At 42.6% G+C, this 130,923-nt stretch overlaps 4 protein-coding genes across 6 annotated transcripts in view; 2 read left to right on the top strand and 2 right to left on the bottom strand.

Annotated features, from left to right (window-relative positions):
- Positions 1 to 1,397: 1,397 nt before the first annotated feature.
- Positions 1,398 to 13,136, bottom strand: LOC135558962 (zinc finger protein 136-like). Its single transcript, XM_064993213.1, has 3 exons — positions 12,940 to 13,136; positions 12,115 to 12,185; positions 1,398 to 6,376 (listed from the first exon to the last, which is right to left on the bottom strand). The coding sequence occupies exons 1-3, from the start codon at positions 13,134 to 13,136 to the stop codon at positions 4,338 to 4,340; spliced, it is 2,307 nt and encodes a 768-aa protein (XP_064849285.1). The 3' UTR covers positions 1,398 to 4,337.
- On the bottom strand, positions 13,136 to 32,293 carry LOC135558961 (uncharacterized). The gene is made up of 9 exons (XM_064993212.1): positions 32,173 to 32,293; positions 31,179 to 31,381; positions 30,863 to 30,967; positions 30,533 to 30,628; positions 19,332 to 19,442; positions 18,763 to 18,886; positions 17,659 to 18,619; positions 16,826 to 16,896; positions 13,136 to 16,426 (listed from the first exon to the last, which is right to left on the bottom strand). The coding sequence occupies exons 1-9, from the start codon at positions 32,195 to 32,197 to the stop codon at positions 13,965 to 13,967; spliced, it is 4,158 nt and encodes a 1,385-aa protein (XP_064849284.1). The 5' UTR covers positions 32,198 to 32,293; the 3' UTR covers positions 13,136 to 13,964.
- A 23,321-nt stretch (positions 32,294 to 55,614) lies between these two features.
- LOC135558963 (endothelin receptor type B-like) lies at positions 55,615 to 117,151 on the top strand. The gene is made up of 8 exons (XM_064993215.1): positions 55,615 to 56,043; positions 56,179 to 56,622; positions 113,992 to 114,104; positions 114,208 to 114,412; positions 114,992 to 115,141; positions 115,267 to 115,400; positions 115,515 to 115,623; positions 115,739 to 117,151. The coding sequence occupies exons 2-8, from the start codon at positions 56,182 to 56,184 to the stop codon at positions 115,868 to 115,870; spliced, it is 1,284 nt and encodes a 427-aa protein (XP_064849287.1). The 5' UTR covers positions 55,615 to 56,043; positions 56,179 to 56,181; the 3' UTR covers positions 115,871 to 117,151.
- An 11,153-nt stretch (positions 117,152 to 128,304) lies between these two features.
- Positions 128,305 to 130,923, top strand: part of LOC135558964 (ETS-related transcription factor Elf-1-like) — an 11,010-nt gene continuing 8,391 nt past the window's right edge. The window contains exons 1-3 of one of the 3 annotated variants that reach the window (XM_064993216.1): positions 128,305 to 128,411; positions 129,554 to 130,164; positions 130,784 to 130,904. In XM_064993216.1, coding sequence (XP_064849288.1) covers positions 130,093 to 130,164; positions 130,784 to 130,904 — 193 coding nt within the window. In that variant the 5' untranslated portion in view covers positions 128,305 to 128,411; positions 129,554 to 130,092. Of the gene's footprint in view, positions 128,412 to 129,136; positions 129,405 to 129,553; positions 130,165 to 130,783; positions 130,905 to 130,923 lie in introns of those variants that run through there. The other 2 variants (XM_064993217.1, XM_064993218.1) reach the window with 2 other exon arrangements.

Genomic DNA, 130,923 nt, shown 5'->3' on the forward strand with positions numbered 1-130,923 from the left:
CCTACTGATTTTGCTACACTCATGATGTCCAGAGGTCCTTGGCCTATTTACTTAACTACCAAACATATTCCAGAACACCTGCCCCAACATGAAAAGAAAACCTCAGTTACCACTATCTATTTTCCTGAATTTTTTCAAACTTTTAATCTTTATTTTAATAAAACTTCCTTAACTAAGATACCAATATGTACACTAGTGCTGAGGGATTAGCCAAAATGTTGTTTTATTTTCAGTTTTAAAAAACTGATTCAATTATTTAAATTGCATTTTTTGTGAGCTCAAAGCCGAGTTTTTAGAGAGAAATCAAATCAAGCAGCACAAACTGTGGGACTTAGTAGGAAGTTGTGGTTTTCAACAGGCAAATATTCAACAGTTTACCACAGAAAAACTTGGGAATTAACTAGTAATTAACTCAACAGAAAATGTTCCGGCAAAACACTCACCAGCCCTACAGTAGATAACGAATACCAGCTGGAAACAATTGGACTAACCTCTTGGCTGACAGCCTAAAATGTTTTGTTGACCAATAATATCATCTATCTTGCTAACTAACAAACTGAAAACCACACTAGTGCTGCTGGAAACCTCTCCTAGCATGCGAGCTCGACACAAACACTTGCTACAAACTTTCTCAACAAATGCACCACCACAATACCAAACCGGTTCAAATCCCCCCAGACTTAACACCTGCCCCACATAAGCACCCAAATGCCAACATTTATGCCTGGACAAGCTCCAATTATGTTATGAAACCGATTAACCCTACTGACTTTGCTACACTCATTATGTCTTGGGCTCCTAGGCCTAGCTAAATAATCTTTAACCTGATGCAATGTGTGCATTTATGTAATAAGTAAGTGTATGCAAACTGTGTTGTTTGCATGTGCCCCCTAGAGACAGCAACCTTACCTTGGTCCAGCTCAGTAATGATTTCTTGGGTCGGCAGCCCAAGCTGATTCTTGACTTGTCCAGTTCATGGTGACAAAATAAATATATACAAAAACGATAGTACAATAAGGCATGCCCAAAACGAAAAAGGTAACTCAAACAAAAAATGTCAGGCTACTAGCCTCCTGATTACCTGCACCTGTGGGCTTATCAAAGCCTTGCTCAGCACCTGGACCCAGTTGCTGCTGCCCCCTGGGGATGGAGTGTGGAAATGCCAGTGTAGTGTCCAAGTGTGTTCATGCTTACTTCAATAACAAACACCTTCTCCATAACACATCCTCCAAAACGAAAAGTTTTTTTAACTCACATAGTCACGACTATGTATTTCCAGAATTTTTCCAAACTTTACTGTACTCACCCCCCCCCCTTTTTATTTTGTGTTACTACAACTAAACTACCTAACCTATACTATAACAACATCTACAAAAGAACAAAGACATATATATGTAAAAAATAATATATGCCAACCTCAAATGATTGTGCCTTTAGTTACTAACTACTACTACTGTAGTTACTGGTATCAGCAGCCTGGTCTCATAGACTAGACATAACATAATAAATGTACATCTGTAACCCTGAAATTAAGGTTTTGGCATGGTTTCGTAAGACAGAAGATTACTTGAAGAAGGATGGTTGGATGGGCGTATAACGCAAACGTCTAGCAACCCAAAGATTGCATGTTTGAATATCATCATGGATAAGTTTAGCATTTTGGCAACTTTTCATCTACTTACTACTTTTTAGCTACTTTGCATGTTAGCTAACCCTAAACTTAACCCTTTAACCTAACTCCTAAACCCTAGCCTAGCCTAGCTAACGTTTTCCAGCTAGCAAACATTAGCATTAGTCACCGAGCTAATGTCAGCCACAACAAATTGGAATTCGTAACATATCATCTGTTTTGCAAATTCATAACATATTGTACATTTTGCAAATTTGTTAAATATATTTTAAGTTTTGCAAATCCATAACATATACAAATTGTTATTTGTAACATATCATATGAAATGGATGACGGACATTCACAAATACAGTTGAAGTCGGAAGTTTACATACACCTCAGCCAAATACATTTAAACTCAGTTTTTCACAATTCCTGACATATAATCCTAGTCCTAGTCACTGTTTTAGGTCAGTTAGGATCACCTCTTCATTTTAAGAATGTGAAGTGTCAGAATAATAGTAGAGAGAATTATTTTTTTCAGATTTGATTTCTTTCATCACATTCCCAGTGGGTCAGAAGTTTACATACACTCAATTAGTATTTGGTAGCATTGCCTTTTAAAATTAACTAGGGTCAAACGTTTTGGGTAGCCTTCCACAAGCTTCCCACAATAAGTTGGCTGAATTTTGGCCCATTCCTCCTGACAGAGCTGGTGAAACTGAGTTAGGTTTGTAGGCTTCCTTGCTTGCACACGCTTTTTCAGTTCTGCCCACAAATTTTCTATAGGATTGAGGTCAGGGCTTTGTGATGGCCACTCCAATACCTTGACTTTGTTGTCCTTAAGCCATTTTGCCACACCTTTGGAAGTATGCTTGGGGTCATTGTCCATTTGGAAGACCCATTTGCGACCAAGCTTTAACTTCCTGACTGATATCTTGAGATGTTGCTTCAATATATCCACGTAATTTTCCTTTCTCATGATGCTATTTTTTGTGTGAAGTGCACCAGTCCCTCCTGCAGCAAAACACCCCCACAACATGATGCTGCCACCCCCGTGCTTCACGGTTGGAATGTTATGCTTCATAGTTGGGATAGTGTTCTTCGGCTTGCAAGCCTCCCCCTTTTTCCTCCAAACATAACAATGGTCATTATGGCCAAACAGTTCTATTTTTGTTTCATCGGACCAGAGGATATCGTACTCCAAAAAGTACGATCTTTGTCCCCATGTGCAGTTGCAAACAGTAGTCTGGCTTTTTTATGGCGGTTTTGGAGCAGTGGCTTCTTCCTTGCTGAGCGGCCATTCAGGTTATGTTGATATAGGACTCGTTTTACTGTGGATACAGATACTTTTGTACCGGTTTCCTCCAGCATCTACACAATGTCCTTTGCTGTTGTTCTGTGATTGATTTGCAATTTTCGCTCCAAAGTGCATTCATCTCTAGGAGACAGAACGCGTCTCCTTCCTGAGCGGTATGGCGGCTGTATGGTCCCATGGTGTTTATACTTGCGTACTATTGTTTGTACAGATGAACGTGGTACCTTCAGGCATTTGGAAATTGCTCCCAAAGATGAACCCGACTTGTGGAGGTCTACAATTTTATCTTGGCTGATTTCTTTTGATTTTCCCATGATGTCAAGCAAAGAGGCACTGAGTTTGAAGGTAGGCCTTGAAATACATTCACAGGTACACCTTCAATTGACACAAATGATGTCAATTAGTCTATCAGAAGCTTCTAAAGCCATGACATCATTTTCTGGAATTTTCCAAGCTGTTTAAAGGCACAGTCAACTTAGTGTGTGTAAACTTCTGACCCACTGGAATTGTGATACTGTGAATTATAAGTTAAATAATCTGTCTGTAAACAATTGTTGGAAAAATTACTTGTGTCATGCACAAAGTAGATGTCCTAACCGACTTGCCAAAACTATAGTTTGTTAACAAGAAATTATGGAGTGGTTGAAAAACTAGTTTTAATGACTCCAACCTAAGTGTAACTTCCGACTTCAACTGTAAATACCATTCGAAATGTAACATATCATACTAAATGGGGTGTATCGAAATTTACATAAAGAATAATACGAAATACTGAGACCAGGTTGGTATCACCTGTATCTCATTCTTCTCTCAGATTGAATCCTGGAGAGGGCTTGGGTCAGTGTTTCCCTGTTAAGCCTTTGGTCGAGTTTGGTTCTTTGTCATTGTGTCACAGGTGTGACGAATGCCCTATACTATGCATGCTTTGGCCGAGGTGCTCCTAATTTAGTATTTGTTAACTCCGTGATTAAATGAAAGATGCGATTGTCTCCCTGTGTTTCCCCGCCCCATTATAACCCTTTCTGTTTGGGGTGTGGCCGCCTTGGGGGAGGTGCAGGTGCGAGGGAAGCTGTGTTTGTGTTGAAGCTTTGGCAGAGCTCCTTCGGGAAGCTCTGGTTTTACTAAGAGAAGTATTACCTTGTTGCAATGCTTTACTTCCACCTGAACTGAACCCTGTTTTTGTTACGTGATGGCGTTACTCGTTTTATGGTGTATCCTCCATCTTGTGCCGAACAAAAGCTTATGCTAATGTGGTTCACAGAAACTGAGATTGACCACTCTTCCATGTTCTTCTACTTAAACCCAAACTAAAAGAACCGGTGTTGTCTAACGGTAGAACTGTGCTTCAGAGCACCCTATTCTTACTGTAAACATAGGGTGGTGTCGTCTGATCTATGATACTGACTGAGTTTAGTCACAGCCCCTCTCGTCCAGGGTGTGACAATTGGGCATCTCATTCGCCCCTGAATCTTCCAAAGACTTATCGTCCTCATCTGCGTCAATGTCCTTAATGTGTTGGCATTGACTGATCTCATCACAGTAGTCTTCGCGGAGGCTATTCAGGTCAACATCCTTCATGGGTTGGTATTGACTGATCTCATCACTGTAGTCTTCGTGGAGGCTATAGAGGTTCACACCACTACTCATGCTCTTATCTGAGTCACGAGGGAGCTCTTCATAGCTCTTCAAACTGTTTGATTGTTGGCACCTTGTCATGACTCCTGTTTCACTGACGTTTTTCCTACATCTACCATCGACTGTAGACAGTAGTTCCTTTACCATCACATCAGAACATTTCTCCCTACAAAGTCTTTTCGTTTTCAGGTGCTTCTTCAAATCAGTATGGAACATAAAACTCTTCGGACACGCCGGGCACTTGATGGGGCCATCGTAGTGTTTTAACATGTGCCTTCGCATGTCACATGTCTTCGAAGTTGTTTTCCCACAAACATGGCACTTTCTGGAACAGTCTTTTGTGTGTCCTTTCAGATCATGTGGGAACTGGAAAGTGTCCCCACAGTGAGGACACTTGTATTCACCCGGGTTGGATTGATCAATCTCCTTTATGGGTTGGTATTGACTGACCTGCTGACTGTAGTCTTCGTGGAGGCTATTCAGATTAACATCGCTGCTCATGCTGATGTCGGAGTCATGAGAGAGCTCTTCAACGAACTCTTCAAAGCTCTTCAAGCCCAACACAGGCCCGATCGTTGAAGGCCCACCTGTGTTGCTCAAGCTTGGTTGTTGGCACCTTCTCATGACACCTGTTTCATGAAAGAAACGACTAGATCTACCATCTACGGAAGACAGTAACTCCTTCGCCATCACATCAGAACATTTCTGCCGACAAAGTATTTTTATTTTCAGGTGCGTCTTCAAATCAGTATGGAATAGAAACGTCCTTGGACACACCGGGCACTTGTAGGGGCCATTGTTGTTGTGCTTTAACATGTGCCTTCGCATATCCAGCATTCGAGCAGTAGTTTTCCCACACACATGGCACTTTCTGGAACAGTCTTTTGTGTGTCCTCTCAGATCATCTGGGAGCTGGAAAGTGTCCCCACAGTAAGGACACTTGTACTCACCAGGGACAGATTTGAGGTGGAGCCCGGGAGTAATTACTTCATCAGAACATTTCTCCCTGCAAGATCTTTTTGATCTCAGGTGCGATCTCAAATCAGCATTTGATATAAAAGTCTTTGGACATGCAGAGCACTTGTATGCTCCATTGTTGAAGTGAATGAGAAGGTGCCTTCGCAAACCCAGCATACGAGTAGTTATTTTCCCGCACACATGGCACTTTATGGGGCAGTCTTGCATGTCTCCTTTCACATGTTGTTTTAGGTCTCCTTGCAGATCACTATTTTTTTTCAATTCAGTTTTTTGCTGGACACTTTCTCCACAGTAGTCATCCCCATCGTCCTCGCCATTCTCGTTATTGTTCCCTCCATCCTCAGTCTTCTTCTCCTCACAGCTACTCTTCTGGTGTTCCTCTAAGTCCTCACTGAATTCAAAATCTATCCCACACTGGGTGCATTGGTGTGACATCTGCTCAATGTGAGATCGCATGTGTCTTGTCAAGCCCAGTGTGTCAGTGAAAGTCTTGCCACAGAAAGAGCATGCTTTGACGCGTTGGCTTCTTTTGTGAGAGCTGTTGGATGGCTCAGGAGTTTGAGAGTCCTGAGGTTCACTCTCTGAGCGTTCTTTTCTGTTCTGCCCTTCTGCCATATGTCCTCTGTGCTCCTCTGAGCGAAAGCTTCTTTTGTGAGAGCTGTTGGATGGCTCAGGAGTTAGAGAGTCCTGAGGTACACTCTCTGACCGTTCCTCTCTGTTCTGCACTTTGGCCATATGACCACTGTGCTCCTCTGAGTGAAAGTTCTGTATGGGATGTTGCAATTCCTCCTCATTTTTATGAGATGATGGACAATGAGGAGAACGACGGACTCCACCTAGTGTTGAAAAGAGAGAAGTGAGCAAGACATCTCCATATTGGCATGAACTCAAACGAAGTCAAAGAGAACAGCTTAGTGCTTGAAGCTTAATACAGTAAAGGGATACTGAACTTTCCTCAAATAAACATCAAGAAGTAAGAAAAACGACAGAAAAACGACAGATCCAGTGCTTCATAACTATAGAGTAGAACACATCTCAATGCAGGTACGAATAGTATAAAGTGAAGCGATGCAGAAAATTCCTAAAAAAAAACATCAGTGAGCTCCAAAAGTATTGGGACAGTGACAATTTTGTTGTTGTTTTGGTTCTGTACTCCAGCACTTTGGATATGAAATGATACAATGACGATGAGGTTAAAGTGCAGACTGCCCGCTTTAATTTGAGGGTATTTTCATCCATATCGGTTGAACCGTTTAGAAATTACAGCACTTTTTGTACATGGTCCTATTTTAAGGGATCAAAAGTATTCGGACAAATTCACTTATATGTATTAAAGTATTAAAAAGTTAAGCATTTGGTCCCATGTTCATAACACGCATTGAGTTTATACATGCATTTGCTGTTTGTTTTGGGAAGTGTTTCAGATTATTTCGTGCCCAATTGAAATGAATGGTAAATAATGTGTCATTTTGGAGTCTATTTTATTGTAAATAACAATGGAATATGTTTCTGAACACGTCTACATTAATGTGGATGCTACTAGGGTTGGAGCAGTATCTAGATGACCACATCGTCATACCCAGTGGTGGTTCTAGCTTGTATGGCTCCCTGGGCGAGCCCCCCCGTCAGCCCCCCCCCAGCAACAACATAAAGCTCCATTCTGCACGAACTGTCATTTTTATTACAACACAAATAAATCATAAATCATTTAAAACGATATAAATATAAAAATATATTTAAAAAATAAGACTCAGAAATATCAAAAAGACAAATAGAAACAAATTGTAGTATATAAATACAAATAAAAAAAGAATGTAATTATTACACTATTACCCTAACAAAAAACACACAAATAAAACTAAATTGCACAAATCCTATACCACACAAATACACAAATAAATAACACACTTATAAAGAAGAAAACCTGATTATTACACTATTGCACTTCAAACAAGAAACACACAAACTAAATTGCACAACTAATTGCATTAGTACTGTACAAAGTTAGAGGTGCACTATTTGATAGATTCCCCCCCGCTCCCCCTACCTCAGGCTCTCAATGGGGAGACCTGAGGTCAACCTACCCCCACCAACCCCCCCATCTCGTACTTCTGAGTGGGAGACCTTCCCAGGCAGTAGCCTGCCTAGCTCACAAACTAGAATCAAGGCGCCCACTCCTACAAGGTTCATTGACCCACAGTTCCACACGGTGACATGACATCATTGACGTGCAAATGAGCGATAGAAAACCGACTGTGCAAATGTCACCATTCCAAATGTATTTATATATATAGATATATATATCTAAATATTTTTTTTGTATTATTGTTTTATGGTGCGGGCGCCCCGTACGGCCACCGGCAAGATGCTGCCCTGAGCTGCTGCCCATGTCGCCTATGCCTAAATCCGCCACTGGTCATACCATCCTTCTCTCATCCTGGGATTTATATTATTACCGGTTTAGTACACAAGGGGGCACCAAAGCATGCTAAAAAGACCATTGGGCGTCTGTTACCAGAATGCTAACAAAATTAGCACAAGTAATAGCGAATGTCCATGGAGGCTGCTAGCTAAATATGATGAGAGCAAACGAGAGACATTGCGCAAATGAACATGCTTGTCTGAAGGAAGAACTGTCTCTGAAGCAGCATGTGTACACACTGTGTCTGTATGGAGTCTGGAGTCTCTAGGGCAATAGGCCTGCCTGCTCTGCTTGGTGAAGATGGGGGAGGAGCAGACTGGCCAAGAATGGAGAGGAGAAAAAATGCAAGGAAATCAAAAGGTCGCAGTGGCAACTGTACAAAGAGTTTTGACTTCTCAAACACGGCAGAAATCTTACACAATATGATTCCCCCTTAATTCAGTAACTTACTTCGATAACTAGCAAGTTAAACTTAGGGGTCACGTTAATGCAGAATTCTACATATTTCACGCAGGAAAAAAAGAACACATAAGAAATCTCTTGCTGTGTTTTGTAAATCAGATCTAAAATGCTTCTTATTGTAATTTCAGTCAATTTGAGATGAGAATTCACAAACGGGCATTCTATCAGCAGACAGCACTCTGACTGATGTGTAGCTATTTTTCTCTGGTACTTTTCTCTGGTAAAATGTGAGATTAACTTTAGGAAATGTAGCTGGCTACATTCTTTCTGTGATAAACATTAGAAATATGATGGCCATGCATTGTTTTTGCAAAAAATGCTTTTTCATTGTAAGCTCATTTACTCATATGGCTGCAAACCAAATAGCATTGCATTTCTGTTGTCATCCAATGAAAATGAAGCTATTTTCTGCCAAATGTGATGCACTAATATATTTTCTGTGAAGGAAAACTATAGTTGAATGTGCCTGTCAATACACAGCTAGACTCACCAGCTCCCGCTTTCTCCCGTTGTGCTGTTTACAAACAAACACATAACTGGCTCAACTGTTCATGGGGAACTATGATAAACTTCATAATGTAAAATAATGTGACCTGGGAAATTAAGAACGCAATCTGCTAATGTATTGCACGAGTCGACCTGCAGGTATGGACTTAAAAAGTGTCTGCAAATATGAAAATGTGTTTTTTTAAAGTTTCAACGGTATTAAACGGTAAACGCTACATATGGTATACCGCCCAAGCCTAGCTGCCATGATTATGGATAATCTTGAATGAATCTTGAATAATGATGAGTGAGAAAGTTAGACGCACAAATTTCATACCCCCCCAAAAAATGCTAACCTCCCCTGTTATTGTAATGGTGAGAGGCTAGCATGTCTTTGGGGTATGATATAAAATGCTAACCTCCACTGTTATTGTAATGGTGAGAGGCTAGCATGTCTTGGGGTATGATATAAAATGCTAACCTCCCCTGTTATTGTAATGGTGAGAGGCTAGCATGTCTTTGGGGTATGATATAAAATGCTAACCTCCACTGTTATTGTAATGGTGAGAGGCTAGCATGTCTTTGGGGTATGATATAAAATGCTAACCTCCCCTGTTATTGTAATGGTGAGAGGCTAGCATGTCTTGGAGATATGATATAAGATGCTAACCTCCCCTGTTATTGTAATGGTGAGAGGTTAGCATGTCTTGGGGGTATGATATAAAATGCTAACCTCCCCTGTTATTGTAATGGTGAGAGGTTAGCATGTCTTGGGGGTATGATATAAAATGCTAACCTCCCCTGTTATTGTAATGGTAAGAGGTTAGCATGTCTTGGGGTATGATATAAAATGCTAACCTCCCCTGTTATTGTACTGGTGAGAGGTTAGCATGTCTTGGGGGTATGATATAAAATGCTAACCTCCCCTGTTATTGTAATGGTGAGAGGTTAGCATGTCTTGGGGTATGATATAAAATGCTAACCTCCCTGTTATTGTAATGGTGAGAGGTTAGCATGTCTTGGGGTATGATATAAAATGCTAACCTCCCCTGTTATTGTAATGGTAAGAGGTTAGCATGTCTTGGGGTATGATATAAAATGCTAACCTCCCCTGTTATTGTAATGGTGAGAGTCTAGCATGTCTTGGGGGTATGATATAAAATGCTAACCTCCCCTGTTATTGTAATGGTAAGAGGTTAGCATGTCTTGGGGTATGATATAAAATGCTAACCTCCCCTGTTATTGTAATGGTGAGAGGTTAGCATGTCTTGGGGGTATGATATAAAATGCTAACCTCCCCTGTTATTGTAATGGTGAGAGGCTAGCATGTCTTGGAGATATGATATAAGATGCTAACCTCCCCTGTTATTGTAATGGTGAGAGGTTAGCATGTCTTGGAGATATGATATAAGATGCTAACCTCCCCTGTTATTGTAATGGTGAGAGGTTAGCATGTCTTTGGGGTATGATATAAAATGCTAACCTCCACCGTTATTGTAATGGTGAGAGGCTAGCATGTCTTGGAGGTATGATATAAAATGCTAACCTCCCCTGTTATTGTAATGGTGAGAGGCTAGCATGTCTTTGGGGTATGATATAAAATGCTAACCTCCCCTGTTATTGTAATGGTGAGAGGTTAGCATGTCTTGGGGGTATGATATAAAATGCTAACCTCCCCTGTTATTGTAATGGTGAGAGGTTAGCATGTCTTGGGGGTATGATATAAAATGCTAACCTCCCCTGTTATTGTAATGGTAAGAGGTTAGCATGTCTTGGGGGTATGATATAAAATGCTAACCTCCCCTGTTATTGTACTGGTGAGAGGTTAGCATGTCTTGGGGGTATGATATAAAATGCTAACCTCCCCTGTTATTGTAATGGTGAGAGGTTAGCATGTCTTGGGGTATGATATAAAATGCTAACCTCCCCTGTTATTGTAATGGTGAGAGGTTAGCATGTCTTGGGGTATGATATAAAATGCTAACCTCCCCTGTTATTGTAATGGTAAGAGGTTAGCATGTCTTGGGGTATGATATAAAATGCTAACCTCCCCTGTTATTGTAATGGTGAGAGTCTAGCATGTCTTGGGGGTATGATATAAAATGCTAACCTCCCCTGTTATTGTAATGGTGAGAGGTTAGCATGTCTTGGGGGTATGATATAAAATGCTAACCTCCCCTGTTATTGTAATGGTAAGAGGTTAGCATGTCTTGGGGTATGATATAAAATGCTAACCTCCCCTGTTATTGTAATGGTGAGAGGTTAGCATGTCTTGGGGGTATGATATAAAATGCTAACCTCCCCTGTTATTGTAATGGTGAGAGGCTAGCATGTCTTGGAGGTATGATATAAAATGCTAACCTCCCCTGTTATTGTAATGGTGAGAGGTTAGCATGTCTCTGGGGTATGATATAAAATGCTAACCTCCCCTGTTATTGTAATGGTGAGAGGCTAGCATGTCTTGGGGGTATTATATTTGTGCCTCTGTCACTTTCTCACTTCATTCAGGATTATCCGTATTCATTGGAACATCCACATTAATGCAGACGTTTTTAGAAACATATATTCTTATTTACAATAAAAGTGACTCCAAAATGACACAATACACTATTTACCATTCATTTCTATTGGGCTCAAAATAATCTGAAACACAACTTAAACAGCAAATGTATCCAACAGATTTGTAGTCACAAGCTTGATGTAGTCATTGCGTGCTACGAATATGGGACCAAATACTTCACTTTTTACTACTTTAATACACATAAGTGAATCTGTCCCGATACTTTTGGTCCCCTAAAATGGGGCACTATGTACAAAAAAAAGGTTGTAATTTCTATATTGTTCAATCGATATAGATTGATTTTTTGTTTTTTTTTCAAATTAAAGCGGACACTCTACACTTTAACCTCATAGTGGTACCACTGTACCATTTCAAATCCAAAGTGCTGGAGTACAGAGACAAAAAAATACAAAAACTGTGTCACTGTCCCAATACTTTTGGAGCTCCCTGTAGATGCAGGGAACGTGCTTACTGAACTCACATGGGTATGATAAGCACTAGGCATGAATAGCATGGACGTTTAGGTATAGGAACCATTTTCTCCGCATCTTTAATGCTGTCATTTACAGTTTGTTCTTTATTTCAGAAGTTCTGCATGAGGAGCTCGACGTTCAGTGTTCTAAACACTAAGGAACACTCCTTACCAGAATCATTGACAGTGGTCCTTTCATTGACAGAGGTCCAAAGTTCTTTATCTGATGGTTCAGCATCTTCCCTGAGGACAGACCAAAATGAAAGTCAGGTATGATTTTCAATGGGTAAGTTCACTGCCAAGATCCTACAGTGCAAAAAGTGAAATCTAAGCAAGCCATAATATCTTATATTGAGTGATAAGCTAAATTATATAATGTCATTGGCAAATAATTTGGCTTATGTTAACCAAAAAAAAAGGCATAATAGAAGTAATTTATCTCATTTCAATATTTTTTACCTTTAATAACATTTACATTTTTAGCAGACGCTCTTATCCAGCGAGACTTACAGTTGTGAATGCATACTTATTCAGATTTGTTCTCTTTTTCGTACGGATCCCCCGTGGGTATTGAACCCACAAGCACCATGCTCTACCCAACTGAGCCACACAGAACCCTATCTTGTATTAAGCCTTTTTTAAAGTTAAAATAAGCAAAATGATCTGCCAATGACGTAAAATAATTTAGCTTGGTAGAGAAAAACGAATTTAAAAAAATTAAGTGAATTATCCCTCAATATATTATAGCTTGCTTTTGATTTCACTTCCTGCAGCGTAGCCACCACTGTAGCGACATTCAAATCTGTTTTTCATCCTTCCCCTAAGACCCCTCGAATCAGTGACCGATTCAGTCCTCTCTGTACACTAGGTGACTGTATTCTCTGGTCAATCAATTATATTCATAAATCAATTTACTACCTGGGAGAAAAGAAAACCAGCTGCACTGCAGACCTTGAGGCCTGATTTTGAATACGTCTGTTCCACAGCTGACACTCACTCAGTCTCAGGTGAGTGCTCTCTTTTCACACCCTTTGCCTCGGTCTTCTCATTTCTGACACCACGTCCTCTTCTCTGTTTCCTCTTTCTGCCTCTTCTTTTCTGTCCTTGGGAACCCGTTGCCTCAGCCTGCAGTTTCCCTCTCTGTATACAATATATATGATAGTCATAAAAATGCACAGTCTGACTCAAAGCCATGCCTTTTCATATGTTTTCTTTAATGAATTTAAATGTATCACACCTATGTAAAACGTCAAAACAAGGCGGATAAACATGTCGATAATACTAGATAGATAATACTAGACGGCGTAGACACTTATCCAAAGTAACTTACAGTATACAGTGACATCACATGATATTAACGTGTTATATAAAAGTGTTATAAAAGTGGACACTTAATGATAGCGAGGGAGAGAAAGGGGAAAGATATAGTTGTCACATTTTTACATGAAGTAAAAACAAAAAACAAACAACAAAAGTAATGTCATTTCAGCCCAGTCCAAAGGCAACGCAGAGTTTGCCCCCCAGGTGGGGACAAAACCCACTCTGTTACAATGGTACCGTGACTCAAGATTACAAATTGGCTGTAGCAGACTAATAGGGAGTGAGTGTAGTGGGTGTGGAACTAGCAGGCTGGAATTGGTAGCTGTCGTGGGGTGATGTCACCCGCACCGAGATCTCACGGCAACTATTTCTCATTGAGTAACAAGCTCCGTCTGTCAGCACGGTTGACTTCGGTGCCAAGGGTTGTGTACAGAGAGAGGATGAGATGGAACTCACTCGGTTACAGCAACATGTCGGTGCTCCATTTGCCTTCCAATCTGGGCCCATATTCCTAATGCTTCTCAGAGTCGGAATGCTGATCTAGGATCAGCTCCTCTTAGTTATTCTGATCTGAAAGGAAAAACGTATTCCAGATCCCTTCTACTCTGAGACACTTTGTGAATACAGCCCCAGGTTTAGGAGAGCTATGGCCATACAATACAATGAAATATAGGGAAAGTGGTGGGAAGTTGTTGCCGTCCATCATTTCCTTAAAACCTCAAATTGCAGTGCCTTTAGTATTGTCGTATCTATTGTTGATACCGGTATCACCTGTATCTCGTTGTTCACTTCTCCGCTCGTCTCTGATTGAGAATCCTGGAGAGGGCATGCCTCAGTGTGAGACACCTGCTCCTCTGTTAAGCATTCGGTTGAGTTTGGTTCTTTGTCATTGGCCATCTCATTTCCCCCTGAATCATCCACAGACCTTCTGTCCTCCACTGGGTCAACGTCCTTAACGGGTTGGTATTGACTGATCTCAGCCTGACTGTAGTCTTCATGGAGGGTATTCAAGTCAACGTCCTTAACGGGTGGGTATTGACTGATCTCGTCACTGTAGTCTTCAGTGGTCATGATGGAGTCTTCGTGGAGGCAATTCAGGTTAACATCCTTCATGGGTTGGTATTGACTGATCTCGTCACTGTAGTCTTCGTCGAGGCTATTGAGGCTATTCAGGTTCACTTCACTACTTATGCTGTTATCGGACTGCTGCAAGTCATGAGAGAATTCTTCAAAGAACTCTTCAATGCTCTTCAAAGGCCTGGCTGTGTTGTTAGAGCTTGGTTGTTGGCACCTTGTCATGACTCCTGCTTCATTGACATTTTCCCTACATTTACCATCTGCTGAAGAGAGTAATTCATTCATCATTACATCAGAACATTTCTCCCGACAAAGTTTTTTTGTTTTTAGGTGCATCTTCAAATCAGTATGGGATATAAACGTCCTTGGACACACCGGGCACTTGTAGGGGCCATTGTTGTTGTGCTTTAACATGTGCCTTCGCATATCCAGCATTCGAGCAGTAGTTTTCCCACACACATGGCACTTTCTGGAACAGTCTTTTGTGTGTCCTCTCAGATCATCTGGGAGCTGGAAAGTGTCCCCACAGTAAGGACACTTGTACTCACCAGGGACAGATTTGAGGTGGAGCCCGGGAGTAATTACTTCATCAGAACATTTCTCCCTGCAAGATCTTTTTGATCTCAGGTGCGATCTCAAATCAGCATTTGATATAAAAGTCTTTGGACATGCAGAGCACTTGTATGCTCCATTGTTGAAGTGAATGAGAAGGTGCCTTCGCAAACCCAGCATACGAGTAGTTATTTTCCCGCACACATGGCACTTTATGGAGCAGTCTTGCGTGTCTCCTTTCAGATCAGGTTTTTTGTCCCCTTCCAGATCAGGTTTTTTGTCCCCTTCCAGATCAGGTTTTTTGTCCCCTTTCAGATCAGGTTTTTTGTCTCCTTCCAGATCAGGTTTTTTGTCTCCCTTCAGTTCAGGTTTTTTGTCTCCTTCCAGATCAGATTTTTTGTCCCCTTTCAGATCAGGCTTTTTGTCTCCTTCCAGATCAGGTTTTTTGTCTCCTTCCAGATCAGGTTTTTTGTCTCCTTTCAGATCAGGTTTTTTGTCTCCATTCAGATCAGGTTTTTTGTCTCCTTCCAGATCAGGTTTTTTGTCTCCTTCCAAATCAGGTTTTTTGTCCCCTTCCAGATCAGGTTTTTTGTCTCCTTCCAGATCAGGTTTTTTGTCTCCTTTCAGATCAGGTTTTTTGTCTCCTTTCAGATCAGGTTTTTTGTCTCCCTTCAGATCAGGTTTTTTACCTCCTTTCAGATCAGGTTTTTTGTCTCCTTTCAGATCAGGCTTTTTGTCTCCTTTCAGATCAGGTTTTTTGTCTCCTTCCAGATCAGGCTTTTTGTCTCCTTTCAGATCAGGTTTTTTGTCTCCTTTCAGATCAGTCTTTTTGTCTCCTTTCAGATCAGGTTTTTTGTCTCCTTTCAGATCAGGTTTTTTGTCTCCTTTCAGATCAGGTTTTTTGTCTCCCTTCAGATCAGGTTTTTTGCCTCCTTTCAGATCAGGTTTTTTGTCTCTTTTTAGATCAGTTTTTTTTTTCAGATCAGGTTTTTGCTGTACAGTTCTCCCACAATAGTCATCACCATTTGCCTCACTATTATCCTTTTTGTTCATCTCACAGCCATGCTTCTGGTGTTCCTCTAAGTCCTCACTGAATTCAAAGTCTTGCCCACACTGGGTGCATTGATGTGGCATCTGCTCAATGTGAGATCGCATGTGTCTTGTCAAGCCCAGTGTGTCAGTGAAAGTCTTGCCACAGAAAGAGCATGCTTTGACTCGTTGGCTTCTCTTGTGAGAGCTGTTGGATGGCTCAGGAGTTAGAGAGTCCTGAGGTTCACTCTCTGAGCGTTCTTTTCTGTTCTGCACTTCTGCCATATGTCCTCTGTGCTCCTCTGAGCGAAAGCTTCTTTTGTGAGAGCAGTTGGATGGCTCAGGAGTTAGAGAGTCCTGAGGTACACTCTCTGACCGTTCCTCTCTGTTCTGCCCTTTGGCCATATGACCACTGTGCTCCTCTGAGTGAAAGTTCTGTATGGGCTGTTGCAATTCCTCCTCCCTCTTATGAGATGGTGGACAATGAGGAGAAGGACGGACTCCACCTAGTGTTGAAAAGAGAGAAGTGAGCAAGACATCTCCATATTGACATGAACTCAATCAAAGTAAAAAGAGCACAAGACAGATCTGGTGCTTGATAAAAATAGAATAGACCACAGTTGAACAAAGCTCAATAAAGTGAAGGGATACAGAACTTTCCTAAAAATAAAGAACAAGGTACTGCAGCCTTATAGACGCAGAGAAAGTGTTTACTGAACTCGCAATGGAATGATAAGCACTTAGCTACTCTCACAGCAGAATATCATGGACATTTAGGTCAAGTAACCACTTTCTTTGCATCTTTAAGCCTGTCATTTCTAGTTTCTTCTTCTTTATTCAGGAGTTTTGTATCTCTAAAGAGCTTGATGTTCATTGCTCTATACTCACTAAGGAACTTCTCTTACCAGACTCATCGACAGTGGCCCCTTTATTGACAGTGGTCCAAAGTTCATTATCTGATGGTTCGGCATCTTCCCTGAGAAGAGTCCAAATATTAAAGTCAGTTATGATTTTCAATCGTCGAGTTCATTGCCAAGGTCCTACCCAGAAACCTGAGAACATTCCCAGAAAATAAAGCTAGGGTTTATAAATAACATTAGGTTAACATTCCAAAAACATTGAAATGAATGTTTTTCATACGTTTTTTGTTGTTGTTCAGAAAACGTATTAAATGAAATACCCATGGAATGTTTTAACATTCACTAAAATATTGTGCGCAACATCTGTAACAAACCACCACAGAACATTCCCCAAACGTTCTCCAGATTATGTAATAACAACATGTACCAGTAATGTTTTTCAGTACATAGTGAGGCAGCAAAATATAAGAGCAACGTTCTGGGAACGTTCTTGCAACAGCAGGCGAATATTTTATACAAACATTGTATAATCATCAGTACAACTGGACAATTTTTGTGTTATGAGAACATTTGTGGCAACCTAACACATATTCTGGGAACTTTTATAGAACCAATTTTGGTTTGCTGGGTAGCCAATACTGTAGGGGCCTTCAAATCTGGGTTTTTGAGGTCTGCACCACTGTTGGCTTTCATCCTTCCCCTAAGACCCCTCGAATCAGGGGCCGGTTCAGTCCTCTCTGTACACTAGGTGACTGTATTCTCTGATCAATCAATTATATTAATAAGTCAATTTACTACCTGGGAGAAAAGAAAACCAGCAGCACTGCAGACCTCGAGGCCTGGATTTGAATACGTCTGTTACACAGCTGGACACTCACTCCGTTTCAGGTGAGCGCTCTCTTTTCACACCCTTTGCTTCAGTCTTCTCATCTCTGACACCACGTCCTCTCCTCCATTTTTTCTTTCTGCCTCTTCTTTTCTGTCCATCTTTTCTGTCCGTTGCCTCGGCCTGCAGCTTCCCTCTCCTTATGATCAGCTTTAGCGAGGTCTTGGGCAATGACATATCGCTAATGTCAAGCGTATGTACTCCAACCTTTTCGATCTTTAACCTTGTGCTACCAGGTACCATTTTCTGTCCTTTCTTTCGGCCTCTCTTTTTCGGTACCTGGGAACTCGTCGCCTCAGCCTGCACTATCCCTCTCTTTAGGGTCAGTGTTAGTGATGACTTGGGTAGCGGCGTGTCGCTTACGTCCAGTGTGTCTGTTTCAATCTGCTCGTTTGCAACACCACGTCCTCGTCTCCGTTTTTTCTTTCTGCCTCTTCTTTTCGGTCCTGGGCGTCTCGTCGCCTCAGCCTGCAGTCTCCCCCTCCTTAGAATCAGTGTTAGCAAGGACTTGGGGAACGGCATATTGTTCATGTCAAGCCTGTTCAAACGCAGTACAGGCTGACGGCGCAGACATGCAGCTGTCAAGCGGCTGGTTTTCAGCCCGCTGCGTGTCTGAGGGCAGAGAACAGCTTCTTCTCTCCAAGTCTCTTTGATCGACTCTTTGACGATTGTCTTGCGTTTAACCATTATATCAGTGGCGTTGTCTATAGTCTCGACCTCGACCTCCACAGAAGCAGAACCAGCTGGTGGCTTTACAGTCCAGACCCTACAATCTGCCATTCGGCAGTCCCAGCTCATCTCTGGTTCATCACATGGGAAAGGGCTTTGATATCCCTGCATGGTGGGATAGGACTGTCTCTCTGGGCCAGCTTGGTAAGAGGCACTTTCTTCCTTCACAGAGGTAGGGGAAGACAGTGAAGAGAGGATGTAGTCATCACCAGTGGACCTTAGAGCTAGAAACAAGGAGAGCATCACGAGTAAACATCAGGAATAACTATTGAGATTCATTTCCTGCATTTCCTCAGTTCTACCCATAAATATAGAAATTCAGGCAAACAGACAAGTCAATTATTTCCAAATCCTGTACCCCACCTACCATTGGTGTCTAACTGTTTTCCATTTTTATGGTGATGCAGGAGTGCCTGTAATGGCTCAGGGTGAGCCACAGACTGCACACACTCCTCTAAGAGAGCAGGGGCCAGGTTGAGCCACGATGCAGTCTAAGAGGTGGAGAAAGTAAACATGGCGTTTCAAGGTCTTGACGGGAATCAAAGGCACTTTGGGCCAAATAATTACTTGAGATCCGCATGCATACTGGGTATGGTGCGCAAGCACTTGATTCAAGGTTTGTATTTGATTGCTAACAATCCATGTACAAATTCTATTAAGTAGCAGTCTACATTAAAACCACTGACAACATTTCAAACTCCAAGACGTGTTCATTATTTGTGGGATATATGTCAAGTGTAGTGAAAATGCTACATTTCGTTTTCAGTTGTATCAGAACAACCAGAAATTGTAGCAACCGATAGCATACCATAAACTTTTTGCATTCATCCCACTTTCACACTGACATGTAAGTAAGTACTTGAGTACTCAACACAAAAATGCTTTCAAATGCCCATCCGTAATGCATACCTCAAATGATGTACAGTACAATAATACCTGTTTAATGTTTGGAGGAGGAAGCAGTTTCTCCAGTCTGGACAGGAACTCCCACACAAGAATCTGCAGTGTTGAATCATACTTGGGGCCAAACTCCTCTGGAAAAACATTCTAAAATACAGGACAAGCAGATGACAGTCAAAAGTACATACGTACATCAATGTATGTCTCTATTAGCACAAGCCTAGAAATATGGTTATTTGGTTGCTATTCATGAGGGGGGGGGTGAGTTCCATTGAAATGAATGGCTCACTGGCACCAGATTGGAATCGGAAGCAATGAAATGCAATCATTTCACTTTCCCCCAGCATATTTTGACACTGGCCATGTCCAAAATCTGTCTCGCCTACTACTTACTAAAACAATATACTGTGTAATAATCATACTACATGCTAATTAGAACCTACTGTTACGTAAAAACGAATGCAGTAAGCAACAAATATCAACGTACCAGGCGTATTCATACTGAGAAAACCTCACCTAATGTTCAATTGAGTCGATTCCTGCCGTCGGTTAATTTTGATACAGCGCATCACCTTATCTTGATTATCTTCGTCAATCGTGTGCAGCGAATTCTACTAGACGAAAAGCCGCAATGAGTATGACATCCTGGTGTTTTAAAATATACTACATTTTTTGAACACCTGACCTAGGTTCTGGTTTCAATGGCGGACACGCCACGGCCGACGTCACTACCTTATCCGCTTCAATAAAATAGAAAACATTAACTAGCAAGATGGCGATCACAGAGGTTATTTTTAACGTGTGCATTTCGCAAGTGTAAATGTAATGTACCAAAAACACTTAGCAATGAGGCCTCCCGAGTACACTCGCGATGGCCGATGCTTCATTTTGCACGCTTTGGATTTCAAAGACATATCAGATATCTTGACGGTAAAATTGTGTAATTTGAGCTCAATAATGGTCGTTGGGAAATACAAAGTTATACCTGCAGAAAGCTGACCATCCTCTCTTTTAATATGGACAAGTAATTGCATTTTGTGTTATACACTCACGGGGGGGTGAGAACATTACAGAACTCACTCATTACAGCAGCCGGCTCCAGAGAAACAGGAAGGTACAGCGGCAGGGCAGACAGTTTTATTACAGGAATCATGTGGATTATGCAATTTACTGTTGATCAAATTCATGGTTTTATCCGCCCCAAACATAGGACGTTTTGATTGAGGAGACCAGGTACAATGTGATGCTCGCAGCAATTTCATTCCAAGTGCCAATGCCGTTTAGCAAACTCCAGGGGACTCATTTATCAATATTACGTCGTAACTATTCTAAAACAATACATACGGAAGGAATTTAGAATATTCGTATGCATGGTGATTTATCAAACAATCCTACGAGCGTCATACACACACACACAGGTGGTAGATTACCATTGTTTTCAGCCCCAGTGCTTGTGCACAGCCTTTGCCATTTGCATTTTTGAAACTCCCATACTTAACCATTATATGATGAAAATCATCCCTTTAAAGCCCGTTGTGAATATACAATTCCGTACCATGAAATACAATGGCTCAACCACAAAAATAAAATATTTCTGTTGCTGTTGATCCAAGACTGTAATAAAAGCTGCTAGTGTTAGAGGTTGAGTGCAACCAAAACATTTCGCTCAGTTGAGGCTTGACCAGGAAAAGTACAAACATAGTGTGGGAGAAAGTAGGAATTGCAGTGAATGATGCCTCTTCAGAATGCCGGTCAGCAGTGGAGAAAAAGTAAAGTGGTTTGATCTTAAGTTAAATGCCAAAAAGGCACGAGTAGTGCCTTAGGCCCAGTACATCACTGGGGCCAAGCTTCTTGCCATCCAGGACCTCTATACCAGGCGGTGTCAGAGGAAGGCCCGGAAATGTTCAAAGACTTCAGACACCCTAGTCAGACTGTTCTCTCTGCTACCGCACGGCAAGCTGTAACGGAGCGCCATGTCACGGTCCAAGAGGCTTCTAAACAGCTTCTACCCCCAAGCCATAAGACTCCTGAACATCTAATCAAATGGCTACCCAGACTATTTGCATTGCTGCTACTCTCTGTTATTATCATCTATGCATAGTCACTTTAATAACTCTACCGACATGCACATATTACCTCAATTACCTAGACTAACCTGTACCCCCGCACATTGACTCTGTACCGGTACCCCCTGTATATAGCCTCACTTGTGTTATTTTACTGCTGCTCTTTAATTATTTGTTACTTTTATTTCAAAACTTTTGTAGGTATTTTTCTTAAAACTGCATTGTTGGATAAGGGCTTGAAAGTAAGCATTTCACTGTAAGGTCTACTACGCCTGTTGTATTCGGCGCATGTGAAAAATAACATTTTATTTGAGTGAGATTAGCCTCTCTCCTCTAGAACTGCCGGCATCATACGAGATATGGCAGTGGTTGCTAACACTTTTCCGGTTACTGTACCACCAACTGAATTTTGCTCTGCCCGGTGTACCCCTCAAGTACCCCCTAATGTGCATTTTACCAGTAAGTCTATGGTCACATGAATCTTCTCTAGTACCCCCCAAGGGCTCCTAGTACCCCTGGTTAGAACCACTACTGTAAGGGATACTACTGGGGCCATCGCAAGTTCAGGTTGAAGGTAAGGATACAGCATATCAATTTCATTCAATTCATATTTATTGATCACGATATTGAAAACAAACTGTGTTTTCGTTGTCCTGTGTTTAAAACAAATAATTGTAGGCTATTGATTCGGAACAAAATGAATCAAACAATAACACGACAATGTCATTAATACACATAAAAGCATGTCTATTGCAGAGAGTGACTCGCAGAGATCCAGTCCCCGTGCCACCCAGGGGGAGTTAACTGGTGACAGTGCCAACCAGGGGAAGTCAACTCTTGCCAGTGCCACATCAAGTCGGGAACCAACGGTGCCGACTGACACGGTCCTGAAGAAACAAGACGACATCAATAACTCCATCCTCTAAATAAACAATCAATTGAGTGAGGCATTAAATAACATAAATGATTCACTAAAGCAACTGGTCACATGTGCAAATCCAATGTTCAATGGATTTTTAAAAAATCATCTAAAATACAAAATGTAATTTATGCATAGGGTCGTCAGTTCAGTACACCTGCTGTAGAGGGAGGCCAGGCTACAAGCCATTACAATATGGCAAAGCCTTTTCTGGTCAATATTGGGGTGGCAGGTAGCCTAGTGGTATGAGCGTTGGACTAGTAACCGAAAGGTTGCAAGATCGAATCCCCGAGCTGACAAGGTAAAAAAAAAAATGTCGTTCTGCCACTGAACAAGGCAGTTTAACCCGCTGTTCATAGGCCGTCATCAACAATAAGAATTTGTTCTTAACTGACTTGCCTAGGTAAAAGTAAAAATATTGCAATGCGCCCCCCCACAGAAGACAAGCACAGGCCCTTGAGCATGCGAATTATGTGCTCCGACATGGACCTTGTAAGTGCATGGGCCGCCATCATCAGTGGGGTAGGAAATTAACACCGCCAAATGAGGGTAGATTTTGTCTTTGGCGGTTAGAAAGTATATGTCACACAGAGTTTCATTATTTTCATCCAAAGCCCACATGTAGAAGGCTACTAAAGTGTGCTTTGGCTCTTGTTTCTTGGCCAGTTACATTGTTTTGTTCACATGCCAGGTTGTTTTTCAATGTTCATTTGCTGCAACAGTCTGCTGCTGGGAAGACATCTCACAGTCTGAGATTTGTTTTTACATCAAGTTACCACAGTAAGCAGCCTGTTCCTTGGAAGGCCAGAGGAAACATTTTTGTCTCATCTAATGATTGTGCTTGACTGAGAATGGATCACTACCAAAAACCTCTTATTCATTCACTTTTAGTCTACATTTCTACTTGGGAGCACATCATGTACTTGTGAAAAATGTCAGCGTAGAGCCCTGAGCTATGAAATTAAATAAGTCGTATCACTCAGCATTTTGCGGCAGGGCAGGCACTTTGTTGATTCTTGATGTTCAGTTGTAGACGTTCTTGATGTTCTTGTTTTTATCATTGGATCCAAATTATTTATTTTAAGCATACATTCACTATTGTAAAGTGGCTGTTCCACTGGATGTCAGAAGGTGAATTCACCAATTTGTAAGTCGCTCTGGATAAGAGCGTCTGCTAAATGACTTAAATGTAAAATGTAAATGTACATTGGTTAAAAGACGCAAGTCATAAAAATGAAATGAAGCAATACCCCATTACGTCTTACTACTAGTTCATGTATTGTCTTTGAAACATTAGAAAGCGTGCTCATCCATGTTTTTGTGATTTTCTTTGGTGTAATTATGGAAAAACATATTTTGGCTGATAAAAAAAATCTGAGTGGCTGGTAGATTTGTTTTCATATACCTGCCACAGTGGCTGGTAGATTTGTTTTCATATACCTGCCACAGTGGCTGGTGGATTTGTTTTAATATACCTGCCACAGTGGCTGGTGGATTTGTTTTCATATACCTGCCACAGTGGCTGGTGGACCAAAATGTTAATTTCCCACCCTTGTCATCAGCCAGGGTTTTAACAGATAACCTCTGTCTCCTACAAAGAGAGAGAACCATTAGGACAAATCAAGTTGCTTTAGCAATGTCACATATACTTCAAATGAGTAGGCAACACTCACCAATAAGCCATCCATCCTCAACAGCTCCCTCCTGTAAGCGAAGGCCATCATTGCTGTTCTGCAGAATGAGCGAGTCGTGTGTTCCACCTGGCCACCACATTCAGTAGCGTCTTTTGGGCATCACATATGACATTCATTGGGCGGAAAACCTTTCTGTTCATAGTTGAACCCGTTTTGGGATGGTGCTTTAATCGAGATGTTGGTATCATCTATTGCTCTGATCGTATTTGAGAAACCGTTGATGGAAAACAAACCCCTCGACTTCAACCTTTTGTGGGACGGTGTATGGAAATTGGATGCAACTGTAACCCTTGCTGATGATTTACATCCAAAACAGCTGGCATGAATCAGCTCATCTAGGGTTGTGAGATGCCAAACCAATGGCAAGCTCCAGCTGAAAAATGCTGTTGCCAAAAACCAGAGAGTGGATAGCACTTGGATGTGCACCGGAATGGCATGCGTTTTATTTGTTTGCCTTTCTAAAGTAGGTATTAAATCTGGGCATAAATCCAATAATATTGGCTTTGGGAAATTAAATCTGTAATTCCTGCAACATAAAAAGTCCCACCCGCCTAAAAACACGCTCTCTGTGAAATGCAGCATGTGACACATTTTCCAACAGAGCGAGATCAGCCATCTCCCATTCGATTCCCCATTATCTCAGTCTTTTATAGTATTTCAACAATGGTTTCACATGTCCCTCTAATTTGACAATTTATTGTACTTTATATGGATTACTATCGTAACAAATGTGGTCAAATTATATTAAACAAAAATATATATAGACAGTTTGGGCAGAAATTCTTTGGATGTGCAAACCCACAGTCTAATAATCTTTCTGGGTGGCTGGTCTCAGACGATCCCACAGGTGAAGAAGTCGGATGTGGAGTTCCTGGGATGGCGTGGTTATATGTGGTCTGCGGTTGTAAGGCCGGTTGAACGTACTGCCAAATTCTCTAAAACGACATTGGAAGTGGCTTATGGTAGAGAAATTAACATAAAATGATCTGGCAACAGCTCTGGTTGACATTCATGCAGTCAGTATGTCAATTGCATGCTCCCTCAAAACTTGAAACATCTGTAGCATTGTGTTGTGACAAAACTGCACATTTTGGAGTTGCCTTGTGTCGTCAGCACAAGGTGCACCTGTGTAATGATCATGCTATTTACCCTGTAAGTAGACTATGGACAAGGTAAACCAATGTCACTATCCCTTTAATTGTTGCCCTAATAGTGGTAAGGGAACCCGATGCCTGATTTATGAAGGTCAACACCCTCTTTGTTTGTGAGTTCTTTGCCTTTTCCCATGGTGATGGATGACAAAGGGACTTTACCTGTTACCTCATTTATATACCACAGTAAAAAAAGGGAGCCATGGAAGGCCACAACACAGTTCCTTAAGGTGAGATTAACTTTAAAAAGTAGAATGTTAATGCAGATTTTATGCACAAGCTTCTGAAGCGAAGATATGATACAGCAATATCCATTACATCCACATGTTACGGATATCATAAATGATACTGACAAGGAAAAGAGAAAAAAACAATGTCTTGTAGTCGAGTCACTAAACCTCGACTCCGAGTCCAAGTGCTCAGGTCAGTAGGTCTGAGTTTACAAGCTTCTCTTCTAGTTTTCTGTTACATATTTGACATTGCGCCACCCACTTTGCAACAGCTGCTGGACAAACATTTCAAAGCAAAACAAATGATTCAGGGTTCTTTAGATTTGGCTCGGATTTGGTAGAATAAATCTGCCCAGCAACAACTACTGGCGGGAAGATTTTCATGTGAGCATTGGAGTAACGCAAAGATTTTCCTCCCTGCCCAATGGTCATAATTGCCTGCAATATGCAATAGCCTATGAAACTAATTAAGTCATTCAGGTTCACAAACATTTTATTTTAACAATGTTGAATAGTTGTGTCAAATCAATAAGGATATTTTGAAGGGATAAATGGTCTCCATACGGAATTGGCTATTGCGCCTGTCAGATTGATGAGATTATTATTTGCAATAATTGTAACAGCTTCTCAGCTACATTTTTGTAATCGCCCACTGATATTTGTGGATGTTTTTTTGTTTATTGCAGAGTGAAAACTAAAGGGAGACTTGTCAGAAGAAACCTGGCTATGGGATGCAGGGGGGAAATTGAGAGAGCAGAGCGACATGACAAATTGAAATACTTTTTTTTCTCTAGGAGAGAGAGAAACAAATAGCTAGACTGTTGTTTTACAATTAAACTCAATACTATTGTTTTCAATTTCATAAAGCAGTTTGTGTTTCTTAACCAGGTGTGGCTACCCAATAAGCACTGGGTTCATTCCATCAGCCCCATTGTGATGAATGACGTTGTTTTGATAGCTACACAATATATACATAACTATTAGTGGATTTGCCCAGCCACACCTATTGCTGACAGACGTATAAAATCGAGCACATGACCGTGCAATCTCCATAGACAAACATTGACTGTAGAATGGCTTTACTGAAGCACTCAGTGACTTTCAATGTGGCACCGTTATAGGATGCCACCTTTCCAACAAATCAGTTGGTCAACTGTAAGTGCTGTTATTGTGAAGTGGAAACGTCTAGGAGCAACAACGGCTCAGCTGCAAAGTAGTAAGCCACACAAGCTCAAAGAACAGGACCGCCGATTGCTGAAGCGTGTTGCGTGTAAAAATCGTCTGTCCTCAGTTGACACACTCACTACTGAGTTCCAAACTGCCTCTGGATGCAACATCAGCACTTACCTATTCATCAAGAGCATCATAAAAATGGGTTTCCATGGCCGAGAAGCCGCACACAAGCCAAAGATCACCATGTCCAATGCCAAGCGTCGGCTGGAGAGATGCAAAGCTTTCTGCCATTGTACCCCGGAGCAGTAGAAACGCATACTGTGGAGTGATGAATCATGCTTCACCATCTGGCAGTCAGATGGATGAATCTGGGTTTGGTGAATGCCAGGAGAACGCTACCTGCCCCAATGCATAGTGCCAACTGTAAAGTTTGGCGGAAATTGAATAATGGTCTGGGGCTGTTTTCATGGTTCAGGCAAGGCTTCTTAATTCCAGTGAAGGGAAATCTTAATATAACAGCATACAATGACATTCTAGACGATTCTGTGCTTCCAACTTTGTGGCAACAGTTTAGGAAAGGCCCTTTCCTGTTTCAGCATGACAATGCCCCCATGCACAAAACGAGGTCCAAACAGATATGGTTTGTTGAGATCGGTGTGGAAGAACTGGACTCGCCTGCAGAGCCCTGACCTCAACCCCAAGAAACACCTTTGGGATAAATTGGAATACCGACTGCGAGCAAGGCCTAAACACCCAACATCAGTGTTGGACCTTTTGTTGCTGAGTGGAAGCAAATCCCTGCAGCAATGTTCCAACATCAAGTGAAAAGCTTCCCGGAAGAGTGGAAGCTGTTATAGTAGCAAAAGGGGGGACCTACTTCATATTAATGCCCATGATTTTGCAATGAGATATTCGACGAGCAGTTGTCCACATACCTTCTGGCATGTCAGGCTCTACGTGGCTACGTTAGTGTCAACTATGAGTAACTACCACAAGAGATTGGACTTCTGTTAACGTTATGTCCTTGTTAACAATGGACCCTGTGTGAATTGGGTATCCCATGATCATACTACCAAATTCACACAAGTTCCATGGTGACAAACGACTAAAGGTAGCTATTTAGCTGTTATGAAAAACTGTTTGTCAACAACTGGAAAATAACTTGCTTCTTCCGGGGCGGGGACAAAGTACACTGTGTACCGGTTTCATAGCTAGCTAGTTACTTCCCTCATTGTAACGTTAAAGGGTAGGTAGCATGAGCTTTTACTAGGGGTGTGCCGAACTTCTCATACTCGTATTCATAATCTTATCCGTTTTTACAGTGCCTTCGTAAAGAATTCAGACCCCTCGACTTCCCCCCACAAAATAATTACATTATTCTAAAATTGATTACATTTTAAAAATTACCTCAATCCACACAAAATACCCAATAATAACAAACCAAAAACAGGTTTTTAGAAAATAAAATAAAAATACCTTATTGAAATAATTATCCAGACCCTTTGCTAAGAGACTCGATATTGAGCTCAGGTGCATCCTGTTTCCATTGATCATGCTTGAGGGAGATGACCAAGAACCTGATGGTCACTCTGACAGAGCTCCAGAGTTCCTCTGTGGAGATGGGAGAACCTTCCAGAAGGACAACCATCTCTGCAGAATTCCACCAATCAGACCTTTATGGTAAAGTGGTCAGACGGAAGCCACTCCTCAGTAAAAGGCACATGACAGCCCAATTGGAGGTGGCGAAAAGACACCTAAAAGACTCTCAGACCATAAGAAACAAAAAGATGAAGGAAGCAAAGTACAGAGAGATACTTGATGAAAACCTGCTTCAGAGTGCTCAGAACCCGATCTAACAACTCTGGAGAGACCTGAAAATAGCTGTCAGCGACCCTCCCCATTTAACCTGATAGAGCTTGAGAGGATCTGCAGAGAATGGGAGAAACTCCCCAAATACAGATGTGCCACGCTTGTAGCGTCATACCCAAGAAGTGGAAAAATACAAGGGGTCTGAATACACTGTATGTTTTAGCGTTTTTGCATCTTTATTAACTTATTTCCAGATATCTTCTGAACTACCCACAATGCACTATTTCTCAACATCATATGGAGAACCAGTGCTACTTAGCTAGTTCCAGCTGGCTAACGTCAGTTACTAGCCATGCTAGCATGTAATTACATTCCAAACCAAGTGTTGGCGCTGGTGAGCTATGTACATCAACGAAAAATGTTTTTTTTTCCCCCTATGCGTTTGGTAGTGGTAGTCGAGCGAGAGTTCTAATAGCTTTCAGTCATTTGTAGCTAGTAGCTAGTACTGTAATACTAGTACTAGCACTGTAATACCAACAAAGACTGGGTTACTCATTTGTGGCCTAAAATGAAAAGCTAGCTTTGAAGTGGGACCGGTTTGTCTGGTTCTGTCGTAAATTGATAAGTCTCCTCTCTCTACTTTTTATCTGCTGGCTTTTTTGTTGTTGTGTTCTGTGGGTCCCTGCCTGTGCTAGACTAGTTGTTCTCTGGCTTACTACTTAGCTATGTCGACCGTGGTGGTTGGCTAGCTAGGCTAGTTAGCTGGTTAGGCTAGCTATCAGGCTAAAATAAAACTTCAGCTGGCTGGCTTGCTGGATAAGATAACTGCATATACCGGTAACATTATTTGATAACTGGTTAGATTTAACTAGGCAAGTCAGTTAAGAACAAATCCTTATTTTACAATGACACCTGCCCTCCCCTAACCCGGACGACGCTGGCCAATTGTGCGCCGCTCTATGGGACCCCCGATCTCGGTCGGTTGTGATACAGTCCGGGATCGAACCAGGGTCTGTAGTGACACCTCTAGCACTGAGGTGCAGTGCCTTAGACCGCTGCATTTCGCAAACGTTGGTTTACTTTAATGAAGGTGTAAGCTAGGTGTTGATTGCAACTGGCTGACTCACGCAGTGCTAACATTAGCAGGTTGGTAGGGCGAATGTTAGCAGGCTACTTGGCTAGCAACCTTAAGCTGATTTGTATCGAATTGCATTGGGACTTTTGATGAGCATACTAATGCAAATCCATATGTTACATGTTGTTACGTTTATGCTACCTACCCTTTAACAGAAATCAAAACTCTCACGGTAAGCTACCCTTAGTTGATTCTAATGTAGCCATGTAGAGCAACGTAGCTATCAAAACAAGTCCTTCGTCACTATGGGGCAACAATAGACCCCATGCATACTGGGTAGCCACACAGGCAAAATCAAATAATTGACTGGTGATTATGGGGAAGCAAGAGTCGCTTGTGTGATGTGAAGCATATGATCGGAGGCAGAGTGGAGCCTGCCTGTCTGCCCCACAGTCATTGCTTGCTTCAGTGCAGCTCACCAGCTGATGTGTTCCGCACCCTTCCCACTGCTAGAGAACAGAACCCTCGCTGCTCTGCACACCCAGTGCTGCTAATATTCTGCTTATCATAGTAGCCTATTCAGTTCAGGTGCAAATATAAGTCACTAATGGTCGAGTCACAAGTCCTGAAAATCGGGACTCAAGTACTACAACACTGTCAATTATAGACCATATAAAACCTTGATGAACGTCAGCTATACTGAGAAAGTTTCAAGATCCGACGAAAGGTGCAACCTAAAAAAAACGTCATGAATGTAACATTTCCTGTCCCATTCACCCCCTATCTTTACAAGACTGTAGAACATGCAAACAAACTCAACTTGGTTTGGATTGTTTCATTAACATCTCATATTCTGTAACTAATACTGGGAGACAGCTGTGAGTGGAAAAACAAGCTCAGTGAGCCCTGTCTAAAAGCCAGGAAATATGATTGTCTGAAAAGCCTTTTTTGAGACTACTGTGTAATGGTCAGAATTCATGGAATTTCCTACTGAAAAACATCAAATAAAGCCTGAACTCCAACATATTGACTTCAAAGATAATTATGACATGGTTTCATTTGGAAATTAACTTTATTTGTGCATGCTCAGATTAACTTCTACACGGACACAGCCACTGACCTGGAAGAAGAGTTCCCTCTCCTTTGGCTCCTCCATTAGGGTTTCAATCAGCTTCGTGAAGCTCGCCTCTGATGCTTCCACATTTGGATCTGAAACCTGCAGCAAGAATGCACAGTGGATAAATATAGCAACATAGGTTAATCCTTTACAATGTTTATCCATAATGCCATTTAGCAAATATACTTACAGCCTTACATACTGTATACTTAGTATTTTGAGGCGAATGTGGGAATAAAACCCACATTATAAGCACGGTGATCCATATTACAAGGACCACACTCCAACCAACTGAGCATTTGAATCACGATTCCTTCTCTGAGTAGTTCTCACCTCTCCCTTATGATTGGAGACACAGCTCCTCATCCTGTTCAGGTGTGGCTGAACGGTGTCAGGGTGACACAACTCATCATCACAGCGACATAACTCTAGGACCAGCTGTCAATAAAATGAGAATTGAGTATTCATGGCAACAGGTGTGTGTGATCGTTGAGTTTAATGTTGAAGTAGGATGAGGTTTCCCCTAGATACTTATCTAAGGTAAATCTTGCGTTTCCTTCAATAAAGCTTCAGATTTGACGGTACACTGATCCTAGATCTGTGCCTAGTGGTAAATTCTACATCTTTCCCTCTTGTCACACCCACTCACCCGTGCTCTTAGTCCCAGGAGGAGCTGGACCCTCTCTCTGTAACTCATTAGCTCCGGGACTATTTCCAACACGCTGGTGGCAAACTCCTCCAGCAGCCCATAGTCCATGATGTCTCTCCGCTCGATCACCTGCCACAGAGCTGCACACACCAGCCGCAGTGGCGGAACAAAAAGACGCAGAGACGACAGAGGAAGAGGGGGACCTAGAAGAGAAGATGATGTGCATTCAAACATAACTTGAATGAAAGAGCAAGCTAGCTACTATAACTTGGGCAGTACTGTATATAATGCCCCAACCCTTTCTGCACTTGTTCACGCCCCTTTCCAGCTCTTCTAGATACAGGCAGGTGTAAACAACAGTACCCTCCCTCCATGTCAGATATATAATGAGTAACAGTGGGAGGGAACACCTTTTTGGAATAAATTTGAACCTTGATCAACGAGGAAGCCATAGAGAACCTATTCAATTATTAGAATTCCTAATTCTATGGAGGAAATTACAGTATATAACTACACACATTACACTAAAAAAACATTACTGTCTGAGCTGCACAACATTTCTAATGACGCATATTCTTGAGTTCTTATACTAATGCATGCTTTTATATCTGGTTATGGGTATTTTACTAAATTGGTTATGGTTTAATTAAACACGTTCCAAGGCTCAAGCCAGGGCCCAGCTTCAGCTTCAGGCTGAAGAAGTGGGGAAGGGCTATAGTTCTGACGTGCAAAACGACTGGCCAAAATCTATAACTGACCCTTACCTTAACAAACCCTTAACCTTGACCCTAACCAAATGTTTTACCAATTCTCTGATTAAATATTTAATTAAGGTTCGTATATGCCACTAAATAAACCATCTTTGTTATAACACATTTCCGCGAGAATACTGGCAAAGATGGTGGTTGGCTAGCTAGCGAGCTTGAAATTGAAGCAGCAATGTAGACTGGAACATTTCACCCATACAGTTAATTGCAATATATTAATAATTTACCCTGTTCCTCCCGGAGCGTTTGCATTTTGTGCTTTCGTAAACATTAGCTGCACCAAAAACAGTGGATCTCTTCACAGATCTGTCCGTGAAAATCTTGTTTACAGCATCACACGGTGCATAGTACGACATTAATAACGCCTGTTTTTCTGTACCATGTTATCATCTTCAACGTTACAAATGTTTAAGCTACACAATTGTTATTTGTAATATGTCCTATATAATGATACGTGAAATTCTGCAACGGTGTTTATGTAGATAATCGTTTAAACAAATGGTTCAAACTGCAGGCAAAATTGTAGAAAGACAAATGGGGGCCTTACAAACACGTGATTTTTAAGTGCGGAAAATGTGATTTAAAAAGACGAGGGAAAACGTGAGTGAAGATTTTTTTTTTTTACGGGTGTAAAATAACAAATTGTGGATGACGAGGAAAATCCGTAAAACGATCTTGCAGGTAAATTGTAAAATTGAGAATACTTCATTCCAGGCAGTCAGTTTACCACATAGCTGGGGTGGTCTCATGATGCATATTCTGTTGCAAAAACTTTCGTCTCTTGCAAAACGTTTTGCAACAGAAACCGTTTTGTTCTTAAACGGAAGTTGTAGTTCAGTCTTGTAGTCCAGTCTTGTCTGCCCTCCGCTTTCAAGGTTCAATTCAGTGGTGGAAAAAGTACCCAATTGGAATACTGGAGTAAAAGTAAAGATCCCTTAATAGAAAATGACTCAAGTCAAAGTCACCCAGTAAAATACTACTTGAGTAAAAGTCTAAAGGTATTTGGTTTTAAACATATTGAAGTATCAAAAGTAATTACTAACACTTTACTTTTGATACCAAGTATAAATCATTTCAAATTCCTTATTAAGAAAACCAGATGGCACTACTCTTTAAAAAAAATATATATTTACTGATAGCCAGGGGCACACTTACAAAGGAAGCATATGTAAGAATGCTGTTCATTGAATACAGCTCAGCATTTAACACCATAGTGCCCTCCAAACTTGTCATTAAGCTCGAAACCCTGGGTCTCAACCCCGCCCTGTGCAACTGGGTCCTGGACTTTCTGACAGGCAGCCCCCAGGTGGTGAGGGTAGGAAACATCTCCACCCCACTGATCCTCAACACTGGGGCCCTGGTACGACAACTGCTCCGCCCACAACGCGCAAAGCTCTCCAGAGGGTAGTGCGGTCTGCACAACGCATCCCCAAGGGCAAACTACCTGCCCTCAAGGACACCTACACCACCCCATGTCACAGGAAGGCCAAAAAGGTCATCAAGGACAACAACCACCTGAGCCACTGCCTGTTCACCCCGCTATCATCCAGAAGGCGAGGTCAGTACAGGTGCATCAAAGCTGGGCCCGAGAGACTGAAGCTGTTTTTCACTCTCAAGGCTATCAGACTGTTAAACAGCCATCACTAACATAGAGTGGCTGCTGTCAACATACTGACTTAGATCTCTTGCCACTTTATTACATCCTCTTATTTAATGTAATAAATGTATCACTAGTCACTTTAAATAACGCCACTTAATGTCTACATATCCTACATTACTCATCTCATATCTATATACTGTATTCTATACCATCTACTGCGTCTTGCCTATGTCCCACGGCATTCGCTCATCTATATATTTATATGTACATATTCTTATTCATCCCTTACATTTTTGTGCGTATATAACAGTGATATTCGTGTCTTGCAGGAAATCAAGCACAGAACGAGCAGTATGGCTGGTGGCATTTTCATGCTGAAGGGTCATGCCAGGATGAGCCTGCAGGAAGGATACCACGAGGGAGGAGGATGTCTTCCCTGTAATGCACAGCGTTGAGATTGCCTGCATTGACGACAAGCTCAGTCCGATGATGTTGTGACATACCGCCCCAGACCATGACCCTGCCCCTCCAAATAATAATCAATCCCACTCCAGAGTACAGGCCTCGGTGTAACGCTCATTTCTTCGATGATAAATGCGAATCTGACCATCACCCCTGGTGAGACAAATCCGCGACTTGTCAGTGAAGAGCACTTTTTGCCGGTCCTGTTTGGTCCAGCGGCGGTGGGTTTGTGCCCATAGGTGACGTTGTTGCCAATGACAATTGTACCTGTCCCGCAGGTGTGCTGTTCTGATGTATCGATCCTGTGCATGTGTTGGTCTGCCACTACGAGGACGATCAGTTGTCCATCCTGTCTCCCTGTAGCACTGTCTTAGGCGTCTCACAGTACAGACATTGCAATGTATTGCCCTGGCCACATCTGCAGTCCTCATGCCTCCTTGCAGCAGGCCTAAGGCACGTTTACGCAGATGAGCAGGGCCCTGGGCATATTTCTTTTTGTGTTTTTCAGAGTCAGTAGAAAGGCCTCTTTAGTGTCGTAAGTTTTCAAAACTGACCTTAATTGCCTACCGTCTGTAAGCCGTTAGTGTCTTAACGACCGTTCCACAGGTGCATGTTCATTGATTTGTTTATGGTTCATTAAACGAGCATGGGAAATAGTGTTTAAATCCTTTACAGTGAAGATCTGTTAAGTTATTTGGATTTTACAAATTATCTTTGAAAGACAGGGTCCTGAAAAAGGGACATTTCTTTTTTTGCTGAGTTTAGAAGCACAAGCATTTTTCTACACTCTCATTATCATATGCTAACCATGTGTATGTGACCAATAACATTTGATTTGTGTTTAGTAAATCTGCCAGATCAGAGGCAGTAGGGATGACCTTCAATCAATCAAATGTATTTATAAAGCCCTTCTTACATCAGCTGATGTACTGAAACCTAGCCTAAAACCCCAAACAGCAAGCAATGTAGGTGTAGAAGCACAGTGGCTAGGAAAAACTCCCTAGAAAAGGCCAGAACTTTGGAAGAAACCTAGAAAAGACCCAGGCTATGAGGGGTGGCCAGTCCTCTTCTGGCTGTGCCGAGTGGAGATTATAACAGAACATGGCCAAGATGTTCATAGATGACCAGCAGGGTCAAATAATAATAATCACAGGAAAAAATGTCAGTTGGCCTTTCATAGCCGATCATTCAGAGTATCTCTACCCGCTCCTGCTGTCTCTAGAGAGCCTATGACAGGTAGCACGTCCGGTGAACAGGTACCCACGTGCCATCTCCTCATTGGCTATACCCACGTGGGTGATTGAAAGACTAACTGTGTTGTCGGTCGGGGTAGTAATACTATGAAAGTTTAGATGCCAATCACCATATAAGTTCAAAGAGGAAAACACCTGGGAGGAGATATGACTAGAAACAATTCGGTTGACCATTTTATGTGTGGATTAATTGTCGGAGTAGAGGACCTTTTGCATTTCAGGTAAAATAACAACTCAATGTTTATATCCCAGGACAAATTAGCTAGCAGCAGTAGTTTGTGTCGGGGGGCAGGGTCAGTCTGTTATATCTGGAGTATTTCTCCTGTCTTATCTGGTGTCCTGTGTGAATTTAAGTATGCTCTCTCTATTTCTCTCTTGGAGGACCGGAGCCCAAGGACCATGCCTCAGGATTACCTGGCCTGATGACGCATTGCTGTCCCCAGTCCACCTGGCCATGCTGCTGCTCCAGTTTCAACTCCTCTGCCTGCGGCTATGGAACCTTGACCTGTTCACCGGACGTGCTACCTGTCATAGGCTCTCTAAGGAGGAGATGGGAGAGGCAGGACTTGCAGTGTGATCTGCATCTGAAATATAAAGGCGTTCTATTTTAGCCCTTGGCAACGCAGACGCACGTGAGCAGTGTGGGTGCAATCATTTAATAACAGATTTCTAAATATATTTTGCAAGAGTGTGGTCAGCCTATGAGACAGGAGGGTTCGGGAGACACTGGCCCCATCCGATGATACAGGGCCAAACAGGCAGGATATAACCCCACCCACTTTGCCAAAGCACGACCCCCCCACCACTAGAGGGATATCTTCAACCACCAACTAACCATCCTGAGACAAGGCCATGTATAGCCCACAAAGATCTCCACCACGGCATAACCCAAGGGGGGAGGGGAGGGGGGGTTCCAACCCGGACAGGAATGTCATGTCAGTGACTCAACCCACTCAAGTGATGCACCCCTCCTAGGGACGGCATGGAAGAGCACCAGTAAGCCAGTGACTCAGCCCCTGTAATAGGGTTCGAGGCAGAGAATCCCAGTGGAGAGAGGGGAATCAGCCAGGCAGAGACAGCAAGGGTGGTTCGTTGCTCCTGGGCCTTTCCGTTCACCTTCACACCCCTGGGCCAGACTACACTCAATCATATGACCTACTGAAGACCTACTAAAGACTTAAAGGTTGAGACTGAGTCTGCGTCTCTCACATGGGTAGGCAGACCATTCCATAAAAATTTAGTTCTATAGGAGAAAGCCCTGCCTCCAGCTGTTTGCTTAGACATTCTAGGAGGCCTGTGTCTTGTGACCCATTGTGTACATGTAGGTATGTACTGCAGGACCAAATCGGAAAGATATGCAGGAGCAAGCCCACATAATGCTTTGTAGGTTTGCAGTAAAATTTTGAAATCAGCCCGTGCCTTAACAGGAAGCCAGTATAAAGAGGCGAGCACTGGAGTAATATGATCACATTTTTTGGTTGTACCGGGTAGCCGGAGAGTAGAGCATTGCAGTAGTCTAACCTAGAAGTGACAAAACCGTGGATTCATTTTTCTGCATCATTTTTGAACCGAAAGTTTCTGATTTTTGCAATGTTACGTAGATGATGTTGTCTTGATAAATGCGTTAATTGGACCATTTTCTTGCACTGCTAAGCATTCAAAATGTAATGCATAATTTTGGGTGGCAGGGAAAATGTATAGAGTAATTTTCTTATTTTCTTTAGGAATTAAGTGAAGTAAAAGTTGTCAAAAAGGTAAATGGTAAAGTACAGATACCCCAAAAAAATGACAGACCGTGGCCCAGATTAACAAAACACTTCTTAGGAAGTTCAAAAGATGCAATTCCTCAACAATATCTTAACATTTAATGCTTTTCTTACGAACTTCTAAAATATCTTTTCACAAATTTCTTAACTATTTTAAGATTCGCTAGGCAATCGACAGTTGAAGTCAGAAGTTTACATACACTTAGGTTGGAGTCATTCAAACTTGTTTTCAACCACTCCACACATTTCTTGTTAACAAACTATAGTTTTGGCAAGTCGGTTAGGACATCTACTTTGTGAATGACAAGTAAATTTTCCAACAATGGTTTACAGACCGATTATTTCACTTATAATTCACTGTATTACAATTCCAGTGGGTCAGAAGTTTACATACAGTAAGTTGACTGTGCCTTTAAACAGCTTGGAAAATTCCAAAAAGTGATGTTATGGCTTTAGAAACTTCTGATAGGCTAATTGACGTGTACCTGTGTACCTGTGAGGAGGTGTACCTGTGGATGTATTTCAATGCCTACCTTCAAACTCAGTGCCTCTTTGCATGACATCGGGGAAGCCAAACCTGAAAAAAAGCCATAGGTCTATTACAACCTATACTACCGGTCAAAGGTTTTAGAACATCATGGGTAGCAGCATCATGTTGTGGGGGTGCTTTGCTGCAGGAGGGACTGGTGCACTTCTCAAAATAGATGGCATCACGAGGAAGGACAATTATGTGTATATATTGAAGCAACATCTCAAGACATCGATCAGGAAGTTAAAGCTTGGTAGTTAATGGGTCTTCCAAATGGACAATAACACCAAGAATACTTCAAAAGTTGTGGCAAAATGGCTTAAGGACAACAAAGTAAAGGTATTGGAGTGGTCATCACAAAGTCCTGACCTCAATCCCATAGAAAATTTGTGGGCAGAACTGAAAAAAACGTGTGAGCAAGGAGGCCTACAAACCTGTCTCAGTTTCACCAGCTCTGTCAAGAGGAATGGGCCAACATTCACCCAACTTATTGTGGGAAGCTTGTGGAAGGCTACCTGAAACGTTTGACCCAAGTTAAACAATTTAAAGGCAATGCTACCAAATACTAATTCAGTGTATGTAAACTTCTGACCCACTGGGAATGTGATGAAAGAAATAAAAAGCTGAAATAAATCATTCTCTACTATTATTCTGACATTTCACATTCTTAAAATAAAGTGGTGATCCTAACTGACCTAAAAGGGAATTTTTACTGGGATTAAATGTCAGGAATTGTGAAAAACTGAGTTGAAATTTATTTGGCTAAGGTGAATGTAAACTTCTGAAGTTCAACTCTATCTAGCTAGCAATGGCAATCATGTTAGCATATTTCATACTGAGACACCTTGTTGGCTTTCAAATAATCAATACATAACCTTTCAGAGGAAGTTTGAGTACATTAAACATGTTCAATTGTTTTCATTAGCTTATTATCCCACTGCCCTGGGTTTTAAGACAGGGGTTTAGCTATCTTGGAATTAAGAACAAATCCAATAATTGTATCGTCAAGAATATAATTTTTTCACAACTTTTTAAGGAGAAACATAAATACCGCAAGAACATTTCCAATGACCTTTTTGAGGAATAGCACATTTGCTTTACTTTGTTCATAAGTCTATACTTCAGAAGGCATTTCCTCTTAAGGTTTTGTTGATCTGGGCCCAGAGACTTGGATATGCAGTTTTGCTAACTATTATTCGTCCTTTAAGCATTAAATGGCAAGGCGGGAATTTTTATAGCGCACGGGGCTGTAGGCCAGAAGGCCACCGTGGACAAGAGTACGGGTGGAAAGATATTCGATAGTAAAAGCATTGCATGAATCTAGCATCGTATTTGTTGGTCTGAAAAAAAAAATCATGCAATTGGTCTGAAAAAAAATCATGCAATTCTATGTCATTTTACATGTTAGCAGAATCCTTTTTTTATATCACACAATTAACCGAAATTACAGGCTAAGAATTGACAGAAATAGGCCTGTGTTTATCTTATCATATTTCTCCAATGCCAAATCCATGTGTCTTGTTTGCAACGAAACTGCCCGTTTGCAATTAATTACATCTGAGACGTCATTAGGAATCTTGATACTTCCAAAAGTTAGGCTTACCTTTCCACCCCGGACAGAGTAGGCCTAGCGAGGCAGAACATGTAAGCTTTAACTACTTTAACTCACACGTGTTTCCCTAAAAGCTACCTGGGTTTAAACATGTTCTATTGAACAGAAAGTGAATAGCTAAATCAAGTGATAGTAACATAATTGGATTACTTCCCAAACAAAGGCAGTCCCTGAATGTGAAATAACCCGAAACAATGACATCCCCATATGCATCAGTCACGTTTTAACAGGGTATTTTACCACTTGTTTCTAGCATCAAGCATCGCGGACCAAAGCTCTGTTATAGATCATTTGATATAATCGGATCAGTTGTATTTTCTTCAAAATATCTAATACAATTGTATTGGCAGCATAGGCATTTAGCAGATGTTATTGCGGGTGGAGCGAAATGCTTGTGTGCCTAGCTCCAACAGTGTCGTACTATCTAACAATACACACGTATACAAGTAAAATAATGTAATTAAGAAATGTAGAAATATTAGGACGAGCAATGTCGGTGTCCGGAATATATACAGTACCAGTCAAAAGTTTGGACATACCTACTCATTCAAGTGTTTTTCTTCATTTTTTACTATTTTCTACATTGCAGAATAATAGTGAAGACATCAAAACTATGAAATAACACATGGAATCATGTAGTAGCCACCCTTTGCCTTGATGACAGCTTTGCACACTCTTGGCATTCACTCAACCAGCTTCATGAGGCATGCCAATTGCACTCTCCCTCAATCTGTGACATTGACAAAACTGCAAATAGAGTGGCCATTTATTGTCTCCAAGCACAAGGTGCCACTGTGTAATGATCATGCTGTTTAATCAGCTTCTTGATAATCCATCCACAGATGTGGCCTATCTTGACAAATGAGAAAATGCTTACTAATTGGGATGTGAAACCAATTTGTGCACAAAATTGTAAGGAATTAGCTTTTTGTGCGATTGGAAAAGTTCTGGGATCTTTTATTTCAGCTCATGAAACCCGCACTTAATATGTTGCGTTTTATATTTTTGTTCAGTGTATTTATTCATAGTAGTACACAGGGACTGGTCTCTAAATGACCTTCTCTGCTGCTTCAAATGACTCAAACCAATCCCTTACAATGCAGTGGCAGTGTGTGGGTAAAATCATTGGGAAGCCAAACCAGAAAAAGCCATAGGTCTATTACAACCTATACTACCAGTCAAAAGTTTTAGAACACCTCCCTCAAGGATTTTCCTTTATTTTCTACTATTTTCTACATTGTAGAATAATAGTGAAGACATCAACACTATTAAATAACAGATATGGAATCATGTGGTAACCAAAAAAGTGTTAAACAAATCTAAATATTTTCTATTTGAGTTTCTTTAAATAGCAACCCTTTGCCTTGATGACAGCTTTGCACACTCTTGGCATTCTCTCAACCAGCGTCATGAGGTAGTCACCTGGAATGCATTGCAAATAACAGATGTGCCTTGTTAAAAGTTAATTTGTGGAATTTCTTTCCTTAATGTGTTTGAGCCAATCAGTGGTGTTGTGACAAGGTAGGGGTGGTATACAGAAGAGCCCTATTTGGTTAAAGACCAAGTCCATTTTATGGCAAGAACAGCTTAAAAAAGCAAAGAGGAACAACGGTCCATTACTTTAAGACATGAAAGTCACTCAATCTGGAACATTTCAAGAACTTTGAAAGTTTCTACAAGAGCAGTCACAAATACCATGAAACACTATGATGAAACTGTCTCCCATGAGGACCGCCACAGGAAAGGAAGACCCAGAGTTACCTCTGCTGCAGAGGATACATTCATTAGAGTTACCAGCCTCAGATTACAGACCAAATAAATGCTTCACAGAGTTCAAGTAACAGACACATCTCAACATCAACTGTTCAGAGGAGACTGTGTGAATCAGGCCTTCATGGTCAAATTGCTGCAGAGAAACTACTACTAAAAGACACCAATAAGAAGAGTCTTGCTTTGGTCAAGAAACACAAGCAATGGACATTAGACCTTTGGAAATCTGTCCAAATGTAAGATTTTTGGTTCCAACCGCTGTGTCTTTGTGAAACGCAGTGTAGGTGAACAGATGATTGCAGAATGAAGGAAAAGCAGCCAACTCCTTTACGACTGTTGGAAAAGCATTCCAGGGGAAACTGGTTGAGTGTGCAAAGCTGTCATCAAGTCAAAGGGTGGCTACTTTGAAGAATCTAAAATCTTTTTGGATTTGTAAAAAAAAAAAAAAATTGGGTTACTACGTGATTCCATGTGGGTTATTTCATAGTTTTGATGTCTTCACTATTGTTCTACAATGTAAAAATGTGTATAAAATAAATCAAAAACATTGAATGGGTAGGTGTGTCCAAACTTTTGACTGGTACGCGTGTGCATAAGTACGATCATTTTATTTGGATACAGCAAATAGTGTCTTATAAGCGCAATCGTATAATCAATATGGTAAAATTCCACTTAGACTATCAAGGCAGTATGAAGTTACTGCTATGGATTTTGTCCCAGAGCAGACAGTTCCACATTCCTCCACAGGGTGGCACTGCGCACCATGTGTATGCATGCACTATTTTACTCTCCGCCAGGACCCTAAATCTAGCACACTTTCTTTTTTTTTAAACGACACAATCTCTCAAAAAGCACACACACAGCATCTCTCAGACAATGACTCATGAATAATTCAAAGGCTCTTAGATGTAACTGTTATTTTATTTCGGTGGATAAATTCCCAGTTTTCCTCTTCAGAGTGTTTGTGAGAAGATGATGGGAACTCAGGGGACCGCTGGGGAAAGATTGCCATGAACCTCGACTTTGTGTGTGTGTGTGTGTGTGTGTGTGTGTGTGTGTGTGTGTGTGTGTGTGTGTGTGTGTGTGTGTGTGTGTGTGTGTAAATGCCTGTGCCTAGTTCTTTTATTTACAAAAAGACACCATGGGACTTATTAGACATGTATGGATGCCTGTTATTCTAACGCTGCTGAATCTGAGCCATTATGGTTGTATTTTTACTCTAATCATTGGTATGCAAAGCTTCACTACTCAAACAAGTTTGAGAATGCTGGTAGTGTTCAGTCATTTCACAGAGGAGAAGGCTCAGTCAGAAACCCAAATAAAGACAATATTGACCAATAACAGTCCACAGAATGTGTTAATCCAAGTTTACCAACGAAACACACACACGCAGAGAGCCAATGGCCATAGAGTGGGGGTATTCTCCCCCATTCTGCACCTGGGGTAAAGGGGTTGGCTCATTGTGTTGGAAGGGATCAGGGTCTGGGCTCCATTCAAAAGTGTCCTTGATGATTTGCTTCCTCTAATTTGATAGGACTGAAAGACAGATGGACAGAATGGTAGAAGCTCTATTCAGTATTTTCGGACCATCACTTGCTCTTACCTACTGTAGTGTCTCTTTCAGAATTCAGATCTACCTGGGGTTTCACCAAGGGCAGAGGGAAGGCAAAAATACTGTTTGGTTTGGAATGTAGCCATGTGGGATGAGAACAGGAGCAGATGTGAGGAGCTCTTGCCAGAAATGGAACCAGGCCCTAGGGACCTCCTGAGCTGAGCGCAGGTCTCAGTCCAAATTGCTGCTTCTGTTTTGTGATTCTCTCTCGAGACACGTATGTCCTCCCCTGTATCTCTCAATATACTGTACCTTTCTATGCCATGTGCTCACTGACTGATAGGGACATAGTTGCATTTTGTGAATCATCATTCAATGAACGCATTAGCTCAAAGGAGACACATTAACAACAGTATATTATTTAAACCGAAATGCTATTTTCTAAAAGACAACATTTTGCCTATAACTTTATTCAGGAATTCTTTATCAGATAACATTTACATTTGAGTGGTTTAGCAGACACTTATCCAGAGTGACATACAGGATCAATGAGGGGTAAAGTGCCAACCAGTTACCTACTTGTCCAATGCTTTAGGTGCCAGGCTACCTGTCGCCGTATGTAGCTTAGCATCAGTGGTGGGAAAAGAACCCAATGCTTTAGGTGCCAGGCTACCTGTCGCCGTATGTAGCTTAGCATCAGTGGTGGGAAAAGAACCCAATGCTTTAGGTGCCAGGCTACCTGTCACCGTATGTAGCTTAGCATCAGTGGTGGGAAAAGAACCCAATGCTTTAGGTGCCAGGCTACCTGTCGCCGTATGTAGCTTAGCATCAGTGGTGGGAAAAGAACCCAATGCTTTAGGTGCCAGGCTACCTGTTGCCGTATGTAGCTTAGCATCAGTGGTGAGAAAAGAACCCAATGCTTTAGGTGCCAGGCTACCTGTCGCCGTATGTAGCTTAGCATCAGTGGTGGGAAAAGAACCCAATGTTTTAGGTGCCAGGCTACCTGTCGCCGTATGTAGCTTAGCATCAGTGGTGGGAAAAGAACCCAATGCTTTAGGTGCCAGGCTACCTGTCGCCGTATGTAGCTTAGCATCAGTGGTGGGAAAAGAACCCAATTGTCGTACTTGAGTAAAAGTAAAGATACCTTAATAGAAAATGACTCAAGTGAAAGTCACCCAGTAAAATACTTCTTGAGTAAGTCTCTAAAAGTATTTGGTTCTAAATACGCTTAAGTATCAAAAGTAAATGTAAATGTATGGAGTAAACAATACATTATTTTCTTTACGAATGTAGTTAATTAAAAGTAGAAGTTGTCAAAGAATATAAATAGTAAAGTACAGATAACCCCCCAAAACTACTTAAGTAGTACTTTAAAGTATTTTTATTTAAGTACTTTACACCACTGCATAGAATCAAACCAGACCATTAGCATATTTACAGATCCCTGGATTTTGGGATTCATTCCTCCACGTTATTTGCGTTGTGGTTGATCGGATCAATTCAATCAATCATAGTAACCCCTGAGAGAAAGAGCTGATATACAGTACACAGAAAAACACACATAATGCTTTTATGAAGATAAGAAGATCATTTAGAGGGAGATTCTCATATGTTTGCCAGTTACCTCCGTAAGCGGGCCAACAGCCTGCTGGATAATTTATCTGACGGTTTACGCCTGAGAGGATCTAAAACGTACACTCCGAACACGTGCCAACCCCCCCCCCTCCAAATGAACAGCGCTCATGACCTACATTTGATCATTTGAGTAGAGCATGAGGCACAGGGGATGGAGGATCCTGTGGATAAGCTTGTGAGAAGCTAACACATACATCATTGGTTCCAAGTCACTTGTTTCACATTCTGTGGGCTAACATGGTCTGAAAGAGCATGGTCGACCCAGGTTCAATACCGGGTGGGTCGCATTGGTGCCGTGACTCAGATCTCGCAATTGGTTGTCTATGGTCTGCTAGATCAGTGGTTCGCGAACTGTGGGGCGTGCCCTCTGGCGGGGGCGTGAGGGGTCAGCAAGGGGGGACACGCCACAAAAAATCATATACTTTGGCCAAAAATATAAATGCAACATGTAAAGTGTTGGTCCCATGTTTAATGATCTGAAATGAAATATCCTAAAAATGTTCCATACGCACAAAAAGCTTATTTCTCAATGTTGTGCACATATTTCTTTACATCCTTGTTAGTGAGCATTTCTCTTTTGCCTAGATAATCCATCCGCATGGCAGGTGTGGCATATCAAGAAGCTGATTAAATAGCATGATCATTACACAGTTGCACTTTGTGCTATGGACAATAAAAGGCCACTCTAAAATGTGCAGTTGTCACACAATGCCACCAATGTCTCAAGTGTTGGAGCGTGTAATTTGACATGCTTACTGCAGGAATGTTCACCAGAGCTGTTGCAAGAGAATTTTAATATTAATTTATCTACCATAAGCCGCCTCCAATGTCGTTTTAGCGTATTTGGCAATAGGTCCATCCGGCCTCAACCGCAGACCACGTGTATAGCGGTTTGCTGACGTCAACGTTCTGAACAGAGTGCTTCCTGGTGGCGGTGGGGTTATGATATGAGCAGGCATAGGCTACGGACAACAAACACAATTGCATTTTATCGATGGCAATTTGAATGCATAGAGATAACGTGACGAGATCCTGAGGCCAACTGTGAAGTCCGTCTAAACAACACGAGCAATGGACATTAGACCGGTGGAAATCTGTCCTTTGGTCTGATAAGGCCAAATGTAAGATTTTTGGTTCCCAACACTGTATCTTAGAGACGCAGAGTAGGTGAACGGATGATCTCCGCATGTGTAGTCCCCACGTGAAGCATGGAAGAGGAGGTGTGATGGTGTGGGGCTGCTTTGCTGGGGACACTGTCAGTGATTTATTTAGATTTCAAGGCACACTTAACCAGCTTGGCTACCACAGCATTCTGCAGCGATACGCCATCCCATCTGGTTTGTACTTAGTGGGACTATCATTTGTTTTTCAACAGGACAATGACCCAACACACCTCCAGGCTGTATAAGGGCTATTTGACCAAGAAGGAGAGTGATGGAGTGCTGCATCAGATGAACTGGCCTCCACAATCACCCAACCTCAACCCAAATGAGATGGTTTGGGATGAGTGTGACTGCAGAGTGAAGGAAAAGCAGCCAACAAGTGCTCAGCATATGTGGGAACTCCTTCAAGACGGTTGGAAAAGCATTCCAGCGTTCTCAAGCTGATTGAGAGAATGCCAAGAGTGTGCAAATCTGTCATCAAGGTAAAAGGGTGGCTACTTTGAAGAATCTCAAATATCAAATATATTTGGATTCAACAGGTTTTTTGGTTACTACATGATTCCATATGTGTTATTTCATCATGTTGATGTCTTCACTATTAGTCTACAATGTAGAAAATAATAAAAAATAAAAAAACTTGAATGATTAGGTCAAATCAAATTGTATTAGTCACATGCGCCAAATACAACCTTACTTACGAGTCCCCCGAACCAACAACGCAGTTAAAAATAAATAACATACGGATAAGAAGAAGAGATAAAAGTGACAAGTAATTAAAGAAATGAAGTGGGTTCAAACTGTTGACTGGTCCTGTATTTATGTTTTCCCCGACAACCAGAGGGGGTGTGAACGGTTCCTGTCATGAACAGGGCTTGTGCACATAGAAATAGACGTGGTGGGGGGCACGGGATGTTCCCCAAATGCTGGAAGGGGGGCCCGAGTGGGAAAAGTTTGGGAACCTCTTTTTGATTGAGGAGGTCAATGTAGTTTACCGAGAATGAACAGTATCTAGAGCTCTGGCCTTGGTACTGTATGACGTATTAGTGTGGTTGGTCCTCACTGAATAAGTTCCTGAAACCTCTCTCCCTCTCTCTCCTCATCTCTCTCTCTCTCTCTGTCTCTCTCTCTCCTCTCCCCATCTCCCTTCTCTCTCTCTCTCCCTCTCTCTTCTCATCTCCCTCTCTCTCTCTGTCTCTCTCTCCCATCTCCCTTCTCTCTCTCCCTCTCTCTCCTCTCCCCATCTCCCTCTCTCTCTCTCCTCTCCTCATCTCCCTCTCTCCTCTCCTCATCTCCCTTCTCTCTCTCTCTCCCTCTCTCTCTCCTCTCCTCATCTCCCTCTCTCTCCTCTCCTCATCTCCCTTCTCTCTCTCCCTCTCTCTCTCTCCCTCTCTCTCCTCATCTCCCCCTCTCTCCTCTCCTCATCTCCCTCTCTCTCTCTCCCTCTCCCTCCTCTCCTCATCTCCCTCTCTCTCCTCTCCTCATCTCCCTTCTCTCTCTCTCTCTCTCCCTCTCTCTCTCTCGCTCTCTCTCCTCATCTCCCTCTCTCTCCTCTCCTCATCTCCCTCTCTCTCCCTCTCTCTCCTCTCCTCATCTCCCTCTCTCTCCTCTCCTCATCTCCCTTCTCTCTCTCTCCCTCTCTCTCTCTCTCCCTCTCTCCCTCTCCTCATCTCCCTCTCTCTCCTCTCCTCATCTCCCTTCTCTCTCTCTCTCCCTCTCTCTCTCTCCCTCTCTCTCCTCTCCTCATCTCCCTCTCTCTCCTCATCTCCCTCTCTCTCTCTCTCCACATCTCCCTCTCTCTCCTCTCCCCATCTCCCTTCTCTCTCTCTCCTCTCCCCATCTCCCTTCTCTCTCTCTCCCTCTCTCTCTCCTCTCCCCATCTCCCTCTCTCTCTCTCCTCTCCCCATCTCCCTTCTCTCTCTCTCTCCATCTCTCTCCTCATCTCCCTCTCTCTCCTCTCCTCATCTCCCTCTCTCTCTCTCCCTCTCTCTCCTCTCCCCATCTCCCTCTCTCTCTCTCCTCTCCCCATCTCCCTTCTCTCTCTCTCTCCATCTCTCTCCTCATCTCCGTCTCTCTCTCTCTCTGTCTCTCTCTCTCCTCTCCCCATCTCCCTCCTCTCTCTCTCTCTCCTCTCCCCCATCTCCCTCACTCTCTCTCTCCCCCATCTCCCTCCCTCTCTCTCTCCATCTCCCTCTCTCTCTCCCCTTCTCTCTCTCTCTCTCTCACTCTCTCTCTCTCCCTCTCTCTCCTCTCCTCATCTCCCTCTCTCTCTCTGTCTCTCTCTCTCCTCTCCCCATCTCCCTCTCTCTCTCCTCTCCCTCTCCCCATCTCCCTCTCTCTCTCTCTCTCCCCATCTCCCTCCCTCTCTCTCTCTCCCCATCTCCCTCTCTCTCTCTCTCCCCCTCCCCATCTTCCTTCTCTCTCTCTCTCCCTCCATCTCTCTCCCTCTCTCTCTTCCCATCTCCCTCCCTCTCCCTCTCTCTCTCCCCATCTCCCTTCTCTCTCACCCTTCTCTCCCTCCCTCTCTCTCTCTCACTCTCTCACTCACTCACTCACTCAACCTCTGTCACAGCTTCCACTCTGTATTGCTGCTCCAGATAAGGAATAAATATTTTTTTAAATATAGCGATATCAGTTTCCCCCTCGGACGCCTGATTTAAAATGTCCTGCCCTGGGATAGAACACACACACACGCAGATGGGGGGGGGGGAGAAAATAAGGTCATTTCAGCAGTGCTCTCCGACGTGGTTGTGACTGTGTTGTCAGAGGGGATGAGTGGACTGGTGATGGGGACGGACAGAGACAGTGGTCTGAAAGCCTCTGTTTAGACTGTGGATCGCAAGGACGACTGGGCTGACCTTGAGCAGGGCTGAGCGTGCAGACATGCACAGGCAGACATGCACAGACAGACATGCACAGACAGACATGCACAGACAGACATGCGTGCCACACGAAAGAGCTAATGTAGTCTGGATACACTGTCCTACTCACTTACCTACTGTGAATTTGATGGAAGTGATGTCTTCTTGCTAGAGATGTTTGTGTTTTGTGGTTACTGGAAAGTTTGGGTGCCTCGGAGCTACGGTTTCACCACGGGGGCAGATTTATGTTCTATTTTGTGTTATACAGTATATTCCATTATAAACCGGGTAGTTTGGGTCCTGGATTCTGATTGGCTGAAAGCTGAGGTATTTCAGACACGGTTAAAGAAGGATTTTTAAGCCTTGAGACAATTAGAGACATGGATTGTGTATGCGTGCCATTCAGAGGGTGAACGGGCACGACGAAAGATTGAAGTGCCTTTGAACAGGTTTGGTAGTAGGTGCGAGGCGCACCGGTTTGTGTCAAGAACTGCAACGCTGCTGTGTTTTTCACGCTCAACAGTTTTGCGTGTGTATCAAGAATGGTCCACCACCCAAAGGACATCGAGCCAACTTGACACAACTGTGGGAAGCATTGGAGTCATCATTGGCCAGCATCCCTGTGGAACACTTTCACCACCCGATGGGATGCTTGACACCTTGTAGAGACCATCCCCTGACGAATTGAGGGTTGTTCTGAGGGCAAAGGGGGGTGCAACAATATTAGAAAGGTGTTCCTACTGTTTTGTACACTCAGTATGTACTGTATTACATTTACTCAATTCAAAACATCCCTCAAACTCCACTTTCCCCCCCCAGTGCTGGTTTAGACCTGGGACACCAGGTGTGTTAATTAATTATCAGGTAGAACAGAAAACCAGCAGACTCCGGACCTCACAGGGTTGAAAACCTCTGCAGTACATTTTCACTTTCCTTATTTTCTCGTAATTGGACAATTGGTCTCCATGCGGTGAAAATCAAGACACACACGGACACACACAGAGGACCTGGGTGAGCTGACTCACTGTCTCCCGCAAACGCATGAACTGAGCCATCGCATTCGGGGAAGTGGGATCAGGACGAGGGTAAGTAATCCAGCAGATGAGTGTCACATGGCATGAGACTCCGTACCACGCCGTCGTCTTCTCTCCAGCTGCACAATGCTGCTACTGTTAGTTAAACAACCCCTGTTCCCGGAGAGCTACCCTCCTGTAGGTTTTCACCCACGACCCCCGTTTATCTCTTCAGCTCATTATTAGGATGAGGTGTGCTAGACTATGGTTGGAGTGAGAACTTGGAGTGAGGTTGGAGTGAGAACTTAACAGGACAGTAACTCTCCAGGAACAGGTTTGAAGAGCCCTGGCCTAGAGGATCTCTCTCTCTCTCTCTTTTGACCCAGTTACACAGGTTTGGTTCCCCCTCTCTCACACACACGCATGTACACGTACGCTCATACTCTCACCGCGTGGGGTTTGTGTGCATGAGTGTGCGTTTGTATGCATGTGTGTTTCCCTTTGTACAAGTGGCCCACGTCAGGGAACAAAACTATTGGCCTGCAGTTAATTGAATTTACAGTTAAATACGTGACCCTCTCATTGTGGTGTCACTGGGCCTCTCAATGCAGCTGCTGGTTACAGTGCGTTAGTTCATTCAACGCACACACACACACGCAAACACACGCACACACGCACGCAAACACACGCACGCACACGCGCAAACACACACGCAAACACACGCACACACGCACACACGCAAACGCACACATACACACACACACAAACACACACGCACGCACACACACAAACACACACAGCTCAGTATATTCCCACCCAACCATGAGATAACTACTAACACTGTTCTTTACGGTAATAGGCTGACTGTTATGGGGGACCCTCATTTCGTTCAACGTGGCCCTCAGAGAGTTTAATAAGGTGACCTGCGAAATGCACTGTGTGTGTGCGTGTGTGTTCTTTCATAGTGCCAAACGCTGGCATTCGGCAGACAACACACTAAACACGGCATGCATGTGTTGTGTGTGCGTAAGACGCCCATATTTGGAAGGCCGCCATACAACTTTGATTAAGACCTTAATTACCCCAGAAACCCCTGCCTCAGGCAACTGTTGTACAGGAACTACTGTGTGTGTGTGTGTATGTGTGTGTGTGTGTGTGTGTGTGTGTGTGTGTGTGTGTGTGTGTGTGTGTGTGTGTGTGTGTGTGTGTGTGTGTGTGTGTGTGTGTGTGTGTGTGTGTGTTTGGGCTCATAAGTCCAGGCGTCTGTATGACCTTTGACAATTTGGATCCTTCATATTGTATTGCTCAACACTGAACCCTAATGAAGAATTCAACATGTGTGTCTCTATTCAGCTTTCCAGTAACAGTATGGGTCAGTGGGACACTACACATGACCCCAGGGGCACGGGGGTCAATTCTGTAAAATGACTGCAGTGAAAAGGAAAATCTTGGAGAAAGGAGATGCATGGTTTTATTGAGTTAGAATAGACAGACAGCCCGAGGGTCCTATTCATTATAAGTGGACAGACCGCTAACAATTTGCCCTGTGTCATAGAAAGTGTATTAAATTCAATAACCAAATGTGTCCATCTCTCTCACTTCCCCTCTCTCCTTTCTATCATCTCCCTCCCCTGTCCCCCTGTCTCTATCATCTCCCTCCCCTCTCCCTCTGTCTCTATCATCTCCCACCCCTGTCCCTCCGTCTCTATCATCTCTGTCCCTCTGTCTCTATCATCTCCCTCCCCTGTCCCTCTGTCTCTATCATCTCCCTCCCCTGTCCCTCTGTCTCTATCATCTCCCTCCCCTGTCCCTATGTCTCTATCATCTCCCTCCCCTGTCCCTCTGTCTCTATCATCTCCCTCCCCTGTCCCTCTGTCTCTATCATCTCTCTTCCCTGTCCCTCTCTCTATCATCTCACTCCGCTGTCCCTCTGTTTCTATCATCTCCCTCCCCTGTCCCTCTGTCTCTATCATCTCCCTCCCCTGTCCCTCTGTCTCTATCATCTCCCTCCCCTGTCCCTCTGTCTCTATCATCTCCCTCCCTCTGTCCCTCTCTGTTACCCTGTGTATCAGTGAGTCATGAAGAGAGTAAGACCGGGCCACACTGAGACAAAGGTCAAGAGTGGGCCTTTTCACTGTCCTCCATATTAGGTTCCATAACTTCTCCAGCATCCCATGACCTTTCCAACCAGGCCGCCTGCCGCCCAGACACAGACTGCATGCAGCACAGGAGGTTGGTGGCACCTTAATTGGGGAGGGCGGGATACATTCCAGGCATTTATTATGAGCCGTCTTCCCCTGAGCAGCCTCCACTGGTCTGCAGTACTGTCAAAACAACACATTCATCTCTGCCTCTGATGCCAACATTAAAGAGCAAAGAGGAGGGAAGAGACAGAACTCTATAGTTGAGTGTAAGTAGGTTAGGGCAGGAATGAAGACTTAATGCACAGAGATTGATGATACATGTGGACCATCAAGGGCCTCTGTGGGGCCCGGAGGGGACAAGACAAGAGGGGCCTTTGTCGCTCACTTGTGTGTGTGTGTGGAGATATGGGGGCCAAGAGAAGATGGGGGAAGAGAGAGAGAGAGAGAGAGTAAATTAATGCGTGCAAAACTTAATAAGTCAGACCACTGCTTCCTAATGTCATTACTGACCATAATACATCTGGACCCATCTGAAACACACACTGTGTGTGTGTGTGTACATGCGTGTATGTGTGTGTGTACATGCGTGTATGTGTGTGTGTGTGTGTGTGTGTGTGTGTGTGTGTATGTACATGCGTGTGTGTGTGTGTACATGCGTGTGTGGTAGTTGTTTTTCTGTGGTGTTGCAGCTGGTAAGTTTGTCTTTATGCTATGCGCATGAGTCGCGTGTGACGATCACTTCAAATCTACATAAATGATCACTCTTCTAATTGATAAAGAACAGACTGAAAGTCATTTTTGCACATTTCAGTGGTGTTCGCCAAAAAATGTAGCCCATTTGTGTTACAGTAGTAGAGTGTTAATGTTGTCTATGATAACTTCCTCTGGCTCCATCTGCTCTGATGTGAAAGAGCAGGACAGGTGAAACAGCAGAGCTCCCTGATAGGCGTCCATTAGATTCCCATAGAGGGGTGATGGTTCGTTTGAGGATTCAGGGCTGTGTTACTCTTATCTGATTGGAGATCGATTGGTTTGATTTTTTTTCTAATGAGGTTGAAAGTTCAGCAATCGATTGACACGCAACAGCGCGCCAGTTCCTTCTCAGATGTCATGGGAAAAGTTGAGTTAAACTTCTCACCGTGGAAGTGCACTGGCCTGTCATACGACAGTGTTCACATACGAGTGTGTGTAATGCAAGGCTGGTTCAGTAATGGTCAATTCCATGGGAACAGAATTGAGCGAGGACTCAGATTGTTCACCTTAATGCACACTAAACCAAAAGCATTGATTTCAAAGTTGAACAATCCGTACAACTCTACTGTATGCACGAGGACTACTTTTACCAATTCACAACGACACATTGTAAACAGAACACATTCACTGGAAGATCTGTGCAGATGCAAAGTTTGGCAACAGAATTTATGATAAACCTCCCTCAGTTTTTTGTTGTTTTTTTTGTGACCAATTTTAAGATTCAAAGATGCCATCAGAAAGAATGGTGTGCCAGCTATGACATAGCCTCTGCCGAGTCCCCGACAACCGGACGTTCCGGTTTTTCAAGAGAAATAGGAAGAAAGACCAGTATGTACGGGGTCGACAGTGAGTGTAAAGAACACCATTTGGAACACTGCTCTTTCCCAATGACACATCTGGGCATTCCACACACGGGCTGTTTTAAATGAGCTCTGCCAATTTGGGAAATGCTCAGTACAGGGAAATGTATCGTCCCCATATCTTCTGGTTAAGGTGTGTATCCTCACACACACACACACACACACACACACCTGTATGGACACAACAAGGCGTGGGCCGGCCTGTCCAAATTACATTTGATTCCACAACTTGAAAACACCAGTGCCTGGGGAAAAAGTTCCCTCCAGACTCTCTCTTCTCTCCGCTCGCTCGCTTCTGTTTTGTCGTTGTTGCTCAGGGGGTGAATGTTTTTCTCAGAGACAAAGGGAGGTTGTTCACTCCTAGCATCCACCGTATCCACATGAAACTCTTGTATAATGATCCACCCTACAACCCTCTGGCCACATCTCTAAACCCTGCTATGTGTTCTGTGTCCACACATCCTTAGTCCAACTCTTAATCGAATGTATCCATCTATCCATTGCTTTTATCTCTCTCATATATATATATATCTACACTTTCTCCATTGTCCCAATTCACCCTTCTCTCACTCTGCATGTGCATCAGCCCATCTCTCTCCATCTCACTCTTCAAGTTTGACTTGAGACTGGTGAAATAAGTCACCTTATCAGAAGTTGTTCAAAAGAGTAGAAAGCACATTCCTACTTTTGTGGTGACCAATATCGAAGAAGGATTTTCACCCAGTCTTGAGCCTCATGCTCCTCATCTCCCAACATAACCGACAGTAACTCATGTTTACCCGACTAATGTTATTTGTTCCAAGCGCCAAACAACATACAGAAACATTCTATGAAACAAGTGATGCTTCTGTTGCTCTGTTTCAACAAGGAACATCCAGCTTTCCCTGTAGCGAGTCCTGACTCTGTGTGTGCTTGTGTCTTGTGTGAAGACAGAGCCCCAGGACTTCCCATTGCCACTGTAGGGGTGGTGTGTCATTCTGTGTTGTCTGTCAGGAGTTTCAACCTCTTAATTTGATTCTGAAAGTCTATTTTGCTGTTCAAAGGCCAGGGGTCAGAGGTTAGAGTTCCTTGGGCAGCCTTTGTGGCTGAAGTTAGGACCCAGGGCTAGGTGGCAGGGGCACACTAGATTGCTAAACTGCATGTGTGTGTGTGCACGTGTGTGTGTGTGTGTGTGTGTGTGTGTGTGTGTGTGTGTGTGTGTGTGTGTGTGTGTGTGTGTGTGTGTGTGTGTGTGTGTGTGTGTGTGTGTGTGTGTGTGTGTGTGTGTGTGTGTGTGTGTGTGTGTGTGTGTGTGTGTGGCCTAGGTCACACAAGACATGACTCAGCAGGACGAGGAACATGGCTTAGGGCTATTGGGGTGAAAGATCAGACTCTGTTGGATGTCCAAGAAGGGGTCCTAGTTGAGACTGTATTCACTTGTTTCAGACTGCGCTCACAAAACTCTCCATTGTCCTAAAGCAGGGCTATCAAAGTCATTTGGCCAATGGGGACAATTCTTCACAGGCAAATATCAGGAGGGCTGCAGTTTGGCAGGAACAAAATCTTAGTCAACTTTTTAAATGTATTTTCTTTCAAATAAGCCAACGATATACGTATATGTCCGCAGTATATCGCAGACGCGGAAGTAGAAGGGTGCGGCCTGGGGAGGGAAGGGAGAAGAGGAGTTATGGAGCTGGGGAGGAGGAGGACGGAGGAATTAGATTTGGGGTGTGAGAGAGGGAGCGGGGAAGCGTCGGTCCTGCATAGGACGTCAGTGCTAGGTTTATTTTGGGTTGATAACAGCCTGAATGCCTCTGCCCAGACAAACAGACACCAGAGCGTTCTCTCCTCATACAGTGTGGTTAAGAAAGACCACGTTGTTTACAGCGCAGACATTACTGAACGCGCACAAAACCACAATGCTGCACTCGCTCACTCATCTTGGTGAAAGAGGCTGGATGAGGGGAGCATAACTGTGTAAACATGGTCGAGGGTTCATGGACCCCAGTCTGAAGACAGGAATGTGTGCTCTCTTCCTCTCTAGAAAAGGAAACACACAAACACACACACACGTGCCAAGTCCCAGTTACTGAAAGGTTTGTGCGTCTCATGCAGAGTGGTGAGAGAGCAGATATGAGCAGAGTGAAAGAGGACCGGGTAAGTTACTCTCCCTCTACCTCTGGGACGGTGATCAACCCCAAGAATAAACCCATCTGGTAGTGACGACATTATGGCAGCTAACAGTACAGCTCTTGGAATACAGCCGCAGGTGTGGATAGAATATAGATCCTACAGAATCGAATATATTACTATCACCCAAACCGTGGCTAAGATAAATACAGGATTTTGAGCTCCCATAACTCTTAAGTCAGGAGAAATCCAGGTAAGCCTAACCTTTTCAGCTGTGTTTTTTTTTAAGTTGGATGGAGAAATTCCTGGAAAATGGCACAAGGCTACCATCCGAGAGGTCCTGCCCTGACTCCTGTCCCACGGTGACAAGATGCACCTCTCATCACAGTCGTAACAGGGCACAATGTTCCGCGGTCATGCAAATATGTTCTTCCCCTCACTTTATTGAACAATAAATTTGTCTCAAGCTCAAGCAGCCAGACACTAAGTTCTATCCACTGGATTGGTCTCTCTGACGAAAGGGGAGGGGTCAAGTGGAGGCAGTAACCGGTGCTCAAGGATTTAAAGTTGTCCTACTGCGGTCTGCACACGGAGCCAGTAGGGTAACGGGACCAGGAAAGGATAGAAGTCTGTACCATGAAATTGGAGCAATAACCAAGGACATTTTGATTCATTTTCTATAGCTTTTTGGGCTATTTTACCTGTTTGTTTTTTTGTCTCACTGAGATGTAACATCTATTTAAACTTTAGACCTAGCAGAGCACACATGCCATCAACTACCAGACAAGGATCAACATCAAAACATCATGTGGACGTGGGAAGAGAATTGATGCGTTTGGACAAGATGACCATGACATAAAATTGGAATATTTCCATTTTTCACCCCGTAACCATTACCGCCCTTCTGTATAAGTCGGGAAAGTCGTTTTCCAGCGTTTTATTCTCAACTGGGAGAGTCGGCCTGCCAAAGAAAACTGTTACTCAAGGCATCTTAAGAGAGGCATTTCTCCATCTTGCAGGTAAGAAAAGTGTTTTTTGTCTGACATTCACCTGGTCATGTCTCGTTACATTGAGCTCTTAGCTGCTGGGGGGGGGATTTTAGGCTGTGTTCCTGTTTTGATATGATAGCCTAAAGATTTCATGTTTCCGAGCAGCCAATGAGAGATCCAGGATTGATTATGACGAAGACCTTGTTCATCTGTTTCCCGCTGGTTCTCCTGGCGGGACGTCTCCTCATGGTCACCGGACAAGCCAACGAGCCCAACCAACCAGAAGCCCTGCCGTCCGCCACACAGACACCAGTCGTCTCTGGTAGAGTGGGCCTGGCGAGGCTCAACGCCAATGGCTCCGCTCCTCGGCACATGCGGCCTTTACCGCCAATGTGCTTGGGGCCTACCGAGATCAGAGACACATTTAAGTACATCAACACTGTGGTGTCGTGTCTCGTGTTCATCGTCGGTATTATCGGGAACTTCACGCTCCTAAGAATCATCTACAAGAACAAGGGCATGCGCAATGGCCCCAATATTCTCATCGCCAGCCTGGCGCTGGGAGACCTGCTGCACATTGTGATCGATATTCCCATCAATGTGTACAAGGTGAGAACAATCAAGCACACGCCAACATAGGATAAACACGCGCACACACACACGTCCACACAGTGGTCAAGTGGTACAGGGTGAGAAACAGGCTGTACTGTAATATTTTCTCTGTCCACGTCTGTCTTACCCGGTCATACAATAGCATACGAATTGGATGATGTAACTGTATCATACATCTCTGAAGGATGTGTAGTATTACACGTCTTTATTTGAGACCAAGTTGCTTGTTCCTCTATAACAACAAAGGAGAATTATTGATGTTGATGGTTAGGGGAAATAATGAGAAAATGTAGCAGGTTAGGTGAATTGGGTTTAGTTTAGAGTAAGGGTTAAGGGAAGAGTTAGCTAAAATGCTACCGGTGTCCCCGATGCAACTCGAACATGTAACCTTTGGATTGCTAGACTGTCGTGGATTTACGCCCACCCATCCTCCCCGACCAACGCCCACCCATCCTCCCCGACCAACGCCCACCCATCCTCCCCGACCAACGCCCACCCATCCTCCCCAACCAACCTCCCTACTTTTGTTTCTGTCTCAAGTAACTACATCATTAGTAGGTGTCATACACTGAGTGCACAAACCATTAAGGATACCTGCTCTTTCCGTGACATAGCTTTCACCTGGTCAGTCTATGATCCCTTATTGGTGTCACTTCTTAAATTCACTTCAATCAGTGTAGATGAAGAGGAGGAGACGGGTTGAAGAAGGATTTTTAAGCCTGGAGACAATTGAGACATGGATTGTGTATGTGTGCCATTCAGAGGGTGAACGGGCAAGACAAAAGATTGAAGTTCCTTTGAACAGGGTTTGGTATTAGGTGCCCCTTTTTCCTCCAAACATAACGATGGTCATTATGGCCAAACAGTTCTACTTTTGCATCATCAGACCTGAGGACATTTCTCCAAAAAGTACGATCTTTGTCCCCATGTGCAGTTGCAAACCGTAGTCTGGCTTTTTCATCGCGGTTTTGGAGCAGTGTCTTCTTCTTTGCTGAGCGGCCTTTCAGGTTATGTCGATAAAGGACTCGTTTTACTGTGGATATAGATACTTTGTACCTGTTTCCTCCTGCATCTTCACAAGGTCCTTTGCTGTTGTTCTGGGATTGATTTGCACTTTTCACACCAAAGTACGTTCACCTCTAGGAGACAGAACGTGTCTCCTTCCTGAGCGGTTTGACGGCTGCGTGGTCCCATGGTGTTTATACTTGCGTACTATTGTTTGTACACATAAACATGGTTCCTTCAGGCATTTGGAAATTGCTCCCAAGGATGAACCAGACTTGTGGAGGTCTACAATTTTTTTCTCAGGTCTTGGCTGAGTTCTTTTGATTTTCCCATGATGTCAAGAAAAGAGGCACTGAGTTTGAAGGTAGGCATTGAAATACATCCACAGGTACACCTCCAATTGACCCAAATTATGTCAATTAGCCTATCAGAAGCTTCTAAAGCCATGACATAATTTTCTGGAATTTTCCAAGCTGTTTAAAGTTACAGTCAACTTAGTGTATGTAAACTTCTGACCCACTGGAATTTTGCTCACTCTGACTGGTTTGTGTCAAGAACTGCAACGGTGCTGGGTTTTCACGCTCAACAGTGTCCTGTGTGTATCAAGAATGGTCCACCACCCAAAGGACATAAAACCAACATGACTCAACTATGGGAGGCATTGGAGTCAACATGGGCCAGCATCCCTGTGGAATGCTTTCGACACCTTGTAGATTGACCCACTGGAATTGTGATACAATGAATTATAAGTGAAATAATCTGTCTGTATACAATTGTTGGAAAAAATACTTGTGTCATGCACAAAGTAGATGTCCTTACCGACTTGCCAAAACTATAGTTTGTTAACAAGAAATTCTCATTAATTTATATGCAAATGATAGTCTTATACTCAGCTGGCCCCTCCCCGGATGTTGTGTTAAACGCTCTTCAACAAAGCTTTCTTAGTGTCCAACAAGCTTTCTCTATCCTTTACCTTGTTCTGAACACCTCCAAAAAAACAAAGGTCATGTGGTTTGGTAAGAAGAATGCTCCTCTTCCCACAGGTGTTATTACCTCTGAGGGTTTAGAGCTTGAGGTAGTCACCTCATACAAGTACTTGGGAGTATGGTTAGACGGCACACTGTCCTTCTCTCAGCACATATCAAAGCTGCAGGCTAAAGTTAAATCTAGACTTGGTTTCCTCTATCGTAATCGCTCCTCTTTCACCCCAGCTGCCAAACTAACCCTGATTCAGATGACCATCCTACCCATGCTAGATAACGGAGACATAATTTATAGATCAGCAGGTAAGGGTGCTCTTGTGTGAGTAGATGTTCTCTACCATTCGGCCATCAGATTTGCATTCAATGCTCCTTATAGGACACATCACTGCTCTCTATACTCCTCTGTAAACTGGTCAACTCTGTAAACTCGTTACAAGACCCATTGGTTGATGTTTATTTATAAAACCCTCTCCGGCCTCACTCCCCCTATCTGAGATACCTACTGCAGCCCTCATCCTCCACACACAACACCCGTTCTGCCAGTCACATTCCGTTAAAGGTCCCCAAAGAAAACACATCCCTGGGACCGCTCCTCTTTTCAGTTCGCTGCAGCTAGCGACTGGAACGAGCTGCAACAAAACACTCAAACTGGACAGTTTTATCTCAATCCCTTCATTCAAAGACTCAATCATGGACACTCTTACTGACAGTTGTGGTTGTTTTGTGTGATGTATTGTTGTCTCTACCTTCTTGACCTTTGTGCTGCTACCATGTTGTGTTGTTGTCATGTTGTGTTGCTACCATGCTGTTTTGTCATGTGTTGCAGCCTTGCTATGTTGTTGTCTTAGGTCTCTCTATGTAGTGTTGTGTGTTTTTAATTTTTTAATTTATATTTTTTTTTTAATCCCAGCCTCTGTCCCCGTAGGAGGCCTTTTGCCATCAGGGAGGAAAACATTGTAAATAAGAATTTGTTCTTAACGGACTTGCATAGCGACATAAAATAATTACAAATGTTGGAAGCGCAGAATTGTCAAGACAGAAATTGAATGCTGAAGCATTAATGATGTCCACATTCTTTTGGCCATGCAGTGTAGGTCTGTATCACAGTAGCTAGGTCACTGTATCACAGTAGCTATAGGTCTCTGTATCACAGTAGCTATAGGTCTCTGTATCACAGTAGCTATAGGTCTCTGTATCACAGTAGCTATAGGTCTCTGTATCACAGTAGCTATAGGTATCTGTATCACAGTAGCTATAGGTCACTGTATCACAGTAGCTATAGGTCTCTGTATCACAGTAGCTATAGGTCTCTGTATCACAGTAGCTATAGGTCTCTTTATCACAGTAGCTATAGGTCACTATATCACAGTAGCTAGAGGTCTCTGTATCACAGTAGCTATAGAAATCTGTATCACAGTAGCTATAGGTCTCTGTACACAATAACTATAGGTCTCTGTATCACAGTAGCTATAGGTCTCTGTAGCACAGTAACTATAGGTCTCTGTATCACAGTAGCAAGGTCTCTGTATCACAGTGGCTAGGTATCTGTATCACAGTAGCTATACGTCTCTGTATCACAGTAGCAAGGTCACTGTATCACAGTAGCTATAGGTCTCTGTAACACAGTAGCTAGGTCACTGTATCACAGTAGCAATAGGTCTCTATCACAGTAGCTATAGGTCTCTGTATCACAGTAGCTATAGGTCACTATATCACAGTAGCTAGAGGTATCTGTCTCACAGTAGCTATAGGTCTCTGTATCACAGTAGCTATAGGTCTCTGTATCACAGTAGCTATAGGTCTCTATAACACAGTAGCTATAAGTCTCTGTATCACAGTAGCTATAGGTCTCTGTATCACAGTATCTATAGGTCTCTGTATCACAGTAACTATAGGTCTCTGTATCACATTGGCTAGGTCACTGTATCACAGGAGTGAGGTCTCTGTATCACAGTAGCTATAGGTCTCTGTATCACAGTAAATAGGTCTCTGTATCACAGTAGCTATAGGTCACTATATCACAGGAGCTAGAGGTCTATGTATCACAGTAGCTATAGAAATCTGTATCACAGTAGCTTGAGGTCTCTGTATCACATTAGCTAGGTCTCTGTATCACAGTAACTATAGGTCTCTGTATCACATTAACTATAGGTCTCTGTATCACAGTAGCTATAGGTCTCTGTATCACAGTAGTTATAGGTCTCTGTATCACAGTAGCTAGGTCTCTGTATCACAGTAACTATAGGTCTCTGTATCACATTAACTATAGGTCTCTGTATCACAGTAGCTATAGGTCTCTGTATCACAGTAGTTATAGGTCTCTGTATCACAGTAGCAAGGTCTCTGTATCACAGTAACTAGGTCTCTGTATCACAGTAGCTATAGGTCTCTGTATCACAGTGGCTAGGTCACTGTATCACAGGAGCTAGGTCTCTGTATCACAGTAGCTATAGGTATCTGTATCACAGTAGTTATAGGTCTCTGTATCACAGTAGCTATAGCTCTCTGTATCACAGTAGCTATAGGTCTCTGTATCACAGTAGCTAGGTATCTGTATCACAGTAGCTATAGGTCTCTGTATCACAGTAACTATAGGTATCTGTATCACAGTAGCTATAGGTCTCTGTATCACAGTAGCTAAGTCTCTGTATCACAGTAGCTATAGTTCTCTGCATCACAGTAGCTATAGGTCTCTGTATCACAGCAGCAATAGGTCTCTGTATCACAGCAGCAATAGGTCTCTGTATCACAGCAGCAATAGGTCTCTGTATCACAGTAGCTATAGGTCTCTGTATCACAGCAGCAATAGGTCACTGTATCACAGTAGCAAGGTCTCTGTATCACAGTAGCTATAGGTCTCTGTATCACAGTAGCTATAGGTCTCTGTATCACAGTAGCTATAGGTCACTGTATCACAGTAACTATAGGTCTCTGTATCACAGTAGCTATAGGTCACTGTATCACAGTAGCTATAGGTCTCTGTATCACAGCAGCAATAGGTCTCTGTATCACAGTAGCTATAGGTCTCTGTATCACAGCAGCAATAGGTCACTGTATCACAGTAGCAAGGTCTCTGTATCACAGTAGCTATAGGTCTCTGTATCACAGTAGCTATAGGTCTCTGTATCACAGCAGCAATAGGTCTCTGTATCACAGTAGCTATAGGTCTCTGTATCACAGTAACTATAGGTCTCTGTATCACAGTAGCTATAGGTCTCTGTATCACAGTAACAATAGGTCTCTGTATCACAGTAACTATAGGTCTCTGTATCACAGTAGCTATAGGTCTCTGTATCACAGTAGCTATAGGTCTCTGTATCACAGTAACTATAGGTCTCTGTATCACAGTAGCTATAGGTCTCTGTATCACAGTAACAATAGGTCTCTGTATCACAGTAACTATAGGTCTCTGTATCACAGTAGCTATAGGTCTCTGTATCACAGTAACAATAGGTCTCTGTATCACAGTAACTATAGGTCTCTGTATCACAGTAGCTATAGGTCTCTGTATCACAGTAGCTATAGGTCACTGTATCACAGTAACTATAGGTCTCTGTATCACAGTAGCTATAGGTCTCTGTATCACAGCAGCAATAGGTCTCTGTATCACAGTAGCTATAGGTCTCTGTATCACAGTAACTATAGGTCTCTGTATCACAGTAGCTATAGGTCTCTGTATCACAGTAACAATAGGTCTCTGTATCACAGTAACTATAGGTCTCTGTAACACAGTAGCAAGGTCACTGTATCACAGTAGCAATAAGTCTCTGTATCACAGTAGCTATAGGTCTCTGGATCACAGTAGCTATAGGTCTCTGTATCACAGTAGCTATAGGTCTCTGGATCACAGTAGCTATAGGTCTCTGTATCACAATAGCTATAGGTCTCTGTATCACAGTAGCTATAGGTCTCTGTATCACAGTAGCTAGGTCACTGTATCACAGTAGCTAGAGGTCTCTGTATCACAGTAGCTATAGAAATCTGTATCACAGTAGCTATAGGTCTCTGTACACAATAACTATAGGTCTCTGTATCACAGTAGCAAGGTCTCTGTATCACAGTAACTAGGTCTCTGTATCACAGTAGCTATACGTCTCTGTATCACATTAGCAAGGTCACTGTATCACAGTAGCTATAGGTCTCTGTAACACAGTAGCTAGGTCACTGTATCACTGTAGCAATAGGTCTCTATCACAGTAGCTATAGGTCTCTGTATCACAGTAGCTATAGGTCACTATATCACAGTAGCTAGAGGTCTCTGTATCACAGTAGCTATAGGTCTCTGTATCACAGTAGCTATAGGTATCTGTATCACAGTAGCTATAGGTCTCTATAACACAGTAGCTATAAGTCTCTGTATCACAGTAGCTATAGGTCTCTGTATCACAGTATCTATAGGTCTCTGTATCACAGTAACTATAGGTCTCTGTATCACAGTGGCTAGGTCACTGTATCACAGGAGTGAGGCCTCTGTATCACAGTAGCTATAGGTCTCTGTATCACAGTAAATAGGTCTCTGTATCACAGTAGCTATAGGTCACTATATCACAGGAGCTAGAGGTCTCTGTATCACAGTAGCTATAGGTCTCTGTATCACAGTAGTTATAGGTCTCTGTATCACAGTAGCTATAGGTGTCTGTATCACAGTAACTATAGGTCTCTGTATCACAGTATCTATAGGTCTCTGTATCACAGTAACTATAGGTCTCTGTATCACAGTGGCTAGGTCACTGTATCACAGGAGTGAGGTCTCTGTATCACAGTAGCTATAGGTCTCTGTATCACAGTAAATAGGTCTCTGTATCACAGTAGCTATAGGTCACCATATCACAGGAGCTAGAGGTCTATGTATCACAGTAGCTATAGAAATCTGTATCACAGTAGCTTGAGGTCTCTGTATCACAGTAGCTAGGTCTCTGTATCACAGTAACTATAGGTCTCTGTATCACATTAATTATAGGTCTCTGTATCACAGTAGCAAGGTCTCTGTATCACAGTAACTAGGTCTCTGTATCACAGTAGCTATAGGTCTCTGTATCACAGTGGCTAGGTCACTGTATCACAGGAGCTAGGTCTCTGTATCACAGTAGCTATAGGTATCTGTATCACAGTAGTTATAGGTCTCTGTATCACAGTAGCAAAGTCTCTGTATCACAGTAGCTATAGCTCTCTGTATCACAGTAGCTATAGGTCTCTGTATCACAGTAGCTATAGGTCTCTGTATCACAGTAACTATTGGTCTCTGTATCACAGTAACTATAGGTATCTGTATCACAGTAGCTAAGTCTCTGTATCACAGTAGCTATAGTTCTCTGCATCACAGTAGCTAGGTCACTGTATCACAGTAGCTATAGGTCTCTGTATCACAGCAGCAATAGGTCTCTGTATCACAGTAGCTATAGGTCTCTGTATCACAGTAGCTATAGGTCTCTGTATCACAGTAGCTATAGGGCTCTGTATCACAGTAACTATAGGTCACTGTATCACAGTAATTATTGTTCTCTGTATCACAGTAGCTATAGGTCTCTGTATCACAGTAGCTATAGGTCTCTGGATCACAGTAGCTATAGGTCTCTGTATCACAGTAGCTATAGGTATCTGTATCACAGTAGCTAAGTCTCTGTATCACAGTAGCTATAGTTCTCTGCATCACAGTAGCTAGGTCACTGTATCACAGTAACTATAGGTCTCTGTATCACAGTAGCTATAGGTCTCTGTATCACAGTAGCTATAGGTCTCTGTATCACAGTAGCTATAGGTCTCTGTATCACAGTAGCTATAGGGCTCTGTATCACAGTAACTATAGGTCACTGTATCACAGTAATTATTGTTCTCTGTATCACAGTAGCTATAGGTCTCTGTATCACAGTAGCTATAGGTCTCTGGATCACAGTAGCTATAGGTCTCTGTATCACAGTAGCTATAGGTCTCTGGATCACAGTAGCTATAGGTCTCTGTATCACAATAGCTATAGGTCTCTGTATCACAGTAGCTATAGGTCACTATATCACAGGAGCTAGAGGTCTCTGTATCACAGTAGCTATAGGTCTCTGTATCACAGTAGTTATAGGTCTCTATAACACAGTAGCTATAAGTCTCTGTATCACAGTAGCTATAGGTGTCTGTATCACAGTAACTATAGGTCTCTGTATCACAGTATCTATAGGTCTCTGTATCACAGTAACTATAGGTCTCTGTATCACAGTGGCTAGGTCACTGTATCACAGGAGTGAGGTCTCTGTATCACAGTAGCTATAGGTCTCTGTATCACAGTAAATAGGTCTCTGTATCACAGTAGCTATAGGTCACTATATCACAGGAGCTAGAGGTCTATGTATCACAGTAGCTATAGAAATCTGTATCACAGTAGCTTGAGGTCTCTGTATCACAGTAGCTAGGTCTCTGTATCACAGTAACTATAGGTCTCTGTATCACATTAATTATAGGTCTCTGTATCACAGTAGCAAGGTCTCTGTATCACAGTAACTAGGTCTCTGTATCACAGTAGCTATAGGTCTCTGTATCACAGTGGCTAGGTCACTGTATCACAGGAGCTAGGTCTCTGTATCACAGTAGCTATAGGTATCTGTATCACAGTAGTTATAGGTCTCTGTATCACAGTAGCAAAGTCTCTGTATCACAGTAGCTATAGCTCTCTGTATCACAGTAGCTATAGGTCTCTGTATCACAGTAGCTATAGGTCTCTGTATCACAGTAACTATAGGTCTCTGTATCACAGTAACTATAGGTATCTGTATCACAGTAGCTATTGTTCTCTGCATCACAGTAGCTAGGTCACTGTATCACAGTAGCTATAGGTCTCTGTATCACAGCAGCAATAGGTCTCTGTATCACAGTAGCTATAGGTCTCTGTATCACAGTAACTATAGGTCTCTGTATCACAGTAGCTATAGGTCTCTGTATCACAGTAGCTATAGGTCTCTGTATCACAGTAGCTATAGGTCTCTGTATCACAGTAGCTATAGGGCTCTGTATCACAGTAACTATAGGTCACTGTATCACAGTAATTATTGTTCTCTGTATCACAGTAGCTATAGGTCTCTGTATCACAGTAGCTATAGGTCTCTGGATCACAGTAGCTATAGGTCTCTGTATCACAGTAGCTATAGGTCTCTGGATCACAGTAGCTATAGGTCTCTGTATCACAATAGCTATAGGTCTCTGTATCACAGTAGCTATAGGTCTCTGTATCACAGTAGCTAGGTCACTGTATCACAGTAGCTATAGGTCTCTGTATCATAGTAACTATAGGTCACTGTATCACAGTAACTACAGGTCTCTGTATCACAGTAGCTATAGGTCAATGTATCACAGTAGCTATAGGTCTCTGTATCACAGTAGCTATAGGTCTCTGGATCACAGTAGCTATAGGTCTCTGTATCACAGTAGCTATAGGTCTCTGGATCACAGTAGCTATAGGTCTCTGTATCACAATAGCTATAGGTCTCTGTATCACAGTAGCTATAGGTCTCTGTATCACAGTAGCTAGGTCACTGTATCACAGTAGCTATAGGTCTCTGTATCACAGTAACTATAGGTCACTGTATCACAGTAACTACAGGTCTCTGTATCACAGTAGCTATAGGTCAATGTATCACAGTAGCTATACGTCTCTGTATCACAGTAACTATAGGTCTCTGTATCACAGTAGCTATAGGTCTCTGTATCACAGTAGCTATAGGTCTCTGTATCACAGTAGCTATAGGTCTCTGTATCACAGTAGCTATAGGTCTCTGTATCACAGTAGCTATAGGGCTCTGTATCACAGTAACTATAGGTCACTGTATCACAGTAATTATTGTTCTCTGTATCACAGTAGCTATAGGTCTCTGTATCACAGTAGCTATAGGTCTCTGGATCACAGTAGCTATAGGTCTCTGTATCACAGTAGCTATAGGTCTCTGGATCACAGTAGCTATAGGTCTCTGTATCACAATAGCTATAGGTCTCTGTATCACAGTAGCTATAGGTCTCTGTATCACAGTAGCTAGGTCACTGTATCACAGTAGCTATAGGTCTCTGTATCACAGTAACTATAGGTCACTGTATCACAGTAACTACAGGTCTCTGTATCACAGTAGCTATCGGTCAATGTATCACAGTAGCTATAGGTCTCTGTATCACAGTAGCTATAGGTCTCTGGATCACAGTAGCTATAGGTCTCTGTATCACAGTAGCTATAGGTCTCTGGATCACAGTAGCTATAGGTCTCTGTATCACAATAGCTATAGGTCTCTGTATCACAGTAGCTATAGGTCTCTGTATCACAGTAGCTAGGTCACTGTATCACAGTAGCTATAGGTCTCTGTATCACAGTAACTATAGGTCACTGTATCACAGTAACTACAGGTCTCTGTATCACAGTAGCTATAGGTCAATGTATCACAGTATCTATAGGTCTCTGTATCACAGTAACTATAGGTCTCTGTATCACAGTAGCTATAGGTCTCTGTATCACAGTAGCTATAGGTCTCTGTATCACAGTAGCTATAGGTCTCTGTATCACAGTAGCTATAGGTCACTGTATCACAGTAGCTATAGGTCACTATATCACAGTAGCTAGAGGTCTCTGTATCACAGTAGCTATAGAAATCTGTATCACAGTAGCTATAGGTCTCTGTACACAATAACTATAGGTCTCTGTATCACAGTAGCAAGGTCTCTGTATCACAGTAACTAGGTCTCTGTATCACAGTAGCTATACGTCTCTGTATCACATTAGCAAGGTCACTGTATCACAGTAGCTATAGGTCTCTGTAACACAGTAGCTAGGTCACTGTATCACTGTAGCAATAGGTCTCTATCACAGTAGCTATAGGTCTCTGTATCACAGTAGCTATAGGTCACTATATCACAGTAGCTAGAGGTCTCTGTATCACAGTAGCTATAGGTCTCTGTATCACAGTAGCTATAGGTATCTGTATCACAGTAGCTATAGGTCTCTATAACACAGTAGCTATAAGTCTCTGTATCACAGTAGCTATAGGTCTCTGTATCACAGTATCTATAGGTCTCTGTATCACAGTAACTATAGGTCTCTGTATCACAGTGGCTAGGTCACTGTATCACAGGAGTGAGGCCTCTGTATCACAGTAGCTATAGGTCTCTGTATCACAGTAAATAGGTCTCTGTATCACAGTAGCTATAGGTCACTATATCACAGGAGCTAGAGGTCTCTGTATCACAGTAGCTATAGGTCTCTGTATCACAGTAGTTATAGGTCTCTATAACACAGTAGCTATAAGTCTCTGTATCACAGTAGCTATAGGTGTCTGTATCACAGTAACTATAGGTCTCTGTATCACAGTATCTATAGGTCTCTGTATCACAGTAACTATAGGTCTCTGTATCACAGTGGCTAGGTCACTGTATCACAGGAGTGAGGTCTCTGTATCACAGTAGCTATAGGTCTCTGTATCACAGTAAATAGGTCTCTGTATCACAGTAGCTATAGGTCACTATATCACAGGAGCTAGAGGTCTATGTATCACAGTAGCTATAGAAATCTGTATCACAGTATCTTGAGGTCTCTGTATCACAGTAGCTAGGTCTCTGTATCACAGTAACTATAGGTCTCTGTATCACATTAATTATAGGTCTCTGTATCACAGTAGCAAGGTCTCTGTATCACAGTAACTAGGTCTCTGTATCACAGTAGCTATAGGTCTCTGTATCACAGTGGCTAGGTCACTGTATCACAGGAGCTAGGTCTCTGTATCACAGTAGCTATAGGTATCTGTATCACAGTAGTTATAGGTCTCTGTATCACAGTAGCAAAGTCTCTGTATCACAGTAGCTATAGCTCTCTGTATCACAGTAGCTATAGGTCTCTGTATCACAGTAGCTATAGGTCTCTGTATCACAGTAACTATAGGTCTCTGTATCACAGTAACTATAGGTATCTGTATCACAGTAGCTAAGTCTCTGTATCACAGTAGCTATAGTTCTCTGCATCACAGTAGCTAGGTCACTGTATCACAGTAGCTATAGGTCTCTGTATCACAGCAGCAATAGGTCTCTGTATCACAGTAGCTATAGGTCTCTGTATCACAGTAGCTATAGGTCTCTGTATCACAGTAGCTATAGGGCTCTGTATCACAGTAACTATAGGTCACTGTATCACAGTAATTATTGTTCTCTGTATCACAGTAGCTATAGGTCTCTGTATCACAGTAGCTATAGGTCTCTGGATCACAGTAGCTATAGGTCTCTGTATCACAGTAGCTATAGGTATCTGTATCACAGTAGCTAAGTCTCTGTATCACAGTAGCTATAGTTCTCTGCATCACAGTAGCTAGGTCACTGTATCACAGTAACTATAGGTCTCTGTATCACAGTAGCTATAGGTCTCTGTATCACAGTAGCTATAGGTCTCTGTATCACAGTAGCTATAGGTCTCTGTATCACAGTAGCTATAGGGCTCTGTATCACAGTAACTATAGGTCACTGTATCACAGTAATTATTGTTCTCTGTATCACAGTAGCTATAGGTCTCTGTATCACAGTAGCTATAGGTCTCTGGATCACAGTAGCTATAGGTCTCTGTATCACAGTAGCTATAGGTCTCTGGATCACAGTAGCTATAGGTCTCTGTATCACAATAGCTATAGGTCTCTGTATCACAGTAGCTATAGGTCACTATATCACAGGAGCTAGAGGTCTCTGTATCACAGTAGCTATAGGTCTCTGTATCACAGTAGTTATAGGTCTCTATAACACAGTAGCTATAAGTCTCTGTATCACAGTAGCTATAGGTGTCTGTATCACAGTAACTATAGGTCTCTGTATCACAGTATCTATAGGTCTCTGTATCACAGTAGCTATAGGTCACTATATCACAGTAGCTAGAGGTCTCTGTATCACAGTAGCTATAGGTCTCTGTATCACAGTAGCTATAGGTATCTGTATCACAGTAGCTATAGGTCTCTATAACACAGTAGCTATAAGTCTCTGTATCACAGTAGCTATAGGTCTCTGTATCACAGTATCTATAGGTCTCTGTATCACAGTAACTATAGGTCTCTGTATCACAGTGGCTAGGTCACTGTATCACAGGAGTGAGGCCTCTGTATCACAGTAGCTATAGGTCTCTGTATCACAGTAAATAGGTCTCTGTATCACAGTAGCTATAGGTCACTATATCACAGGAGCTAGAGGTCTCTGTATCACAGTAGCTATAGGTCTCTGTATCACAGTAGTTATAGGTCTCTATAACACAGTAGCTATAAGTCTCTGTATCACAGTAGCTATAGGTGTCTGTATCACAGTAACTATAGGTCTCTGTATCACAGTATCTATAGGTCTCTGTATCACAGTAACTATAGGTCTCTGTATCACAGTGGCTAGGTCACTGTATCACAGGAGTGAGGTCTCTGTATCACAGTAGCTATAGGTCTCTGTATCACAGTAAATAGGTCTCTGTATCACAGTAGCTATAGGTCACTATATCACAGGAGCTAGAGGTCTATGTATCACAGTAGCTATAGAAATCTGTATCACAGTAGCTTGAGGTCTCTGTATCACAGTAGCTAGGTCTCTGTATCACAGTAACTATAGGTCTCTGTATCACATTAATTATAGGTCTCTGTATCACAGTAGCAAGGTCTCTGTATCACAGTAACTAGGTCTCTGTATCACAGTAGCTATAGGTCTCTGTATCACAGTGGCTAGGTCACTGTATCACAGGAGCTAGGTCTCTGTATCACAGTAGCTATAGGTATCTGTATCACAGTAGTTATAGGTCTCTGTATCACAGTAGCAAAGTCTCTGTATCACAGTAGCTATAGCTCTCTGTATCACAGTAGCTATAGGTCTCTGTATCACAGTAGCTATAGGTCTCTGTATCACAGTAACTATAGGTCTCTGTATCACAGTAACTATAGGTATCTGTATCACAGTAGCTAAGTCTCTGTATCACAGTAGCTATAGTTCTCTGCATCACAGTAGCTAGGTCACTGTATCACAGTAGCTATAGGTCTCTGTATCACAGCAGCAATAGGTCTCTGTATCACAGTAGCTATAGGTCTCTGTATCACAGTAACTATAGGTCTCTGTATCACAGTAGCTATAGGTCTCTGTATCACAGTAGCTATAGGTCTCTGTATCACAGTAGCTATAGGTCTCTGTATCACAGTAGCTATAGGGCTCTGTATCACAGTAACTATAGGTCACTGTATCACAGTAATTATTGTTCTCTGTATCACAGTAGCTATAGGTCTCTGTATCACAGTAGCTATAGGTCTCTGGATCACAGTAGCTATAGGTCTCTGTATCACAGTAGCTATAGGTCTCTGGATCACAGTAGCTATAGGTCTCTGTATCACAATAGCTATAGGTCTCTGTATCACAGTAGCTATAGGTCTCTGTATCACAGTAGCTAGGTCACTGTATCACAGTAGCTATAGGTCTCTGTATCACAGTAACTATAGGTCACTGTATCACAGTAACTACAGGTCTCTGTATCACAGTAGCTATAGGTCTCTGTATCACAGTAGTTATAGGTCTCTATAACACAGTAGCTATAAGTCTCTGTATCACAGTAGCTATAGGTGTCTGTATCACAGTAACTATAGGTCTCTGTATCACAGTATCTATAGGTCTCTGTATCACAGTAGCTATAGGTCACTATATCACAGTAGCTAGAGGTCTCTGTATCACAGTAGCTATAGGTCTCTGTATCACAGTAGCTATAGGTATCTGTATCACAGTAGCTATAGGTCTCTATAACACAGTAGCTATAAGTCTCTGTATCACAGTAGCTATAGGTCTCTGTATCACAGTATCTATAGGTCTCTGTATCACAGTAACTATAGGTCTCTGTATCACAGTGGCTAGGTCACTGTATCACAGGAGTGAGGCCTCTGTATCACAGTAGCTATAGGTCTCTGTATCACAGTAAATAGGTCTCTGTATCACAGTAGCTATAGGTCACTATATCACAGGAGCTAGAGGTCTCTGTATCACAGTAGCTATAGGTCTCTGTATCACAGTAGTTATAGGTCTCTATAACACAGTAGCTATAAGTCTCTGTATCACAGTAGCTATAGGTGTCTGTATCACAGTAACTATAGGTCTCTGTATCACAGTATCTATAGGTCTCTGTATCACAGTAACTATAGGTCTCTGTATCACAGTGGCTAGGTCTCTGTATCACAGGAGTGAGGTCTCTGTATCACAGTAGCTATAGGTCTCTGTATCACAGTAAATAGGTCTCTGTATCACAGTAGCTATAGGTCACTATATCACAGGAGCTAGAGGTCTATGTATCACAGTAGCTATAGAAATCTGTATCACAGTAGCTTGAGGTCTCTGTATCACAGTAGCTAGGTCTCTGTATCACAGTAACTATAGGTCTCTGTATCACATTAATTATAGGTCTCTGTATCACAGTAGCAAGGTCTCTGTATCACAGTAACTAGGTCTCTGTATCACAGTAGCTATAGGTCTCTGTATCACAGTGGCTAGGTCACTGTATCACAGGAGCTAGGTCTCTGTATCACAGTAGCTATAGGTATCTGTATCACAGTAGTTATAGGTCTCTGTATCACAGTAGCAAAGTCTCTGTATCACAGTAGCTATAGCTCTCTGTATCACAGTAGCTATAGGTCTCTGTATCACAGTAGCTATAGGTCTCTGTATCACAGTAACTATAGGTCTCTGTATCACAGTAACTATAGGTATCTGTATCACAGTAGCTAAGTCTCTGTATCACAGTAGCTATAGTTCTCTGCATCACAGTAGCTAGGTCACTGTATCACAGTAGCTATAGGTCTCTGTATCACAGCAGCAATAGGTCTCTGTATCACAGTAGCTATAGGTCTCTGTATCACAGTAACTATAGGTCTCTGTATCACAGTAGCTATAGGTCTCTGTATCACAGTAGCTATAGGTCTCTGTATCACAGTAGCTATAGGTCTCTGTATCACAGTAGCTATAGGGCTCTGTATCACAGTAACTATAGGTCACTGTATCACAGTAATTATTGTTCTCTGTATCACAGTAGCTATAGGTCTCTGTATCACAGTAGCTATAGGTCTCTGGATCACAGTAGCTATAGGTCTCTGTATCACAGTAGCTATAGGTCTCTGGATCACAGTAGCTATAGGTCTCTGTATCACAATAGCTATAGGTCTCTGTATCACAGTAGCTATAGGTCTCTGTATCACAGTAGCTAGGTCACTGTATCACAGTAGCTATAGGTCTCTGTATCACAGTAACTATAGGTCACTGTATCACAGTAACTACAGGTCTCTGTATCACAGTAGCTATAGGTCAATGTATCACAGTAGCTATAGGTCTCTGTATCACAGTAGCTATAGGTCTCTGTATCACAGTAACTATAGGTCACTGTATTACAGTAGCTATAGGTCTCTGTATCACAGTAGCTATAGGTCTCTGTACACAATAACTATAGGTCTCTGTATCACAGTAGCTATAGGTCTCTGTAGCACAGTAACTATAGGTCTCTGTATCACAGTAGCAAGGTCTCTGTATCACAGTAACTAGGTCTCTGTATCACAGTAGCTATAGGTCTCTGTATCACAGTATCTATAGGTCTCTGTATCACAGTAACTATAGGTCTCTGTATCACAGTAGCTATAGGTCACTATATCACAGGAGCTAGAGGTCTATGTATCACAGTAGCTATAGAAATCTGTATCACAGTAGCTTGATGTCTCTGTATCACAGTAGCTAGGTCTCTGTATCACAGTAACTATAGGTCTCTGTATCACATTAACTATAGGTCTCTGTATCACAGTAGCAAGGTCTCTGTATCACAGTAACTAGGTCTCTGTATCACAGTAGCTATAGGTCTCTGTATCACAGTGGCTAGGTCACTGTATCACAGGAGCTAGGTCTCTGTATCACAGTAGCTATAGGTATCTGTATCACAGTAGTTATAGGTCTCTGTATCACAGTAGCAAAGTCTCTGTATCACAGTAGCTATAGCTCTCTGTATCACAGTAGCTATAGGTCTCTGTATCACAGTAGCTATAGGTCTCTGTATCACAGTAACTATAGGTCTCTGTATCACAGTAACTATAGGTCTCTGTATCACAGTAACTATAGGTCACTGTATCGCAGTAACTACAGGTCTCTGTATCACAGTAGCTATAGGTCAATGTATCACAGTAGCTATAGGTCTCTGTATCACAGTAGCTATAGGTCTCTGTATCACAGTAACTATAGGTCACTGTATTACAGTAACTATAGGTCTCTGTATCACAGTAGCTATAGGTCTCTGTACACAATAACTATAGGTCTCTGTATCACAGTAGCTATAGGTCTCTGTAGCACAGTAACTATAGGTCTCTGTATCACAGTAGCAAGGTCTCTGTATCACAGTAACTAGGTCTCTGTATCACAGTAGCTATAGGTCTCTGTATCACAGTAGCTATAGGGCTCTGTATAACAGTAACTATAGGTCACTGTATCACAGTAACTATAGGTCTCTGTATCACAGTAGCTATAGGTCTCTGTATCACAGTAGCTATAGGTCTCTGTATCACAGTAACTATAGGTCTCTGTAACACAGTAGCAAGGTCACTGTATCACAGTAGCAATAAGTCTCTGTATCACAGTAGCTATAGGTCTCTGTATCACAGTAGCTATAGGTCTCTGTATCACAGTAGCTATAGGTCTCTGGATCACAGTAGCTATAGGTCTCTGTATCACAGTAACTACAGGTCACTGTATTACAGTAGCTATAGGTCTCTGTATCACAGTAGCTATAGGTCACTGTATCACAGTAACTATAGGTCACTGTATCACAGTAGCTATAGGTCACTGTATCACAGTAACTATAGGTCACTGTATCACAGTAGCTATAGGTCTCTGTATCACAGTAGCTATAGGTCACTGTATCACAGTAACTATAGGTCACTGTATCACAGTAGCTATAGGTCTCTGTATCACAGTAGCTATAGGTCTCTGTATCACAGTAGCTATAGGTCTCTGTATCACAGTAGCTATAGGTCTCTGTATCACAGTAGCTATAGGTCTCTGTATCACAGTAACTATAGGTCACTGTATTACAGTAGCTATAGGTCTCTGTATCACAGTAGCTATAGGTCACTGTATCACAGTAACTATAGGTCACTGTATCGCAGTAGCTATAGGTCTCTGTATCACAGTAGCTATAGGTCACTATATCACAGTAGCTAGAGGTCTCTATAACACAGTAGCTATAAGTCTCTGTATCACAGTAGCTATAGGTCTCTGTATCACAGTATCTATAGGTCTCTGTATCACAGTAACTATAGGTCTCTGTATCACAGTGGCTAGGTCACTGTATCACAGGAGTGAGGTCTCTGTATCACAGTAGCTATAGGTCTCTGTATCACAGTAAATAGGTCTCTGTATCACAGTAGCTATAGGTCACTATATCACAAGAGCTAGAGGTCTCTGTATCACAGTAGCTATAGGTCTCTGTATCACAGTAGCTATAGGTCTCTATAACACATTAGCTATTTGTCTCTGTATCACAGTAGCTATAGGTCTCTGTATCACAGTATCTATAGGTCTCTGTATCACAGTAGCTATAGGTCTCTGTATCACAGTAAATAGGTCTCTGTATCACAGTAGCTATAGGTCACTATATCACAGGAGCTAGAGGTCTATGTATCACAGTAGCTATAGAAATCTGTATCACAGTAGCTTGAGGTCTCTGTATCACAGTAGCTAGGTCTCTGTATCACAGTAACTATAGGTCTCTGTATCACATTAACTATAGGTCTCTGTATCACAGTAGCAAGGTCTCTGTATCACAGTAACTAGGTCTCTGTATCACAGTAGCTATAGGTCTCTGTATCACAGTGGCTAGGTCACTGTATCACAGGAGCTAGGTCTCTGTATCACAGTAGCTATAGGTATCTGTATCACAGTAGTTATAGGTCTCTGTAACACAGTAGCTAGGTCACTGTATCACAGTAGCAATAGGTCTCTATCACAGTAGCTATAGGTCTCTGTATCACAGTAGCTATAGGTCTCTGTATCACAGTAGCTATAGGTATCTGTATCACAGTAGCTATAGGTCTCTATAACACAGTAGCTATAAGTCTCTGTATCACAGTAGCTATAGGTCTCTGTATCACAGTATCTATAGGTCTCTGTATCACAGTAACTATAGGTCTCTGTATCACAGTGGCTAGATCACTGTATCACAGGAGTGAGGTCTCTGTATCACAGTAGCTATAGGTCTCTGTATCACAGTAAATAGGTCTCTGTATCACAGTAGCTATAGGTCACTATATCACAGGAGCTAGAGGTCTCTGTATCACAGTAGCTTCAGGTCTCTGTATCACAGTAGCTATAGGTCTCTATAACACAGTAGCTATAAGTCTCTGTATCACAGTAGCTATAGGTCTCTGTATCACAGTATCTATAGGTCTCTGTATCACAGTAACTATAGGTCTCTGTATCACACTGGCTAGGTCACTGTATCACAGGAGTGAGGTCTCTGTATCACAGTAGCTATAGGTCTCTGTATCACAGTAAATAGGTCTCTGTATCACAGTAGCTATAGGTCACTATATCACAGGAGCTAGAGGTCTATGTATCACAGTAGCTATAGAAATCTGTATCACAGTAGCTTGAGGTCTCTGTATCACAGTAGCTAGGTCTCTGTATCACAGTAACTATAGGTCTCTGTATCACATTAATTATAGGTCTCTGTATCACAGTAGCAAGGTCTCTGTATCACAGTAACTATAGGTCTCTGTATCACATTAATTATAGGTCTCTGCATCACAGTAGCAAGGTCTCTGTATCACAGTAACTAGGTCTCTGTATCACAGTAGCTATAGGTCTCTGTATCACAGTAACTAGGGCTCTGTATAACAGTAACTATAGGTCACTGTATCACAGTAACTATAGGTCTCTGTATCACAGTAGCTATAGGTCTCTGTACACAATAACTATAGGTCTCTGTATCACAGTAGCTATAGGTCTCTGTAGCACAGTAACTATAGGTCTCTGTATCACAGTAGCAAGGTCTCTGTATCACAGTAACTAGGTCTCTGTATCACAGTAGCTATAGGTCTCTGTATCACAGTATCTATAGGTCTCTGTATCACAGTAACTATAGGTCTCTGTATCACAGTAGCTATAGGTCACTATATCACAGGAGCTAGAGGTCTATGTATCACAGTAGCTATAGAAATCTGTATCACAGTAGCTTGAGGTCTCTGTATCACAGTAGCTAGGTCTCTGTATCACAGTAACTATAGGTCTCTGTATCACATTAACTATAGGTCTCTGTATCACAGTAGCAAGGTCTCTGTATCACAGTAACTAGGTCTCTGTATCACAGTAGCTATAGGTCTCTGTATCACAGTGGCTAGGTCACTGTATCACAGGAGCTAGGTCTCTGTATCACAGTAGCTATAGGTATCTGTATCACAGTAGTTATAGGTCTCTGTATCACAGTAGCAAAGTCTCTGTATCACAGTAGCTATAGCTCTCTGTATCACAGTAGCTATAGGTCTCTGTATCACAGTAGCTATAGGTCTCTGTATCACAGTAACTATAGGTCTCTGTATCACAGTAACTATAGGTCTCTGTATCACAGTAACTATAGGTCACTGTATCGCAGTAACTACAGGTCTCTGTATCACAGTAGCTATAGGTCAATGTATCACAGTAGCTATAGGTCTCTGTATCACAATAGCTATAGGTCTCTGTATCACAGTAACTATAGGTCACTGTATTACAGTAACTATAGGTCTCTGTATCACAGTAGCTATAGGTCTCTGTACACAATAACTATAGGTCTCTGTATCACAGTAGCTATAGGTCTCTGTAGCACAGTAACTATAGGTCTCTGTATCACAGTAGCAAGGTCTCTGTATCACAGTAACTAGGTCTCTGTATCACAGTAGCTATAGGTCTCTGTATCACAGTAGCTATAGGGCTCTGTATAACAGTAACTATAGGTCACTGTATCACAGTAACTATAGGTCTCTGTATCACAGTAGCTATAGGTCTCTGTATCACAGTAGCTATAGGTCTCTGTATCACAGTAACTATAGGTCTCTGTAACACAGTAGCAAGGTCACTGTATCACAGTAGCAATAAGTCTCTGTATCACAGTAGCTATAGGTCTCTGTATCACAGTAGCTATAGGTCTCTGTATCACAGTAGCTATAGGTCTCTGGATCACAGTAGCTATAGGTCTCTGTATCACAGTAACTACAGGTCACTGTATTACAGCAGCTATAGGTCTCTGTATCACAGTAGCTATAGGTCACTGTATCACAGTAACTATAGGTCACTGTATCACAGTAGCTATAGGTCACTGTATCACAGTAACTATAGGTCACTGTATCACAGTAGCTATAGGTCTCTGTATCACAGTAGCTATAGGTCACTGTATCACAGTAACTATAGGTCACTGTATCACAGTAGCTATAGGTCTCTGTATCACAGTAGCTATAGGTCTCTGTATCACAGTAGCTATAGGTCTCTGTATCACAGTAGCTATAGGTCTCTGTATCACAGTAGCTATAGGTCTCTGTATCACAGTAACTATAGGTCACTGTATTACAGTAGCTATAGGTCTCTGTATCACAGTAGCTATAGGTCACTGTATCACAGTAACTATAGGTCACTGTATCGCAGTAGCTATAGGTCTCTGTATCACAGTAGCTATAGGTCACTATATCACAGTAGCTAGAGGTCTCTATAACACAGTAGCTATAAGTCTCTGTATCACAGTAGCTATAGGTCTCTGTATCACAGTATCTATAGGTCTCTGTATCACAGTAACTATAGGTCTCTGTATCACAGTGGCTAGGTCACTGTATCACAGGAGTGAGGTCTCTGTATCACAGTAGCTATAGGTCTCTGTATCACAGTAAATAGGTCTCTGTATCACAGTAGCTATAGGTCACTATATCACAGGAGCTAGAGGTCTCTGTATCACAGTAGCTATAGGTCTCTGTATCACAGTAGCTATAGGTCTCTATAACACATTAGCTATTTGTCTCTGTATCACAGTAGCTATAGGTCTCTGTATCACAGTATCTATAGGTCTCTGTATCACAGTAGCTATAGGTCTCTGTATCACAGTAAATAGGTCTCTGTATCACAGTAGCTATAGGTCACTATATCACAGGAGCTAGAGGTCTATGTATCACAGTAGCTATAGAAATCTGTATCACAGTAGCTTGAGGTCTCTGTATCACAGTAGCTAGGTCTCTGTATCACAGTAACTATAGGTCTCTGTATCACATTAACTATAGGTCTCTGTATCACAGTAGCAAGGTCTCTGTATCACAGTAACTAGGTCTCTGTATCACAGTAGCTATAGGTCTCTGTATCACAGTGGCTAGGTCACTGTATCACAGGAGCTAGGTCTCTGTATCACAGTAGCTATAGGTATCTGTATCACAGTAGTTATAGGTCTCTGTAACACAGTAGCTAGGTCACTGTATCACAATAGCAATAGGTCTCTATCACAGTAGCTATAGGTCTCTGTATCACAGTAGCTATAGGTCTCTGTATCACAGTAGCTATAGGTATCTGTATCACAGTAGCTATAGGTCTCTATAACACAGTAGCTATAAGTCTCTGTATCACAGTAGCTATAGGTCTCTGTATCACAGTATCTATAGGTCTCTGTATCACAGTAACTATAGGTCTCTGTATCACAGTGGCTAGATCACTGTATCACAGGAGTGAGGTCTCTGTATCACAGTAGCTATAGGTCTCTGTATCACAGTAAATAGGTCTCTGTATCACAGTAGCTATAGGTCACTATATCACAGGAGCTAGAGGTCTCTGTATCACAGTAGCTATAGGTCTCTGTATCACAGTAGCTATAGGTCTCTATAACACAGTAGCTATAAGTCTCTGTATCACAGTAGCTATAGGTCTCTGTATCACAGTATCTATAGGTCTCTGTATCACAGTAACTATAGGTCTCTGTATCACACTGGCTAGGTCACTGTATCACAGGAGTGAGGTCTCTGTATCACAGTAGCTATAGGTCTCTGTATCACAGTAAATAGGTCTCTGTATCACAGTAGCTATAGGTCACTATATCACAGGAGCTAGAGGTCTATGTATCACAGTAGCTATAGAAATCTGTATCACAGTAGCTTGAGGTCTCTGTATCACAGTAGCTAGGTCTCTGTATCACAGTAGCTATAGGTCTCTGTATCACAGTAGCTATAGGTCTCTGTATCACAGTAACTATAGGTCTCTGTAACACAGTAGCAAGGTCACTGTATCACAGTAGCAATAAGTCTCTGTATCACAGTAGCTATAGGTCTCTGTATCACAGTAGCTATAGGTCTCTGTATCACAGTAGCTATAGGTCTCTGGATCACAGTAGCTATAGGTCTCTGTATCACAGTAACTATAGGTCACTGTATTACAGTAGCTATAGGTCTCTGTATCACAGTAGCTATAGGTCACTGTATCACAGTAACTATAGGTCACTGTATCACAGTAGCTATAGGTCTCTGTATCACAGTAGCTATAGGTCTCTGTATCACAGTAGCTATAGGTCTCTGTATCACAGTAGCTATAGGTCTCTGTATCACAGTAGCTATAGGTCTCTGTATCACAGTAACTATAGGTCACTGTATTACAGTAGCTATAGGTCTCTGTATCACAGTAGCTATAGGTCACTGTATCACAGTAACTATAGGTCACTGTATCGCAGTAGCTATAGGTCTCTGTATCACAGTAGCTATAGGTCACTATATCACAGTAGCTAGAGGTCTCTATAACACAGTAGCTATAAGTCTCTGTATCACAGTAGCTATAGGTCTCTGTATCACAGTATCTATAGGTCTCTGTATCACAGTAACTATAGGTCTCTGTATCACAGTGGCTAGGTCACTGTATCACAGGAGTGAGGTCTCTGTATCACAGTAGCTATAGGTCTCTGTATCACAGTAAATAGGTCTCTGTATCACAGTAGCTATAGGTCACTATATCACAGGAGCTAGAGGTCTCTGTATCACAGTAGCTATAGGTCTCTGTATCACAGTAGCTATAGGTCTCTATAACACAGTAGCTATAAGTCTCTGTATCACAGTAGCTATAGGTCTCTGTATCACAGTATCTATAGAAATCTGTATCACAGTAGCTTGAGGTCTCTGTATCACAGTAGCTAGGTCTCTGTATCACAGTAACTATAGGTCTCTGTATCACATTAACTATAGGTCTCTGTATCACAGTAGCAAGGTCTCTGTATCACAGTAACTAGGTCTCTGTATCACAGTAGCTATAGGTCTCTGTATCACAGTGGCTAGGTCACTGTATCACAGGAGCTAGGTCTCTGTATCACAGTAGCTATAGGTATCTGTATCACAGTAGTTATAGGTCTCTGTAACACAGTAGCTAGGTCACTGTATCACAGTAGCAATAGGTCTCTATCACAGTAGCTATAGGTCTCTGTATCACAGTAGCTATAGGTCTCTGTATCACAGTAGCTATAGGTATCTGTATCACAGTAGCTATAGGTCTCTATAACACAGTAGCTATAAGTCTCTGTATCACAGTAGCTATAGGTCTCTGTATCACAGTATCTATAGGTCTCTGTATCACAGTAACTATAGGTCTCTGTATCACAGTGGCTAGATCACTGTATCACAGGAGTGAGGTCTCTGTATCACAGTAGCTATAGGTCTCTGTATCACAGTAAATAGGTCTCTGTATCACAGTAGCTATAGGTCACTATATCACAGGAGCTAGAGGTCTCTGTATCACAGTAGCTATAGGTCTCTGTATCACAGTAGCTATAGGTCTCTATAACACAGTAGCTATAAGTCTCTGTATCACAGTAGCTATAGGTCTCTGTATCACACTATCTATAGGTCTCTGTATCACAGTAACTATAGGTCTCTGTATCACACTGGCTAGGTCACTGTATCACAGGAGTGAGGTCTCTGTATCACAGTAGCTATAGGTCTCTGTATCACAGTAAATAGGTCTCTGTATCACAGTAGCTATAGGTCACTATATCACAGGAGCTAGAGGTCTATGTATCACAGTAGCTATAGAAATCTGTATCACAGTAGCTTGAGGTCTCTGTATCACAGTAGCTAGGTCTCTGTATCACAGTAACTATAGGTCTCTGTATCACATTAATTATAGGTCTCTGTATCACAGTAGCAAGGTCTCTGTATCACAGTAACTATAGGTCTCTGTATCACAGTAACTATAGGTCTCTGTATCACAGTAACTATAGGTCTCTGTATCACATTAATTATAGGTCTCTGCATCACAGTAGCAAGGTCTCTGTATCACAGTAACTAGGTCTCTGTATCACAGTAGCTATAGGTCTCTGTATCACAGTAACTAGGTCTCTGTATCACAGTAGCTATAGGTCTCTGTATCACAGTAACTAGGTCTCTGTATCACAGTAGCTATAGGTCTCTGTATCACAGTAGCTAGAGGTCTCTGTATCACAGTAACTAGGTCTCTGTATCACAGTAGCTATAGGTCTCTGTATCACAGTGGCTAGGTCACTGTATCACAGGAGCTAGGTCTCTGTATCACAGTAGCTATAGGTATCTGTATCATAGTAGTTATAGGTCTCTGTATCACAGTAGCAAAGTCTCTGTATCACAGTAGCTATAGCTCTCTGTATCACAGTAGCTATAGGTCTCTGTATCACAGTAGCTAGGTATCTGTATCACAGTAGCTATAGGTCTCTGTATCACAGTAGCTAGAGGTCTCTGTATCACATTAGCTAGGTCTCTGTATCACAGTAACTATAGGTCTTTGTATCACAGTAACTATAGGTATCTGTATCACAGTAGCTATAGGTCTCTGTATCACAGTAGCTAAGTCTCTGTATCACAGTAGCTATAGTTCTCTGCATCACAGTAGCTAGGTCACTGTATCACAGTAGCTATAGGTCTCTGTATCACAGTAGCTATAGGTCTCTGTATCACAGTAACTATAGGTCACTGTATCACAGTAGCTATTGTTCTCTGTATCACAGTAGCTATATGTCTCTGTATCACAGTAGCTATAGGTCTCTGTATCACAGTAGCTATAGATCTCTGTATCACAGTAACTATAGGTCTCTGTAACACAGTAGCAAGGTCACTGTATCACAGTAGCAATAAGTCTCTGTTTCACAGTAGCTATAGGTCTCTGTTTCACAGTAGCTATAGGTCTCTGTATCACAGTAGCTATAGGTCTCTGTATCACAGTAGCTATAGGTCTCTGTATCACAGTAGCTATAGGTCTCTGTATCACAGTAGCTATAGGTCTCTGTATCACAGTAGCTATAGGTCTCTGTATCACAGTAGCTATAGGTCACTGTATCACAGTAACTATAGGTCACTGTATCGCAGTAGCTATAGGTCTCTGTATCACAGTAGCTATAGGTCACTATATCACAGTAGCTAGAGGTCTCTATAACACAGTAGCTATAAGTCTCTGTATCACAGTAGCTATAGGTCTCTGTATCACAGTATCTATAGGTCTCTGTATCACAGTAACTATAGGTCTCTGTATCACAGTGGCTAGGTCACTGTATCACAGGAGTGAGGTCTCTGTATCACAGTAGCTATAGGTCTCTGTATCACAGTAAATAGGTCTCTGTATCACAGTAGCTATAGGTCACTATATCACAGGAGCTAGAGGTCTCTGTATCACAGTAGCTATAGGTCTCTGTATCACAGTAGCTATAGGTCTCTATAACACAGTAGCTATAAGTCTCTGTATCACAGTAGCTATAGGTCTCTGTATCACAGTATCTATAGGTCTCTGTATCACAGTAGCTATAGGTCTCTGTATCACAGTAAATAGGTCTCTGTATCACAGTAGCTATAGGTCACTATATCACAGGAGCTAGAGGTCTATGTATCACAGTAGCTATAGAAATCTGTATCACAGTAGCTTGAGGTCTCTGTATCACAGTAGCTAGGTCTCTGTATCACAGTAACTATAGGTCTCTGTATCACAGTAACTATAGTTATCTGTATCACAGTAGCTATAGGTCTCTGTATCACAGTAGCTAAGTCTCTGTATCACAGTAGCTATAGTTCTCTGCATCACAGTAGCTAGGTCACTGTATCACAGTAGCTATAGGTCTCTGTATCACAGCAGCAATAGGTCTCTGTATCACAGTAGCTATAGGTCTCTGTATCACAGTAACTATAGGTCACTGTATCACAGTAGCTATTGTTCTCTGTATCACAGTAGCTATATGTCTCTGTATCACAGTAGCTATAGGTCTCTGTATCACAGTAGCTATAGATCTCTGTATCACAGTAACTATAGGTCTCTGTAACACAGTAGCAAGGTCACTGTATCACAGTAGCAATAAGTCTCTGTTTCACAGTAGCTATAGGTCTCTGTTTCACAGTAGCTATAGGTCTCTGTATCACAGTAGCTATAGGTCTCTGTATCACAGTAGCTATAGGTCTCTGTATCACAGTAGCTATAGGTCTCTGTATCACAGTAGCTATAGGTCTCTGTATCACAGTAACTATAGGTCACTGTATTACAGTAGCTATAGGTCTCTGTATCACAGTAGCTATAGGTCACTGTATCACAGTAACTATAGGTCACTGTATCGCAGTAGCTATAGGTCTCTGTATCACAGTAGCTATAGGTCACTATATCACAGTAGCTAGAGGTCTCTATAACACAGTAGCTATAAGTCTCTGTATCACAGTAGCTATAGGTCTCTGTATCACAGTATCTATAGGTCTCTGTATCACAGTAACTATAGGTCTCTGTATCACAGTGGCTAGGTCACTGTATCACAGGAGTGAGGTCTCTGTATCACAGTAGCTATAGGTCTCTGTATCACAGTAAATAGGTCTCTGTATCACAGTAGCTATAGGTCACTATATCACAGGAGCTAGAGGTCTCTGTATCACAGTAGCTATAGGTCTCTGTATCACAGTAGCTATAGGTCTCTATAACACAGTAGCTATAAGTCTCTGTATCACAGTAGCTATAGGTCTCTGTATCACAGTATCTATAGGTCTCTGTATCACAGTAGCTATAGGTCTCTGTATCACAGTAAATAGGTCTCTGTATCACAGTAGCTATAGGTCACTATATCACAGGAGCTAGAGGTCTATGTATCACAGTAGCTATAGAAATCTGTATCACAGTAGCTTGAGGTCTCTGTCTCACAGTAGCTAGGTCTCTGTATCACAGTAACTATAGGTCTCTGTATCACATTAACTATAGGTCTCTGTATCACAGTAGCAAGGTCTCTGTATCACAGTAACTAGGTCTCTGTATCACAGTAGCTATAGGTCTCTGTATCACAGTGGCTAGGTCACTGTATCACAGGAGCTAGGTCTCTGTATCACAGTAGCTATAGGTATCTGTATCACAGTAGTTATAGGTCTCTGTAACACAGTAGCTAGGTCACTGTATCACAGTAGCAATAGGTCTCTATCACAGTAGCTATAGGTCTCTGTATCACAGTAGCTATAGGTCTCTGTATCACAGTAGCTATAGGTATCTGTATCACAGTAGCTATAGGTCTCTATAACACAGTAGCTATAAGTCTCTGTATCACAGTAGCTATAGGTCTCTGTATCACAGTATCTATAGGTCTCTGTATCACAGTAACTATAGGTCTCTGTATCACAGTGGCTAGATCACTGTATCACAGGAGTGAGGTCTCTGTATCACAGTAGCTATAGGTCTCTGTATCACAGTAAATAGGTCTCTGTATCACAGTAGCTATAGGTCACTATATCACAGGAGCTAGAGGTCTCTGTATCACAGTAGCTATAGGTCTCTGTATCACAGTAGCTATAGGTCTCTATAACACAGTAGCTATAAGTCTCTGTATCACAGTAGCTATAGGTCTCTGTATCACAGTATCTATAGGTCTCTGTATCACAGTAACTATAGGTCTCTGTATCACGTTAACTATAGGTCTCTGTATCACAGTAGCAAGGTCTCTGTATCACAGTAACTAGGTCTCTGTATCACAGTAGCTATAGATCTCTGTATCACAGTGGCTAGGTCACTGTATCACAGGAGCTAGGTCTCTGTATCACAGTAGCTATAGGTATCTGTATCATAGTAGTTATAGGTCTCTGTATAACAGTAGCAAAGTCTCTGTATCACAGTAGCTATAGCTCTCTGTATCACAGTAGCTAGGTATCTGTATCACAGTAGCTATAGGTCTCTGTATCACAGTAACTATAGGTCTCTGTATCACAGTAACTATAGGTATCTGTATCACAGTAGCTATAGGTCTCTGTATCACAGTAGCTATAGTTCTCTGCATCACAGTAGCTAGGTCACTGTATCACAGTAGCTATAGGTCTCTGTATCACAGCAGCAATAGGTCTCTGTATCACAGTAGCTATAGGTCTCTGTATCACAGTAACTATAGGTCTCTGTATCACAGTAGCTATTGTTCTCTGTATCACAGTAGCTATATGTCTCTGTATCACAGTAGCTATAGGTCTCTGTATCACAGTAGATATAGATCTCTGTATCACAGTAACTATAGGTCTCTGTAACACAGTAGCAAGGTCACTGTATCACAGTAGCAATAAGTCTCTGTTTCACAGTAGCTATAGGTCTCTGTATCACAGTAGCTATAGGTCTCTGGATCACAGTAGCTATAGGTCTCTGTATCACAGTAGCTATAGGTCTCTGGATCACAGTAGCTATAGGTCTCTGTATCACAATAGCTATAGGTCTCTGTATCACAGTAGCTATAGGTCTCTGTATCGCAGTAGCTAGGTCACTGTATCACAGTAGCTATAGGTCTCTGTATCACAGTAACTATAGGTCACTGTATCACAGTAACTACAGGTCTCTGTATCACAGTAGCTATAGGTCAATGTATCACAGTAGCTATAGGTCTCTGTATCACAGTAGCTATAGGTCTCTGTATCACAGTAACTATAGGTCACTGTATTACAGTAGCTATAGGTCTCTGTATCACAGTAGCTATAGGTCTCTGTACACAATAACTATAGGTCTCTGTATCACAGTAGCTATAGGTCTCTGTAGCACAGTAACTATAGGTCTCTGTATCACAGTAGCAAGGTCTCTGTATCACAGTAACTAGGTCTCTGTATCACAGTAGCTATAGGTCTCTGTATCACAGTAGCTATAGGGCTCTGTATAACAGTAACTATAGGTCACTGTATCACAGTAACTATAGGTCTCTGTATCACAGTAGCTATAGGTCTCTGTATCACAGTAGCTATAGGTCTCTGTATCACAGTAACTATAGGTCTCTGTAACACAGTAGCAAGGTCACTGTATCACAGTAGCAATAAGTCTCTGTATCACAGTAGCTATAGGTCTCTGTATCACAGTAGCTATAGGTCACTATATCACAGTAGCTAGAGGTCTCTGTATCACAGTAGCTATAGGTCTCTGTATCACAGTAGCTATAGGTCTCTGTATCACAGTAACTATAGGTCTCTGTATCACAGTAACTATAGGTCTCTGTATCACAGTAACTATAGGTCTCTGTATCACAGTAGCTATAGGTCTCTGTATCACAGTAGCTATAGGTCTCTGTATCACAGTAGCTAGGTCTCTGTATCACAGTAGCTAGGTCACTGTATCACAGTTGCTATACGTCTCTGTATCACAGTAGCTAGGTCACTGTATCACAGTTGCTATACGTCTCTGTATCACAGTTGCTATACGTCTCTGTATCACAGTAGCTAGGTCTCTGTATCACAGTAGCTAGGTCTCTGTATCACAGTAGCTAGGTCTCTGTATCACAGTAGCTATAGGTCTCTGTATCACAGTAGCTATAGGTCTCTGTATCACAGTAGCTATAGGTCTCTGTATCACAGTAGCTAGGTCTCTGTATCACAGTAGCTAGGTCTCTGTATCACAGTAGCTATAGGTCTCTGTATCACAGTAGCTAGGTCACTGTATCACAGTAGCTAGGTCACTGTATCACAGTAGCTAGGTCACTGTATCACAGTAGCTACAGGTCTCTGTATCACAGTAGCTAGGTCACTGTATCACAGTAACTATAGGTCTCTGTAACACAGTAGCAAGGTCACTGTATTACAGTAGCAATAAGTCTCTGTATCACAGTAGCTATAGGTCTCTGTATCACAGTAGCTATAGGTCACTATATCACAGTAGCTATAGGTCTCTGTATCACAGTAACTATAGGTCTCTGTAACACAGTAGCAAGGTCACTGTATCACAGTAGCAATAAGTCTCTGTATCACAGTAGCTATAGGTCTCTGTATCACAGTAGCTATAGGTCACTATATCACAGTAGCTAGAGGTCTCTGTATCACAGTAGCTATAGGTCTCTGTATCACAGTAGCTATAGGTCTCTGTATCACAGTAACTATAGGTCTCTGTATCACAGTAACTATAGGTCTCTGTATCACAGTAACTATAGGTCTCTGTATCACAGTAGCTATAGGTCTCTGTATCACAGTAGCTATAGGTCTCTGTATCACAGTAGCTAGGTCTCTGTATCACAGTAGCTAGGTCACTGTATCACAGTTGCTATACGTCTCTGTATCACAGTAGCTAGGTCACTGTATCACAGTTGCTATACGTCTCTGTATCACAGTTGCTATACGTCTCTGTATCACAGTAGCTAGGTCTCTGTATCACAGTAGCTATAGGTCTCTGTATCACAGTAGCTAGGTCACTGTATCACAGTAGCTAGGTCACTGTATCACAGTAGCTAGGTCACTGTATCACAGTAGCTATAGGTCTCTGTATCACAGTAGCTATAGGTCTCTGTATCACAGTAGCTAGGTCTCTGTATCACAGTAGCTAGGTCACTGTATCACAGTTGCTATACGTCTCTGTATCACAGTAACTATAGGTCTCTGTATCACAGTAACTATAGGTCTCTGTATCACAGTAACTATAGGTCTCTGTATCACAGTAACTATAGGTCTCTGTATCACAGTAACTATAGGTCTCTGTATCACAGTAACTATAGGTCTCTGTATCACAGTAGCTATAGGTCTCTGTATCACAGTAGCTATAGGTCTCTGTATCACATTAACTATAGGTCTCTGTATCACAGTAGCAAGGTCTCTGTATCACAGTAACTAGGTCTCTGTATCACAGTAGCTATAGATCTCTGTATCACAGTGGCTAGGTCACTGTATCACAGGAGCTAGGTCTCTGTATCACAGTAGCTATAGGTATCTGTATCATAGTAGTTATAGGTCTCTGTATCACAGTAGCAAAGTCTCTGTATCACAGTAGCTATAGCTCTCTGTATCACAGTAGCTAGGTATCTGTATCACAGTAGCTATAGGTCTCTGTATCACAGTAACTATAGGTCTCTGTATCACAGTAACTATAGGTATCTGTATCACAGTAGCTATAGGTCTCTGTATCACAGTAGCTAAGTCTCTGTATCACAGTAGCTATAGTTCTCTGCATCACAGTAGCTAGGTCACTGTATCACAGTAGCTATAGGTCTCTGTATCACAGCAGCAATAGGTCTCTGTATCACAGTAGCTATAGGTCTCTGTATCACAGTAACTATAGGTCTCTGTATCACAGTAGCTATTGTTCTCTGTATCACAGTAGCTATATGTCTCTGTATCACAGTAGCTATAGGTCTCTGTATCACAGTAGCTATAGATCTCTGTATCACAGTAACTATAGGTCTCTGTAACACAGTAGCAAGGTCACTGTATCACAGTAGCAATAAGTCTCTGTTTCACAGTAGCTATAGGTCTCTGTATCACAGTAGCTATAGGTCTCTGGATCACAGTAGCTATAGGTCTCTGTATCACAGTAGCTATAGGTCTCTGGATCACAGTAGCTATAGGTCTCTGTATCTCAATAGCTATAGGTCTCTGTATCACAGTAGCTATAGGTCTCTGTATCGCAGTAGCTAGGTCACTGTATCACAGTAGCTATAGGTCTCTGTATCACAGTAACTATAGGTCACTGTATCACAGTAACTACAGGTCTCTGTATCTCAGTAGCTATAGGTCAATGTATCACAGTAGCTATAGGTCTCTGTATCACAGTAGCTATAGGTCTCTGTATCACAGTAACTATAGGTCACTGTATTACAGTAGCTATAGGTCTCTGTATCACAGTAGCTATAGGTCTCTGTACACAATAACTATAGGTCTCTGTATCACAGTAGCTATAGGTCTCTGTAGCACAGTAACTATAGGTCTCTGTATCACAGTAGCAAGGTCTCTGTATCACAGTAACTAGGTCTCTGTATCACAGTAGCTATAGGTCTCTGTATCACAGTAGCTATAGGGCTCTGTATAACAGTAACTATAGGTCACTGTATCACAGTAACTATAGGTCTCTGTATCACAGTAGCTATAGGTCTCTGTATCACAGTAGCTATAGGTCTCTGTATCACAGTAACTATAGGTCTCTGTAACACAGTAGCAAGGTCACTGTATCACAGTAGCAATAAGTCTCTGTATCACAGTAGCTATAGGTCTCTGTATCATAGTAGCTATAGGTCACTATATCACAGTAGCTAGAGGTCTCTGTATCACAGTAGCTATAGGTCTCTGTATCACAGTAGCTATAGGTCTCTGTATCACAGTAACTATAGGTCTCTGTATCACAGTAACTATAGGTCTCTGTATCACAGTAACTATAGGTCTCTGTATCACAGTAGCTATAGGTCTCTGTATCACAGTAGCTATAGGTCTCTGTATCACAGTAGCTAGGTCTCTGTATCACAGTAGCTAGGTCACTGTATCACAGTTGCTATACGTCTCTGTATCACAGTAGCTAGGTCACTGTATCACAGTTGCTATACGTCTCTGTATCACAGTTGCTATTCGTCTCTGTATCACAGTAGCTAGGTCTCTGTATCACAGTAGCTAGGTCTCTGTATCACAGTAGCTAGGTCTCTGTATCACAGTAGCTATAGGTCTCTGTATCACAGTAGCTATAGGTCTCTGTATCACAGTAGCTATAGGTCTCTGTATCACAGTAACTATAGGTCTCTGTATCACAGTAGCTATAGGTCTCTGGATCACAGTAGCTATAGGTCTCTGTATCACAATAGCTATATGTCTCTGTATCACAGTAGCTATAGGTCTCTGTATCGCAGTAGCTAGGTCACTGTATCACAGTAGCTATAGGTCTCTGTATCACAGTAACTATAGGTCACTGTATCACAGTAACTACAGGTCTCTGTATCACAGTAGCTATAGGTCAATGTATCACAGTAGCTATAGGTCTCTGTATCACAGTAGCTATAGGTCTCTGTATCACAGTAACTATAGGTCACTGTATTACAGTAGCTATAGGTCTCTGTATCACAGTAGCTATAGGTCTCTGTACACAATAACTATAGGTCTCTGTATCACAGTAGCTATAGGTCTCTGTAGCACAGTAACTATAGGTCTCTGTATCACAGTAGCAAGGTCTCTGTATCACAGTAACTAGGTCTCTGTATCACAGTAGCTATAGGTCTCTGTATCACAGTAGCTATAGGGCTCTGTATAACAGTAACTATAGGTCACTGTATCACAGTAACTATAGGTCTCTGTATCACAGTAGCTATAGGTCTCTGTATCACAGTAGCTATAGGTCTCTGTATCACAGTAACTATAGGTCTCTGTAACACAGTAGCAAGGTCACTGTATCACAGTAGCAATAAGTCTCTGTATCACAGTAGCTATAGGTCTCTGTATCACAGTAGCTATAGGTCACTATATCACAGTAGCTAGAGGTCTCTGTATCACAGTAGCTATAGGTCTCTGTATCACAGTAGCTATAGGTCTCTGTATCACAGTAACTATAGGTCTCTGTATCACAGTAACTATAGGTCTCTGTATCACAGTAACTATAGGTCTCTGTATCACAGTAGCTATAGGTCTCTGTATCACAGTAGCTATAGGTCTCTGTATCACAGTAGCTATGTCTCTGTATCACAGTAGCTAGGTCACTGTATCACAGTTGCTATACGTCTCTGTATCACAGTAGCTAGGTCACTGTATCACAGTTGCTATACGTCTCTGTATCACAGTTGCTATACGTCTCTGTATCACAGTAGCTAGGTCTCTGTATCACAGTAGCTAGGTCTCTGTATCACAGTAGCTAGGTCTCTGTATCACAGTAGCTATAGGTCTCTGTATCACAGTAGCTATAGGTCTCTGTATCACAGTAGCTATAGGTCTCTGTATCACAGTAGCTAGGTCTCTGTATCACAGTAGCTAGGTCTCTGTATCACAGTAGCTATAGGTCTCTGTATCACAGTAGCTAGGTCACTGTATCACAGTAGCTAGGTCACTGTATCACAGTAGCTAGGTCACTGTATCACAGTAGCTACAGGTCTCTGTATCACAGTAGCTAGGTCACTGTATCACAGTAACTATAGGTCTCTGTAACACAGTAGCAAGGTCACTGTATCACAGTAGCAATAAGTCTCTGTATCACAGTAGCTATAGGTCTCTGTATCACAGTAGCTATAGGTCACTATATCACAGTAGCTATAGGTCTCTGTATCACAGTAACTATAGGTCTCTGTAACACAGTAGCAATGTCACTGTATCACAGTAGCAATAAGTCTCTGTATCACAGTAGCTATAGGTCTCTGTATCACAGTAGCTATAGGTCACTATATCACAGTAGCTAGAGGTCTCTGTATCACAGTAGCTATAGGTCTCTGTATCACAGTAGCTATAGGTCACTGTATCACAGTAACTACAGGTCTCTGTATCACAGTAGCTATAGGTCAATGTATCACAGTAGCTATAGGTCTCTGTATCACAGTAGCTATAGGTCTCTGTATCACAGTAACTAGGTCTCTGTATCACAGTAGCTATAGGTCTCTGTAGCACAGTAACTATAGGTCTCTGTATCACAGTAGCAAGGTCTCTGTATCACAGTAACTAGGTCTCTGTATCACAGTAGCTATAGGTCTCTGTATCACAGTAGCTATAGGGCTCTGTATAACAGTAACTATAGGTCACTGTATCACAGTAACTATAGGTCTCTGTATCACAGTAGCTATAGGTCTCTGTATCACAGTAGCTATAGGTCTCTGTATCACAGTAACTATAGGTCTCTGTAACACAGTAGCAAGGTCACTGTATCACAGTAGCAATAAGTCTCTGTATCACAGTAGCTATAGGTCTCTGTATCACAGTAGCTATAGGTCACTATATCACAGTAGCTAGAGGTCTCTGTATCACAGTAGCTATAGGTCTCTGTATCACAGTAGCTATAGGTCTCTGTATCACAGTAACTATAGGTCTCTGTATCACAGTAACTATAGGTCTCTGTATCACAGTAACTATAGGTCTCTGTATCACAGTAGCTATAGGTCTCTGTATCACAGTAGCTATAGGTCTCTGTATCACAGTAGCTAGGTCTCTGTATCACAGTAGCTAGGTCACTGTATCACAGTTGCTATACGTCTCTGTATCACAGTAGCTAGGTCACTGTATCACAGTTGCTATACTCTCTGTATCACAGTTGCTATTCGTCTCTGTATCACAGTAGCTAGGTCTCTGTATCACAGTAGCTAGGTCTCTGTATCACAGTAGCTAGGTCTCTGTATCACAGTAGCTATAGGTCTCTGTATCACAGTAGCTATAGGTCTCTGTATCACAGTAGCTATAGGTCTCTGTATCACAGTAACTATAGGTCTCTGTATCACAGTAGCTATAGGTCTCTGGATCACAGTAGCTATAGGTCTCTGTATCACAATAGCTATAGGTCTCTGTATCACAGTAGCTATAGGTCTCTGTATCGCAGTAGCTAGGTCACTGTATCACAGTAGCTATAGGTCTCTGTATCACAGTAACTATAGGTCACTGTATCACAGTAACTACAGGTCTCTGTATCACAGTAGCTATAGGTCAATGTATCACAGTAGCTATAGGTCTCTGTATCACAGTAGCTATAGGTCTCTGTATCACAGTAACTATAGGTCACTGTATTACAGTAGCTATAGGTCTCTGTATCACAGTAGCTATAGGTCTCTGTACACAATAACTATAGGTCTCTGTATCACAGTAGCTATAGGTCTCTGTAGCACAGTAACTATAGGTCTCTGTATCACAGTAGCAAGGTCTCTGTATCACAGTAACTAGGTCTCTGTATCACAGTAGCTATAGGTCTCTGTATCACAGTAGCTATAGGTCTCTGTATCACAGTAGCTAGGTCTCTGTATCACAGTAGCTAGGTCTCTGTATCACAGTAGCTATAGGTCTCTGTATCACAGTAGCTATAGGTCTCTGTATCACAGTAGCTATAGGTCTCTGTATCACAGTAGCTAGGTCTCTGTATCACAGTAGCTAGGTCTCTGTATCACAGTAGCTATAGGTCTCTGTATCACAGTAGCTAGGTCACTGTATCACAGTAGCTAGGTCACTGTATCACAGTAGCTAGGTCACTGTATCACAGTAGCTCTCTCTGTATCACAGTAGCTAGGTCACTGTATCACAGTAACTATAGGTCTCTGTAACACAGTCAAGGTCACTGTATCACAGTAGCAATAAGTCTCTGTATCACAGTAGCTATAGGTCTCTGTATCACAGTAGCTATAGGTCACTATATCACAGTAGCTCTCTGTATCACAGTAACTATAGGTCTCTGTAACACAGTAGCAATGTCACTGTATCACAGTAGTAAGTCTCTGTATCACAGTAGCTATAGGTCTCTGTATCACAGTAGCTATAGGTCACTATATCACAGTAGCTAGAGGTCTCTGTATCACAGTAGCTATAGGTCTCTGTATCACAGTAGCTATAGGTCACTGTATCACAGTAACTACAGGTCTCTGTATCACAGTAGCTATAGGTCAATGTATCACAGTAGCTATAGGTCTCTGTATCACAGTAGCTATAGGTCTCTGTATCACAGTAACTAGGTCTCTGTATCACAGTAGCTATAGGTCTCTGTAGCACAGTAACTATAGGTCTCTGTATCACAGTAGCAAGGTCTCTGTATCACAGTAACTAGGTCTCTGTATCACAGTAGCTATAGGTCTCTGTATCACAGTAGCTATAGGGCTCTGTATAACAGTAACTATAGGTCACTGTATCACAGTAACTATAGGTCTCTGTATCACAGTAGCTATAGGTCTCTGTATCACAGTAGCTATAGGTCTCTGTATCACAGTAACTATAGGTCTCTGTAACACAGTAGCAAGGTCACTGTATCACAGTAGCAATAAGTCTCTGTATCACAGTAGCTATAGGTCTCTGTATCACAGTAGCTATAGGTCACTATATCACAGTAGCTAGAGGTCTCTGTATCACAGTAGCTATAGGTCTCTGTATCACAGTAGCTATAGGTCTCTGTATCACAGTAACTATAGGTCTCTGTATCACAGTAACTATAGGTCTCTGTATCACAGTAACTATAGGTCTCTGTATCACAGTAGCTATAGGTCTCTGTATCACAGTAGCTATAGGTCTCTGTATCACAGTAGCTAGGTCTCTGTATCACAGTAGCTAGGTCACTGTATCACAGTTGCTATACGTCTCTGTATCACAGTAGCTAGGTCACTGTATCACAGTTGCTCGTCTGTATCACAGTTGCTATTCGTCTCTGTATCACAGTAGCTAGGTCTCTGTATCACAGTAGCTAGGTCTCTGTATCACAGTAGCTCTCTGTATCACAGTAGCTATAGGTCTCTGTATCACAGTAGCTATAGGTCTCTGTATCACAGTAGCTATAGGTCTCTGTATCACAGTAACTATAGGTCTCTGTATCACAGTAGCTATAGGTCTCTGGATCACAGTAGCTATAGGTCTCTGTATCACAATAGCTATAGGTCTCTGTATCACAGTAGCTATAGGTCTCTGTATCGCAGTAGCTAGGTCACTGTATCACAGTAGCTATAGGTCTCTGTATCACAGTAACTATAGGTCACTGTATCACAGTAACTACAGGTCTCTGTATCACAGTAGCTATAGGTCAATGTATCACAGTAGCTATAGGTCTCTGTATCACAGTAGCTATAGGTCTCTGTATCACAGTAACTATAGGTCACTGTATTACAGTAGCTATAGGTCTCTGTATCACAGTAGCTATAGGTCTCTGTACACAATAACTATAGGTCTCTGTATCACAGTAGCTATAGGTCTCTGTAGCACAGTAACTATAGGTCTCTGTATCACAGTAGCAAGGTCTCTGTATCACAGTAACTAGGTCTCTGTATCACAGTAGCTATAGGTCTCTGTATCACAGTAGCTATAGGGCTCTGTATAACAGTAACTATAGGTCACTGTATCACAGTAACTATAGGTCTCTGTATCACAGTAGCTATAGGTCTCTGTATCACAGTAGCTATAGGTCTCTGTATCACAGTAACTATAGGTCTCTGTAACACAGTAGCAAGGTCACTGTATCACAGTAGCAATAAGTCTCTGTATCACAGTAGCTATAGGTCTCTGTATCACAGTAGCTATAGGTCACTATATCACAGTAGCTAGAGGTCTCTGTATCACAGTAGCTATAGGTCTCTGTATCACAGTAGCTATAGGTCTCTGTATCACAGTAACTATAGGTCTCTGTATCACAGTAACTATAGGTCTCTGTATCACAGTAACTATAGGTCTCTGTATCACAGTAGCTATAGGTCTCTGTATCACAGTAGCTATAGGTCTCTGTATCACAGTAGCTAGGTCTCTGTATCACAGTAGCTAGGTCACTGTATCACAGTTGCTATACGTCTCTGTATCACAGTAGCTAGGTCACTGTATCACAGTTGCTATACGTCTCTGTATCACAGTTGCTATACGTCTCTGTATCACAGTAGCTAGGTCTCTGTATCACAGTAGCTAGGTCTCTGTATCACAGTAGCTAGGTCTCTGTATCACAGTAGCTATAGGTCTCTGTATCACAGTAGCTATAGGTCTCTGTATCACAGTAGCTATAGGTCTCTGTATCACAGTAGCTAGGTCTCTGTATCACAGTAGCTAGGTCTCTGTATCACAGTAGCTATAGGTCTCTGTATCACAGTAGCTAGGTCACTGTATCACAGTAGCTAGGTCACTGTATCACTGTATCACTGTATCACAGTAGCTAGGTCACTGTATCACAGTAACTATAGGTCTCTGTAACACAGTAGCAAGGTCACTGTATCACAGTAGCAATAAGTCTCTGTATCACAGTAGCTATAGGTCTCTGTATCACAGTAGCTATAGTTCACTATATCACAGTAGCTATAGGTCTCTGTATCACAGTAACTATAGGTCTCTGTAACACAGTAGCAAGGTCACTGTATCACAGTAGCAATAAGTCTCTGTATCACAGTAGCTATAGGTCTCTGTATCACAGTAGCTATAGGTCACTATATCACAGTAGCTAGAGGTCTCTGTATCACAGTAGCTATAGGTCTCTGTATCACAGTAGCTATAGGTCTCTGTATCACAGTAACTATAGGTCTCTGTATCACAGTAACTATAGGTCTCTGTATCACAGTAACTATAGGTCTCTGTATCACAGTAGCTATAGGGCTCTGTATCACAGTAGCTATAGGTCTCTGTATCACAGTAGCTAGGTCTCTGTATCACAGTAGCTAGGTCACTGTATCACAGTAGCTAGGTCTCTGTATCACAGTAGCTATAGGTCTCTGTATCACAGTAGCTAGGTCACTGTATCACAGTAGCTAGGTCACTGTATCACAGTAGCTAGGTCACTGTATCACAGTAGCTACAGGTCTCTGTATCACAGTAGCTAGGTCACTGTATCACAGTAACTATAGGTCTCTGTATCACAGTAACTATAGGTCTCTGTATCACAGTAACTATAGGTCTCTGTATCACAGTAACTATAGGTCTCTGTATCACAGTAGCTATAGGTCTCTGTATCACAGTAGCTATAGGTCTCTGTATCACAGTAGCTAGGTCTCTGTATCACAGTAGCTAGGTCACTGTATCACAGTTGCTATACGTCTCTGTATCACAGTAGCTAGGTCACTGTATCACAGTTGCTATACGTCTCTGTATCACAGTTGCTATTCGTCTCTGTATCACAGTAGCTAGGTCTCTGTATCACAGTAGCTAGGTCTCTGTATCACAGTAGCTAGGTCTCTGTATCACAGTAGCTATAGGTCTCTGTATCACAGTAGCTATAGGTCTCTGTATCACAGTAGCTATAGGTCTCTGTATCACAGTAACTATAGGTCTTTGTATCACAGTAGCTATAGGTCTCTGGATCACAGTAGCTATAGGTCTCTGTATCACAATAGCTATAGGTCTCTGTATCACAGTAGCTATAGGTCTCTGTATCGCAGTAGCTAGGTCACTGTATCACAGTAGCTATAGGTCTCTGTATCACAGTAACTATAGGTCACTGTATCACAGTAACTACAGGTCTCTGTATCACAGTAGCTATAGGTCAATGTATCACAGTAGCTATAGGTCTCTGTATCACAGTAGCTATAGGTCTCTGTATCACAGTAACTATAGGTCACTGTATTACAGTAGCTATAGGTCTCTGTATCACAGTAGCTATAGGTCTCTGTACACAATAACTATAGGTCTCTGTATCACAGTAGCTATAGGTCTCTGTAGCACAGTAACTATAGGTCTCTGTATCACAGTAGCAAGGTCTCTGTATCACAGTAACTAGGTCTCTGTATCACAGTAGCTATAGGTCTCTGTATCACAGTAGCTATAGGGCTCTGTATAACAGTAACTATAGGTCACTGTATCACAGTAACTATAGGTCTCTGTATCACAGTAGCTATAGGTCTCTGTATCACAGTAGCTATAGGTCTCTGTATCACAGTAACTATAGGTCTCTGTAACACAGTAGCAAGGTCACTGTATCACAGTAGCAATAAGTCTCTGTATCACAGTAGCTATAGGTCTCTGTATCACAGTAGCTATAGGTCACTATATCACAGTAGCTAGAGGTCTCTGTATCACAGTAGCTATAGGTCTCTGTATCACAGTAGCTATAGGTCTCTGTATCACAGTAACTATAGGTCTCTGTATCACAGTAACTATAGGTCTCTGTATCACAGTAACTATAGGTCTCTGTATCACAGTAGCTATAGGTCTCTGTATCACAGTAGCTATAGGTCTCTGTATCACAGTAGCTAGGTCTCTGTATCACAGTAGCTAGGTCACTGTATCACAGTTGCTATACGTCTCTGTATCACAGTAGCTAGGTCACTGTATCACAGTTGCTATACGTCTCTGTATCACAGTTGCTATACGTCTCTGTATCACAGTAGCTAGGTCTCTGTATCACAGTAGCTAGGTCTCTGTATCACAGTAGCTAGGTCTCTGTATCACAGTAGCTATAGGTCTCTGTATCACAGTAGCTATAGGTCTCTGTATCACAGTAGCTATAGGTCTCTGTATCACAGTAGCTAGGTCTCTGTATCACAGTAGCTAGGTCTCTGTATCACAGTAGCTATAGGTCTCTGTATCACAGTAGCTAGGTCACTGTATCACAGTAGCTAGGTCACTGTATCACAGTAGCTACAGGTCTCTGTATCACAGTAGCTAGGTCACTGTATCACAGTAACTATAGGTCTCTGTAACACAGTAGCAAGGTCACTGTATCACAGTAGCAATAAGTCTCTGTATCACAGTAGCTATAGGTCTCTGTATCACAGTAGCTATAGTTCACTATATCACAGTAGCTATAGGTCTCTGTATCACAGTAACTATAGGTCTCTGTAACACAGTAGCAAGGTCACTGTATCACAGTAGCAATAAGTCTCTGTATCACAGTAGCTATAGGTCTCTGTATCACAGTAGCTATAGGTCACTATATCACAGTAGCTAGAGGTCTCTGTATCACAGTAGCTATAGGTCTCTGTATCACAGTAGCTATAGGTCTCTGTATCACAGTAACTATAGGTCTCTGTATCACAGTAACTATAGGTCTCTGTATCACAGTAACTATAGGTCTCTGTATCACAGTAGCTATAGGGCTCTGTATCACAGTAGCTATAGGTCTCTGTATCACAGTAGCTAGGTCTCTGTATCACAGTAGCTAGGTCACTGTATCACAGTAGCTAGGTCTCTGTATCACAGTAGCTATAGGTCTCTGTATCACAGTAGCTAGGTCACTGTATCACAGTAGCTAGGTCACTGTATCACAGTAGCTAGGTCACTGTATCACAGTAGCTACAGGTCTCTGTATCACAGTAGCTAGGTCACTGTATCACAGTAACTATAGGTCTCTGTAACACAGTAGCAAGGTCACTGTATCACAGTAGCAATAAGTCTCTGTATCACAGTAGCTATAGGTCTCTGTATCACAGTAGCTATAGGTCACTATATCACAGTAGCTAGAGGTCTCTGTATCACAGTAGCTATAGGTCTCTGTATCACAGTAGCTATAGGTCTCTGTATCACAGTAACTATAGGTCTCTGTATCACAGTAACTATAGGTCTCTGTATCACAGTAACTATAGGTCTCTGTATCACAGTAGCTATAGGGCTCTGTATCACAGTAGCTATAGGTCTCTGTATCACAGTAGCTAGGTCTCTGTATCACAGTAGCTAGGTCACTGTATCACAGTTGCTATACGTCTCTGTATCACAGTAGCTAGGTCACTGTATCACAGTTGCTATAGTCTCTGTATCACAGTTGCTATACGTCTCTGTATCACAGTAGCTAGGTCTCTGTATCACAGTAGCTATAGGTCTCTGTATCACAGTAGCTAGGTCACTGTATCACAGTAGCTAGGTCACTGTATCACAGTAGCTAGGTCACTGTATCACAGTAGCTATAGGTCTCTGTATCACAGTAGCTATAGGTCTCTGTATCACAGTAGCTAGGTCTCTGTATCACAGTAGCTAGGTCACTGTATCACAGTTGCTATACGTCTCTGTATCACAGTAACTATAGGTCTCTGTATCACAGTAACTATAGGTCTCTGTATCACAGTAACTATAGGTCTCTGTATCACAGTAACTATAGGTCTCTGTATCACAGTAACTATAGGTCTCTGTATCACAGTAACTATAGGTCTCTGTATCACAGTAGCTATAGGTCTCTGTATCACAGTAGCTATAGGTCTCTGTATCACATTAACTATAGGTCTCTGTATCACAGTAGCAAGGTCTCTGTATCACAGTAACTAGGTCTCTGTATCACAGTAGCTATAGATCTCTGTATCACAGTGGCTAGGTCACTGTATCACAGGAGCTAGGTCTCTGTATCACAGTAGCTATAGGTATCTGTATCATAGTAGTTATAGGTCTCTGTATCACAGTAGCAAAGTCTCTGTATCACAGTAGCTATAGCTCTCTGTATCACAGTAGCTAGGTATCTGTATCACAGTAGCTATAGGTCTCTGTATCACAGTAACTATAGGTCTCTGTATCACAGTAACTATAGGTATCTGTATCACAGTAGCTATAGGTCTCTGTATCACAGTAGCTAAGTCTCTGTATCACAGTAGCTATAGTTCTCTGCATCACAGTAGCTAGGTCACTGTATCACAGTAGCTATAGGTCTCTGTATCACAGCAGCAATAGGTCTCTGTATCACAGTAGCTATAGGTCTCTGTATCACAGTAACTATAGGTCTCTGTATCACAGTAGCTATTGTTCTCTGTATCACAGTAGCTATATGTCTCTGTATCACAGTAGCTATAGGTCTCTGTATCACAGTAGCTATAGATCTCTGTATCACAGTAACTATAGGTCTCTGTAACACAGTAGCTAGGTCACTGTATCACAGTAGCAATAAGTCTCTGTTTCACAGTAGCTATAGGTCTCTGTATCACAGTAGCTATAGGTCTCTGGATCACAGTAGCTATAGGTATCTGTATCACAGTAGCTATAGGTCTCTGGATCACAGTAGCTATAGGTCTCTGTATCACAATAGCTATAGGTCTCTGTATCACAGTAGCTATAGGTCTCTGTATCGCAGTAGCTAGGTCACTGTATCACAGTAGCTATAGGTCTCTGTATCACAGTAACTATAGGTCACTGTATCACAGTAACTACAGGTCTCTGTATCACAGTAGCTATAGGTCAATGTATCACAGTAGCTATAGGTCTCTGTATCACAGTAGCTATAGGTCTCTGTATCACAGTAACTATAGGTCACTGTATTACAGTAGCTATAGGTCTCTGTATCACAGTAGCTATAGGTCTCTGTACACAATAACTATAGGTCTCTGTATCACAGTAGCTATAGGTCTCTGTAGCACAGTAACTATAGGTCTCTGTATCACAGTAGCAAGGTCTCTGTATCACAGTAACTAGGTCTCTGTATCACAGTAGCTATAGGTCTCTGTATCACAGTAGCTATAGGGCTCTGTATAACAGTAACTATAGGTCACTGTATCACAGTAACTATAGGTCTCTGTATCACAGTAGCTATAGGTCTCTGTATCACAGTAGCTATAGGTCTCTGTATCACAGTAACTATAGGTCTCTGTAACACAGTAGCAAGGTCACTGTATCACAGTAGCAATAAGTCTCTGTATCACAGTAGCTATAGGTCTCTGTATCACAGTAGCTATAGGTCACTATATCACAGTAGCTAGAGGTCTCTGTATCACAGTGGCTATAGGTCTCTGTATCACAGTAGCTATAGGTCTCTGTATCACAGTAACTATAGGTCTCTGTATCACAGTAACTATAGGTCTCTGTATCACAGTAACTATAGGTCTCTGTATCACAGTAGCTATAGGTCTCTGTATCACAGTAGCTATAGGTCTCTGTATCACAGTAGCTATACGTCTCTGTATCACAGTAGCTAGGTCACTGTATCACAGTTGCTATACGTCTCTGTATCACAGTAGCTAGGTCACTGTATCACAGTTGCTATACGTCTCTGTATCACAGTTGCTATTCGTCTCTGTATCACAGTAGCTAGGTCTCTGTATCACAGTAGCTAGGTCTCTGTATCACAGTAGCTAGGTCTGTATCACAGTAGCTATACGTCTCTGTATCACAGTAGCTATAGGTCTCTGTATCACAGTAGCTATGTCTCTGTATCACAGTAGCTAGGTCTCTGTATCACAGTAGCTAGGTCTCTGTATCACAGTAGCTATAGGTCTCTGTATCACAGTAGCTAGGTCACTGTATCACAGTAGCTAGGTCACTGTATCACAGTAGCTAGGTCACTGTATCACAGTAGCTACAGGTCTCTGTATCACAGTAGCTAGGTCACTGTATCACAGTAGCAATAAGTCTCTGTATCACAGTAGCTATAGGTCTCTGTATCACAGTAGCTATAGGTCACTATATCACAGTAGCTATAGGTCTCTGTATCACAGTAACTATAGTTCTCTGTAACACAGTAGCAAGGTCACTGTATCACAGTAGCAATAAGTCTCTGTATCACAGTAGCTATAGGTCTCTGTATCACAGTAGCTATAGGTCACTATATCACAGTAGCTAGAGGTCTCTGTATCACAGTAGCTATAGGTCTCTGTATCACAGTAGCTATAGGTCTCTGTATCACAGTAACTATAGGTCTCTGTATCACAGTAACTATAGGTCTCTGTATCACAGTAACTATAGGTCTCTGTATCACAGTAGCTATAGGTCTCTGTATCACAGTAGCTATAGGTCTCTGTATCACAGTAGCTAGGTCTCTGTATCACAGTAGCTAGGTCACTGTATCACAGTTGCTATACGTCTCTGTATCACAGTAGCTAGGTCACTGTATCACAGTTGCTATACGTCTCTGTATCACAGTTGCTATACGTCTCTGTATCACAGTAGCTAGGTCTCTGTATCACATTAGCTAGGTCTCTGTATCACAGTAGCTAGGTCTCTGTATCACAGTAGCTATAGGTCTCTGTATCACAGTAGCTATAGGTCTCTGTATCACAGTAGCTATAGGTCTCTGTATCACAGTAGCTAGGTCTCTGTATCACAGTAGCTAGGTCTCTGTATCACAGTAGCTATAGGTCTCTGTATCACAGTAGCTAGGTCACTGTATCACAGTAGCTAGGTCACTGTATCACAGTAGCTAGGTCACTGTATCACAGTAGCTATAGGTCTCTGTATCACAGTAGCTAGGTCACTGTATCACAGTAGCTAGGTCACTGTATCACAGTAGCTATAGGTCTCTGTATCACAGTAGCTAGGTCTCTGTATCACAGTAGCTAGGTCTCTGTATCACAGTAGCTAGGTCTCTGTATCACAGTAGCTATAGGTCTCTGTATCACAGTAGCTATAGGTCTCTGTATCACAGTAGCTATAGGTCTCTGTATCACAGTAGCTAGGTCTCTGTATCACAGTAGCTAGGTCTCTGTATCACAGTAGCTATAGGTCTCTGTATCACAGTAGCTAGGTCTCTGTATCACAGTAGCTAGGTCTCTGTATCACAGTAGCTAGGTCTCTGTATCACAGTAGCTATAGGTCTCTGTATCACAGTAGCTATAGGTCTCTGTATCACAGTAGCTATAGGTCTCTGTATCACAGTAGCTAGGTCTCTGTATCACAGTAGCTAGGTCTCTGTATCACAGTAGCTATAGGTCTCTGTATCACAGTAGCTAGGTCACTGTATCACAGTAGCTAGGTCACTGTATCACAGTAGCTAGGTCACTGTATCACAGTAGCTACAGGTCTCTGTATCACAGTAGCTAGGTCACTGTATCACAGTAACTATAGGTCTCTGTAACACAGTAGCAAGGTCACTGTATCACAGTAGCAATAAGTCTCTGTATCACAGTAGCTATAGGTCTCTGTATCACAGTAGCTATAGGTCACTATATCACAGTAGCTATAGGTCTCTGTATCACAGTAACTATAGGTCTCTGTAACACAGTAGCAAGGTCACTGTATCACAGTAGCAATAAGTCTCTGTATCACAGTAGCTATAGGTCTCTGTATCACAGTAGCTATAGGTCACTATATCACAGTAGCTAGAGGTCTCTGTATCACAGTAGCTATAGGTCTCTGTATCACAGTAGCTATAGGTCTCTGTATCACAGTAACTATAGGTCTCTGTATCACAGTAACTATAGGTCTCTGTATCACAGTAACTATAGGTCTCTGTATCACAGTAGCTATAGGGCTCTGTATCACAGTAGCTATAGGTCTCTGTATCACAGTAGCTAGGTCTCTGTATCACAGTAGCTAGGTCACTGTATCACAGTTGCTATACGTCTCTGTATCACAGTAGCTAGGTCACTGTATCACAGTTGCTATACGTCTCTGTATCACAGTTGCTATACGTCTCTGTATCACAGTAGCTAGGTCTCTGTATCACAGTAGCTATAGGTCTCTGTATCACAGTAGCTAGGTCACTGTATCACAGTAGCTAGGTCACTGTATCACAGTAGCTAGGTCACTGTATCACAGTAGCTATAGGTCTCTGTATCACAGTAGCTATAGGTCTCTGTATCACAGTAGCTAGGTCTCTGTATCACAGTAGCTAGGTCACTGTATCACAGTTGCTATACGTCTCTGTATCACAGTAACTATAGGTCTCTGTATCACAGTAACTATAGGTCTCTGTATCACAGTAACTATAGGTCTCTGTATCACAGTAACTATAGGTCTCTGTATCACAGTAACTATAGGTCTCTGTATCACAGTAATTATAGGTCTCTGTATCACAGTAGCTATAGGTCTCTGTATCACAGTAGCTATAGGTCTCTGTATCACATTAACTATAGGTCTCTGTATCACAGTAGCAAGGTCTCTGTATCACAGTAACTAGGTCTCTGTATCACAGTAGCTATAGATCTCTGTATCACAGTGGCTAGGTCACTGTATCACAGGAGCTAGGTCTCTGTATCACAGTAGCTATAGGTATCTGTATCATAGTAGTTATAGGTCTCTGTATCACAGTAGCAAAGTCTCTGTATCACAGTAGCTATAGCTCTCTGTATCACAGTAGCTAGGTATCTGTATCACAGTAGCTATAGGTCTCTGTATCACAGTAACTATAGGTCTCTGTATCACAGTAACTATAGGTATCTGTATCACAGTAGCTATAGGTCTCTGTATCACAGTAGCTAAGTCTCTGTATCACAGTAGCTATAGTTCTCTGCATCACAGTAGCTAGGTCACTGTATCACAGTAGCTATAGGTCTCTGTATCACAGCAGCAATAGGTCTCTGTATCACAGTAGCTATAGGTCTCTGTATCACAGTAACTATAGGTCTCTGTATCACAGTAGCTATTGTTCTCTGTATCACAGTAGCTATATGTCTCTGTATCACAGTAGCTATAGGTCTCTGTATCACAGTAGCTATAGATCTCTGTATCACAGTAACTATAGGTCTCTGTAACACAGTAGCTAGGTCACTGTATCACAGTAGCAATAAGTCTCTGTTTCACAGTAGCTATAGGTCTCTGTATCACAGTAGCTATAGGTCTCTGGATCACAGTAGCTATAGGTATCTGTATCACAGTAGCTATAGGTCTCTGGATCACAGTAGCTATAGGTCTCTGTATCACAATAGCTATAGGTCTCTGTATCACAGTAGCTATAGGTCTCTGTATCGCAGTAGCTAGGTCACTGTATCACAGTAGCTATAGGTCTCTGTATCACAGTAACTATAGGTCACTGTATCACAGTAACTACAGGTCTCTGTATCACAGTAGCTATAGGTCAATGTATCACAGTAGCTATAGGTCTCTGTATCACAGTAGCTATAGGTCTCTGTATCACAGTAACTATAGGTCACTGTATTACAGTAGCTATAGGTCTCTGTATCACAGTAGCTATAGGTCTCTGTACACAATAACTATAGGTCTCTGTATCACAGTAGCTATAGGTCTCTGTAGCACAGTAACTATAGGTCTCTGTATCACAGTAGCAAGGTCTCTGTATCACAGTAACTAGGTCTCTGTATCACAGTAGCTATAGGTCTCTGTATCACAGTAGCTATAGGGCTCTGTATAACAGTAACTATAGGTCACTGTATCACAGTAACTATAGGTCTCTGTATCACAGTAGCTATAGGTCTCTGTATCACAGTAGCTATAGGTCTCTGTATCACAGTAACTATAGGTCTCTGTAACACAGTAGCAAGGTCACTGTATCACAGTAGCAATAAGTCTCTGTATCACAGTAGCTATAGGTCTCTGTATCACAGTAGCTATAGGTCACTATATCACAGTAGCTAGAGGTCTCTGTATCACAGTAGCTATAGGTCTCTGTATCACAGTAGCTATAGGTCTCTGTATCACAGTAACTATAGGTCTCTGTATCACAGTAACTATAGGTCTCTGTATCACAGTGACTATAGGTCTCTGTATCACAGTAGCTATAGGTCTCTGTATCACAGTAGCTATAGGTCTCTGTATCACAGTAGCTAGGTCTCTGTATCACAGTAGCTAGGTCACTGTATCACAGTTGCTATACGTCTCTGTATCACAGTAGCTAGGTCACTGTATCACAGTTGCTATACGTCTCTGTATCACAGTTGCTATTCGTCTCTGTATCACAGTAGCTAGGTCTCTGTATCACAGTAGCTAGGTCTCTGTATCACAGTAGCTAGGTCTCTGTATCACAGTAGCTATAGGTCTCTGTATCACAGTAGCTATAGGTCTCTGTATCACAGTAGCTATAGGTCTCTGTATCACAGTAGCTAGGTCTCTGTATCACAGTAGCTAGGTCTCTGTATCACAGTAGCTATAGGTCTCTGTATCACAGTAGCTAGGTCACTGTATCACAGTAGCTAGGTCACTGTATCACAGTAGCTAGGTCACTGTATCACAGTAGCTACAGGTCTCTGTATCACAGTAGCTAGGTCACTGTATCACAGTAGCAATAAGTCTCTGTATCACAGTAGCTATAGGTCTCTGTATCACAGTAGCTATAGGTCACTATATCACAGTAGCTATAGGTCTCTGTATCACAGTAACTATAGTTCTCTGTAACACAGTAGCAAGGTCACTGTATCACAGTAGCAATAAGTCTCTGTATCACAGTAGCTATAGGTCTCTGTATCACAGTAGCTATAGGTCACTATATCACAGTAGCTAGAGGTCTCTGTATCACAGTAGCTATAGGTCTCTGTATCACAGTAGCTATAGGTCTCTGTATCACAGTAACTATAGGTCTCTGTATCACAGTAACTATAGGTCACTGTATCACAGTAACTATAGGTCTCTGTATCACAGTAGCTATAGGTCTCTGTATCACAGTAGCTATAGGTCTCTGTATCACAGTAGCTAGGTCTCTGTATCACAGTAGCTAGGTCACTGTATCACAGTTGCTATACGTCTCTGTATCACAGTAGCTAGGTCACTGTATCACAGTTGCTATACGTCTCTGTATCACAGTTGCTATACGTCTCTGTATCACAGTAGCTAGGTCTCTGTATCACATTAGCTAGGTCTCTGTATCACAGTAGCTAGGTCTCTGTATCACAGTAGCTATAGGTCTCTGTATCACAGTAGCTATAGGTCTCTGTATCACAGTAGCTATAGGTCTCTGTATCACAGTAGCTAGGTCTCTGTATCACAGTAGCTAGGTCTCTGTATCACAGTAGCTATAGGTCTCTGTATCACAGTAGCTAGGTCACTGTATCACAGTAGCTAGGTCACTGTATCACAGTAGCTAGGTCACTGTATCACAGTAGCTAGAGGTCTCTGTATCACAGTAGCTAGGTCACTGTATCACAGTAGCTAGGTCACTGTATCACAGTAGCTATAGGTCTCTGTATCACAGTAGCTAGGTCTCTGTATCACAGTAGCTAGGTCTCTGTATCACAGTAGCTAGGTCTCTGTATCACAGTAGCTATAGGTCTCTGTATCACAGTAGCTATAGGTCTCTGTATCACAGTAGCTATAGGTCTCTGTATCACAGTAGCTAGGTCTCTGTATCACAGTAGCTAGGTCTCTGTATCACAGTAGCTATAGGTCTCTGTATCACAGTAGCTAGGTCACTGTATCACAGTAGCTAGGTCACTGTATCACAGTAGCTAGGTCACTGTATCACAGTAGCTATAGGTCTCTGTATCACAGTAGCTAGGTCTCTGTATCACAGTAGCTAGGTCTCTGTTTCACAGTAGCTAGGTCACTGTATCACAGTTGCTATACGTCTCTGTATCACAGTTGCTATACGTCTCTGTATCACAGTAGCTAGGTCTCTGTATCACAGTAGCTAGGTCTCTGTATCACAGTAGCTATAGGTCTCTGTATCACAGTAGCTATAGGTCTCTGTATCACAGTAACTATAGGTATCTGTATCACAGTTGCTATACGTCTCTGTATCACAGTTGCTATACGTCTCTGTATCACAGTAACTTGGTCTCTGTATCACAGCAGCTATAGGTCTCTGTATCACAGTAGCTAAGTCAAATTTATTTTATTTTATATAGCCCTTCGTACATCAGCTGATATCTCAAAGTGCTGTACAGAAACCCAGCCTAAAACCCCAAACAGCAAGCAATGCAGGTGTAGAAGCACGGTGGCTAGGAAAAACTCCCTAGAAAAGCCAAAACCTAGGAAGAAACCTAGAGAGGAACCAGGCTATGTGGGGTGGCCAGTCCTCTTCTGGCTGTGCCGGGTAGAGATTATAACAGAACATGGCCAAGATGTTCAAATGTTCATAAATGACCAGCATGGTCGAATAATAATAAGGCAGAACAGTTGAAACTGGAGCAGCAGCACGGCCAGGTGGACTGGGGACAGCAAGGAGTCATCATGTCAAGTAGTCCTGGGGGATGGTCCTAGGGCTCAGGTCAGTTGAAACTGGAGCAGCAGCACGGCCAGGTGGACTGGGGACAGCAAGGAGTCATCATGTCAGGTAGTCCTGGGGCATGGTCCTAGGGCTCAGGTCCTCCGAGAGAGAGAAGGAGAGAATTAGAGAACGCACACTTAGATTCACACAGGACACCGAATTGGACAGGAGAAGTACTCCAGATATAACAAACTGACCCCAGCCCCCGACACATAAACTACTGCAGCATAAATACTGGAGGCTGAGACAGGAGGGGTCAGGAGACACTGTGGCCCCACCCGAGGACACCCCCGGACAGGGCCAAACAGGAAGGATATAACCCCACCCACTTTGCCAAAGCACAGCCCCCACACCATTGGAGGGATATCTTCAACCACCAACTTACCATCCTGAGACAAAGCTGAGTATAGCCCGCAAAGATCTCCGCCACGGCACAACCCAAGGGGGGGGGCGCCAACCCAGACAGGATGACCACATCAGTGAATCAACCCACTCAGGTGACGCACCCCCTCCAGGGACGGCATGAGAGAGCCCCAGCAAGCCAGTGACTCAGCCCCTGTAATAGGGTTAGAGGCAGAGAATCCCAGTGGAAAGAGGGGAACCGGCCAGGCAGAGACAGCAAGGGTGGTTCGTTGCTCCAGAGCCTTTCCGTTCACCCTCCCACTCCTGGGCCAGACTACACTCAATCATATGACCCACTGAAGAGATGAGTCTTCAGTAAAGACTTAAAGGTTGAGACCGAGTTTGCGTCTCTGACATGGGTAGGCAGACCGTTCCATAAAAATGGAGCTCTATAGGAGAAAGCCCTGCCTCCAGCTGTTTGCTTAGAAATTCTAGGGACAATTAGGAGGCCTGCGTCTTGTGACCGTAGCGTACGTGTAGGTATGTACGGCAGGACCAAATCAGAGAGATAGGTAGGAGCAAGCCCATGCAATGCTTTGTAGGTTAGCAGTAAAACCTTGAAATCAGCCCTTGCTTTGACAGGAAGCCAGTGTAGGGAGGCTAGCACTGGAGTAATATGATCAAATTTTTTGGTTCTAGTCAGGATTCTAGCAGCCGTATTTAGCACTAACTGAAGTTTATTTAGTGCTTTATCCGGGTAGCCGGAAAGTAGAGCATTGCAGTAGTCTAACCTAGAAGTGACAAAAGCATGGATTAATTTTTCTGCATCATTTTTGGACAGAAAGTTTCTGATTTTTGCAATGTTACGTAGATGGAAAAAAGCTGTCCTTGAAATGGTCTTGATATGTTCTTCAAAAGAGAGATCAGGGTCCAGAGTAACGCCGAGGTCCTTCACAGTTTTATTTGAGATGACTGTACAACCATTAAGATTAATTGTCAGATTCAACAGAAGATCTCTTTGTTTCTTGGGACCTAGAACAAGCATCTCTGTTTTATCCGAGTTTAAAAGTAGAAAGTTTGCTGCCATCCACTTCCTTATGTCTGAAACACATGCTTCTAGCGAGGGCAATTTTGGGGCTTCACCATGTTTCATTGAAATGTACAGCTGTGTATCATCCGCATAGCAGTGAAAGTTAACATTATGTTTTCGAATAACATCCCCAAGAGGTAAAATATATAGTGAAAACAACAGCGGTCCTAAAACGGAACCTTGAGGAACACCGAAATTTACAGTTGATTTGTCAGAGGACAAACCATCCACAGAGACAAACTGATATCTTTCCGACAGATAAGATCTAAACCAGGCCAGAACTTGTCCGTGTAGACCAATTTGGGTTTCCAATCTCTCCAAAAGAATGTTGTGATCGATGTCTCTGCTAAGTCTCTGTATCACAGTAGCTAAGTCTCTGTATCACAGTGGCTAAGTCTCTGGTTCACAGTAACTATAGGTCTCTGCATCACAGTAGTATAGGTCTCTGCATCACAGTAACTATAGGTCTCTGTATCACAGTAGCTAGGTCTCTGTATCACAGTAGCTATAGGTCTCTGTATCACAGTAACTATAGGTCTCTGCATCACAGTAGTATAGGTCTCTGCATCACAGTAACTATAGGTCTCTGTATCACAGTAGCTATAGGTCTCTGTATCACAGTAGCTAGAGGTCTCTGTATCACAGTAGCTAGAGGTCTCTGTATCACAGTAGCTAGAGGTCTCTGTATCACAGTAGCTAGAGGTCTCTGTATCACAGTAGCTAGAGGTCTCTGTATCACAGTAGCTAGAGGTCTCTGTATCACAGTAGCTAGAGGTCTCTGTATCACAGTAGCTAGAGGTCTCTGTATCACAGTAGCTAGAGGTCTCTGTATCACAGTAGCTAGAGGTCTCTGTATCACAGTAGCTATGGGTCTCTGTATCACAGTAGCTATGGGTCTCTGTATCACAGTAGCTATGGGTCTCTGTATCACAGTAGCTATGGGTCTCTGTATCACAGTAGCTATGGGTCTCTGTATCACAGTAGCTATGGGTCTCTGCATCACAGTAGCTATAGGTCTCTGTATCACAGTAACTATAGGTCTCTGTATCACAGTAGCTATAGGTCTCTGTATCACAGTAGCTATAGGTTTCTGTATCACAGTAGCTAGAGGTCTCTGTATCACAGTAACTGAGGATATTTACGTCTGTAATGAAGCCCCTTTTGTGGGGGAAAACTCATTCTGATTAGCTGTGCCTGGTTCCTTGGTGGGTGGGCCTGGCTGACAAATGGGTGAGTCTATCCATAGATTAGGGCCTAATTTATTAATTTCAATGAACTGATTTTCCTTATATCAACTGTTACTCAGTAAAATCTTAGAAATTGTTGCACGTTGTGTTAATATTTTGTTTCAGCATCTGTACATTTGTCTGTTGTAGGCCTGTGTGTGAGAGCGAGAGATACATTCCATGTCGTCTCAGCAAGCCATGACACCCACCATCTCAGATCGTTCTGAAACCGTTTCTGTAGTTAGAAACTGATAAGTTGAGCATTCCTGAAACATATATTTTGTCTCTGAGATATTAAGCGAATTGATCGCACTAAAAATGTAAATTTATGAGATGTATATAATATTCAATAAATATAGTATCTAACATTCGATTCGGTCCCAGCTGACAATGAGTCAGAGATGAGGAATGCAAAGTGGCCAAAAGCGGTCAAGAAGAGGTCAAACTGCACGACGAACAGAAAAATAATGGTGCAAATCACTCATCCATTTTTTTTAAATCCGCAACAAGTCCGTTTGGTGAAACACCACTTGTGGAATATTCCCATCAATATCTATGGCCAATTGGTTGGAACCCTAGCTACTAACTTATCTCTCTGTACAGGGGGGAAAAACATCACTCTCCCGCCCTGCCTACAAGGTGTTGAAGGTGTTCTACAGATGTCCTTCAAGTGGTGGACCATTCTTAATACACAGGGGAAGCTGTTGAGCGTGAAAAGCACAAACCTTGTCGCCCCCTACCTACTACCATACCCCCGTTCAAAGGCACTTCAATCTTTTGCCTTGCCCATTCACCCTCTGAATGCCACATACACAATCCACGTCTCTAATTTGTCTCAAAGCTTAAAAATTCTTCTTTAATCTGTATACATCCCCTTCATCTACACTGATTGAAGTGGATTGAACAGGTGACATCAATAAGGGATCGTAGCTTTCATCTGCATTCACCTGGTCAGCCTTGTCATTGAAAGAGCAGGTGTTCCTAATGTTTTGTACACTCGTTGTTGGGTTAGGATTGGTGTGGGATGTGTGGGGTCCGTTGATGTCTTTTGACAATTTCTCAGGTCTTACGCATTATAAATACATTTTAAAAAATGGTTCAAAGTGGATGTTAGGTACTATATTTATAGAATGACATACAAATCTAAATGAAAATGGTCAATTTGGGTGCAATCGATTACCTTCACTTGCTCAGAGATCATGATGAATGTTGCAGGAATGCTAATCGTATCTGTTTCTAACAACGTGAACAGTTTCAAGACAATCTGAGATGGTGGGTGTTGAAGTCCTCTTTCTTGTTTTTTTGAGGTGGAAGGACCCTGGATAGAGTACTACAGATATCTGGGTAATGGGAGAGCAAACGTTACATTATGAAATGCATACCAGAAGAATCTATCTGTGTGCTGTGGAGATCTGACGACCACATATGATTCCAATACAGTAGGGTGAGATTGACCCTCAATGCTGATCTAGGGTCAGTTTGGTGTTAACCTCCACATATGATTCCAATACAGTAGGGTGAGATTGACCCTCAATGCTGATCTAGGGTCAGTTTGGTGTTAACCTCCACATGTGATTCCAATACAGTAGGGTGAGATTGACCCTCAATGCTGATCTAGGGTCAGTTTGGTGTTAACCTCCACATATGATTCCAATATAGTAGGGTGAGATTGACCCTCAATGCTGATCTAGGGTCAGTTTGGTGTTAACCTCCACATGTGATTCCAATACAGTAGGGTGAGATTGACCCTCAATGCTGATCTAGGGTCAGTTTGGTGTTAACCTCCACATATGATTCCAATACAGTAGGGTGAGATTGACCCTCAATGCTGATCTAGGGTCAGTTTGGTGTTAACCTCCACATATGATTCCAATACAGTCGGGTGAGATTGACCCTCAATGCTGATCTAGGGTCAGTTTGGTGTAAACCTCCACATGTGATTCCAATATAGTAGGGTGAGATTGACCCTCAATGCTGATCTAGGGTCAGTTTGGTGTTAACCTCCACGTGATTACAACAGGCCTGAAATGCATAGTGCGAAATGTTGTGTTGTGCTTTATGTTATGGGCCACTAGCCTATTTACAACATTTTTACATAGAAATGACATGGAAATCATGAAATACCATATGGTTAATACAACTACATGACAGATCATTGGGAATAACCCTGATTTCTCTATCCTCCTGTCTTTACCCCTAGCTCCTAGCCGAGGATTGGCCGTTTGGTGTAGGTCTGTGTAAACTAGTGCCGTTTGTCCAGAAAGCTTCAGTGGGCATTACTGTGCTGAGCTTGTGTGCTCTGAGCATCGACAGGTATGCTAACACGCGCACACACAAACACACACACACAGTTGCATTTATCGACTACCCGGAAATGGTTGCCCTAATGTTTCTCCCCCTCCGCCCCTACACCCAGGTACCGCGCGGTAGCGTCGTGGAACCGTATCAAGGGGATCGGTGTTCCCAAGTGGACGGCTATAGAGATCGCACTCATCTGGCTGCTGTCCATACTGCTGGCGGTCCCCGAGGCTATAGCCTTCGACATGCTCGCCATGGACTACAAGGGAGAGCACCTCCGCATCTGTCTGCTACACCCCATGCAGAAATCAGACTTTATGAGTGTGCGTAGACACACACACACACGAGTACACACACATACAGTACACACACAAACAACAGTGGGCTATAGGGAGTGTCCCTGGTCGGGGCCTGGTGTGGGAAAGCGGAAGTTGTGTGCCGACTCTCCCCTTGTGTTTTAAAAATCATTCACTTGACTTTTGAGGCCCCCGTTTGTCTGGATAAGGAGGTTTGAGTGTGTGTGTTGTCACAAGTGCGGGTACATGTGTGAGTGTGTGTGTGTGTGTGTGTGTGCGTCTCAGAGTGCCCAATAGATGATAGGTTGAGCTTTTGTAGTTGTCGTCCCAAAGAGGTTTTAGATGAAGTGATGTGTTACCAGAAGTGAACTACGTTACACGGACCCTTTGGGTCTGCTTGAGGTTACTCCTTCTCACACTTCTTCACTTCCCTCATACTTCAGCATTAGGATTTGGCTCCCAACCAGAACCAGTCAGACGCAGATTTTCTCTACAGTCCGTGGCTCTTTCTAAAGGGGAATTTTGCATTGTGAACTGCAGTAGACTTAAACAGAGTTTATCCGGTGTGCCCTGTATTCATTGGTGTTTTCTCCGTGTGTCGCCCAGTTCTATAAGTCCGCTAAGGACTGGTGGCTGTTCAGTGTGTATTTCTGCCTCCCTCTGGCCGTCACCGCCGTCTTCTACACCCTGATGACTTGTGAGATGCTGAGGAAGAAGAACGGAGTCCAGATCACCCTGAGTGACCATCTCAAACAGGTAACCTCTCTCTTCGCCCTTTATCTACAGCCTAAATCATTTAGATGGGCCTCTTTTACTTCTGACGGGCACTGGAGCCAGGTAGGTGGATTAGTTGGCTGATCGATTGATCTCTGTGTGTGTAGAGGCGGGAGGTGGCTAAGACAGTATTCTGCCTGGTGCTGGTGTTTGCTCTGTGCTGGCTGCCCCTCCATCTCAGCCGCATCCTCAAGCTCACCATCTATGACGAGAAGGACCCCAACCGCTGTGAACTGCTCAGGTGAGGAATATCTTTGTGCCCCACTCGCTCTACACTGACCATAGTATTGTAAATAGGAGATGAAATAGCATGTTGTGTGTGTGTGTGTGTGTGTGTGTGTGTGTGTTTCTCCAGTTTCTTCCTGGTGCTAGACTACATCGGGATCAACATGGCATCTCTTAACTCCTGCATCAACCCCATCGCTCTCTACATGGTCAGCAAGCGTTTCAAGAGCTGCTTCAGGGTAAGACAGACACACACACACACACAGCATCTAAACAGCGTACCAAAATAGGGTTAACCCCTGATGGGCTTATATGTATGTACAAAGAGCTAATGTTCTCTATCTCTATCTCTAGTCATGCCTGTGTTGCTGGTGTCTGCCAGCGGAGATGTTGATTGATGAGAAGCAGTCCTGTATGAAGCTCAAAGTCACAGACCGGACCGACCAGAGCAACTCACGTGCTACTAACAAGTACACTTCAGCATGAGAGGGGCCCCGCGCACTCAATGAAGTCTCGTATTAGTGCTCTAAAGGACTAATTGAAGATCAGTCATGTAACCTGATCCTGACCGAAACCATTATGAGACGGCCATAAGATGTGTCCTAAGAAGTGCCCTTACTCAGTAGATGTAGTTTTAAACCGCCAAGAGAAATTAAGTGCCCTAAAGGACTGATCCAGCGAAGTCTCCTCTGATTGGAGGAAGAAGTACTCAAATGTACTTAAACCCACAAGTGTTGCGGACTAGGGTCCCTCAAAGTTTTGGTTCAGAATAAACTGTCAAATCGCCAGAAATTCAGCGAGAAATTAGTTTACTTTATGAAAATCTGTTAATTTAGGAAATCTATTCTCAAGTATTTCCACAAATACATCTTAAAAAGAGTCGATGTAATTCAAGATATGAAATTACGGGGGGGGGGGGGGTCTCTTTTGGGCTTAGTTGTGGTCAGATAGCAGTGTACAAATGATGTTCCAGACCCCCGACCATCCGCTACGACAAAAACCGTCCCGTGGCTGAATCTAGTTGTCTACCCCTGGTCTAGAATGTTTCGCTGGGAGAGTGTTGATGGAGAAGAGGATCATTTGGGGAAAAATGAGTGGAGGGATAGAGGTTCAATGCATACAATCAGATATTAGTATTATTGATGATGAATGGCACAACATCGGGTTGTCATATTATGGAAAAATGACACTGCCGGTTGTGACTCCCCCTGGTTATAACCTCTATAGGAATGTTCATAAGGTACACGACATCAGGCAAACCCAAAGGGGCTGTGGCAGAGGCGTCATAGTGAAAATGCCTGAGGTTGAGACATAGGGAACATTATATGAACATTGCAAGAAGGTTGAAATATTGTACTGTATAATATATGTGCGGCTTTTTTAACATATCCTGTATACTACTCTGAATTCAAGGACTTAAGAATGAATTCATTTTCACGCCTTTGCTAAATTGCTTTTACACTATTTGATATTGCTAGGATTTGACTTGCATAGTTTGCTATGGCATCTTTGAATGTTTGTCTTCATGTTCTGTTTTGCTACTAGGATTGATCTGTTTCTCATTAAACTGCTGATCTGATTGGGTCTGACTTCGTGTGAGGCAATCACAAATGGCAGCACTTTCCAAACATTCTCACAATAGGTTTATGGCAAAAACAGTTCAGAGTTTGTCTCATGTATGATTCTTTTAGTATTCTGTAGCTTTGTGGACTGCCACCCAATTGTAAAAACAGATTGATTTCTTATGATTTAATAGCGAGGGTGACAAGCCAGAGACGGTTATTGGGGACTTGGATGAGAGGGAGAGGATACATTTGAAGTCATTCTTCTCTTTATATTATCCTTGCAGTTCTGTGTTTTTCTGTCTTATAGTGTCAGGAATCGGGTGCTGTGACTGAATGTGAAGCGCTGTATTGATGCTGTTGTACACTGAGCGTACAAAACGCTAACGGAACACCTGCTCTGACCAGGTGAAAGCTATGATCCCTTATTGAATCCACTTCAATCAGTGTAGACGAAGGGGAGGAGACGGGTTAATTAAAGAAGGATATTTAAGCCTTGAGACAATTGAGACATGGATTGTGTATGTGTGCCATTCAGAGGGTGAACGGGCAAGACAACAGTTTTGCGTGTGTATCAAGAATGGCCCACCACCCAAAAGACATCCAGCCAACTTGACACTGTGGGAAGCACTGGAGTCAACCAGGGCCGGCATCCCCGTGGAACGCTTTCCACCCCTGTAGAGTCCACGCCCCGGCGAATTGAGGCTGTTCTGAGAGGAAAAGGGGTTTGCAACTCAACATTGGGAAGGTGTTCCTAATGTTTTGTACACAGTGTATATAGTATACATAGAAGTCCTGTGGTTGTGATGACGTGCCTGCCTCTTTCCTAGCCTTTGCTTACCTCTTTCTTTTTCATTTGCCCCCCCCCCCCCAAAAAAAAGAATATTAGGAGAGAGAAAGGCACTCAAAGTAGACGTCCTAGACATCAACCGATCACTGCAGTTGACTGATGCAAAACTGCATTAAACCAAATCCTGAGCCAGTACAGATAAGGTACCGTACTTGGATTAGGACTGGTGACCACAGCGTGCGCTCGTCAGGAGTTGATTGTACTTCAATGAAGTCAATGAGTCAAATCTCCCTAAAGACAAACGACTGAAACGTAAACTTGAATCTCACCACCCCAAACCCTTCGGGGGAATTTTTCTTTTCTTTTTTATTATTGTTTACTCCACAACCCTTTTTCTTCGGAGCTGTTTCGCTGCCCCCCTCTCAGTACAGAGTGTGACCAAAGGCCCCCATCATGTGAGACGGAGCGCTTCTTTGACCTGGGAATTTCCCTTCGGGCTAATCCAGTGTCACGCATGTCACATTACCCATGAATGACACCCACTGTCCATTCACCCCTATCCTTCTCTCCCTCTATTCCTCCCTATCTGCTGTCATTATCAACAACGGTGCCAGTGATGAGTTCTGATGGTTGGAAAACAGTGTGCTTTCACAGCTCCTTGTCGAATCAGTGCCCAGCAATGAACCCCGCATTGATGGCAGCATTAGAAGATCAACAGACTAGCTTTACCAAACGTCCCCAGTATCATCCAAGTCCATCTCAGCCCTTCTGTTTCTCATTACCCACACAGCAGGCCCTGGCTACACTCTGCCTCTGTACTGCTCTTCAGCTCACTCTCCTGTTGATAAAGAAAAGAGAGATGCTACGGGTGTGTCTCTCCCTTAGCCTCAATCGCCACATTCTGATCTGTCTGCGCGTCTCTGTCGTTCTCTCTTCTCACAAGACATCCCCGCTGTGATGTCACACACCGTCAGACTATTGAGCCCAGAGCACTGACTTATCATGTGACACCGAGGGTTTTTTAGATGAGTAAAGCCAGGTTTATATGAATCTATAGTAAGATCAGGACACAGGCATGGCCGTGCACAGACACACATTGTGCTAAGAGTGCGAAGGGGAGAGTGTGTCCATCTGGCCAAATATACATGAACATTTACACTGAACAAAGAAGATAGGCCTGCAGAGTGTATGCGTGTGTGTGTGTGTGTGTGTGTGTGTGTGTGTGTGTGTGTGTGTGTGTGTGTGTGTGTGTGTGTGTGTGTGTGTGTTTTGAAGGAACAGAGAACACATTTGCTCACTCTCCTGGCTCTGCAGTAAAATCACTTCAAGGCAAACTTTTTGAAATAACCCAGAGTCATGATCCTCACTCACTCAAGAGAATGCCAAACAAAGTTGTGCGTGTGTGTGTGTCTTATGCACACGTGTGTATGAGGTTTCAAATACATCGCAAGGAGAAACAGAGAAGAGTAGAGCAACCGTGCCACAACTTTGATCCAATGCTTTATAACTAACTCATGGACATATGAACAACAAGCTGGGCACAACAAGTCTTATGTGAATACAGTAAATCCAGGGAAAACGAATCTGGCTGAGTTCTAAATAACTAGTAGAGGGTCAAGTCAAGTGTTCATGCCAACAGAGGGGATTGATCACTTTGGTTTGATGATTTATTGAAAAAAATCCTTTTGGGTTTTCTCCCTGTATTCTCCGTTATAAGAGTGATGGTCAGACCCCTCTGACAGGTTCTGTCTTTCTATGTCCAAAAACCTGCCGTCTCCATTTACACCCTGTTATTGGAGGTGCGGGGTAGCCTAGTGGTTAAGAGCGGCGGGGCAGTAACCGAAAGGTTGCTGGTTTGAATCCCAGAGCCGACTAGGTGACAAATCGGTCTGTGTACCATTGAGCAAGGCACTTTACCTTAATTGCTCCTGTTAAATTGCTCTGGATAAAATTATGAAAATGTAATTGTCAAGGGATATGATATCAAATTTTTCCATAAAACATAACACAATTTGCAAATCCCCCAACATTTGATATCGTATCTATGTACCGACTGAAATAAAGATATCTTCACTACGATCTGTCTCTTTGAATGAACTCTTCAGATGACCTATATCTGTGTAGGTCTATACCTGTATGTGTTTCCTGAATCTGAAGGAGAGAAAAGAAAGGACCTGGCAAAGCCCTGAAGTGTGTAATTTCAGAGGGTGGAACAGAAGTGGCTCCAGGAGTTATCATGGAAAGGGAGAATGTCTACAGAAGGTAGTGACACGCACGCAATCAGATTGTGCGACTACAATATGTCCTCTGCTACTATATGTTAACAGTAGGGGAGTGTACCTATCTTTTTGGGCCAAACCAACAAAGTATTGTATGCTCACTGGCATCCCATTCTGTTTTCTATGTGGCATGGCGGCCCGATGCTGCCCTACCATACACACGCAACAGCAGACATGACTCAGGTCGAGAGGAATGCCTCATACAGGCCAGAGGGAATAGATGCTTTAACGTGTACTGTGTAGTGGTATTCCCTTTTGAGAGATTAGAGACCGGCTTGAAAGCCTGACATGAGCCTATCGGATAAATGTAAACTCAGTTGGTGTACATTGCAGTGAACCTAGTTCCAGTCAAGTCAGATTAGCGGCGTCTTTAAAAAGAGGAAGGATAGGCCTATGTTGAATTATATATGACTGTATTAGCAGAGGGCCTACAGTTCTACAGTCCTTGGGATAAACACGTGTCCTGTGCACGCTGGCCAATAGGGAGTGCTAGTGACTATGTATTAACTCGGTGAGTCAGTTAAGAACAAACTCACATCTTTACAATGACGGGCCTAACCCAGGGGGAAAAAACTCCCCTGACTCGGACAACGCTGGGCCAATTGTGAGCCGAACTATGGGACTCCCGATCACGGCCGGTTGTGATACAGCCCGGGATCAAACCGGGGTCTGTAGTGACACCTCTAACACTGAGATGCAGTGCCTTAAACTGCTGCACCACTTGCCCGAGTGGTGTTTGTGTGCACTGTGCATGTACGGTATTCTTGCTCTTCCTTCTGCACCTTTTGCATTGCAAATATACCTGTGTTTACCTTTGCTTCTTGCTGACAATGGTCTTTGCCAGGGGTTACCTACCACAGGACATTTGGCCAATCAGAATTCACTGTGGGAAGGGCCCGTAGGGTCAGTGCTTTTGGGATCCTTGAGACATCCCTACCCTAAACCCTAACCTCCTACCCTTACCCTAGCCTTATAGGGATTCTTCGGGAGTTTACTTCCCCAGAGACAGATGAACTTATGGATACTATTTTTAAGTCTCTGCATCCAGTTTGAAGGAAGTTAGAGGTAGTTTCGCGAGCCAATGATAAATAGCGTTAGCGCATAGACTGGAGGTCTATGGTATCTACTAGCACGCTAGCAGTTACCATAGACTGCCAGTTATTGTGCTAACACTAGTTAGAAACTTCTGTCATGACGATGCCCTCTTTGGACACAGCGAGCACCATCCCCCTACCTCTGCACCATCTCTCTCTGTCTCCTACACCCAGGCTGCTGTAGTCAGAGAGGTCGTAAATTCCTGGTGGAGATTATCTCCTCATGGCCACAGTATAGAGAGAGAGTGAGTTTTCATAGAGAAAACAAAGGAATTTCTTCCACCTCACAGAACGGGAGGTCTGAACAATATTTATGTTCTGGAGGAGGTATAAAAGATCGGTGAAGAATCCAGCTACGAACTGGTTCATTTGGTACAATTTTGTGAAACTCATGAGAGACAAAACGGCCACATTACCATAACGCTGTTTATACATTAGCCTCAGTTATGAGGCTTACATCGAATTGTTGTACAAAATGAATGAGTAAAGATGATACTATTTGTGAAATGACGGATGCTATGTAATGATGTTAATGTGAGAGAATTGTATTTCTGTTTAAAGTTTCACTAAGTCCTTGGCACACCCCCAGGGGCACAGACAGGACCTGGCGTCATGAGCCCCTTTCGATGTTCCAAATAAAACCCCCACCTGGGTTTTCTATCACCAGACCAACTTACCTCGATAACGAGAGGGCCAAGGTTTGAGACCAGACCAGTACCTCTATCACAGAGGGAAATAAGGGTTTGAGTAGATTGCTGAATCTTTTAACCAACCACCATTAGACTATCGATATTGACAGAATAAGAGCAAGTCTTTGATATTAATTACTAGTCTGCAGCTAGGAATTCGGTATCATTGAACGCAAAGACCGACAACCGCCGAAACATCTAATCTATAACGACATGAATGAACATCACTCTGAACTATCCATTCTAACCACGACAGAGAGCGAGAAAGAGAGAAGGCGGACGAATTCTCCAACAGAAACAAACGATGACACATTGAGCATAAATATATATATTGATTGCAATTATTCCCGAATGAATGAACGTTCATGTGCAAAGTATTAGCATTTCAATTGTTACAATTATCAACTCTGTAGTGTCTTCTCAGCTGACCCCCACTCTCCTTTTGTCTAACAAGCCGCCATGCCGGTTTAGCCCACTAGGGCACATTCCCCTATCATTTCTTTGAAACCATATCCACTTTGTTTGTTTGTGTAATGCATTTCTGTGGAGTACTTAGTTAGTAAATAAATCATTTTAAGACTATTCATGTATGGATGACTCATAGTGAAGACTGGGTTCGTGCAGATAACCAACAATTTACGACGTTTGGAATGAGACTAATGTGAGGTAAAGAATAATTCATTAATCAGAAGACGAAGCGATCAGATATTAAAATATCTGAAAGTTATACTAGGAAAATTCTAACATTGTAATCTGAATATTTTCCTTGGTGCCCCGACGTCCTAGTTAATTACAGTTACATGATTGAGTAGTTTAACCACGTAATAATAATTACAGAGATAAATGATGATAAAGATTCATCTTCAGCTCCAGGATGCCAAAGACACGACACTTCCTTCAAACTGCAAGCAGAGAGATAAAAGTGTATCCGTGAGTTCATCTGATTCTGCGATGGTAGATAAAGGGCTTCATTGCCAAAATCTTGAAGTATCCCTTTAACCCTTGCCTTAAACATGTAACATTTCAACCAATGGGGTAGGGACATCCCAGGGATAGCAGGGGGGCCCTTAGGGGAAAGAGGAAGCAGGATGAAGTCACCCCTTGGATACTGATTGGAGGTCAGTTTGGTGTTTTTTCACCCCACTAGTTATTGTTGGAAGTTTGTGAGGGTCAGCTGACGGTAAGTTTAACCCATTTTGGCAGGCATTGCAGGATACTGTGTCTGCCTCTAAAGTGTGAAGATGAACGTGTGGGAATGGGTCGTTTCGTTAGTGAACGTCATTTAGCCTGACGGGTTTCGATATCCCTTCATCACGATTACATTACAACTCACGGCCCTTTACACTAGGACCCGTATGTATACGGGTTGAACCTTTCTTTCGGCTGTATAGTAACATGCCATACATAACGTCAGAGCTCCGCTTCACATCACTGTATGGGTTTTGACTCACAGCCGCTCTGAACTTTAGCACCGCGGGAGACAAGAAGTTGACCCCATCCCTTCCGTTAATTGGGCAACTTCTTGCGAATGTTGTTGTCTGAGTGAGGGAAATGTTACAAATAGTCAGGGCTCAATGTATTTTGAAAGAGGAGAGGTTGAGGATTATAATAAATACCCCACTGGGCACACGCTGAATTGAATCAACGTTGTTTCCGCATCATTTTGATGACATTACGTTAAACCAACGTGGAATAGAGGCTGAATTGACGTCTGTGCCCAGTGAGACAGCCTTGAAGTCATACAAGCAAGCCAAACACCCGAGTCCAAATTTGCACTTCACATTTCCATATCATAAAATGAACGTCATGCACGGTGTTAACATTTTTTTGATCACTATGTTTAGTGTATAGTTACAAGATGACATGGCCTCATACCCTGGTGACATGGCCTCATACCCTGGTGACATGGCCTCATACCCTGGTGACATGGCCTCATACCCTGGTGACATGGACTCATACCCTGGTGACATGGCCTCATACCCTGGTGACATGGCCTCATACCCTGGTGACATGGCCTCATACCCTGGTGACATGGCCTCATACCCTGGTGACATGGCTCATACCCTGGTGACATGGCCTCATACCCTGGTGACATGGTCTCATACCCTGGTGACATGGCCTCCCTGGTGACATGGACTCCTGGTGACATGGCCTCATACCCCCTGGTGACATGGCCTCATACCCTGGTGACATGGCCTCATACCCTGGTGACATGGACTCATACCCTGGTGACATTGTCTCATACCCTGGTGACATGGCCTCATACCCTGGTGACATGGCCTCATACCCTGGTGACATGGCCTCATTCCCTGGTGACATGGCCTCATACCCTGGTGACATGGCCTCATACCCTGGGTTGTTCTGAGCAGGACAGAGCTTATGTTTGTCTATTGTGAAGAAAATCCACTGCCTCTGAATGCACCTCATGACTCCTTTCTATATGCACCAAAAATGACAATCAGTTTCTCTGAATGCCTTGTGAAAGCCGAACACGAAGATCCACGGGAGGTGGGTGGCGACTTGGGGAGGACGGGCTCGTGCTATTGGCTGGAGCGGAATAGGTGGAACGATATCAAATACATCAAACACATGGTTTCCATGGTTTCCATGTGTTTGACGCCATTCCATATGCTCGCGTTCCAGCCATTATTATGAGCCGTCCTCCCCTCAGCAGCCTCCCCTGGTAAGATCATATTTTAGAACTCAGCTAGTCATGTTGGCAATAGAACAAGCTTTCCAATGATGCCAACCTGACCCAGATTGCGATGTACAACGGGCCGTTTTTGGATGGTGTAAACAACAAACGCAACAACAAACAAGACAACTACAAGTGTGCTCGCTCTCGTCCCTCAATGGCACAGCTAGGAGAGCTCAAAGCACCTTCTAGTTGAAGACTAGAATGAAATTACTGAGGAACGGTGCACATTTTGGAGAGGCGTGTGGCTCCCATGATCTCCAAACTGTTAACTTTCAATTGCTACCATGCTTATGCACATGCATGTCACGTTCTGACCATAGTTCTTTTGTGTTTTCCTTGTTTAGTGTTGGTCAGGACGTGAGCTGGGTGGGCATTCTATGTTGTGTGTCTAGTTTGTCCGTTTCTATGTATGGCCTGATATGGTTCTCAATCAGAGGCAGGTGTTAGTCATTGTCTCTTTTCGGTGTTCACATTTGTTGTTTTGTAATTTGAAGTGTTCAGTTGGGATTTATTATTAAAGAAGATGAACACTCACCTCGCTGCACTTTGGTCCTCTCTTTCCCAGGAAGAAAGTCGTTACAATGCATTTCATACTATTTCTGGAAGAAACATTTCAATTTAGCCCTATCCATACAGGCCAATTCCCACGAGTGTAAAAAGGGTTCATTAATACTCATATAGAAGTATACTTTTATATTTCAAAGGTGAATACAAGATTGTGTAAAATAATAATAACTATACAAGTAATAAATTCTAAACATTTTGTATTACCCACAATACTCTAAAAACAGAGTCAAACGGCAAGATAGGAAGTGCAAGGAGATTAAAACAAGCCTTCAAATGCGTTCAATCAACCAATTCTCTCTCTTTGGTTATCATCATAATATACTTACATTTTGAGCAACATATTAAGTTGTATGTATTATTATTTTTGGGGGGGTAAAAGGAAATTAATAAATCATTGAAATTACTTACGTTCATTTCTATGAAGTATGTTGGTTGTTTTTGTGTCAATTATTATTTTTTTGAATATTAATTTTCCACTGGCTGTGTGAATGTGTGTAACATTCCCAATTTAAAAAAATGAAATGTACCATCTTGCTGCCCAAGAAGTCACCTGTCCCCCTTTCACTCCTTCTCTGTCTCCTGTTTTTAATCTGTCTAAATAAAGCATTGAAGGTGGAATCCCACACCCAAAAAAATTCTCCACAGGCTCTGATCATGAATTGTATTTGCATTTCTTAACCATTTAATTGTATGACAAATATTTGTGTGTATATGTGTGTGTGTGTGTGTGTGTGTTTTAATGTTGCCTTTTACATGTACTGAAATCCCCAAAAGTGTTTTCACCACACTCTTAAAAACACCAATATTCCGATTGAAGAACCACTTCGAGTGTTTCAGAGTTTCTATTCTGTTTTAAAACACTGTGCATCATAAAACTTACATTGGGTTTACATTCAAAAGCCCCAAACACCAGTGTGACTGTTAATGATTTACTTGACAAAAACAATGGTATTGTGATAAAAAAGGAGGTGGGTGGGCCTGTGTAGTAGCTCGAGATTGAAGTGAAAGTGCTTTGTGCTCTGCAGTTGAACATCGCAGCAACCCTAGGACTGAGGTTGTGAGTCTGGCATCCACGTGAGGAAAACCCAATTCAAGGAGGCTTAGGGTTCTAATGTGTGTTGTATTTTAGAGTTCTTATCTCTCCGTGTTGTATCTGTGTGCCTGTCTGTTTGTTTAGGGCTTTAGAGTATTTACATAAAGTATCCAGGCACCTGTGGCTTTGCAGATGAGAAAGATAAAAAGTTCAACATGCACACACACACACACACGCACACACGCACACACACACACACACACACACACACACACACACACACACACACACACACACACACACACACACACACACAGTTTGTTAAAGAGATTATTCAGGATTTTGGCAAAGAGGCCTTTTATCTACTTCCCGAGAGTCAGCTGAAATCAGATTTTTAAGTCTCTGTGTCCAGTATGAAGTAAGTTCGAGGTGGTTTTGCGAGCCAATGCTAACTAGCATTAGCGCAATGACTGGAAGTCTATGGGTATCTGCTAACATGCTAGCATGTACCCATAGACTTCAATGACTGGAAGTCTATGTGTATCTGTTAGCATATACCCATTGACTTTCAGTCATTGCGCTTGCGCTAGTCAGCAACTTCCATCAAACTGCACACAGAGACATAAAAATGATATCTATGACTTCACCTGGCTCTGGGGAATTTATTTTTGAATTGAACCTTTATTTACTAGGAAAGTCAGTTAAGAACAAACCATTTTTTGCAATGACAGCCTACCCCGGACGATGCTGGGCCAATTGTGCGCCGCCCTATGGGACTCCCAATCACAGCCAGATGTAATATAGCCTGGTTTCAAACCAGGGACTGTAGTGAAGCCTCTTGCACTGAGATGCAGTGCCTTAGACAGCTGCGCCACTCAGGTCTTCCACTCAGAAGTAGATAAAGGCCCTCATTGCCAAAATCGCAAAGTATCCCTTTAAGATTTGTTGCTCATCAAAACATGTAATGTTATTCAGAGTCTCCCCATAATTTATCCATGTTAGATTGGCTAGGCTTGGTCACCTGGGGCAAAAGAGGAAGCTTATCAGCTTCTTTCCCTGTTCCTCTATCTGCCTGGCCTAGTTCACAATGTGCTTTCTTTACACACACACACACACACACACACACACACACACACACACACACACACACACACACACACACACACACACACACACACACACACACACACACACACACACACACACACACACACACACACACAGGGCATTGAGTGTGTTATGAAGCTTATCACTGTCCCTAAGGGCCTGGCAGCGACATCACAGGCTCAGATATGACTGAAGCCACAGACACAGACGTGTGTGTAATAGAGGAACCTTGGGATGGACCATTGTGTGTGTGTGTATGTGGGGGGAGGGGGGGGGACAAGTGCAGGAGCCATTTAACAATATTGGAACATACAGAGCGAAACAGAAAACATGGAGAAGCGTTACCGGTAACCCAACATTCTAAACCAGCATAATACAAGATGGCAGTCTGGCAGAAGTACAACGGAACATTGGTCTCCATGGTGACAGCTTTTCCCGCGTTATAATAGGCCTCCTCCGCTCCCTCCCTTTCTCTCAGGAGGAAGTGGAGCCCACAGAAAGGGTTGTGCTTCCTGTGCGATAACAGCCTCAGTTGCATCTTGCTCTCTTAGCCGTCATGCACATACACGCACACGCTGTCAGCTTAGAACAGGAAACCCACATTGGGCAGTATGGAGGAGGGGGTTGAACAGTCTTGACTACCAACAGACTACCAACAGGCTTTCCTCTCCATTGTGACCAATGCTGCCACAAGTGTCAAGTATCACATTATTCCCTATGCTATGCAAGCAACAACACATATCGCGACAATATCTGCTGAACACAAGCAAAACAGAACAGCAAATGGAGACATTTTCTGTTTGGCATTCCCAGAAGTCTCCTGTGAAAACATATTGGCATTCAAAATGCATAGGCATATGACTACAGCATGCATGTCTGCCCTGCGAGCAGCTCTTTGTCTCTCTAGGGAAGTCTCCTCTCTCTCTTTCGTTCTCCTAAAGGGTTAAGGGTAGAGTGGGAGGAGATCAGGTAAACGCAGGTGTGTGGCATAACAACTGTCGTCATGGTGCCTGTCACCGAGCTGCAACCTGACACCTGAGAGAGAGAGAGAGAGAGAGAGAGAGAGAGAGAGAGAGAGGGGGGGGGGGGGCAGAGGGAGGGAGAAACAGAGAAGGAGGGAGCAAGGGGACATGGTAGACCAGCAACAGCAGAAACAGGATTTTCTGGTGCTAACAGCAGTCAGCAACTACCTGAAGAGAAGAGGACAGGTGAGTAAACGAGTGGAGAAAATGAGTGGGTGACTGAGTGAGTGAACAAATAGGGAGGTGAGTGAGTTGAGGAGAGTGAGAAAGAAACCAGAGGCATACAGGAATGTGTGTGTGTGTGTGATCCTATCTAACTGACATCATGGACAATGCCTGGCGTGAATGCAGAGAGGACAGGCCAGGGCTGGGTTATGGTTGGGGGTTGTGTCTTTCAGACACAGTGATGATGGTTGTATAAGCACATTTCTGTGGAACAACAGACCAAGTATATGTAACCTAATGATGTAGGACGAAGATGTCAATTTGTCAGATGTAGGTTTGTCAAACTTGTTTGTTGTTTAACAACTAGTCCCATATGTGGAAGAAATCCTAACGAGATTAAACACACGTCAAATGCACAATCAATCATTATCTAGCCCCTTTTGTGATTCCCCCACCCTTCTCCCTGTAGTAATCTAACCCTGTGTGTCTGTCTGTTAGTTCTGGGCTTATCTCTCATAGCAGCTATTCCAAACACATTCCTGGCATACCGAACCAGAGGAAAAACACTATATCTTGAAATGAGGAGTTTCCTTTCACAGACCCACGACACAGACACACCCTAACGCAGATGCCCATTGTGTGACCTGAGCATTAGGACCTCTGAGCAGACACAGCTGCTCGTTTTTGCCTCCCCTACCTCCCTTCCACACACACAGTACACTCATATAACACACACTCATGACTCACTCCGGAAGCTTCTTTTCTGTTGCTGGTTTGGCTTCTTTGGAAGGGGAGATAAGAAAGCAGCGTGAGAGAGAGAGAGAATAAGACAGAACAGAATAAAGAACGTGATAAGAGGAAGGTATACACATAGTTGCTGGTTGTAAGAGGTCTTGGCTCAGCTTGGCAGACATTGTTTTTGCCCTGGGTCTTCCTAACAGACTGTTGTTCTACCAGCAGAGTTTAGAGAGCCCTGATCATGTGATCCTGTTCATTGTCTGCACTTTGCTCAAGGTGTGTGTTTGATCCGAAAGAGTGTGGCACATGTAGAGTACATGTAGAGTTATCATGCCCTGAAGAACCTTCTCTAATGTTATTTATATATTTTTCTATTTCCGTCCCCCCCATACCCCCACCCCTCTGTCTCTGTTCCCTTTTCGCAGGTTACGACCACAGGACCGTTGGCGGCCTACACTTCCTCATCTAGAATAGAAACCGTGAAGAAGAGAAAACAAGTAACTATGCTCTTGTTCAGCATTTCAACTACGGACCATCTACTGAGGAGGCCTGCAGGATTTTATCTCAACAATTTTGCCAAGTAGCAAAGCCAAGCCAACACTCACTCTTCTGAGAGGTCTAGCCACTGCGCTGGAGTGAGCAACTGGTTAGCTAGCCAGCTATTTAATTTAGCCAGTTTAGTCACTGTGCTGTTATTCAGCAATGCGGTTGAAAGTCACTCATCCTCAGAAGGACCTGTGAAAGACCCCGGACACAGAAAAGGACGAGGGGGGGGAGGAAGCTTTGTATACAACCTATCTGTCCTGCTCTGGAACTTATGAAACACAGAACCTGTGATTTGACACTTCTAACTCATATCCGGGGCTCTGGGACCTAAAAACGTAGAGGGTGTGAGACTGTTTGGACGTCTAACGTGGAATGCTCGGATGAAGACATCGTAGAGCTGCCATCAGAGTCTCCTGGGATGTCTGCCATGCTGCGGCAGACGGAACTCATCTTCGAGTATGCCAGCGACCGCGTGAATACCGGACTACAGGTGGGAGTGACCGTGTGTGTGTGTGTGTGTGTGTGTGTGTGTGTGTGTGTGTGTGTGTGTGTGTGTGTGTGTGTGTGTGTGTGTGTGTGTGTGTGTGTGTGTGTGTGTGTGTGTGTGTGTGTGTGTGTGTGTGTGTGCACGCCAACAGATAAAGCGTCAACGCCTCCTCTGGAATCGCGTGTCAATGTAGAACCACTATTGAACGCAGTGGTAGAGTCGAGACATACAGTAGCCAAGCATGACACGATGATGACGTCAGCCGTAGTTATTGAAGCATCCCACGCCAATGTCCATTAGGAACACACTGAGTTATTTAAAAAAAACAACAGCGAAAGTAGTCTGCTCACTTACATTTCTCTATCACCATATCATCTAGTCTCGTTTCACTGTATGTTTGTGTACTACAACCTCTGCCTAGAGGCTGGAACCTTAAGGCACAGATGTTAGTACACTTTCCCTTGAACTGAGTTTCTGGTAGCCGTACCCAATACCCCTGAATTGATTTACAATATCAAACACTTTGAAAATATCGGAATTTATATGCCCCTAAAGTGTTGGATAGAATGAATTAGAACGAAATTAAAGGGAATGACAGATCATTTGTCCCTCTGTGTTGCAGCTGGACGAGCACTTGGCCTCTCCTGCGGTGATAGTGGAGCAGGTCCCACACTCCCACCTGCTCTCCTACTCAGGCCTGGCCTGTGAGCAGACACACACAGACGACCACCTGCTAACAACAGGTAACAACACATGCACATA

This window comes from Oncorhynchus masou, chromosome 17, assembly GCF_036934945.1.
Source record: "Oncorhynchus masou masou isolate Uvic2021 chromosome 17, UVic_Omas_1.1, whole genome shotgun sequence".
NCBI classification, from domain to species: Eukaryota; Metazoa; Chordata; class Actinopteri; order Salmoniformes; family Salmonidae; genus Oncorhynchus; species Oncorhynchus masou.

What these genes read in the sequence shown, in the direction of transcription:
- LOC135558961 (XM_064993212.1), bottom strand. Translation starts at nt 32,197, where the DNA reads ATGCAAACGCTCCGGGAGGAACAGG. An exon ending in TCCTGGGACTAAGAGCACGG is followed by an intron (nt 30,968 to 31,178) that starts GTGAGTGGGTGT and finishes TTTTATTGACAG; the next exon opens with CTGGTCCTAGAGTTATGTCG. An exon ending in AGAGGGAACTCTTCTTCCAG is followed by an intron (nt 19,443 to 30,532) that starts GTCAGTGGCTGT and finishes CCTGTATTTTAG; the next exon opens with AATGTTTTTCCAGAGGAGTT.
- LOC135558963 (XM_064993215.1), top strand. Translation starts at nt 56,182, where the DNA reads ATGAGAGATCCAGGATTGATTATGACGAAGACCTTGTTCATCTGTTTC. An exon ending in TGTGCTCTGAGCATCGACAG is followed by an intron (nt 114,105 to 114,207) that starts GTATGCTAACAC and finishes CCCTACACCCAG; the next exon opens with GTACCGCGCGGTAGCGTCGT. An exon ending in AGAAATCAGACTTTATGAGT is followed by an intron (nt 114,413 to 114,991) that starts GTGCGTAGACAC and finishes TGTGTCGCCCAG; the next exon opens with TTCTATAAGTCCGCTAAGGA.
- LOC135558962 (XM_064993213.1), bottom strand. Translation starts at nt 13,136, where the DNA reads ATGGCTTTGAGTCAGACTGTGCATTTTTATGACTATCATATATATTGT. An exon ending in GAGCACTCACCTGAGACTGA is followed by an intron (nt 12,186 to 12,939) that starts GTGAGTGTCAGC and finishes GTCTGTCCTCAG; the next exon opens with GGAAGATGCTGAACCATCAG. An exon ending in GACCACTGTCAATGATTCTG is followed by an intron (nt 6,377 to 12,114) that starts GTAAGGAGTGTT and finishes TTTCAACACTAG; the next exon opens with GTGGAGTCCGTCGTTCTCCT.